This window comes from Xiphophorus couchianus, chromosome 20 (assembly GCF_001444195.1).
Source record: "Xiphophorus couchianus chromosome 20, X_couchianus-1.0, whole genome shotgun sequence".
Taxonomy (NCBI): domain Eukaryota; kingdom Metazoa; phylum Chordata; class Actinopteri; order Cyprinodontiformes; family Poeciliidae; genus Xiphophorus; species Xiphophorus couchianus.
Window position 1 is genome coordinate 8,751,933 of NC_040247.1, and position 105,351 is coordinate 8,857,283.

A 105,351-nucleotide genomic window follows, 5' to 3' on the forward strand; every position below is an offset into this window, starting at 1 on the left:
GAAATCCAAACAAACAAAAACAAAAACGGTAAAGGTTCAGGTTAATATAATTTATAAACATCTATCTTTGAAGAGAATATGTTAATACATTTATGTTAATCTTAAATAAATTTCTGGGTAAAATATACAAAGTATTCAATGTTAACTCACACTTCTAAAATTCAACCACAGGTAATTTTACAAGGTAATTATTTCATAACGTTTCTGTTTAGGGGCAGCAAGAAAAACACAATCATGTTTAGTTTGTTTTTTTATTGAAGAAGCAAACAAAATACACAAACCAAATACCACGGATAGAAATATATGCTTGACCTGTACTGCATGCTGTACTTTAAGGCAGATACACCTCAGAGTAACGAGTAAACTCACATGCAGACAAGCTGTTTTGTACTTAGAGGCAGAAAAGGAAATAACTTCTAAACTCCTGATTTATTTATACTAAAAATCTGTCAGATTTTAATTGACTGAGCCACTGACTGAGCCACATACTTTCTAATAAATCCTACATCTATTCACAATTTAGCCTTTTTTTCCCGATGTTTAGTTATGAGGTTTAAACTGTTTCTAAAAACACTGCATTTTCATGAAAAGACATACACAACTGAAAAAGAAACAATTCCAGCAGAATAGTGGCAACATAACATCAGCAGGATCACATTGTAAATTACAGTAATTAATTCCAATTGTACACGTAAATAATTTAAATAACAAATTAAATGACCCATAAGCTGCTTTAATAAAATTCATTTTCTCTTTCCACAGATCAAAAGTTTACTGCTACTGAAAACTTTTGGAGAAAGTTTTCTTTAAGGTTGTGGAGCTGCAGCTTCCTGCTGAGGTAAAGCCGACCTCCTTGCTGTTGTGAAAGTTAAATTGTTGCTTTTCAAACAAGACAAAAAAAAAAAACTTGCAACATTGCAACAAGTTTTATAGCAACCTTTGCCTTCTGTCTGTTCTCCAGTGATTTTGACTTCGCTCAGCAGAACTCATTCTCCAACTAAGTCAATAATATTAAGGCTACATTAATATTCAGGAGTTGCCCTTTTTCTGTGCTGTTGTTAACAAAAAGGTGAGGACTGGTCACAAAAAGAAAAAAAAAAAAACAGTGCATTCAGAGTAATACCACTGGCTAACGTAAGAATCCCTTTAGCTTGTAACAAAAACAGAAAATGAGTCTTATCACAGAAAACCATGGCATCCACAGAACAAGCTCAGTTAATTACAGCATATAGTTGAAGGGATTCCCTCCATCATCAAACACCCGAGCTCCTCTGCAGTCTAAAACACAACCACCGCACACGGCCACATGTTTTTCTTACAGTACCTACGGACGTCATGCGGAGCATTTCTGAACAACTACAGTAGTTTCTCATCGTCATTATTTTTTCACCCCTGAGGAGTTGCACGACCTGAGAAGCTTGTTTTACTCTGACACAGTTCCTAAAGGTTCTCTTCCTTTATGACTGTGTCGACTCTAAACCTACGTAACAAAAATATACTCGGTCCCTTTACTTAGTTATTTCTCTTCTGTGCTGGATGAGAAGCAGATATGTACGACATGCTGGCAAATCTTAGGAATGTTACAAGTAAAGCTGGATCAGATCTGGACTGAGGCCCTTTGGCAGCTGCTTAAAAGTTAAGTTGAAGAAAAAAAAAGAAGCTGTGTTAAATCTGGTCTATATACTTGTCTAGTTGGGGTTGTTTTAAAGGTTAGTTTGGAATTATAAACACCACAGCAAAAAAAAAAAAGAAAAACATTAAAAGGGCACTGGTGGTTAAAAAAAGGCAAAATTATTACATTAAACTCCCTTTAAAAAGTTTTTCCGCAAACACAATCATAAAGTTTTGTGACTCATCACTTAATGACGTTTATAATCCTAAGAGCCACTAATGAAGACCAAAGAGGGAAAAACAAATGAAACTGTTTTAATTTCTGCCTATTTAACATTTCAATGTGATGCAAAATAATGTGAAAATAATTTCAACCACCACAATGAAATAGGTGTAAGTAAATCTTTGAAGGACATTACTGTACGATGATTTAATTTAAACTAGAATTGTTGAGTTAAAATTGCTCAAAGGCAGTGTAAACATTGGAAAATTCCCCATCTCTGTGCTTTTAAATACTCATAACTTTTATGAGTGTTTGTCTTGTCTTAATTGATCCTCAGATCACTCTTTAAAGGAATGTCTACTAAGGCAACAGCAGACAAACACAAACGGTTCAGATACAAAGTTGAAAATCCAGAACATAAATTTGAAGTGAGGAAAATCATAGAGGGATGCCGACATTGCTGTGATAGAAAAGAAGGAAAAAGTGGGCTAATACTAACAGACATCGTCGTAGCAGTCGCATGTTTTCGTAAAATTGTGCAGCTTTAATTCCGGGCAAAACATAAAGCTAAAGATATTTGTGCCATAATCCTATAAGTTAAAAATAATAAATCTGCACAGTAAAAAAAAAAAAAACTTTTAGGAGAAGGCAACATAGCCAACATTATTCAGGCATGAATCATATTGTGAAAAACAGCAAAATAAATTCCTTAAAATCTCACTGCCTCCTGTCTAATGTTTTTGCATTTTGTCTCTTTAAAGCAACAGATTAGTGGAAAAAACAGTCATGTAATGAGGCACACAATGAAAGGGTTTCAGGTTTTCCTATGTATTATACAAAAACCCAGTTTTACATTCAAAGTTGAGGGTAAAAATTACAAACGAACCGAATTAAAGAAACTGAGGTTTCATTAACTATGTGACCAAGTAAACTACGTTGAGGAATAAAAAATAAGCTTGGTCTGTAAGTTTTAATTCTCAGCATTAATTTAGCTACAGCTGGTTGGGAAGGCCTCAAACTGGTTTGAATCCAAATTAATCTTTAAGATGTAAATTGGTCAAGCTGCATCCAAAGGGAGGCCAGTCGTATGCTGGGTGAAAATTTAAAACTCTGTTCTGCTCCCTAGTTTTTTTTTTCTTGCTGAAATGAAGTTATTTGATCCGTTTCTTGGTTTTCACACTCTGAGGGTAGAAACACTAAAACATTTAGCAGCAACAATGTTTTTCCAGCGCTGAGAGCAAACCCTCATTACAAGTACCCACTGACAACAACAAAAAAAAAAACAACTTAAAGGGATGGTCTGAGAAAAGTCAGTGTCACTTTAGACAAAAGCGTGCAAGCTTAAAATAAGATGAATAAAACCTCCAGATCAGGTGTTGAAATAAAACTCACTTTCTTCAACTGTCTTTTTTTTTTAACTAAATGAGCAGTAAGAGTGCAGATTCTCTCAAATCAAACCAACATTTTGTTGCTGGAGGTTTGTTTGAGTTCAAGTTCCAGATCCACCTGATCCACAGCCTCCCAGATGTCACATCCAGCTGCATTAAAGCATGTCCAGCCATCAGGAGGAGACATCTGTTAAAACAGCAATTAAAAAAAAAGAAACCATCCTGTTGTGTTCGTCCTGTGACGAGCTCTGCAGATCCTTCTCAGAAGTTCTGGTGAAGTCGCTTTTTGGCCGCGATGGCGTCGAGGATGGGCTGCCGCTTGGCCTGGTAACGCTGGCGGATCTCCTCTATCTCCTGCTCCATCTGAGGATCCAGGGAGGCGAGCCTCACCCGCAGCTCCTCCACTGACCACGTACCGACCTGCACACAGAAAGACCAAACTTCGTCAACTCAGTGATTATGTCATCGTCCGCGGGCAGCAACTATCCAAAACAAATGCTTCCCAACACAAATAAATTTTCTGGTGGTATGTTGTAAATGGTCATAATAAATGTTTTTGTTTTACTTAAAAGAGAACACTTGTAAACAAAATCTAATATGCTTCTATCTAATTCATAGTTTAGAAGCACCAACTAGTGTGAAGACTTCTTGGTAAAATAATCAGTTTTTTCTAAGATTAGTCTCTACAATATAAGGTGTTCACTGTTACTGATAATCTTGTTACAATATTTACAATATATGTAGAGGAACTCTGCATCATATATCCAGGCTGATCTTTGGTCAAATTGCCATTGAACATGGAATTTTATAACATGCTTTATAATCTAAAATACTCATATCGGCCAAACCCAGGTTGGATTTCTCTACACTAAGCAGAGAGTTAATAAAAACACAGTTTGTGATCTGTTATTTCACTGATAAATTTTGCATTAAAGACACCATAAATGAGGTTCATCAACACTGCAGTACTTACAAAGGTCAACCTGGATTGAACTGTTCTAGACTGGTCACTTATAAAAAAAAAAAACAGTTTGATTTACAGAATATCTCCCATCTTTCTTTCTAAAGGCAAAAGAGCAATGAATAAAAAAAATCTTAATATGATTGAGCGTTCCTCAACTCACATTTAGTTGGAACATTAAGTCCCTTAACTCCACGGTGTCTGAGTGTACCCGTTTTAGAAATGGCATTTATTGCCATGAATTCGGCATCTCTTGCTGTTGCAGGTCTGTGACTGGGAACGGTGCCTTCTTTAGCTTTCCCCAGGAGGTTTCCCCTCTTAGCTTTTACCAGCAGCACATCGCTCTCAAGCTATTTATTACCTACGATCAATAGAGCTAAAATTACACTGATGTCCTAGTCCACTACACAGAGTCCAACGAAGAAACACTGGAAGGTCCTGCAACCGGGCGACACTAGGGTTTGAGATTTAGCTGTCACTGAAGGGTCGGTATCTGCATGAGATTTTCCAAGAGCAACCCAGAAGGATTATTAGAGCAACCCTGCAATTATATACAGATAAAATGAAGCAGAGTGTTGGTACACTCAATGAATTGTCACCTAGCGAGCGATTCATTTGTGTTTTCACCTTGAAAACATTCAGGGTTCTTTATCTTTTGATTTATACACAGTTTGGGTATGTCATGTTTTTAATCCAGTTTGAAGTGAGAGTTTAAAGTTTAAAGTAATAGAACAGCATAGTGTCAAGCTGCCATGGATTGTTAACGGTTATAACATAAATGTGCTTTTCTAATCTGAATTGGAGCGCAGTGACTTGGCCATGCATCATGCATTGTAATTAAGATTTAAAATATTGGATTAAAGTCAGGCAGACACAAAACCTCGTCTGACAAATTACTTTGAACTGATCATCAAAAAGTAGAAATGCTTAAGTCTTAACTGAATCAATGCATGCTATGCTATTATAGATGTGTTCATAAAATATTCCTAGAGTCAGCTTTAATAATTTTTAATTAGTTTAAATAGAACAGAACTGTTTCAAAGTCAGAATAAGTGTAAATGTAACAATGATTGATTTTTATGTATTAGTTAATGCTACTGTTTCAGGCACTTTAAACTCATATTCTCAAATATTTTGCTTATGATTGCCTGAGAAACTTTCACTTTTCTTAAAACTAAAATCATTCCTATTACGGTGTAGATGATTGCTGTGCTCTTCCCAGCACACATGCCCTTCAAAAAGACACTTCATGGATTGTTTAACTGATTGATGAATTTTTAGCACATAGTCTGAGTCTATTTTCCAACACAGCATTACAAACATTTGAAAATATATATTTTATTTGCTCTTAAATGATTCATCAATTACCAAATCGATTGGGTAATTGCAATATTATGCAAATTGGATATTCATTTTGCATAATATCCAAAATGAAAAATCTGCATGTACAAGCAATCTCGATTGCTTAAATAAATAATCTTGACAAGTCTTAGCTTTGATCCTCATATTTACTTTTCTGTCAGAATAATTACAAACAGCTCTGGTTTCACTGAGCCTTAGTCTTAAGGGTTGATCGGACTTTAGAGCAATAATAAAAAGCAGCGAGGGGAGAGGAGGATTGAGGGGCATGAAAGTTGAAGAATAAAAATAGACGTAAAGAGGACAGAACAGAGTGAGACACTGGTTCTTCTACATCTGCTTCTAATGAAATATTTAGGTTATAATGTTCAAAACAAATATTCTGTGCTGCATTGTCTCATCACTAAAGCTGCTAAATCAAAAACCTAAACAGAACCCTAAATAAAGAAAGACTTAGATATTATGTAAACTGAAAGTCCTATTTACTATTATTACACATTTTATTACAAAAAATATTGTGATTAGTCAAATTAACATAAAGCAAGTCCTTTCAACCAGAAACCTCTAAACTCAGTTTTAAAATGTTTAAAAATATGCCTGTAAATAAATGATGCCGTTTTCAACCAATAAGGTAACTACGTAAAAAAAAAAGCCTGCAAATAACAAAAACAAGTTGACAAATCTGAAATAAAACGAGGCCAACTGGAAGCCGTCAAACTGTGTTAATGTATTATGGGATGTTTTTTTAATCCCTTCATTTGCAAGTCTAATGGAACAATACGTCTCACCCAGTAGGATTTATGTTAACTAGTAAAGCCTTTTTGATCTTCTAACACACCGGCAGTTGTGGTGCTGTAAAAGTGATCACATTTAATCATTTTCATCCATTTTCATAAGATGTTGACTAAAATAACTACTTTTAACAAAAAATATCATAAAACACTGTAGTAAAGATTATTGTGGTCTCTAATTTGTTTTTGTACTTAAAAACCTGTTCCTTACATGTTCTGTTAAATACATTAAAAAAAAGACATTATCAACACCAACGTGTTGAGAATACTTACAAGATTAAGAATTTTAATGACAGGTATAGGACATGATACAAAAATTGGAAAAGCAATAAGTTAAAATCCACAGTAAACAAAAGTCACATAAAATCAAGCCAAAGTTCTCCTAAAGAGAAGAAATGAGTTTTTAACCAAGATTTAAAACCGTTGTAGAGGTGGAGTGACCGTGGACATGGAGTTTGCTCTACATCATGGAAAAGGAACGATCACGTTTCCACCTCAAACAACTGGTTGGAATAGAGAGAAGCAGCTGGTCAGTGATTATGAGGTGATAAGACGACTTAACTGCAATTATTCGCGTTTCAAATTTAAAATGAGGATGAAATAAAACTTTGATTATATAAGAAAATGTCATAACCCCCATTTCAAAGTGCTTTACATCATATCAAACACAGAAACACAAAGTCATCAAGTGGGGGGTTCTTGCTTTTGCATCCATAAAAGGTTTACCGGTTACACTCCTACTGTGTTATATGGAACGAAATACCTATTGGTATTTTTATTCCCACTCACGCTCGCAATCACGCAGTTTAAAACGATGTAAACAGTCTTTCAACGGGCTTCCAGCACGAGGCTCCGAACACCTCTTTCACGGAATTTCGAGCAGGGACTCCGTCGTCCCTCACAGATTTTTGTGCAATTCTATGGTACCTGTTAGTGTCTTGAATTTACAGGGTTTCTGTTACCATCTGTCAGAGAGTAAGAATATCCTGTCACTAAGAGTGTGTTATGTGCAAACAACAGTAAATCTGACAGTAGGTGATACAGTGCATCTATTTAAGAGAATCTATGGGGAAAAACAAAATAAAATCTGGGTCAAGTTACCCATCACTGACAGCAACGGAAACAAAAACAGAAAACCTTCAAGCAGCAGAGACCTAAACCTCCAGAGGTACATGTAACACACAAACCGGCAGCTCATCAAAAAATTATGAAGCCACACATGCATGTTTATACCAGCGCACAAATATAGCTGTTCTGTTTTTAGACACAGACTTATATGGCCTTGAACAGTGAATAAAAACTATAATTTTTTGTAATCATTAAACAACTACAATTATATATTGTAAAAACAATATCCCTGTATGTTTTCTATGTTTAATTCCACTTTTATTAACATTGTGCTGCTGTAACCCTGTTTTTGTTTACAAAGAAATTTAAACAAAACTGATTCAAACACAAATATTTACTAATAGTTTCATTAAAGCTGCGCAGAGGAAGAGTGAGAAACAGCATTTGATGAACATGTAAAGGTGAAATGGCAGTCCTGTTAGAGAAACCATCCTATATTTAAAGGTCAAGTATTTAATATTTAATTCAAGTAGCAGCTGCTTGCTCTGTGTAAATGTCTCTGAGCAAGACAAACACCACCTGTATTTTCACAGTAATGTAACTTCTGAAGAGGTATTCATAACGCTGAAATACATTACTTATGTTTCCATCCAAATGTCCAGGAATTTTGAATTAACTTTTAAAATGTTCCAAAATAAAAGAAAAAAAAGAAAATAAAAAATATGAATTAGATGTATTTCCATACTGATTTGGAGCGAATCAACTAGTATCCGCAAAGCGTAATTTTGCCAAATGTTGACATTAAGCCTGGCTGTGATACATAGGAAGTGGAGATTGTGAACTAGCATGGACCACACATCTGAGAAAAATTAAGAAGCTGTCAGCAATGTTTGCAAAACTATATAGAAACATTTTAGGTCCTCTGATTTTTTCCGAACTTTTTTTGCCAACTACATATTTTTTTTGCCTGGGACAGTAAGTTGTTTATAAAATACAAAATACAATAAAATAAACAATATTCACATTATATTCCTTACATGTGTAGCAAATAGATTATTCAACTTATAATATTTACATTTTGCAGAAAAGGGTAATGAGTCACGGCAGCTTTACATCCTGCCATCTAATGCTGTACTGAATCTCTAAGCATGGAGCTTTACAATCAAACTAAAAGCTCATTTCCAACATTTTTCTATTTTTTAAATAAGCCTAAAGCTTCTTGTTTTGTCTGGTGCCAGAGAAAACCCCAACCGCATGTGATACTGTAATTAAAATGTGAACATTTCTCTAAGACAAGACAAAGATTTTCATTCTATTAAACTACTGTTTGTATTGCAGTAAATTTATTTCCAGTCTTAATCAGATCAACTCCAACATATTGCTTTCGTTAATTGGACCCAGTGAGAGGCCATCCAAAGGCAGAACGAGTTAACGAGCACTGAAGCAGATGTTCTAGAATCAAAAGCAAAAGAAATACTGACTGACAGGATATGCGGCACATACAGCGGGTGTTGGACCTCAGGTTCAGTTTCACACTATTCTGAACCACAGATGTAACTTAAAAGTTTCCCATTACTGTTGGGCATATTTGCAAACATATTGGTGAGTGATAAATGTGAGATAGCATGTGTTTATTTCTGAAACTGGGCAGAAATGTAGATCTGCTTATAAAAGAGCTTCACCAAGCAAAAATGTTTCTCTGCAAATAAAACTTGCCCACATTTAAATGAGGTATTGTAAAGGAATGCCTGTGCACATTTATTGGTATTTTTGACAATTACAACTTGAGCAAATTTCTTGAGATGCAAAAATAATTCCCTTCATTTTGATGGGTATCTTTGCTCCTACGTGCATTTGGTGCAATATGCTTTGTGAATTCAGAGCAGGCACAAAGCAAATTGTGGAAGCAGAAAACTTCCAAAAATAGAGAAGATTGCACTTTTTGAATTCCTCCCAGAGTGAGTTACAGCGTCATAAAAGCACAACCAGATACCCATCAGCTTGAGAACACTTCTGCCTCACAGGACACCGAGTGCTTGGTAAAGTTACAATAAACACCATGTTTTCCCCCCTTCTCTCTCTCAGCAGTTTGAAGAGTCAGTTTCATACTTACCATTTCAAGATCTCCTTCACCAGGGAGTTTGCGGTTGTCTGCATTGTTTTCTCCACGGCGTCCTCCATCATTGTGATTGTTTACCTCCTTCTCTTTCTGCTCAAAGTACTCCAGAAAGGAAGGTTTGGCTGGCTGCATCGTCTCGTCTCTCCCTGTATGGCACACAACCAAGTCAACATTTATTTGACTGTGTAGCAAAGCTCAACATATCACATGCTTTCTGCTTTACATCATTAGCATAATGAAAATCTGGGGGAAAAAAAGTTACAATAGGCAACAGAATTGGTTGGATTTGATTCAAACTTAAAGCACCAGATGCTAATTCAATCATATGATGTGGTTATTGTTGCGTAACAAAGCAAAAAAAAAAAGAAAATCACATTGTTGTGAAGTTAAAGTGAGGGTGGATTTAACAGTAGGTGAATTTGGGATATCTGGATGCAGCAAAACAAGACAATACTTTCCTGTATTGTCTCATAAACAGAATGAGAAGTTTTTTATTCTCATTCCGTTCCAATAATCATCTTTAAATCTTAATAATTACAGCAGAATTTCTGTTATAAAACAACTTATTTGACTATAGGTTTATATATATATATTTTTAATCACAGTACATAGCATCCATTTAAGTAATTTCCTACATTGTATTGTTTTTAATGTAGAATGATTATTCCACATCAGCTAGTATTATTAAACTTGATTAAATTAATACTTTTCACAAAGTTTTCCCCCTCCAATCATGTTGAAAAACACGCTTATTCATGGATATAGAAAAAATAGTAATCAACATAAAATAAAACACTACACAGTTACATCCTAGAGCTAGAATCAGCATACAAATGAGGCTAGCACAATGCTCAGAGTTTTGATACTTTTAACTGCATGCATAACTCTTGTATGCAATTCCCCTAATCCCTTGATTAAGGGAACTACTGCAGGATACTGCTCACCAAGCCAGCATTACTGTTCCTACTTACAACAATTTACCTTCACAGGGATCAATTAAATGCTAAATTATTAAAGCAGCGATAAACTGAACCATAAAGCAACACGACAAATGTGATAATGTGGGGAAAAACCTAACCTTTAAGTCTTAAAAACAACAATTATGTTGAACAAACAACAAAACAGATTTGATCACTGCTTCAATAAAAAAAAGAAACATTCTGAGAGTGTAAACCAGATAAAACTAATAAATAATACAACAAAGTGTGCATAGTATGTCCATTATTGGACTGCAGGATAGAAAAGCCGGCCAGTTATAGCATTTTATCATTATTAATGACATCCTTTTTGCAACACACACATAGCAACTGAACAGTTGTGAACAAAAACACACAAAAAAGAAGACAGAACATTGTTTGATATCAATACTGATATGTTAATTAGTGGCCAACATCGACTGGTACCAATGTTAATATGTTGTGCATGTTGTGGTGATGTGTGCATTTTAAAGCAACACATTTTTTCAAAGAAATTAACTAAAGATGGAGGCAAAAAATTACACTAATGTAGGGAGAAAAATAAGTCTGAGTAAGTGTAAATGTCAATACAATTTGAGTTGAACTTGTAAAAAAGTGTGTAAATGGGTCAAAAATGGGAGGAATCCTATGTAATCGTGCATTGTATAAAAAAATTACCAACACGGATGCATCTATATTAGTTTCTTTGGTTGTATGGGAGTTGAAACAGCTGCACTAACTGTGTGTCACAAATTTTACTCGTGTGAGTGCACCAGTGGAATAAATCAGTGAGTGTAGTTCAGTGTTGGACTCATGGCTTTAATAAGCTGTGGTGTTATCGAGGGAAAACTCCCACGGCCTGCAAACATCAGAAAGAAACGACAGCCACAGTATGAATATTGTGAAAACCGTTCATGTTTCTGCTACTAATTTAGAGTTTTCATCGGAAATCCTTTTCACTTAATGAAATATTTAATTTCACAAAAGCATATTTTATGATGAACCTTTCAACATAGCATTATCCCACCGGAAAGAACAGGAAAACATAAAATTCACAATTGCACATAGGTGCATTTAACCAGATTTGTGATCAATAATGCAATTAAAGAAATGGAAAATTAATACTTTGAAAGCCATACTCTTTCTTCAGTCATTTTAATGATTCAACACTCAATTAGCTCATGGCCCACAATGATGCTTAGCTTTTAATTACAAGACTTTAATAATAATATATCGGGGCTTTCTGCTGACTGAATCTAAAATAAATTCTGAAGAATCTCTTGTTTACTCCAGGTTGGACTTTATCATCATGGGAAATGCCAGTCCTTTATCACACAGTGGCAGTCAAGTCTAATTTAAATGTATTAAATAAATATTCACAGTACAAATACTACTAAGGAACCTGGTGCTTTTAAGATGTGCCGCAGAATATGTGTGATCAGAAAACAATGTTGCAAAGATTCTTGCATTACGCTAAAAGCAATCCTTAAAATATAGATGTGATGATCACCATTTGAACCTGAACAATTATTTTCAAAGTGATAGAGCTATCAAAGAGTAACCATGCACAGCTGAAATAAAATGACCATATACAGTATATGATTAATGTTAGTCTATTGATGTGTGAGTGATTTGGTCTCAGGTTGTAAAATTATTTTAATCTAAACTCAGATGTGCAAAACCACACTACAAACATTTATGAAACATTCAAGACAAAATTAAAACTTTATTTTGGAACAAAAACAAATGCATCTTCTTAGACCCTAGATACCACATGAACAAAACAAAAAAAGGAGATTAACTTGTAAGGGGTTATGTGTACTTTTTGCAACTTGCTGAAACAGGTATTGCAACATTTTATGCATCTGTAAATAATTAATTTGTAAAGCCATTGGTGAGGAACTCTTAATATTCTAGAAGAGACTACCAACAGTGAATTTAAATTGACATAATTTTAAATTTCTTTAAACTTTTTCTGCTTTATGAAATTGTAAATCCTCAGTTCTGTGAGGAACTAATAACAGCAGCTCAATAAATAGCAGACCAGAGTCAATATTATTGCCAAATATACCCAAAGCCTGTTTTCATGAGAATATATATACATATGCAGTATATATAAAACAAAAACATCTGAGGTCTTGTGCTGTCCGACAAGAGCTTCTCTCACTTATTCTCAGACACTGAGCTTAAAAAAGTCCTAAGTTAAGGAAGCTTTCCATAGTTTCCCAATATGGAGATGTCACCCGCCCACCTAAAATAATCAGATAACTGAAGGTCAGCCCTATAAGAAATCATGATCTAATATCTTTTTAACTTTAGTTCACCATCTGCTGCTGTTTGGTAACTTCAGCAATTATCTGACTGTCCAAAATATTTTCAGCCGCAGCTTCATAGCCCTATAAAGTGTGACCTGCTGTGCTTTGTTGCATCTCCGTGCCAACCAAATGTGGAGGGAAGCAAATTAGTGAGCAGTATTAAATGCATCCTTTCCTTTTAAAAGTTTTACAGAGAAGTTTTGCTCTTATTACTGTTACTGTGAGGGAAACCCTGGAACAGTGGCGACATAAGGAGAAGATTCCTCCAGCAAAAACATCAAAATGACTTAAGGACTCTGTTGAGAAAATGTTGTAAAATCAAAGTGGCTTACAGCAATCACGTACAACAAAACGTTTTTCAAAGACTGGCCCAATGCCGTGCCTAAACAGCAAAAGAGCTTTTCCCTCTTTCTGCTCATCTGTTGAGCCTTTTTCTGACGCAATAGTTACAGTATGTCAACGTGAATCACCCCTCTGCCCCCCTCCCTTAACTCCTCCATCTTTCTTGCCGTTATAAAATAAGTTCATCATCATCTACTGTAATTACTGCAAAGCATTTAATGAAACATTTCAAAAATTTAAGTTTTGCAGTTTAAACAAGTTAAGCCGTAATAAACTATCGTCCATTCCAACCTTTTTATACACATTTAAGAATTTTACAGTAAGAAAACCATAGTAATGTTAAATATATGACAATAACTTACCATACATTTCTTTTAAAAAATTGTTCTATGAAAATTTTTTAGTGCCCTGGAAAATGTAACTGTCTCCAAAATGTTGATGTAATGCACATGTTACATTGGGCAAAGGCTATGAAGCATTTGTTGTATGAGGCCAGAATGAACCAAGAATAATTCTAAAAATAACGTCTACCCAAATTTCAATATGAAGATGAAATATTTTGGATGTACAACACATCAGCAATAACATCAGTATTGGTCAATGTTCGTCACTTAACAGCATACTGATATTGGAACAGTAAGTAAAATTGTTAACCGATATTTATGTCCATTTTGTTGTTTATGTACGCGTCCTGGGGGGGAGGGGATTGGTCGTGTGGTATTAATTCGGGCATGTGATAGTAACGCAGTGCATGATTGTGGTTTTATTTATTTATTTTTTCACAATGGTGTTTAGAGGGTGGGAGAATATAGACATACAGCATATGAGTAATACTGGTAAATATTTGTGTTTGGCCATAACAATGTTGGATATTGATATTAACCCAAATTTTCATATTGGTGCATGTTGGGTAAATTGTATTATTAGTATTATCAAATATTCGTTGTATCATGTAGCCTTGTAGTTACATTTAGATAATTTTACTTATATGTTTTTTCTCTTTTACTCCTAATTTAAGTATGGGTAATGTTTCTGTGTGTTAAATAGCTTTGATCCTGTGTTTGTTTAATAGGTATTTAGACCTGACATTGCATCTGTAAGAAATATACTTTTCCTAATAAAAACCACAAAAGTCTGAGACCAGAATAAAATTTTGGAAGCAAAGAGACATTTTAGGGGAGCTCTGTTGTAAGGAAGAAATTGATTCCTTTAAACCCAAAGTTCTACAATGCCTTGCTTTAAACTTTTCGGTCTCTAATTGGGGGAAAAAATTCTCTGTATTACAACATTCTTTGTATAACACAAGAATATAAATACAGGAATGACTGTTTGCTTGAGCCCATCTTCATTATGAAAAAAAAGTTCTAGCAATGCTAATGCCACGAAAGTAGTACAGCTACAACTGAACTTGAAAATACATTTTATTTTTTCCACTTAAAATTAAGACTATACTTAGAAAGCTGACTGAGACAAAATTATTTTTGTTGATCACACTGGCTTGTAATTTAGATTTGAAATGAAAATACAAATCACAGATCCCTTTTCTGCTTTATGATACAATTTAGCCTTGCGCTAAACAATTGCCATTTAACTTGACATAAAACAAGAAAGATAGTGAATTTACATGTCTTCAACAGATTGATCTCTTTCAGCTTTTCCACTAAAGGGCTGCCACAGCGGATCATCAGTCTCCATTTAGTTCTCTACAAGAGACCGATGCAAATGAAAACAATCAGGAGACTGATCCAATTATTTGTGACAGATTAGAGTCAAATTTAATACAGTATATTTACATAACTAGATTAAATTGTAATTTCTCTAAACTGAACAAAAAATTTATTGAACTAAATTATTCTGCATTTAAACAGATTTAAATTGAAACTATAAAGCATATAGCATCTAAAATAGCCCCTCTGGGGTTTGCTTGGCTATTCTTCTTCTTAATGAAAACGTAAAATTATTGAGTTTGAAAAAAAGAATGTCAGATTTTAGGAATTAATTTTGAAGTAATCTGGTATGCAGTAAGCCTAGAGGATGACGAGGTAAAACACTTTTTATGAATCAGTCTGAGGGTTAGTAGCTAATCAGTGTAAATAAAAAGGCTTTTTATTTTTTAGTACTATTAGAGGAAAATCGATCTCTGATCCAATCCTCTAAATCCTCCGGGGCCCTGCACCATCAAATCAGAGTCATTAGTTTGGTGAACAGGCAGAGACAAACGCACACACAACATTAACACCAAAAATTAAAGAAAAATCCTTGATTGCAGATGCAAAAAAAGAGAGATGTACACAGTAAAAGACACAACAGCAGCATGTAGCCTTGTGATGTAATTATGATTTCCTAAATGTTCCTGTGTTAATGCAGTTTAAAGTGCAAGTAGAAGGGATCCATACTAACGCAATGGTAAGAAATCAGATTGGAGAAGCTAGTGTTCGTGTGGTTGTGTGTGTAGAGCTTGTGTGACTTCAAGATTTGTCATTGTTCATGAAACTTCGATGAGGTAATCCTTAAACATGGGCGTGTGTTCAATGGATTGACATTTTGGTCTCATAAATGATTGTTTCTAAAATGTCTTGCATCAGTAGTGTGTATTATATGCCTCTAAAAACTCTCCACCACTTGGATAATAAATTATATTGATGTAATAACTTGTTTTTTGGGGGAAAAAAAGCAAAATAAAACAGACTTTGACAAAGTAATATCCATTAATTAAGAATATAAAAATAACTAAATGACAGCAAGTATATTCACCATTTTCTGGTTTGTGCTAAAGCACTTAGTGTAAATATGTCTCAAACAACTTTGCACATGTGAACACTGCATTTTTTTTCTCCATTCCTTCACAAAACAGCTTAAGCTCTGTCTAACAGGTTACTTGGGGACAAAGCATGAAATGTACATCAGACTGATTAGCCTCCAGAATTTGGTAATATTTTTCTGTGATCATCTTTGCAAGCCTTTCAGGGACATCAGCTGAGAAGAAGCCCCAGATAATGATGCTACCACCACACTTTCCATTCTGTCTTCATGGTGCAGCAGGAATACTGATGAATTATAAACCAATGTTTTCACAACCACTTCACACACATCAGTTATTCACAGGTAGTGTCTGTTTCACTAAGTGTAAGGCTGCAGCCAATGTAATACCTTTAAGACTGCATAGGAACTCTGATAGAGATTCTTGTAAAAAAACGTTTAAAACAAAAATCACATTAACATGACTATATTATGTGTCCTGATGTCAAAGCTGACTTTATTCATATTTTTAGAGAGGTAGGTTTGTCTGTTATTGACTCATCACACCTCTGAACATTTCTGGGCGTTCTGCAGCTCACCTAAAAGAAACACATTTCTGTTTATAATAGTAAGTGTTACAAAGCTTCTCTGAATTATAAAAAAGTATCATTGGACATAGTGTAGGAGGTTGTTGTATTACAGCATTAAGTTCTACAATAACTTGTATTTTTTTTTTCTTTACACCCGAGTTTTTAAGACAACAGCATGCATTGCTCCAGTCATGCTTAGTCAAACTGCACACATTCACATGTGCAATGCTTTCATTGGGGTTAATTTTATGCCTATAAAAACAAATGAAAAGTCCACCCACAGACTCCCAGCACACACAAACAGAATGCAACTCTTATAAAGCCTCCTTGCCAAAAGTACCCAAGAGATCTAATGCTTCTCACTCCCACACCGCAGACTCTAAATTGATGCTGCACAAATATACGGTAATCCAGGCGGAACATGTTAGGATAAAAAGAAAATTGATAATTTAATGGCTGGAATAGCATATTCTTGTGTTTAAATAACTTTGTTCAAGTCTGACTAGAATAGTAATAATTCACAGCTTGCAGGATGATTTTCCAACTGTAAGATGTTAACAAAAAATGAAGGTTCAGGTTCCTGAGAAAACATGTGTTTGTAGTTAGTAAAATAAAAAAAGCGCTTAAAAAACCAACAATTATAAAGCACTAAACTCTAGTATAGGGTACAGTAACCTTCAGGATCATCATCATTCTGGAAACCATTTCCTTGTGAATAAAACATAACAGAAACATTTTTAGAAGTGATTAGATTGTCTTGTGGCAAATGTCTATAATAGACCAATTGCCTGTAAGAAGAGTAGCAACTGGGACTATGTTCACGGGTACTTTACGCCCCCTGGTGGATAAATTACCTTAGTTCTACTGCAAAGGGACTCAAATTATGTATGAGAACCATAGAGAATATCTATGAAAGTGAATATGTGCTGATGTAAGGAAAATTTTTAAATATTTTTATTCTTTTGCCTTGTTTCTTGATTAGATTAACTGATGAATTTAAGGTATAATTTAAATTATTTCCAAAAACTGTTAACTTATTTTTTTTTTTTAAATCAACCACGAAACAAAATAAAACAATTTTATGCATGTTAGTACAACTTGCTTAGAGAAACTTACTTTTCATGGTACCGGCCTCTTCCTCATCATCAGAGTTGATGACCATGGTGCCAAGCTGTGACTGCATGGTTCCTGTGTCCTCGTGTTCGATCATCGTACCGCTAAGCGAACCTGCTAAAGAACCAGCTGCTCGGATGGTCCCTGAATCACCTGTTCCGGCCCGAACCATCGTCCCCTGGTCAACCTCATCCTCATCCTAAAATAAACAGGAACTACGTTCATTTTACTGCATTGAAAAGAACGAACAAGCAAAAACAGTAGGAGTCAAGTTCCTCCAGAGCTTCTACCGAATTGTTATCATCTTCAGCATCTTGTTCCGCCTGTTCCGCCTCCTCTTGCCTCTTTAGTTTGATCTCCATGGCATCTTGTATCAAGGCCCTTAAGACGGAATTGGGCTTGGCTGATTTGATAAAAGGATGCTGTGGGGAACAAAGACGAAAACATACATTAAATCTGAAATTCATCCAATCTTTGTTTTCCTGAAGAATAAAAAGAGTTTATTGTCATTGTAGAAAGCCAAAAGACATCGTTTTTTAATCTTAAAGATGTTTAACAAAAACATTCATGATTACACGCAACAAAATATTTCCAAAAAGTTAAATATAAAATTATATGGACAACTCTATGTAAAGTGGTTGAACATATTTCACCAAGCCACTTCAAGATGACTTAACAAAAAGAAAACTATCAGAATTAGGAAAAATACGCATTTTTACTGCTAATGAGCAATGCAACAACTTTAGATAACGTCACCCGGTCCTAGAATGTTGCATTAGTAGATCACTTTACCTGTAACAGCTGTGTTGCTGTTGCCCGGTTTTCAGGGTTTTTTATCAAACACTTTTTGATAAAGTCTAGAAAATCTGGTGACCACTGATCTGGATTTCGAAATGTTGGGGGAGGGTTGGTGGGAATCATGAAGATGGCCTGAAAGAAGAAAGACTATTAAGTATTAAGAAATCTATTCAAAGCCTCATACTAAGTTCAAATGCAAAACAAATATTTAAAAAATGCCTGTGTTCCAATTATTACTGTAGGTTTAAACTTTTTCTTCCTTAACATTTAGAAAACCAACAGACTCTCACCCTCATTGGGTGAATATCAGCATAGGGCGGTTTGCCCTCAGCCATCTCTATGGCTGTAATTCCCAATGACCAGATGTCAGCCACACAGTTGTAGCCAATCTCCTGTATGACCTCTGGAGCCATCCAGAACGGCGTGCCGATGACTGTATTTCTCTTTGCCATGGTGTCCTACAGAGGACAAAAACAAGATAGAAAAGATTTACGGTAAAATTAAAATACACTGTTTAAATAAGTTCAGTGACATCACAGCAATAATTATAATCACCTATGATGTCCAAATACATTGTGTCTAATTACCAACTCTGCATAATCTAAATAGTTTTAAGCTATTATATAATATATTTTTTTATATATTTTTTCAACTAATGTTAAATATATGACTAATTTGATTATGACTTTGGGTCTCTGCTTACTGTTAGCTGTCCAGCAACTCCAAAGTCAGCCAGTTTGGCTTGACCTTCTGTGTTCAGCAGGATGTTGCCTGCTTTGATGTCTCTGTGGATTTTCCTCATGAAATGAAGATACTCCAGACCCTTCAAAGTTGAATGGAGAACAGTGGCATTCTCATCTTCTGTTAACTGTAAAGCATAAACAAACACAAAGAGCGATTACAAGTAGGCCTGAAACAAGTAGATTAATTGTAATGAATCAATTATTGTCAACTAATTTAGTAATTGATGAATTGTTAACTGGAATATGCAGACTCAAATTGCTGAAAAGAAAAACAGACAGGGCAATATCTAAGCCAAAACTCTATAATAAATATATAAAAATTATTTTTCATTTACGATTAAAATCATTTTATCTGTTACACCCAAAACTCCTTAAGTGACATAAATTTTGCTTTAACTACCTCAAATTATGCAGTATATACAACATTTTCATAACTGATTATGTACCTGGAAAATAAACAATACTGTCCCTTTAAATATTAAAATGGACTTCTGAGGAGATAAAATCTTTCTAAATTAAGTCATTAAAATCTTAATAGAATGAAACATTCATTCTTTGCTCTCCGATACTTGATGCAGACTAGTGCCCACTTTTTGTTGCACAAACAAAACCCAGGCATCTGCAGGTGTGTGTGTTTGTGTGTGTAGGGGTGAACGCTTGAGTGTTACATTACCGTCTTGTTACGTATTCGGATGATGTCAGACACTGATCCACCACCACAATATTCCATGACGATCCACAGGTCACGGTTTTTGAAGTAGCTGCCGTAGTATCGCACCACATGGGGACTGAACACAGAAATGTGGCTGTCAGACTTTTGTCTATCCATATGGACTATCATCTCATTAGGTAGCTCTATGTCACAGAGGTGATGCTGTTACTAATTCAGTGAAACACACAATCCATTATATGCATACCTGTTGCATTGCTGCATGATGGTGATTTCTTTGAGGATCTCCTGAAGATCAGACTCTACAGGAACTTGTTTGATGGCTACAATCTCTCCTGTTTCTTTGTGGTTGGCCTTAAATACACAACCATATGACCTGCAGACAGAGTTCATTCAGGACATTTTCTTTGTTGATCTTATCTGTAAAGACCTTTAAATAACTAGCTGGACAAGTAAACCCACATTATCAGTCAGTAAACAACACTTTCAAAGCATCCTACAACATCAGATGATACAATTTGATTAATTCCTCTATTTTTTATATATGAAAACCTCAGAATTTGGCTCAGAAAAAGTTGTCATGACAGTTAGAGCAGTTAAAGACATCAGTCAGTACAGACATTTTTGTGTTTCTTAATGTGTTCTGCTGCTAAATATTTGCTGTGCTTTGGCTTTTAGGTAGGAGGAACTAACAACTATCAGTTGTCACCATCTGTCACTTTCGAAGATCCGGCTGAACTGCATTATTGTCCACATCGCTTCAAACACGAGTGTTTTCATTGTCTTTTTTTGTCACCTTCTTAACTGATGGAAAATATTTCAAAACCAAAAGCATAAATACACCACAGATGAACCTAAGTCACATCAACAAAGGTGCTATTAATGATTGATTTATAAAGATGAGGAAACAGAACACTAAATAAAAACTGGATTCCATGGAAATTCATTCAGTTCTGCCCCTCCCTGATGACACGACTGGCATCAGTTGTGACACATGCATACACGGCGTCAATCAGCTGAAAACAGGAAGAGCGTTGAGAAACAGGATATGAAGAGGCGCTGTTTAGACTGACAGGCACAACAGAAGGGAGGAGCTTTCTGGCGAATGAGGAGGGAGAAATAAATGAGGCAGAAACACTGACAGACCTTGAGCGCGATGGCGTGACTAACAGAGAAAGTATAAAAGAAAATAGGAAACCAAAGCAGATTGCCAGCAGACCTCAGATCCCCTTTAAATGCAGGCAGATTTAGACATCAAGACGGTATCATTTATCAGGCCTGTGTAATCAGTTATCATCTTACTATGTGACTCACCCTTCACCCAGCTTCTCTAGGACATCAAAGACTTCCTCCGGCTGCTTGGTAAGACTGTCCTCACTCAACTTCTTCAGCTGTCTGTAAGGACAAGAGGGAGATAGATAATGGTTTGCTGCTGGCAAATTAAGAGTCAAACAATCAAAGCAGGGGAGCAACTGGAGAATGCTTTCAGCAAGGCAATAAAATATTTGTAAATTGTTCCTCTTAGTCATAAAATATAAGATAAAAATAGTTTTAAAGAATCAGATATCCAAGTTGCCACAAATATCTCTAAATAATTATTTTAAAAATTTGTTTTTGTTTTTTTTAGTTGCTACCCAACAAAAACAGAAATGCTTCTGAATCTATGGTCAAGAATCTGCCTCAGGAATCACACATTTTCAAACTAAAGACCTTCAGAGAAGAGCTGCAGAAAATAAAACTAATTTGGTGTTTCATATCTCCAAGAAAATAATCAAACACTCAAAAAAAATCATTATAAGCGCAATCAAAGTAATTTAAATAAAGGTTCAGTTGTCCTTCTGGCAGATATCTGAAAACTCTTTATCCGAGATAAAAATATCCTCAGCTTAGAGACTAAAATAGATCTGAACACTTCCAAGACAGACCATGACGAGTCGATTTTCAGATAAAGCAGAGAGGCAGGAGGAAGTATCAAATTAAAATCAGTGCCAAGATGCTAAGTCGGGGCTCCTGTGATGTTGATGTGGGCGGATTAGACCACCTGCTTAACTCAACGTATCTGACCAGCCTCAGCAGTCTGTTGTGTTGGGGATTAATCAGCCACTGCTAGTTTTCTTCACTGTTCTTGGAGACTCTAAACCAAGAGTGTGAGACCAAAACATTAATGTATGTTTTTGAAGAATTGCAATTTTTTATACTTGTTACAAAATAGTCCTTTTTTGAAAATATCATAAGCTACACAACTCTCTTATTAAAGAGAGATCATTGCTCAGTACGTATTTGGTTGTTCTACAAAACCTCTGCACCATAATTCATACTTTATGAAACCCGTCCCAGGCTGAGGTTAAGCTGCTGTATGAACTCTAAGCCAAATGCAACAGAGAAACAGGAGCCCACAAGAAAATCATAATCTGCTTTTCAAGCGAACCCAGTGAACTCCCACTGAAAAGAGAGGGGACACTAAATGGTTATTTTTCTAAATTTGAAACATCCCCCCTCACCCGTTAGTCATGTCCATTTTCCTCCTAAAAACAAAGCTGTAACACTAAATGGGCCATGTAGCTTCAGCTACACCTTGTTCATGTTCTCTCAAATAAAAAAACAATCAGAAAAAAGGTTTGACAACCATTTTTAAGCTGGATTTCTGTTGGATTCAATAAACATTAATTTGTGCCTTTTGAGAAAGGCTAAATATCTGGCAATAAAATCCTCCCAATTTGGTTCATGGTGTCCTGCATTCTGGACCTTGTAGTTTTATCGCAGCGTAATAACGCTTCATGAACTACAAATCACAGAGCAAATGAATTAATCCAGAACAAAATATGGATGGAAACACAAACTAACTTGAGCATTTAAGATGAAGCTTGACACCTAGTATGGGACTTCTGGATATGTGATATTTTTAAAGGTTTTGTTTCTCTAGTGGCTGTTATTCCAGAGCAGAGAGAGAAAGGGAAGAGATGCAGCAGATGGCCAGGGGCCTGGAACTGAACTGAGGAAGAATCCAGAAGACTGTAGCTTCTGAATATGGAGCATCTGCTCTACCACTGAACCCTGTGGCTCCCCTGGACATTTTAACATGTATAAAATTCAGAAAATTAGAACCCTGGCAAACTTAATTATTAACATTGTGAAAAATGACATCCCATAATGTCAATCAGGCATAATGCCTTTTAGTCCAACAATCAATATTACTTTCATTAAATTCATATGTACTGGTGCGAATCCTGGACTATTACATCAGGAATATAATAAATCAAACACTTTAAGCAAGTCTTTTTTTAATTATTGTCTTGTCAAACATTTTGTGCAAATTGTAGACTGCAATTGCTATGTAGCTTTACAATTATTTATTTATTTTTTAAAAAAAGCTGATCAGTCTCAGTTCTAGTTCTTTACTCTTGTCAAAGAGACTCATAATTGCTGAATAACTTCACAAACTTCAAGCTAATACATGTCAAACGTGTTAATTCCAACGCCACTCTTGAATTGACTGGATGAGGAAACAGCTGATGACAGAGAGGACATGATAACCAGAGAGCTGCAGGTTTTTACCAGCATCATCCTGATAAGTGAGCAGAATAGGAACTCCTCAGTTCCTACTGCCAAACACACTCCGCAAACTAAGCTAAAAACTGGTTCCTATTCTAAACAAATTAATGCATCAACAAAAATTATGTGTTGGTCAAAGAAAGGAACACTTCAATTCCACACAGTTTTGTCAAAGGTCACCACCTTGGTTTAAACACTGCTGAGTAACATAAAAAAAAGAAAAAGAAACTGCATAAACCCTGTCTGTCTACTGCACTGCTGTTTGTATCGAGATAATTTTTAAGTAATAACATTAGCTTAACATTATTCCTAACCATAGGGTGGAATACTTTGAACCTATAAGTGTTTTGTGTTTGGTTCTGTTAACTTCTAATAATACTGAATGCTTTTATAAATAAAGGTTAAGGGAGATCAAGCAAAGGAGGCTGACTTCTTCTGCTTAAAACTACAAAGACACTTTTCTGCAAATCTGAGCCACTCAATGAGAGACATTTGCATTCCTAAGAGGCTCAAAAATGGGAGCCAGAGTTGTGTTTTTATTGGTATCTGTCAGTTAGTCACTATTAAACTCATGTGACAATGTAACAGTGGCAAAGGCACCAGGCATGCCACCAGAACCAAAACCAACCCACATGTACACACAGGCACCAAACAATACAGGATAACAGCTACATTCACACACAGACTCAGTTGTTAATCTTCTGATCATGCTAATAAGTTGGTTGCACAACATTTATATTAACAGAAATAGTATTTGGCTAACAGCAGTATAGGCCTGCCAGGGTCAGCTGGTGAAAAGAGGAAACATCAACCAGGCCGATTACAAATAACAGAGTAATAACTAGCTAAGGGTGGCTCAGTTTGGTTAATAAATGTGACTACAACTATTTGCGTGCATGAAAGTTGTTCATCAACTCATAAACGTAGCTTTGGAACATTTCAGCTGGATTGTTAGCAGCTTCATATACTTCAGTCTTGAGAGCAATAATCTGAGCACAGCTAGTCTGTCACTTGTCAGATGTGAAGGAAGCTGCAGCAGCAAATACCATCTCTTTTTCATTGTGACATCACTGAAAACAATGAAAAACAAAGATCTACTGTACATGCACTGAAACAAACTACATTTTTGTAAGTTGTGCACATTTAAACAGGTCAACATTTTTAAAAATTGGATTTCCAAAATGAAGTTGCATGGCAACATATTTACAAAATATGTAAATATGTCTTATTCGGATACCTGAACTAATATGCCTAACAAAAGTTCAGTTGTAGGAGCTAAAACAGTTGAGTCTAAGAGGAAGCAGTGGCAAAGCCCCAATGCTGCTAGCAGACATAATCCAGTTGGAGCACAAGCAAGATTCCAGATAACCTCTGAGTCCCAATCCAAAGCAATTAAAAATTATACAGTAAAAAAGAAAAAAAAAGTTACCTGATCATGCATTATAGCAGTACATAATATCTGAAGTGATAAAATAATTATTCTGATGGTAGTCAACATTTTATTTCTAAACATTTAAAATATGGAATAATGACAGAAGCCTCATGTAACTCTGATTAATGCATGGACAGATTAATGTAAGTTACTTTTAACTAGAGTTCAGTAAATCTAGAGTCAGAATGAGATGTTCCATTCCTTCAGTGTTGATGTTCCTCATGTTTGAGACGTTTCTGTGCTTTAACACACCTGAGTCAAATAAATGGGTGGTCAGAATGCGCATCTATGCTGAGGAGATGATTACACCTCTTGATTCAAGTTTGTTGGACCAAGGACTTATCTAAAACAAGACTGGCTCTTAAGCACAGAATTTGTCAACCTCTTAAAGTTTGTGAAATTGTTTAATGTTATGGTTTGTAAAACTCTGGAAGTTAGAAGCAAGAGTGACATAATAGTTGATACAAAAAGCAGCATTTAAAAAGTGTAACAAAAAAAAGTCCCAATAGGGACTCAAAACCAGCAGAGATGACCAACTTTAACCCACTATATAAATAAACAGCACGTACTGGCCCCATTTTCTGCCACAAAACCAGTTACGGTATATGTTCTCATATGCCTGACATAAATTAAATTTCTCACCTCAAGTTTCAAATTACAGAACAAATAAATGAATTCTCTTAAACCAGTGCCGATTAAGGTAGCTAGGAAAAGATCCAAATAGAGTTAGGTGATTAAACTGGATTAAAGGGCTTCTGATAGCAGCAAGCCCTGAGATTTAAGATCAAGATCATAACAAGGTTCCTAAGCCAGTTCAAGCAGAGGACCGTGACAGTATTCCCGTTTAAAATGAGAAAATGACAAATTTTGCAACTCTTCTTCATGCGACAAAAGAACACAATTGTAATTCTTGGCTCGTTTAAATTTATCAGTCTATTTTTACTAATCAGCGAATAGTCTAAAATGAAATTTAAAAAAAATCAACAGCAGCTCATGGCCAGGCTGGTAAGAAACAGACCAAAGGAATAGCGCATTAAATCAATGAATGTTGGTATAAAAGACAACTGAGCAATTATAAATGCACCAGATAATTTGAACTAAAATATACAAAAAATATCTTTTTTCGACATTATACCAAGTTCTAAAGGAGTTGAAATTGATCATTTTACGTTATGAAATACAACTTACTCACAAAGTGTCTGTGGGTGGGTTTTTGGCAACTGATATCTGACCCAGCTCTGAACTTAAGCATAACACCAGGCTAACGCTTAGAAAGACAAAAATCATAAATACGCCATGTGTTTACGCCGTTATTATTGGCTTTACCTGCGAGGGTTATTCCTCATCTGCACTTTCTCTTTGTTCTCCATGTTGCCTCCTTCAGTTCCCCAGGACTCTTCTGATTCAGGTCTGGAGTCAAACTTGAACCGAGCTGGTCAACGTCAAGTAGATGCTAGCAGTAGAAGGTCGCCGTCTGCTAGTCTGCTAGCAGCGGCAGCTAACGCGCCGTTTCACAGCAGCGTCCCGGGTGACGATCCTCCCGCTGCTGCTCGGTTGCAGTAAAAAACGCCGCGTTGCTTTACCATTCTGTAAGACTGGGTTCACACGATAAAAAACGTTTAGTCAGGTTGTGGTATCCTCGCCGCTAGGTACATCCTTTCCCTGTGCCTAGGCAACTTTACACTTGTTTGGCAGCCGCTCTAACATCCACCTGAGAAAACCAGGAAGTGCTGAGAGGAGTTGGACAAGAAGGCGAAGGCGGCGCAAACAAAGAGTGCAATGCAGAGTTTCATCAGCAGGGGGCAACAATTACACATAAAACATTTACATTTAGACCTCCAGCTTAGCTGCAAGATTTCTCATGTATAGTATATTTTTACAAATACTACATAATAAATACGTAATCTTGGCAGCACTTTGATCTGCGAAAATATTTTGTTTCTCAATAAGTAAAGCACAGAGACAGCATTTCATTAATAGAATAGTTTATTTTGAGGAACAAACAGCAGAACAGTGTTCATATGTAATCAGTAAGCATCAAAGGGAAACCATCTTCAGGCCAGGAATGAATGACGGGACGGTGAAGCTGGAAGAAGGATATGCACAACTATTAGATACAGCTAGTTTCAATTACGATAATTTTGTACCAGCATATTGCTTGTGGTACAAGGCATACGATTCCTTTTCAATATCAAGACTTACATATGTATTACTTTCCAGCAGGACGCACACTCTCAAAGATCCCTGCTTCTCTCATGGCCTTGAACTCTTTGACAGCATCATAATTCTTGTAGAAATTAGCATATGCCTTCTTTCTGGGCTCAGTCACTGCAAACTGTAGCAAACAGAGAATTTCAATTTTGTTTCTATATAATCTAATCAGGGAAATAAACCCTGAGAACTGGAAGGTAAAGTGCAGGATTTAGGCTAAACATCTGCTAAAATAAGACATTTGTTGGGCAGAAAATACAATGCACAATTTAATTCAACATGTAAGACCTAAACTTCTATACTATTTTATAATATTATAAATAATATTCATATTTATTTAATAATTAAATATTTTGCAGAGCAAACACATGCAAAATAACTTTAATAAATGTTTTGCAAATTGTAACATTTCCTTTTGTTGCAAGACTAATTTTGAGATTTAATGCTACAAAGTCAAAGGGGTTACAGACGTAATACTGTGACAGACAATGTGTCCAACACAAAGGTTCCATCAAACTGCTCCCTACTGAGCCAAAAGAAACAGATCACATTGCACAGACAGCAAACTTGTACTGCTACAACTCAACTGCAAGTCCCATGGTCACAAATAATGAGTTTTATGCTCATAGTAAATCTACAAACTTTTCCATCTACTGGGTTCTCACAAAAAATAATGCTGCACATTTTAAGAAAATGTTAATGTTATTTTTTCTGCTATAAACATGTTATATCTAATGATTTGCAATTATATACGTTTAAAAATGTAAGTTATTGCTGCTGATTATTCCCGCTGTTTGTTTATAAAAATTATTTGTATGGTTGAAACAGACACATTCTCACGCACAAAAAGCATTCCCAATTACTCAGCTTAAATTTTTTAAATGAATGAAAATTTGCTTTTAGTTTAAAAACATGAAACAACCTTTACTATGTTTACCAAATGTTAACTCATAAATGAATGCTTTATGAACCTTTTGAGTTTATATGCTTTTATGATTCCAGGTTTGGTTTCTGTGTAGGGCTTGAACTCACCAAATACAGAGAAATATTTGTCTCCTTTTAAGAGACGCTGTATGTGCATATGGAACATTTTGAATTGTTCTTATTATAGTTTGTATTACAGTACTAGTCAAAGTTGGGTTTTACATGTCCCCTGTTCCCACCTTGTACATTAGAGCTGTTGTTATTGCAACTCCAAACGCGATGGGCAGATGGAACTTGAGGCGCTTCGCCAACAAGCCCCTCATTACCGGCTTTGGCAGCGACATGTTTAAACAGCTAGAAGAAAGAAAAAACAAACACAGAAAGTGACATGTTAACTTTACAAACCGACATAGTATGCCTTATTTTTCTCATAACATGTTTCATGTAAATACATATCTACAAATAATCATCTGATATTTTATAGGTACACATACACACACAACACCGGATGATAATGTTTAGGTATTCAGTCCAATTTTGCACAACTGCACTGTGGCACACTTGCTGTACATATATTTACATATACATATCTGCATTTTTTGAATCTTGCAAGGACTGCTCTTAAGTTGCTTTTTATATTAACACCATTTTATATTTTTACAATTTATAGCATTTTATATTTTATTTTTATTTTATCTACAACTACTACTCAGTGATAGTTGTTATTGTGTCTTGTCTCTATGCTGTAACTGCGAAGTAATTTCCCTGCTGGGATGAATAAAGTACTTCTGTTCTATTCTATTCTATTGATAGAAAAAAGTAATGTCACACACTACTTGGAATGAGCTCCTCATAATTCATGTTTTAGTAATTTATTTGTGCAACTGAATATTGACCTTGGATGAGAAATTATCTTTATAAAAACGAAGTGATTATCAAATATGTTAACTTTAGGCAGGTCGTCATGAAGCACTGTTGCTATGTCAGGTCAGCACTCTTACTATGTCAACTGACATCTAGAACGCCGTCTTTAAACCAGAAATTAATATAATTTTCAACAAGTATATTGAGCAAATTACTCAAAAATAAAAGCTATGCAACTGCTACAATCAAATTACTTAAAAATATGGTGAAACTCATCAGATCTGACTGAGACGCCGAGTCGTGGTAATAGTTGCTTGCGGAGAAACAATGACTTTGCTCACTATAATCAATCCAAGCCCATGTTATTAGGAAATGTCCAGTTGATATGTATGTATAAACATTAAGTAAGCAAATAAACAGTGTTGTTTTAATTTCGAAGCACTTTCTTGTTAGCACTTAGCTAATGGAAGATACGCTAATGATAGCTAGGTCAAAGTAAGCTAACGGCTAACTCAACCGCGTCAAGGAGGAAATTAAATTAAAGCCTGAACAATCTTTACGTTTGGCCTCGTTGTTAAGGGCAATTTGGTATAAACTCCAAACAACGAAAAGTATTTAATAAATACATTTTCGAGATACTCACAGTTAGCACAGACGACCTTCAGAGAAACCGCTAACACACCAGAGTGGCGTTTTACTCTATCAGGAAGAGTCTCTACCGGAGCCGCAAGAGAACAGAAAGTAGTAAAGTTAAAAGGCAAAGTGAGCTACTGTTAATAAGAGGACAAACACAAGTAAATAAAATAGAATTTTAAATAGAATTTTAAATATTCAATAAAATATTATTTGCAAGCTTTGTTGTTGCCAAGTCTACCATATGTTTTGTTTGTTTGTTGTTTTACAAAATGGGCCATTTTCTTGCCTTTTAATCGTTTTTTTATGATTTGTCTTTATAAAACACTATATTTTGGTGACAGTCATTAAAGGTGCAATAAAAATGCAATTCACTTACCTAATTTCTTGCTTATTCACTATATATTTCACAATACTGTTTTTTCTGTAGGGATTTTATTAACATTAACCTTTTTTTCAGATCTCCATAAGCTGGACATAAGGTTTGTGATACAAAGTTTGAACCACAAGAGGGCACTCTCAAACTATTGAAGTATTGATCGTAAAGAAACACCAAATCTAATACATGCGGTTACGTTCCTAAAACATTATTTTGTGTTTAAAATAGATGTGTTTGCATTTCCCCTGGTATTCTTGTTTTAACCCATTAAAACCTATAGTTTAAACCCGATATATTGTACGCCGTTAAACAAAATACTTCTTGATTTTAAATCAGACTAAGCTTCCTGTTTTATGTCACTTAGGGGGAAAAAAGGGTATTAGTAATTGCTCAGATCTGGAATCATGTGTGAGATATTTTTTTATCATGTTAATTTTTTCCAAAATATTGAATTTTACATACATTACCTTAATAGTTGTTAGAGTTATATTTTAAACTGAATGGTCAATCATTCTTCCATAGGCTTGTCTTAATTGTTTGATGCAATGCTGGCAGGCTCCTTCAAACAGACCGTGGGTAACTAAGTGTGAGTTGTAGGGAAACTTTCATGCACAGCCTTTCAGCTCCGGCCACAAACTTGACAGTATAGAGATCAAAGCTTTGTTGTTTATTGTAAAACATAGAGTTTCCTTCATGTCTTATTTGAACTATATACTAATATATAGTTCAAAGACATCCTTAAGCCTATAATTAAAACATGCCAATGATACCAGTAATATGAAATTCTTAAGTTCTGTAATTGTTTTCATAATTGTGGTTTTAAAATGCAGCTATTACTTATATTATCCTTTCATTGTTTCCATTTATATGGTTTTGCAACCTTTCATTTAGGTGTACAATGGCTTGATCAAAACTTGTTTGATCAAGCCCTTGTCTTATCAAGTCTTATCAAGTTTTCTTGATAAGACTTGTTGACTTCTGCACTCCTGGTTAGCTGTCAGCTGCAGACAGATATGCAGAAATGTCATATCCACTGATGCATGATAACTATTTTCCTCACAGCTGGGATTCTCACTTGGGCCAAATACTGCACATTTTGGGTTGGTTATGAAAATATGATTCAGCTACAATTTAGTCATTTTGCAGATGTTTTTATCGAAATCAACTCAAGCATGGAAATTATGCAACCTATAAGCATGCTCATGTCAAAAGGGGGATTATCATTTTGCCCAGAGGCATATTGAATCCCCACTCTTCCAACTAATGTCAATCATTCTTTTACTAACCTTCCATTGCCCCAGATTAAAGTGGCTCTTTTTGGCACTTAGATTTGTCCTCTTAACAAACTGACTGAACATTTTTATGAGGCTTTATGAAACCAAAATGAAATATTCCTATTTGAGCAACAAGTTCTTTTTAGGTCCATTACATTTCAGCCATGGGAACCAGAAGGAGCACCACATCCAGTTTTCTTGAAGCACTCATTAGAAACAGTTGGTTGTAGAGGACGTGGTTAGCGGGACATGTGAAGGAGACACCAGTAAGCATACAGGGGGCCTCACACCGAGGAAGGAATCCCCAAAATGTAATTTTTTTTGGCTCATATTTCTGCAGCTGTATTAATAATGTCTTCACAGAAACTTAAAAATAATGTTTTGATATCTACTAGAATTCACAGTATCCCCTCTTTGCAAAGGAAAGTGCAGAGTCTAATTGATGTTTGGGAAGAAACTGGTGTTTTAAAAGGTGTTCATCCCAAACCTTACGCCACGGGTCAAAATGTCTTGTCCTATTACTGTTTCTGTTGCGTATGGTAATCCTTTATTTTAGCTTCAATCTTTTAGTTTTGTCCAGTTTTAAAAATGATAATGCATGCTTACTAAAAACTGACTGCACTGAACTGCTCAGTTTTACACTGATGATCTGTGAGGTACAGTATTTGCTTTACTTTTTAATCATAGAGCCCCAAACTCATGTAATGGAGGTGTACAGATTAAAAGAGCAAAATCCCATCTCTATTGAAGAATTAATAAAACCATTACACTGAATAGAATGAATATGTTCTTCAACTTGTTTATTTTCTGAATGAGTGCCATGAAAGATTAATTCAGAGGCAATAATAAAATGCAGACTTCAACAAGAAACAAGAAAATATCCAGATTGTTTAGATTAGGAAAATAATCAAAGCAACATTTATTTGGTTCAGGATCTGGATGCAATCAAATCCCAACATCTGTTATTTATTTGTTCTTTTCTCATTTCATTGTCCAGATTTTCTACCTAACATAAAACAAGAGAAGAAAAAGATTGATTTGGATTTGACTCGTGTTTGCATTTAGTTAATTAGTTCCTTCCTTCTATCAATGTCCAGTAAGTGTTGCCATATCATTGATAATTGCATTAAAAAACAGCTTGCGTGCCTTTATTTTCTGAACAATAGTGAAAACCATAATACTCAGCATTTTTACAGCTGCAAGACTTACATTAAACTGCCCCTTAATTACTGATCAGTTTCCATTCATTTATAATATGTCTGCAAGTCCTTTTCTTTGCAGGAACTGTACACAATGATCAAAGTTTGAGATGCACTGATATTTGTCCATCAGTGTGTTTTTGGCATCTCAGAAGCAGCTCTCTGCAATTTTTGTTTGAGTCTTAAGAGCAGCAACACACTCCCCCTTTAGTCCTGCTGATTTTCATTTGGCTCTATTTCCAGGGCAATAAGAGCCAGCCACCTTCTGAAAGAAACCAGAGCACATAATGAGAACATCTTTGAAGAATCATTTCCTTCTGCTGGATGATCATCCGTTGCATCCTCCTGAAGTTCTGGCATCAGATCTGCTTGATCCACTTGAGCTTCTCCTCTCCCCTCATTGCTGTGACTCATTTTCTTTGTTACTGATGTGTTAAGCTATTAACTTCCCTCATGCCTCAAGTCTTCTTGTCAGTATTTTTGTACACTTTGTCCACAACTCTCTGGTGCCAATAAATGTGTACTTTTATTGTAGACACAATCACTTGCATAAAATGCCACGGATTCATGCCGCTGTTCACATCTTTTTTCGTCCATTAGTCATTTCTTTTGCTGCAAGATGCTCCTTGATTTTATGAAAAGTTTCTCTTTTAATACATTTAAAGACAATTTGACAAAATCCAATACAGTCTAACAGCATTTGCCAGCACATTATTTTCTCAAGGGATGACACAAACCTTTTAGCATGTACAGATGCATCTCAGTTAAGTATAATATCATTGAAAAGTTAATTTGTTAATTTCAAAAGTGAAACTCATATATTAAATAGATCTATTGCAGACCGAGTAATATATGTCAAGTATTAATTTAATGATTATGGCTTCCATCTAATGAATATTTAAAACTAAATTTAAAAAAAGATGGAAAGGACCAAATAAAAAAAGGATTTTAAATATAGAAATGTAACTTTAAAACCACATTATTGCTTTTCCTTTAATGTTCACCAGACATTCACTGACGGTGAGCCACAAAAGGTCATAGCTAAAGAAGCTGAGTGTTCACACTGTCTTTTTAACAACATAATAGTAAGTGTGGAAAAAGATGAGGTCAAAGAAGTTGCACAAGCAACGGGGATAATCCACAGCCCAGAGAGAATTATCAGGTTCAAGACTTTGGGAACAATTCATTAGACATGAATGCACATACATACACAAGGCATGTAAATTCAGAGAAACATCAGGTACAGAGACCATGTTAAAAGTGTGTGTTGGAGTGAATGCTACTGTGACAAGACAGTCACAATGATATGTTCAATAGTTATTGTTTTGGGGTTTTATAAACAGATGAGAGGAAAAAAATTAAACTAAAAAAAATAATAATAATTGGTGAAATTTTGTTAAATGAGACCTTAATCCTTTCAGTGTGGTTGTGTTTTATGGATATACTAAGTCAACCTATGCTCAAAAAGGTTACAACATCGAATTACTTTACTTGCAGGATGTTGAGGAAAACGTTTCGATTTTCGTTAGCTGTAAGCCATAGTCACAAAATTCACAGAAAGAAAGGTTTTACTTTTTGAATTAACTTACACAAATAAATTAACTTTTGATGATATTCTATTGTTTTTTAGATGCATTTGTAGATAACAAACATGATGTTGGACCACATTGTCTATTACAAACAGTTCTCCTAGCATTTTGACACATACACAACAAATTGTTTATGTGTCAGTGATGAAAATACATCGTCCCAATCTCTTGAAAGAAGATTCAGACCACATTTTACATCCTTTCTTTTAACCATCATTATTGCAGTGATTCTTTAATTGGCTTCTCTTAAAAACTCAACTGACTGACCCCAGGCGGTACATAAATTAGCAGCCGAGCTCTTCAATAACATTTAAAAGCTCATAATTTACAAGGTACATGCTGTTTCTGGATTCATTATAGACTAAGGAAGAATTTTGATCAAATTAATGAGGTACATCGTTTCTATATAAAGTGTTGCTCAGAAGCCATGGAACAAGCAACCAAGATTCTGAAAGAAGTTATTCTGTCTTCCCCAAACCTTTCACACATGGTTAATTTGAGTACATGGACACTGAAAATCTCTTTCCAAATCTGAAATCCAACAAACAGTCCAACCTGTCTTATACGTGTCAGATGTAAAAGACTGATGCCAATTTTTCTCTTAGCACTAAATATCTTATTTATCACAGTTCATGTCTTTGGGAATGTAGACAAACACTTGTTGCTTCAAAGACAACATACAAACATGTCCTGCTCTTATAACATCTAAAACAAGATCTCAAATAAATTGACATGATCTTGACATAGTCACGTTTTTATCTCTCATGGGTCTAGAGCTTGTGAGTTGAAAGCTTAGGCTGCAGAGCTTTTATGGTGGATCAATTGTTGGTCATGAACCGTACTTAATCAGATCCCCAGGAGGCACCAGGTTTGCATCATGCGGCAGAAGCTGAGATGCTTTGTTGCAAGTTAAACACTATAAGAAAAGCTGTTTTGTATTTTTTGTAGAATCTAGACATATGTTTGTACGGTTGTTGCCAAACATCAGGAGTCTTGGGTGTGGAGGGGTCTTCTCAGAAGTCGTAGGGTCGGACCATCATTGAAGTGGAACGCAGGGAGTAGCTGGGGCCTCTGAAGTGGTGCCACTTAATGCCGTTGAGCTTCCTGATGTTGTGCCCAACTGTGTAGTAGATCCCATTAAGGTTGGAGAAGCCACAGGCATCAAACCACCAACCTGCATGGAGAAAGAGCACGATGATAAAGAGAATTAGGTACAAAGAGAAAGAAGAAAGATTTTTGCAAAGATTCTAATTTTGATGGCATAAAACAGAAAAAAATAGAGATTAGGAGAGAAGGACAATTTTAGTTTTTCACTGAGGACCACCGTGCCCTAATGATTACTTCTAACAAAGTCTAGTTAGTAGCAATTAAGAGTAATTTATGCTTGGCAGCATAAATTGCCAAGCATAATTTATGGGCACCAATCAATTCAAGCACAAATGCCTAAGACTGAGGGAATTCAGTTCGACTGAATTGTTGTTTTTATTAGGAGAGGACTTTATTTGTTTCATTGTGGTTCTTTTAGCTGAAACGTTCTGCGGGCACTGGAATCTGCCGGTCCACGCGCAGCACTTTGGCCAAATACAACATGAATACTGTTGCTTCAGCCCTAACATAATTTTGGTTTGGAATATTTGCAGGGGCCTACATGTCTGTCTATATAATAATTTTAGGTTAGAAAGCAGCTCAGGAGTTGCAGTGGTCCATTAACACGGATGTGAGTGGTTAAATCCAGAGCGTGCCTATGGCATTATTATGTGCTGCTTGGGGGCCTAAACCATTTTCTCCTTAAGGACCCCATAAAAGCTTTGTCTGGCTTTGGTTTATTAAATGGCTCCATCTCAAAGGTTTATTGAATGAAGTACTTTAATAATGGCTCTAATCTCTTAGTGTAAAATAAAATCTTGAATCAATGGGTACGAGCTGAAAAACTTTACTCTTGCATCACTTTTTGCAAATATTGAATCTTTCTGTCTTCCTCTGTTTACATTGCTGTCCTTGTTTCACCCCAGTGATTCAATTTCACAAAGCTTTTCTTTTAAACTGAATGTTTAAAAAACAGATCTTTAATCAAGTGTTCTGCTTTCTGTTTTCCATTCAGGCCTGGTAAAGTTCAAACAACTGCATAAGCCCCACTTACATTTTTTAAAGAGAAGCTGCAACAAAGTTTAAAGAAACCAGACAATACAAGTTTTTGATGCTACATAATGCATCCCTAAAGCCACATTACTTGTCTCTTTGCATTTCTAAAGCAAAGAGTTAACAAATGCCTTACAGAATAGCTTAAAACATGGAATTAAATCAAGTTTTATACAATCAATATAGAGTTGCAAATAAAAAGAAAATAAACTTTTTAAAAAGTCAGGCAAATTTTGGCTGATCCAGAGAGGCTTTTACTTTACCTTGTGACACGTGTCTGAAATTACACTGAAATTTCTAAAAACAACATGTTTTTCTTTTGTTTTGTTTTTCACAAAGAGTACTCATTATTTTCAAATTGGGCGCAAATGTATTTTTTGCCTGAGGGGACTGATGATGGAGCTCTGTTTGTCTTTTTTTCATTTACTTTTCTTTGCTCTTTCCATCTCGGTCACTCTTTTTTATTTTGCTTTGTCTTTCTCTATAAAGTGCTGTGATTTGAAATGACTCACTGACTAACGGTCAGTTCTGGAGTCTTTTCCTTTGAGATCTGGAGGATTGCAGCCGAAACAATTAAGTTAATCTGTGATTACAAGCTATCGAGGGCAGGCTGAGGAGACCCAAAGAGCTGTTTGTGTTGGCGGTTGGTCAAGGTGAAAGTGTATTGACAGAGACAAATGTTTGACTGGTCAGACCTTTTGGCATAATGCCAATAATTCTGATTCTTAACTAGTAAAAGGTGTGTCTTTTGAAGCACTTAAACATTTATACTGATTTATGGTAGAGATACACTCTTTGATGGAAATGTAATAAACTGTTTCTGTACTATTCCACCCTAGAAATACCCAATTTAAAACTATTACTTTTCATTTTGTCATTGATATGTCAATAGCTCAATTTTCAAAAAGATAATGTTTCTTACACATAATGACTACTGACCTGGAACCTGTTAACTCTAGTAAAAGGAGAAAAGAAAGTTTACCTCCAGTGAGCATCAAGGCACATTTGCAGTGGTCGCAGTTGTCGTTGTCGTGATCTCGGGTGCTGAAGCCGGCACCGTGGGTGATCAGGCTGCTCTGCCTTCCTGCTGTACCACTGTAACCTCTCAGATACAATCTGAGAGAAAAGAGACAATAAGATTTATAAAACACGCAAGAACAGGTAAAGCATTTCTCATTTTCTTTACCTTATTCTCTTTTTTTTTTGCAGACATAAAAAGTTAAATGCATTCCTTTCTACTTTACATACACTAAGCTGATTTGCTTGCTAATCTATTGAAGTTGTTTAAATTAGCTATTCTACAGGTTGTATGAAAGTCTTTCTAAGTTTTCATTCTTACTGTTTATTTTTTACTGTTTTGTCCTTTTGTCTCTGAACTAAAGGTTATTGTCAAACTAACCCTCATATTTTATTATGAAAATAAAATGAATGAGTGAATGACAGATGCACATGGCAACTAACTAACTAACTAACTAACTAACTAACTAACTAACTAACTAACTAACTAACTAACTAACTAACTAACTAACTAACTAACTAACTAACTAACTTTCCTCTGCAAAAAGAAAATACAGTTTAATTTATATATAAATTGTATGGTAGCTGTAGACATAAAACTTGTTCATCCATTGAGTTCTTGTACCTTCTTTTTCCTTAATGATTAATGATTGATGAATGAGAATAAAGCAGCTTAAAAAAAGCCAACCCTAAAAACACTTTTACTGACTTTCAAAAACTGCAAGAACATCTGGCTTGCAGGTAAGGAAACACTGAGTTTGGGATGTTTGTTTTAGCGCTGATCAAAATGAGCATACACTTTGAGCTGCTCTCTGGTTTCAAACTGTTTCACAGGTAGGGAGGATAAAAACTGAGTTTGATTCCATCAGCACTCACTAAAGCTGTCACAGACAATCTGAAGGATCAGAATGTTTTGTAATCTTGAAGTAAATCAGAGATATATTTAGGCCCAAGGCCATTCAGTGCTTTTAAGAGAAGTAATTGTAATTTAAAATCTACCCTTTGACACAGGGGGAGCCGTTGTAGTGATTTAAGAACCGGTGGAATGCGCTCCACCTCAGCGGTGTTAGTGACTAGTATGACAGCAGCACTTTGGACGAACTGCAGCCGTCCGAGTTATTTTTGTTCAATTGAGACAGATGAGGACACCTTTACCTTTATTTGGCCAGCAGGAAAATGACCTTTTTCCTCTATCTCTTCTGGACAAAAATTGTTTAACTCTTGCTCTGTCTTTTAGGATATCAAATGGCTATTTTTGACTATTGTCTTTAGTTGAGTGTTAAATTCAAATACCAAACTATATAAAGTGAAGATTTTATACTTATAGGTTTGAGGTGAGCCATAACTATAGATTTTCTAGTTGTGGTCTACATTTTAAGTATTTCAAATATATTAATTCTGATTAATATCTCACAATCACATACCTAATATGTGCACTATATGTGCACTATTACACATTAAGTCAGAGTTGTGTTGCATTTTGTTTTATGTATGTCTAAGGACACAGTTTGTTTGTACATTTTCTTGACAGAAAATAAGCTGGTGACACAGACCAGATAGTTTCCATGTAAAGAATTCAAAGAAATCCAGCCACTGGAATGTGTTACATCTGTTTTTATGAATGATTAAAAGTTTTTGATTTATGGACAAACAAAATCAGAATAACATTTTTGTGTTTTGGCTTATTAAGATAAAAATACTGTAATTACTAGCGATTGTCATAAATCATTATCTGTTTTCATCTACCAATAAACATGCAATCATTGTAAAAAGAAAGAAAGAACTTTCCAGAATTCTTAATGTGCACAAATCAGTGATCATCAAAACTCTGTCTGGCATTGATTCTTATAAATACTAAAACAAGTGAAAAATTCTAAACTGAGGTCAGACTATTAAAGATGGTATTTCAGATTCAGTGTTTTCTTCACTTTGAATTGGCTTATTAAAAATGAAAAGCTTCTAATCAGCAGATACATAGAATTTAGTTATTAGTTTTCTTTACCTGGGTGTTTAGGTACTCCTCAAAAATCACAGATATTTATCAGCTGCATAAAATCTTAGCATTTAATGTCAATATACTTTCTTGGGACATTATGAAATGTTTAGCATAAAAAAGATTTACTTTGTTCATTCCTGAAAAATAGCAATGAACATTTGTTTTTACTTACACATTTTGTAAAATCAAACAGCTGGTAAAAAGAAAAAGAAAAAGAAAAAAAATACAAATAAAACAAAAAATGCTTGATTAGGGCTAATAAGCATTTTAGCCAGTACAATGTTATATGGAAAAGTGATAAATTAGCCAACATTTTTAATACCTTTTTATTTTGACTTGATGTATCTGTTGTGTGTTTTATACACTTGGGGTTAGATGTAAATAATTTTGGAACCTCGCAGGCTTACGTTAAGGTACTGAATCTGAATTGAAATGTTAAATTCAAATGTATTTATTTTTATAATGTAAATATTTCTCTTTCAGTAGGGTGGCATGTGTGCATGTGAGTCACCTGTACTGCCGTCTTTCACTGGCCATTGTAAACCGGTCATACTGGGAGTGCGCAGAGATTCCCTCCCAGTCCTGTAGCTCCACTCTCAGAGAGTATTGACCCTGACTGGTTAGCAGGTATAAAACTTCATTACCCAGCCAGTGCTCCCCCGACACATCCCCAAAACCCTGCAGCAGGCCGAGAGGACAAGGAGATTAGGAGTGATGATGAATGATGGTTTATTTTTAAAATGTCTTTTTTTTAAACTGCACTCATTCTAAAACATGCTAACCATTTTGTACTCCCTCCAGCTCCTCTGAAAATCCACGCTGCCGTTAAAACGCCGTTGGAAGACCGTCCAGCCGCCACCACTTGTCTCCATGTCACAATAAACCTTCAGGAGGAGAAATGAAAAAATTTGACTCATATGAGGGACACAATGTAATCCAAATAGAAAACAAAACAGAAATTGACTTAAATCAAACTCCCATGGCATTCACAACTGCAAATACATTGTATTGTTTGATCATTATTACAAATGTGCTAAAAAATAAAAATGAAAATTGGAGCAAATTGCATATTTGTACCTTGTCCTTGACTCAGTAAACGCATACTAAATGTATGTGTTTAGTAATTTATTTGGTTATTTGTCCCAACCAAATAAAAATATTACAAAAAAGATACTAAATATGAATGGCAGAACCTACCAACAGAAGTGGATATTAGTACTTTCTTATTATTATCCCAATACCTAACCTCTCCCTTCCTGTGCATCGAAAAAACACCCATATTTGATATTTTCACACATAAAATCATCTAAATGCTGAAAATTGCTTGAATCTTTTGTAACTCTTGAATATCAAGTGATTACCTGTACAGGCTCTGTCCTGTTACCGATGTAGATGAGATACAGACCACTGGCAGAATGACCAGCTTTGTAAGCATCTGCACAGTCCTTCCACATCTGGCTCCGAGGAGGAGACCCTGAAAGCAAAACACATGACATAATGCAAACCAATATCAAGTGTTAAGATCTTATTTCTAGATAATCTCTTAGTTTTTCTGGACGTACCTGTAGTCGTGGACACCATGTCGATGAGTGTGTGGACTGACTCCATCAGCTGAGCCTGCTGCTTCTGCAGAGCCGTGTTGTTGCTAGTGGCGACTCTCAGCTGCCTCTCTAAAGACTCTATGGCCACCATCTGAGTCCTGATAACAGACTGAAGGAAACCAGAAGGTTATTAATGCTTAATTGTTGTCTGTGTATTCTTTGAGCAACTTATTGGTCTTTATTATTGCGAATTATTGTTAAGATATTATGCATTATTTAACATTTTTTATTCTAACATTAACAACTGAGATTATTGTTCATACATGAATATTTTTTTTTTGAAAAGGAAATCACATGAGGAAAATGGTTATTTGCGTGTTTGTGGATGACTTACATTTACTTCACCAGTTTTTAATGTGTGCATTTAAATTTTAATTTTTCGACTCTAAAGTGTGGTTCTACGGAGTCAAACTCTATGCTAAAATTATGATTAAGAGAATATAAACATCTGAGAGACCTTTCATGATTAATTTTAATTTTAATACATACTCAGACACCTGTCCAAACAGTCCTTTGCCAATGATGTTTCTTTACTATAATAACACACAGATGTTCCATTCATTAACTTTACCTGCAGCCGGTTCTTCTCCAGTCTCATGTCCTCCAGCTCTCCTCTCTGCTGAGACTCCAACAACTGAACTTTGCTCTCTAAATGGCTGAAAGAAACACAGAGAAAAGAAGCGCTGAAAAATCCCTTCACACTAAACATTTAACAGGCTTTTTGCTGTTAAATGTAATGAGAGGAAATCACATCATTTTTTGGTTTTCAGAAACTTTTATATCTCTTAGAAAGTGCTGTTAGGAATTAAAGCACATTACAGCACAAAAACTGTGGTGGTGAAACTTTTAGCAATATACTCGGATCTGTAGTTTTTAATTTTGGATCCCGATGCTGCATTTAATACAATTAATCATAGTTACAAAATAACTGAGTCTGGGTTTCTCCGTCATCAAAAGTTTAAACTATGTGATGATAAAATGGCTGACTTACAAAAAATTAAGTCAACCGTCTAAACCATGAGCAGCCACTGGTACTACATTTTCACCTCAACCGTTAGATTGAGACAATCTTTCATTATGCATGCATCAACAAAATCCACAATTATACATTCACAGAAAAAAAACCTTTTTCTGTGGGTAGAGTAAAGATATTTTATATTCAAATGTTTTCATGGTTAAATCATAATCTCTGTTTGGAAAATCAGATTTTGTTACTGTGGTTTCGTTCCTCAAGAGATCAGCTACAATAGATTTGTAGAAACTGGATTCTCATAATAGATTGAAAGCGCAGACATCCAAATGAACCTTTCACAGTTCAACAACGTTCCTGATGACTCCTCAGAGGATTTGCCACCAAAGTAAAAATTTATATAGAAATGTTTTCTGTTGAAATATGAGTTATTTATCCTGAATTAATATTCGAAGACACTTTTGGAAGAAATTAGGTTTTGATTGGTGGTATGTGTAGCAAAAGAAGCTCCCAAAGGTAGAGTGAAGGCTTAGCATCTTAACTACAGTTCATGATAATCCATCTGACAACAGCAGAAACACTGATGACTATATTAAAGTGATGATTTGGTTGAAAACCATGTGAATTATGGTTTAAAAATGACTAAATACTGTATATCAGCTGTTTAGTGGCATAAAAATACACAGTTTTGTAGCAAGGAAGGAATTTATGTTGTTTAAGAAACATCATAAGTCTCTAAAAATCAAAATTGGCTTTCCAAAAGGTTAACTCAAGAAATGAAAGCTAACACCTGGAAAATGTAAACAAAATGACTCATCATTCTGTGCTTCTGTTGCTCATTTATGAATTGGAATAATATTGTCCTACATGAATGTATGAGACTTTGGGCACTTTAACAGAGTTGAAATCCAGGATCAATCCCTGGCTGTGATCACTTCAACATGCTGAACTGCATGTAAATGTGAAAACAATTTTCACGCTGATGGAGACAGATTGACTGTTTAAATGTGCTGCGGTTTTTGAGGAACGCATAAAGAAACAAGTGTGGATGAATCCTCATTCATTCTGCAAAGTTGCAAAGTTATAGCAATGTTAATTTACTTTATTTACAAAATATAAGAGAGAAAAAGGTTTGGGTCTGTATTTTAAATTTCAAAATTCAAAAGAGAAATTCCTTATTATTTTGCTTAAACAAGTATGTTTTCAAATGTGTCAAATTTTAATTTTATAGAGACAAACCATGGACTTTTTTAGGTTCAGGTTGTTCTTTATTTGACTTTGGATAGGTGGACAAACTATTCTAAACTAGTCTAGCACATTATTGTTGGCAGCATACATTTTATACATAAATTCCCAATTAACAAAGACCATCTGTTTAATTTTCAAAGTCAGTCGAGTTCAAATACGTTTCTTAAACATGGTAGAAGCTGTGACACAGCAACTGGTGTGAGAAACAACTCAGCTAACTTAAACTAACCAGAAAAAACTAGTAACTGTATTTAGAAAACAAAGCAAAATGGAACCTTTTGTTTTTTTAAAATGAATGCTAACATTATAATACTAAACAGGTCTAACAAAATATTGTGTACAATTTGTTTGTAAATACATTTAAACTTAGCATATTTGAGAATCTTATATACAACAGAACCAACTTCACCTGAAAACAAACTGAAGGCAGTTCAGACCACATTTAGTCTATAATTGGCATTTGTTGTAAATTATAAGATGCCCAACTGACTCATCTAATTTGAACAAGCTGTATAAAAATATTGTAGGAGGATGTCCAAATATTCAATTTTGGTTTAAAATCAAAGCTGAAAAAAAAAGTAAAAATAAAAGAGTGCTTTCTGAAGACTGAAGTGTACAGAATCATGCTCACACCAATTATTATATCACATACATTTTGTACATGTCTCTAATGTAGAATCTATGTTTAAGATCTGCCTGAGTTATATCGATTGCTGTATTTTGACAAAGACTTCAATGCTATGTTATGTTATGGTCTACTATATGGTCCAGGTCATTGAGCTTAACCTGGGATGTTGCAGAAACTTGAGCAGACCTAGGATGTTCTGTCCATTTCTCCACAGCTGGTTGAGAGTGAAGAAGCCTACATGTTTATTTGTACAAAGAAGCAAGATTCATTCACATGTGGTTTGTCAGGACCAATCCTTTTTACCACCAGATGTAATCTGATGCACATGAACTGTTGTCTTGTGATGGGATCTACATTATATGCATGTCAACGCTTCGACAGTCCTCAAATTTACAAAACAGTACAATGTAGGAATCACAGAAGAAAAAAATACTGGTATGGTACAAGAAGGTATTGTATAGTTTATTAGGTTATTTTGACCGATTGTTCAGCAAAAACACTTTAACAGGACCTGGAGAAAATATGTTTTTTTAGGTAACAGGTCAAATCTGAGCTTCTGTATGTGCATAACAAAATGCATCACTTGGTTTTAATGTCACTTTTATACAGTGACATTAAAACCATGTCACTGGTTTTGACATGATTGCTTTTCACGTGAGACATAATAAATTGCATGGATCACGGGATACCAATCATGGTGAATCGTCCGTGTAAATCTGCCATATGTTAGATCTGTGGAATAGTGGTGGTTAAAAAGAATAATAAAAACAAAACAAAACAAAATAATACTAGAAATGGTTTATTCTTTTTTAAATGTCTCCTATTGTTCAAATCAAGTGCACTGTTCCACAGGGTAATTGTTGGTAAATTTCTTGTAAAACCTTAGGTCATTTGTTATGCTTGAAATATTTGAGTTCTTTGTACTGATGTTTAATTTTAACATCCACAGTTTATTCAGTTCATTCACTTTTACTTCACTTTGTAAACAAATGTTGCTAATCAGTGCTAGCTACGTATATCACCCACTAAACTTGGATTGCGTGTTTCTGTGTTTATAAGTGTCAGAGTTTAGAAGGTTGCAAAACAAAGGAAATCTCTCACCAACTTTAAAACTACTGTTTCCTCATCCCTTACATGCTGACACATATGTGTGCAGTCCAAGCCTTTCTGTTTGTGTTATATCAATTACTGTAAACAGAGAACATGCTTGATTATCACTGTGGGTTTCGCCACTTATTGCATTGTCCAAATTCGCTTCATAATGAAAAATACAAAAAATATTGTGAATCCAAATAGTGGTGAGTCTCTCAGCAACAACAGAGGACACATTTCCATTATTTCTCCACAGACTTGCTTAGATTTCAAATATTCTTGCTAATAGGTCAGCAGCAATCACATATTGTTTCCACCTTTTGTGTGTGTATATGTGTGTATGTGGGTGTGTGTTTTAGCATTTCTCACCTTGTAAGAACCATTTTTCCAACAAATTCTGACTTGTCACTATTGCTATTTTATCAACATAACAAGAGTGAGGCAGAAATATGATTCATATGTTTCTGAATACCAACATTTATTACCTGTTCTTATCTCGCAGATGTCTTATCTCAGTGGTCTGGAGTAAGAGCTCCTTTTCCAGTTTATAGGTGGACAATGAATTCTCCTGAAGCTGGATCTCTATCCTAGATGTTTGATTCAGCACCTGGTGGAAGAACATAATCATAAATCACCCACAAATTGTGGACTGAAGTAAAATCAAGATAAATGAAAACTCCTTACCTTAGCTTCCACCACATTGAGTTTCCGTGTCTGCTCTGCTGTCTGTGACAGGAGGTTCGTTCCGATCTCCAACATTGTGGCTGTTTGGTTGTTAACAACATGTGACTGTATATTAACAGCATCTCGCCTTATACTCTTTTGTATGAAGTTCTCCAACTGCAGAAATATAAAAATTGGAAATGCTCAATAATCTTCTCCTTTAATTTGCTGAGGTAAAAATTATGCATATCAAGTACCAGTCAAAATGAAACTTTTTTAACATTTCATGTTCTACCACAATTTTGGCAAACACTTCCAAGCTTTTCCAAGCAACCAAAATTTATGTAAGTTTATCCTACTTATAAAAGTTGATTGTTTAAAATGCAACAAATATTAAGTGTGAAAGTTCCCATCAAGACAAACAGTAAAAGGGTTACAGGAAAAAAACAGCAGCTAAGCAAAAACACCTCTTACCACCTGTTAGGCATTGTTATGTAGGTATGGTGATTTAGAATTATTTTGACAATAAACTAATCTTCATACCAAAATTTTCTCGAGTGAAATATGAGATCATCTGTCAGTTGAAGCAAATTGAATCTTCAGCAGAAAAATGATTCCAGTCACAGCAACAAACTGAATTTATGAAGAAAATAGAAAGGTAATTCTACAAGCTTCTCAGTGATGTACCTGGTATTTTTTCCACCTATAGCTGCTGCTACTCTTTCTACTTTGGCTTCTTGTTGCAATTGTTGCACCGTTTAGTTTAGATTTATTTAATTTAATTTCCTTGTGAAGAACAGAACATTTCATATTTTCTTGAAAAGTAAAACACTGGACTTATCAAAGGATATACTTTTTTGTATTTTTCTTTGACAAAGAAAGAAAATACATACATCTTTTCTTTAGGAAAAGATGTATTGGACTTCTCAGAACAACCTTGAAGCTATAAAACAGGAATATAATGCAAAAATACTATTAGGTTGAGATTATGTATTTATTTTCTTCCCAGAATGAATTTCTGAAAATCTGCAGCCAGTTGATATGATTTATGTATTTAAACACGTCAAATCCAGCAAATCAAACATGCATAATGAAACATATCACAAGGACTGGTATATAAAGAAACAGGTCACAGAATCTCTGGGAATATCAACCAATGCCAGCCCGCTCTGCCATGCTTCGACCTTCAACTGCTCGCAAATAAACAGTCTGTCCATACAGGCATCTATTCATGCCTCTGACTCCACATCCTCAGGATATCAGTGCCACTGAGAAGCACAGAGAGTTGATAAATATACTGCTGCACCAACAAACAGATTGGTCCCACTGGGAGAGCCAGTTAACCAATGAGGCAAAGTTCAGGTCTCAATGCCCTGACCACATTTTCTGGTGCAGATCGCTTTTCTTACAGGGATCCCATTGCAAAAAACTTCACAAGCAGTTTGTTTGACCAAGATCTCGGATGTGTGGACTTTAGATTGGAGGTGGGTGTTGTCTTTTGATTGTTCTTTTCATGGATGAGAGTTAATTGTGTATTTTTTAATGATTATCACGTGCTATCACAAATGTATTTAGATAACTTTGAGACCAATGGTGGGAACAAACTGGTGTTTGGAGCTTAGATTAAATCTAGTCCTCCATTTTTGAAATAAATTCCTATTTTTATATTTCCCAAGAGAATGAGTGCTTACTCAGCCATAAAAGAACTTAGTCATGTCCCTGGGAGGCAACATTTTCAACGATTTCCTCTTAGTCATTTTGGAGTATGTGAAAAAAAATAATAATAATATTCAGAGCAATGCATTTTATACAGTTCAATTTGATATTAAATATCAGTTACCTTTATATATGATAAATCTTCTGTTTCCACCTGCTTTGCAGAGGTCAGCAGATGTCTTTATACAACAATTTAGGAATATTTGACTAAAATGGGAAATTATCAGCTATTATAATACATTTTCATTTAATTCCTTGCTGTGGTTTTTGGCCATTGCACATGATTATCTAGTGATCTATCTATCTGATTTATGTAAAAATATCAAATGCAAGAAAGGAAGACTTGTTTAAAAAATATGTTTTAAGTTGGTATTGCTGGGACCATCAAATATTTTCTTCAGTTTTAATAAATAGGATTTGGATTTTACTTTAGTCAGCACCAAAACCAATCAAAATACATTTAATCCATGCTGAAGTAAATCTTACAATGTTTCCAATTTTCTGGTAGAAAAGACAAACAGTGTAAATATGCAGCTACAGTAAGATTTTGTTCTTCAGGTTTTTTGAATTCCAGATCTTAATCTCACAAAAGAAAATGTATCCTAAAATATGGCTAGTCTGAACACAGACTTGATTCTTTTATTTTTTCTGCCAAATTCATCACCAAATAAACCACAAATTTGTTTTGCATTTGCTAAAATATGCTGAATACTACAAATTTAACATTCCTGAAAACACAGTCCATCAATTATGGGTGCATATTAATGAAACATTCTTGAAATATAATGTTTGCCTTTAACCTAACAGTAAAACACAGTGCTTTTGGTCAAAAGATAATAAATCCTTCAACAACATTACAGTCCAATTCTTTAAAATAGAGTTTTCAGTGCTGATGGACTTTATCGTGTTCATCTGTACTTCTGCATTTGGACTGCGACCCGCTTTCACTCCCCAATTAAAGTTATTCAAGTATTATTATGTTTAGTCTGCTTCAAGTCCAATTTACATTGAGCAAGCATCGCTTAATCAGACAATCATTTTATAAGTGAGGAGATGTGTATCGCAGCGGTCAAAAAAACCAAGAGGCCACTTTGAGGAACGTTGTGTGGGTGAGTAAATTGGGCTGGAAAAAGATCTGATGTTGTGACGCAGCGAGAGGTTATTTAAATAATCAAAAAAGGAGAAAATAGCTTGAGTGAGCTGGTTCATTGCTCCCTCCTGTTCTGCTTCCTGCGATGCTGAAGAGATCAACTTTGATAATAGTCAAAAATCATGACTGTGCATCTGCACTTCTTACCAGCACAGTCAGAGAGGAAGAATTCTGGGCACAAACAAGCTGCATGACAGGTCTAAATATACAGCATATACGTATATTTTCAATGTGAATTAATAATGCATTGACTGCATCTGAGGGGATAATTGCGTTTTTACAGAAAAATATTTAAACATTTTTATTTATTTAATTACAAGATCTTCAGAGACAGTGTATTGATTTTTTAATCTAACCTTACTTCCTAACCCACAACAGAAACACTCCCACGCAATACCTAAAACGTATTCTCTCAATCACAAAAAATTGCACAAAGAACACGCCTAGCTTTAAAAGTGAAATTGTAAACTGCACCAGTTCAGTATGAGGGGCCGTTTAGGACAAAATTTACGTTTTGTCTCTCACACACTACCAAAAGGTCTCGCATACTCCAAAAAAATAGCCACGCACACTCCAAAAAATTACGTTTTGTCTCTCACACACTACCAAAAAGTCTCGCATACTCCAAAAAAGTAGCCACGCACACTCCAAAAAATTACGTTTTGTCTCTCACACACTACCAAAAAGTCTCGCATACTCAAAAAAATTACGTTTTGTCTCTCACACACTACCAAAAAGTCTCGCATACTCCAAAAAAGTAGCCACGCACACTCCAAAAAATTACGTTTTGTCTCTCACACACTACCAAAAAGTCTCGCATACTCAAAAAAATTACGTTTTGTCTCTCACACACTACCAAAAAGTCTCGCATACTCCAAAAAAGTAGCCACGCACACTCCAAAAAATTACGTTTTGTCTCTCACACACTACCAAAAAGTCTCGCATACTCAAAAAAATTACGTTTTGTCTCTCACACACTACCAAAAACTCTCGCATACTCAAAAAAATAGCCACGCACACTCAAAAATTACTCACGCACATTCAAAAAATACTCAAATTGCGTATACACACACTACTAAAATGTCACACACACATTCACAAACGTTAACTTTCTCGCTCACATACACTACTACCAGCTCGCTCACATACACTACTACCAGCTCGCGCACATACACACAAACGTTAACTTTCTCGCTCACATACACTGCTAACAGCACGCACACACACAGACGTTTATCTCTCACATACACAAGACTAAAGTTGAACACACACACAGTACTAAGACTCGTTTTATGTATGTGTGAGAGCGAGACTCTTTTTGAATGTGTGAGAGTTGTCACGGAAGAGGCGGGGCATAATTTTTGGATCAAACTGCGCATGCGTAGATCCTAAACTATAAGTTTCGATTGTTGACTCACTGTATGTTCTATTACTTAGTATATTTGTGCTTTTAAATATATATAGAACGTTTAACTTTCTTGTAGATTAAATGTGCTATAGAAATAAATGAATCTGATTGATTGATTAAAAATAGCAAAATTGCTGTAGTACAATCTGTCCACTGGGTGCCAGTATTACAGGAATTATTAACCGGCGCCAACTAGTGCCGAAGAAGAAAGAGTTTGCTATACCGAACATGGCTAACTCTAATTCGAAACGAGAGAGAATTGGTCAGGCAGCTGCCATTTTAAACAATTAGACTAAATAAATAGCAATTTTGCTATTTTTAATCAATCAATCAGATTCATTTATTTCTATAGCACATTTAATCTACAAGAAAGTTAAACGTTCTATATATATTTAAAAGCACAAATATACTAAGTAACAGAACATACAGTGAGTCAACAATCGAAACTTATAGTTTAGGATCTACGCATGCGCAGTTTGATCCAAAAATTATGCCCCGCCTCTTCCGTGACAACTCTCACACATTCAAAAAGAGTCTCGCTCTCACACATTCAAAAAAAGTCTCGCTCTCACACATTCATAAAGAGTCTCGCTCTCACACATACATAAAACGAGTCTTAGTACTGTGTGTGTGTTCAACTTTAGTCTTGTGTATGTGAGAGATAAACGTCTGTGTGTGTGCGTGCTGTTAGCAGTGTATGTGCGCGAGCTGGTAGTAGTGTATGTGAGCGAGCTGTTAGCAGTGTATGTGCGCGAGCTGGTAGTAGTGTATGTGAGCGAGCTGGTAGTAGTGTATGTGCGCGAGCTGGTAGTAGTGTATGTGCGCGAGCTGGTAGTAGTGTATGTGCGCGAGCTGGTAGTAGTGTATGTGAGCGAGCTGGTAGTAGTGTATGTGCGCGAGCTGTTAGCAGTGTATGTGCGCGAGCTGGTAGTAGTGTATGTGAGCGAGCTGGTAGTAGTGTATGTGCGCGAGCTGGTAGTAGTGTATGTGCGCGAGCTGGTAGTAGTGTATGTGAGCGAGAAAGTTAACGTTTGTGAATGTGTGTGTGACATTTTAGTAGTGTGTGTATACGCAATTTGAGTATTTTTTGAATGTGCGTGAGTAATTTTTGAGTGTGCGTGGCTATTTTTTTTGAGTATGCGTGAGTTTTTGGTAGTGTGTGAGAGACAAAACGTAATTTTTTTGAGTATGCGAGAGTTTTTGGTAGTGTGTGAGAGACAAAACGTAATTTTTTTGAGTATGCGAGAGTTTTTGGTAGTGTGTGAGAGACAAAACGTAATTTTTTGGAGTGTGCGTGGCTACTTTTTTGGAGTATGCGAGACTTTTTGGTAGTGTGTGAGAGACAAAACGTAATTTTTTGGAGTGTGCGTGGCTATTTTCTTGGAGTATGCGAGAGTTTTTGGTAGTGTGTGAGAGACAAAACGTAATTTTTTGGAGTGTGCGTGGCTATTTTTTTGGAGTATGCGAGACCTTTTGGTAGTGTGTGAGAGACAAAACGTAAATTTTGTCCTAAACGGCCCCTCATAGTTCAGAGACACCAACAAGCTCTGTGAGTATGCGTACAAGCCCACATATAGAAGACGTAATGGAGAGATGCTAACTCAAACCACATGTTGGTTTTGCTGTGATCCAGCCCCTCTGTGTGACTTCTGAAGGGGTCAAAAGAAAAACGGAGGGGGGGAGAGTCGCTCCGCCCCAAGTCCTCCCCCCCTCACAACACCCTAATACACACACAAACAAATGATAACAAGACAGAGGCACTGGCAGAAAGCCCCGATATCAATCTGGGGTAACAAGTGCAGTGTGTGTCACTGGACTGTGTCAGGATCTGAGCCATGGAGCTGGTAAACTACACAGAGAAAAAAAATCTTAATTTTTCAGCTAAAAACAACACATGATTACCAAAATGGAAGTGGAGTAAGAAGTCAGGAATTAAAAAAAAAAGTATTGTTGCTGCAAATCAAAATATACTAAGTGTAAACAGATTGACACTTATATTTGTTGAACTTTATATTTAGAAATTTAATATAGCAATTTTACAGCTGTAGTAGAAGGTAACAGTAATCCTGATATTTGTTCTGACAGTAACCATTGTTGAACTCAGTTTGGCCATTTTCAAATCCCAGACTGCAAACAGCACCAGCAAGCTTTTAGACTCTGAAAACATGTCCATGCTTGCTCCTATTCCATGTGGAGCATGAAATAACAGAAATATGTTTTATAAATCCAATGCAGTGTTAATAAAAGAAGGTTATTTTTGGGTTTATATTTTGTCTCAGTTGCCAGTTTTCATCGGTGTTCTCTTGCAATGTGTTATGCATTATGCAAATAATCTATTTTCTATCTATTTTCTGCCAACAATAGGAAGACTATTTTACAGCCGTTGCATAGGACTGCATAGCAAACAGAATTTATGGTAGTTGATTTTCTGCATTTTCCTTAGTTATAAGACAGCAGAAAATTTATCGTCAAGGGCGCCATTGAAACAGCAACCATTAGTGACACCAGTTGTAAATGCTCCTATAAGAAAAGAGCAGCAGAGTAGATAACCATGGGAGCAAAATGACTGGTGCTTTGCAATTTCCCTTCTGTCTTCTGTATCAAAGGCTGAAAACCTGTGTCTTAGGATTCACATAATGGTAAACCTAAACATCTTTCAATGTTTAAAAAACATCCTGACAGATAATGAGCTGCTATTGTAAACCTAGGAGTGTTTGTGCATTTTAGGATATTTGATTGTGTCTAGCCATGATAGTAAGTGCATCCTAAACTGGAAGAGTCATAGGATTCTAAAGCCATTTGGCTATAAAATTGTGTAACACTCTATTTTGACCATATTTAACAGAGGTCAAAAATGGAGTGTGTCAGAAGGGAAAGGAGAGCAATCTTGTTTTGATTAAAGATTAGTGCAGAATCCACTGACAGGCCTAAGCTTTATTTCTGAAAGTTTTTTTTAAGTTTTATTCTTAAGGGAAATATCTGTCTGCTTGTTTCCTGACCTTCACTCTCTCTGTCTCACATGTGAAACTGTCTTCCTACCAGTTTGTGCAGGGGATTGCAAACTGGAATCATAGCATACATCTTTGATTTAAAAAAAAAAAACTCCAGCAAATGTGTGTATTTGCATAAACCTTTCTATATATTTGTGAAGATCTGTGTGCTTGAAGGGCTGATGAGTGAAGCTCTTTTTCTGCATGTGTGTGTCTGTGTTCTGACACCTGCTGAACCTCTGCCTGTTTGACACAGATGTGAACCCCTAAAGATCGTCTGGATGGATTTAATTTCCTCATAAAGCTCCATAGCTCCGTTTGTGCATCTGAAAAGAAACATGGTGCAGATAAGGAATAAAATGAGATAGGAATTTACCCCAGGGAGGGAAAGACAATGTCAGGAAAATAACACAGTAGCAGAGAACTGTAAAAAGATGAAAGCTCATCTTTCTCAAGAATATTTGGCTTTCAAACCTATTTCAAGAACATGTTACAATATACAAAGAAATAAAATACCAAATTATTTTAAACCCCATTTGCTGAGTTAGGCATTCCATAAAAAAATGTTTGTCAGGAAGTTTCCTGAGCATCTGACAGTCTGTTAAATAAGTGAGTAGACAGACACAGAGGATGGTGGTAAAGCTGTATCACAAGCAGTTTATGGTGTAACAGTAACTGATCCAATATAAACACTGAATGAGATTTTAGGACCTCATTAATTTAGTGCAGCTTGATTCACCCTGTTCAAGTTCAAGTGGATCAACTATTATTCCTGAAAAAGACCTTGTATTGTATTCTAGTTAAATACGGTGCTGACCTGTGTGCAGCTTTATCTGCGCTTTTCTGATTTGCTACAACATCACTATGAAAGCATGTTCTCTTTTTTAAAGTTCTCAACACAGCCAAGCTACATTACTGTCAAAATGTTTTACTTTAGGACTTTGTCATCAGTTTTTGTTGGTTGCCTTGTTTTTTATTGCTCATTATATAGAAAATTCAGGCTTCTTCCTATTTCTGGACAACTGAAAGGTTGATACTTGACAATCTCACATGTGAAATGTTTCCTGTTTTTACTTAGTTTGTGACAGTATTTGCAGAGTGATTTATAAAGTCACCAAAAAGCATTTGCAGTCTGTAGGAGCTCAAGGTTTTACGGTCATTGTTGGCAGTTTCAAGTAGTTTTACATAAAGTTAGAAACCAGAACCTCCAGGTAGTCAACCTGCCAGATGTTCTCATATTTCGACAATTTTATTTTAAAAGACTGCGCTCTTAAATCCAGATCTGTACAAGGCACAGTATTAAACTTTATGAGAGTGAGGCACCTGCACTTGCTTTTACACTTCCAGTAACGGCACTTAATTCATATTTCACATGAATGTTCATCTTTGTAAGGTTTACCATATTCGTACATTTTGCAATCTATTAGTCCAAAACCCAAAATTGGTGAAATCATTAGTCATTTGACAGAAACTGCAACAAGAAAGTCTTGAGTTTAGCTATAACTTAGATTTTCTTTCCTATTAAAGATGAAATAATGATTACCTTAAAATGAAACAACTCTTATTTTTATAACTGCTGCTCTAAATTACAACTAATTTAGATAAGAGGATTTATTTTCAGTTTTATGAGCCATATCAGTACTTAAATCATCTTTGAAACATAGGAATTTCCCTTTCTGGATAAATCTGAATTTATAATTTCAATTTATCTAGCATTCAATGAAGGGCTGCATAGTGTTCTGATAGATGATGACTGTTTTAATAAAAATATTTTCCTTGCACTTTTTTCTGTTTAATTAAAAACTAAACAAGAGTTAGTATTTTTTCTGCTGAACCAAGAAACCATGATCTGATATAAATTTGTTATGAAAGTATTACTGATTAAACTTTAGCTTTAATAAAATAAAGCTACATAATTTTTAAATTTTAATCAGTAATACTTTTATAACAAATTTATGTCAGATCGTGATTTCTTGGTTTATGACAAGTTGTCATAACAAAGAATTTTAAATAATGTCAACATTGTATTAAAAGTGTCATGATTTACCAAATGACACTTTATGACAACAGTTATAAATATTCATGAAGACTTACTCATGTCCATGACAGGTGTTATGTCATGTTTATGACAGTGTCATGACAGTCCTATTCACAACCTGTCAAATAAAGTATTACTTTTTTTTTTTTTTTTACAAAATCACAGGTTACATAATTATAGTTATTCCTCCTGTTGATACTTTGAACAAACCCCATGTACTCTTACACTCTGCTCAAGAGCAGAGTACAAGGTTATTATTTACACTATTTTTTTCACTCAACGCAGTTTGTTTGGGATTTTGGCATCGAGGCCCAGAAGAGTTTAGTGGGCTTATATTTGATAATTTAAAAAAGTGAAATATGCCAGTGGTTACCTAGACACAAGTCAAAGTAGCAAAAAATGTGTTAGAAAGTAATAACCATCCCAACTACACTGGAACTTTGTATTGTTTGTAACAATCTATACTGATGAGAAATGACAGTTTTGTCATCCATATCAAGTAATGTGTAAGTGGATACGATACGTTCTGTGATGTATCATACCGGTTTCACTTAATTTTATTTTAATAAAAAAATCACAAGGAAAACTTGCAAAATCACATTGTGTGTTGGTGCCAGAAATGGTTACATTGATGTTTTTTTTTATCAAAGAACAAACAGTGATAGAACAAGGTTGTCCTATTCATTTTCTGTCAGCTGTCATTTGCATGCCTTTTAAAGCCTTCATGGACCCACAAGGTTACTTGTTTTGGTAACACTCAACAGAAAATCTCCATGCGACACCATCCTTTTATTTTTTTTTTTTCTACAAACCGTTATGTGTTTATATTGGCAGCCTGCACAAACTGTCAAGCCTTCAAGAATCCCTGAGAGCAAACCCGTGTCAACTGCAATTGTGTATGATTTTTAAACGTTTGTGTAATGATGAGGTTTGAAGCTTTTATAGCATCTACTTGTGCATTTGTGCAAACATATTCTCCAATTTAGTGTAAACCATTGCTTCATCATTCTTACCCTTAGTCACAGTGGTTTCAGTGGCTCTGTTTTCACTTTGCTTACATGACTTAAACTTTCAGCTTGTTGGTGTCTCTTAAACTTTGTTACTGTTCATCAGTAACAAATTTAGAAACAATCTGTACTTTAAGAACAGGTATGTTGTTTACGGATATGTTCTAGTGTCTCTTTCAAGCTTGTGTGGAGAAATAAAAAAAATAAACAACAGATGTAAATTTAACTTTCACTTTTTCGCCTGTAGCTCTAAAGTCTTTAAAATCTTTTTCTGGGAAGTCTAAAATTGTGAAAGAGGTAGGAGTGGGAAACCAGTGGAGAGGACCCAAGTTAGTTGTGTTATTTTGAAGCTTGTTCCCACAGGATGCCAAGAATCTGCACCAGCCATGGGATAAACACAAATAGTTCCCATTAAAATGAATTTAAACATGTAAGCCTTCAAACTCACAATTAGCAATAAGGGAGTTTCAGCAAATAAAAATACCAATTTTTTTCTTTTTTTTTGCTAAGTCCGGTAAAGATTTGTAAATGTGCTGTTTGCAAAAGAAGTGAGTTTCGCTCTAGAGGATCAGCATCTCAGGCCAAACCAAATAGAACTAAGGCGGAAATGTATGTTGACTCTCGTCCTATTTCTCTCTTTGTGTGAAGACTTTTCAAGGGAGGAAAATCTGTAAGGTGGTTCTAGCTTTACACTAGAGCCTGGGTCTGAAACTCCAGTCCTCGAGGGCCGATTTCCTGCAACTTTTAGATGTGCCTCTGCTGCACCACACCTGAATAGAATAATAAGGTCATTAGCAAAGCTCTGGAGAACTGATCAACACAAGGAGGAGGTAATTAAGCCATTTCATTCCAGCTTTTTGTACCTGTGGCACATCTAAAAACTGCAGGACAGCGGCCTTCGAGGACTGGAGTTTCAGACCCCTGCACTAGAGGCACAATGCTGGCATCCAGCATTCATAATCAATGTAAACCCTGGGGTGGCAAACAGTTTGCAAAGAGAATGACTAGCATGCAAAAGATGTAAAAGAAGATGAAACAATTACGTTTATTGGAGAAGTTCTTATTACTTCACAAACACACACAGAGGATGTAATTTTATATCTTAACACCCCAAAATGTTTATTTTGTTCCTAGAGTGCATTAACATGGAAAACGTTTTACATGTTTACGTTTACATGTGCACCTCACATTTCTTTGCACATTTTAAAGGACTTTTGATGAGCAAATATCTTCAAAACCACATGTAAAATTTTGACAAACTTTCAAGTAGCACTTTTTGTTTCTGTTTTGTCTGCTTGCTTGAAATCTTTAGCTTGTCTAAATGCTCACTTAGATATTTGAAAGTGGGAGAATATGAAGTAGTCATAAGTAGTCAGTATCTAACTTACAGAAAAAAAAGTCAAAGTGAAAAGAACTTGTCTGAAAAAAATAAGATACTGGGATCAGGCAGGTAGCTACTAATTCTCTCAGATATACACATACAAACCAATTTGTGTAAGAACTGTTTTAATTCAAAAATGAAATGCAATAAAAGAGAAAAAATATCTGCCAGATTCTTTGATCGAGTTAGAAATATTGAAAATATTTTGATATTTAAAGAATAACCAAATTCTTACATTCATATGCTTCTGAACTTAATCCTAATCTTTACCTGAAAACATAGTTCACAAAAGAGCATGTGTTTATGGTTCAAGTTTTTAATCAATATTTTTCGATGAACAGTCAAAAGCAATGAAACAATGAATCAATAAAATCAGTGGACAAATGGTTTGTGATTCTTAGTTTCTATGTCTCTCTGTTGAATCAGTTTACTAAAATGTCTTTGTCCTATAGGAACAACACTGATGACTTATAAGTACATCACAAAACCACAGATAAAAGAACCTTTCATCCATCTGCATGTTTGTTTCACACAGCTGTCACATTGGGAAACATATTTACTGTTTATGAAAAGAGTTTCTATAACAGAAGCCTTAGCAACGTACCTTATGGTCAGGGTTGAAACAGTTCCATGGATGATTTAATGAGCTGATCACACAAAAAATAGAGTCTAGGAGAATATCATTTTAGTCGAAAATATTGTAACTTTTAAGGAAACACAATCCAGATAGCTGTCAACCATTTCCTCTATCTAATACAGGTGTGACACAGATGATTAATAACTACCTGACAGAACCCCACTTAATAGAATCTGAGGCATTGTTTCAACTATGCATTCCTATCATCACAGATGCGTGGAAAGAGTAGCAAGTTATAAATATTTGCAGAATGGAGAGCTGGTGAAAATCCAACAATTCCATTAGTATGTATTTAACTTACAAAAACACTTTAAAAATATGCAGCATCTTAGTAGAGAGCACACAATTTCTACATCAAAACTGCACCAGCAGTAAGATCCACATTAAGATGAATTAGGTAATGAATCCACTAACTTGTAGAGTTTTCATGGTGCTTTAAAACATAAAACATAAATATTAGTTACGATATATTTTATGCTTGTATGTAGGTACATGTAACAGATCTATGGAATAGCTAAGCTAATGAGACTGTTGGTAGTTTTGGACAAAACAGCAAAAGATGAAAATCCAAATGTTGTAGAGAGGAAGAAAAGTAGATCTTCCTAAAAAAAACTTTTGGTAACAATTCATTGGAAATTCTTGTAACTGGGGACTGAGTCACAGTCATGAAAACTCAACATGTAGTCCAGCTGTCACATAAATATGCACATGACAGGAACAGATAGGAAAAGAAAACAACATAAAAGAAACACTTCCTGAATCTGTTTAATATATAATTTTTCAATGCGCTTTATGTCTGTCGAAAACAGTTCTGTGCTGTGTCACTAATCTAAATAATATCCTCTAATGACCTTGTAGCTGTCTAATGCGCAGTGTGCGTATGAGTGGGTGTATGTCACTAAATCCATCTACAGTATGTACTTCTGTGTGTGTTTGTGTCTCAGTTAGCCTGCCGGGTCACCACTACGCCCCCACAAATGAGCCACAACAAATATCTCAATCATCTCATCACAATCAGGACCAGATGGGCTAAGTCAACACAACGCTGTGTGTACGTGTCCCTATGTGTGTGTGTTCATGAAGTTATGTAGATGTAAGGTTTTTAGGTATGAGAGGACGGCGCAGCCTTCAAGAGTAAGCATGGTTGTTCTCTGTTTTATAAAAAGCTTAAGACTTTAGCAGGGCTTTCCAAATAACTCTACAGAGTAAGTAATGGATGGCTGATAAAGAGGTTTTATTTTAAATTATATCCCTGGTTCAAGGCAATAACCTACCCTACTGTGAGTCTGCTTTGAAAAAAAGCCTCTGAAACGTGTCCAGAGGATCTCAACGTTCTTGTATAAAAACATAAGCTGGAGAAAAATGAAAACAGAGAAATTGGCTGATTTGGACCAAACTCACTCGAGCCTCGATTCAGATCTGAGATCAGGCTGTGACGGCTGCAGGAAAGGTGCTGCACAAATAAACAAGCTGGAGCAAAGGATTTTCAGCCCTCAGTGGCCAGGAAAAATCCATCCACTGTTAAATAAATGACAAGGAGAAAACATGCATGTCTGTGCTGAAAGACCAGTTTTCAACATTTACCTGCACATCCTAAACTGCTTCCAATGACAATAAATAATATCATTGGTGCTGGTCTTGTGATGATGGGGTCATTCAGTGACAGACAATATGGCTAAAATTAGTTCAGTAACTAAAGGAGAAAACAAAGTGATCATGGACTGCAGCACTGTTCAGAAAGCCTGATTTCATCTTTATAGTCACGGAAGCAGGCAATCCAAAGCAAAACTGTCATTAGTTGTCACTCCTTGTTTTCATTGAGGATTTGGGATTTTTAACAAATGCTGATTTTTTGGAACACAAGATGCCAGTTTTTGTGATTGTTGTAAATAAAACTGTTGTTTTTGTTTTGTTTTTTTTTTTTTTTTCCTTTTGGAAAAGCATTCCAGCCACAACACTGGGCCCACGAGTATTAATTTCACCACAATAAACAAAGTTTGATTTGTGCCTCATTTCTGTGGCAACTCATTTGGTAAACTTACAGCTAAAAATTTAAATCTGGAACAGGTTCAGAGTTTTTTAGTTGTCACCATGATAGGGTAACAAGAATCCAATAAAACTAAAGAAGTGGTGATAGTTTGGGAATGTTTTCACATTGTAGTATACTCAAATCTTCCACCGCAAAGCTGCTGGGCTTTCATCATAAATAAAAAAGCATATTTTTTTATATGAAATGTCTGGCTGTTACGAAGAGTTTCATAGGAAAAAGAAACCCATAGAACATTTGATGGTAAATCTTATTTAAAAGAGCCAGAATGGTATGGAACTGCATTTATATATGACAGAACACCATTATAAGTGACATCTTGGTTTTAAAGGGGGAAAAAAAAGTGGTATGTGTGCTATTCTTTGCTAATAAAACAAGCACAACGTCCCATATTTGAATATTTTCCAGGGCTCCCCTCTTCCCCTCCAGTTCTCCCATCTTTCCTGTTTCTTGCCAAATGTACTCCCAAAGGTCGTTAGCGAATTTCATACTATATATGTCTGATTATAATCAGGCTTTTGGTTTTGGCTACCTGCTGTCCCTGAAGAACCGTGGAAGGAGAGATGAGTGTAAAGTTCACTCATTTTCGGAGCAATAAAAAGGGGAATGTGTGAGCCCCTCTATGGTTGTGGTGCTTGGCCACACTCCAGCATCACTGACTCTTTGTGTACTTATGCATCCATCCTTGCTGGGATGAGTTTTAGATCCAAGAGCTAAAGAAGGAGAAGAAAAGTTAAAGTGAAGGTTTGGGTTGGATCTCAAAGGACTGTTTCACATCTAATATGTTGCTTAACACTTGTTCTTATTATTTCAGATTTATTTCTAGGGAACAATTAGCTTAACATGCATCTGGCAGATAAATAAGTATGGCATGAGGTTGATATTCTTTTATGATTTATATTATTTAAAAACAAATCAACATAAAAACCCAACCAATAACTGAACTGGCATCAAGTATTTTGAAAATACACAAAAATGAAAACAAACAATGAGGCATAGGACTGCACATGATGGTGACTTCTTTTGTACCATAAACTGATGTCAGAAGTACTCTCTGGTTGACAGTTTAATTCACTACAGAAAATATGAGCCAATTTGGCCACTGTTTCATTCTTTCAGTTTCAATTTGTTGACATTTTCTCTGAGTTTGTTGAAAAGCAACTGAACACAATGTGTCACCGGCTCATATCATTAACACTGACGAGGCCCCCCTCAGTTTGACAGTTTCTAAATAAATCCAACTTCCAGTGTGACTAGTGTTTTCTATTTGTCACGGATGCAACATTTACTTTAAAGTGCCTTATACTGCAGAAAATGTGGTACATTGTATGAATGATTAAAAATGCCTGAAGTGTGGAGGAAACAGAAATAGCTACAAGCGATAGCCATCTACTGGATTTTAAAGGGTTAGTTAGTCTGGGTATTTCTGAAATGGAGATAATTTTCTCTTCTCCAGAGAATTCCTCAAACCTTTAGAGTACATTTTACCAGTAGATGGTCACTTGTGTAAATATCATGTGTATTAAGCATGTGTGTTGTTTTAATCAGCCACTGTTCTAATAATTGCTTGGAGTCTAACTTAGATGCCGATTACATTACCTTACAAATGATACAGTGTAAGGGAAGGAAAGGCAACTCTGGAACATTATCAACTTAAATCTGCACATCTTCCCAACTTTTTCGTTTTTAAAGCAAACACTGATCCTATACTTGACTATACTGAAACTTTGCTTAACCTTGAAAAGATTTTTGAACCACTTACAAGAGCTTTTACAATAAAAGAAGCACACAATGTACTGAATTTAAACACATATTTTTGAATGTTGTGACTCAACCAGACAGATAAACCAGACTTTGGACACACAGTTCTGGAGCCTAAAACATCAGTGTTAGCAGTGATAGCCATGTGATGAAGTTTGTTGTTGGATGGGCATTACATAAATAGAAAAACATCTAATTGTGAACATGTTTGCTCCAAATGTGTGTGGGAGAATGTGTATAGGAAAACAAGATAAGACTGAGAAAACACAATGAGAAAGTTTGCGTGGTTTCAGCCACACTGGCGCATACCCAGAACTTCCTGGGAATCTTGCTCTCTCATACTCATCCTTTCTCTTCCTCTTCATCACCCCTTTCACTATTCATACTAACTTTCATCTGTTATTCATCCAAAACCATGCCCACCGTCTTTCCAATCATTAAGACACCTACCAAGTTTTATCAGTCCTTCTCGGCATCATTCTCCCTTCTAACCTTTCCATTTCCCCAAAGTATGTCTAAATGTTCTCCTTCTCACCTCCCTCCCCTCCACCCCTGGCTTTCTCTTCATCTCTTTTTGCCCCTCTATCAGACTGTCCTCCCTTTGCCCTTTGCCTGTCAACTTCCATGGCAACTAAAATCTTCAGCTCACAGTTGTAGAGTGACAAATGGGTCTTTAAACTGGGATTTGAAAACAAAATGAGCCACAATTCACTCTCATTCTCTCAGTCTGACTCCCCCGCACATGCACTCATAGACACACACAATTCCACTGGAGGAGTGCTTTATCCACATCGAACTGATAAAAGCCTGTCTGCTGCACTAACAAATTTGGTGGCCTTTTGAACAAGAGATAAATCTCACTTCCAAGCTTTTTTCACAGTTTCCTCTTCTTGCATATTTATCATCCTGACTCTCTGTGTCTGGCTTGAGGCCCTGAACATATATCACAGACACACTAAATTGGGGGTACTTTTACCGAATAGCTAAAACTAGAACAGGAAACATCTAAACTTGTTGCAGGTTCCGCTTTTGATTAGAAGAGCTTTTACTTTTGGCAACGTCTCACTGAACTTCCAGTACCAATTAAGGACAACGCATCAGATTAGACTAAACTTTCCATCTTTTAGGTCAGTAAAGATTACCAAAAATGATTTCTATTTGCTAAATTCCAGAATATTGAAATACAATGTTTAAAGATTTTTCTCCGAACACTAAGGTTTTAGGAAAACCGAGATGATGGTATAATAGTATTGTAAAAGCCATATAATTTTAGAAAATTAAAGGGAAAAAAAACAAATAAAAAGAAATCAGCTATGATATCAGGAAGGGAAATGTGGATCTCCAAAAGTTAGGTTAGCTTGACTTGTAGAGCTTGAAGGACTAACCTGAATTCTCCTCTTCTAAAAACTGACTGTATGTAAACTTCTGAATCTCAAAAAAGCCACAAAAACTATTTATCTCTCACATTTTTCTGACATTATCATTTTGATAAGTCTCACAGACCTTAGGGAGGAAAGAGGCGTTCTGATGTTAATGGGAGACAGAGAAAAAAAAAGTTCTGAGTATTTTTATATGAGGTATGTAAACATATGGTTTCAACTGCGGATCACCTCAGCAGTTATCAGTTAGTCTCTTTAGCATAACAAAACAGTATTTTGGATTGTTCAAAGTCAGGTCAGAGAGACAAGAACAGAAAATGATGTGCACTCAGACCACACAGCGCTGACTGATAGTTTTGTCATATGTAGAAATCCAGCTGTGTTAAATTTCTTTTTCAGAACACAGGAAACAAAAACATAAAACCTTCTTCTGAGATCATGAGTCTCAAGTCATTTCTCTACCCTGTGAAATAATGTTTTACTTTCATTTTATGACATTTTAAACAAAATCCTACAAATCTTGCTGACAGCCGCACATATAACCATGTGAGATACAGAGATTTCTGGACACAGTCCATAACATTTAGCGTTACCTCCATGTATTTTCGTTGTTTACTTAATGAGAGTTGTTATGATGACCATGAAAGTCACTCATCAAACTCTGCATGAAAAATGTTAAGAAAAAGCAGCTGTTTTTATGCCACTTGGAAGCTGATCTGCATTTAAGTCCTCACATTAAACATGAGACATGTGTTGATCTAGTCTGGATGTAAAACAGGACTCATGGCTTCATAAAGTACAACATGAAGGATGTTTCTCTGTAGGATCTGTCACACAAACCTGTGAAAAATTACATTTGCTACAGATACAGTAGTAAATATTGCAATGATTTAGTGTTAGGTCAGATTTGAACCACTCAAATGTTTGCAGAGGCACTCAGTTTGACTAGGATTGATAGGGCTGGATTAACTGGGACTGCATGGTAGAGCAGAGGTTAGCATTGTTACTTTGCAGTAAGTTTGAATGCTGGCCAGCATATATTGTGTCTTTCTGCACAGACTTTGCATATGCTCTCTCTTCATCTGGACACTTTGGATTGCTGTCAGATTTCAAAGATTTCTGTGGTAGTTTAATTTGTATCACACCTTAAATGTAAGTTTGTTCATGCATAGTCCTGTCCCGAGTGTCTTTATTTTGTCCAGCTGCAATGAGCCATATGTTGCCTATTGTCAGCTGAAAATGGGTATCAGACCTCCTGGAATTATGCATAGATAAGTGAGAATAAATAATAGATGCATAGTTTAAATAACTTATTCAAAAAAGTTAGTAGCAAAGTATTTGTTTGAAAATGTGTCTGGTTTAGAACAGATACATGATTATGTGTTACAATATCTGTCAACCTCTGAATTTTCTTTGTATTTCTGAGATTTCAAACTGTGACATTTGTCAAAAAAAACATTGAAAATCAAAGAGGGTTCACTTATTAATTCATGTGATGCTGAGCAACCATGTCAACATGCACTGTATATTTAAAACTAAACTCTTGTTCAGATTAAAAGCTGAAGCTCACTCAGACTAAGATGTTGGAGACTGTACAGAACAGGAGATTAAATGAGTGACTACAATCTCAGTAAATTATGCTTTTAAAAACATCTTTATGACCAGAATATGCAATTATTATTATTTTAGTATTTTACTATGCGACTTAAAGTAAGGGGTCAATATATGGTTAGATACTGTTGGTTCTAATTACTGAAGATAGTACCAAACAACTGGGTCAATTTGGCTCTATTTAGTTCAGTTTACCTCCATTCACTTCAGTTTAATTAATCTAATTCAATTTAATTCAGTACTAGCCAACACAATTCAAGTCGCTTCATGTGACAACATCTCAAATCAGTCTTCACCAAATTAAATTCCCTTTAATCTTATAGAAATTATATTTGAAACCCATCAAAGTCAGGCTAATTATTTACACAAAATATTTGTAAGGAAATCAATTGTAGCAGTGCACATCTATTAGTACATTGCAGAACCAAAAACCTCTAATAGCTGCTGTCATTTGCTCACATTAATTAACATCAGATGACAAGCTTAATTGTGTAACAAAAGCTCCCCTGCTGAGCAATAGATTTCACTTCTGAATCTGAATGAAAGCTCTTTTAGTTGTAAATATCCCTGGTTCAGTTTGCACTGCATCTAACCCATCTGTAGTGGTTTCAGTCTTACAACTTTGTTTATGTAACACAAAACATATGCTACATGTAACTGATTTTAAAAAATGGCAGCTTCCAGAAGCAAGAAGATATGTTGTTTTTTTTTTCAGATAAAAACTAATAAACAGAAAAAAATATACAGTTTTTTCCCTCTCGTGGTTTTAAGAATCTATTGCTGTCATTAAAGGTGCACCAGGACCATTCTCCTGTCCTTGCAACCCAAGGTGGATAAAACAACATTTTATTTTAGAATTTTTAGGACTCCATTGGTGCTTATCTAATTAAATATGAACCTGACTTCACTGGGTTCTGGAAAATTGGGTATAAACTAAACCTGTTTGTATTATAAAGCATTTGAGAACACACTTCTTATAATTCTTAGAACGTTATCTCTGAAGAAACATTATTACAAATAATGTCTAATAAAAAGAACTCTTAAGCAGCTGTGTCTGAGATGTGAAGAAGTAGGTTCTCCAAGAACTGAAGTGGATAGTAGGAAATTTACTGGTCACTTATCCCTTTATTATCTTTGTGCTTCTGCCTCAAACAGCTTTCCTTTGAAGCATCTTGTTTATTCCTGATTTACTCTTTTGATGTTGGTGGTCCTCAAGCCAGTGTAGGGAGAGTTTTATTTGCTTTACCACGATAGCCAATGACGAAGCAACATTTCTGAACCCTCACCTGCTCGGTGGATGCAGATAACATCAGACAACAAATCAAGGTTGGGGACCTGAAGGTTCAAGGATTTGTGAACCCTCAATTATGAAGGTGGTTTCAGGACAAATACTCACCTGTAATACAAAGATGAACTACTGTATATAATAGTAACATTTCATTTAATTGGCAGTTTCAGATTTTCCCATGTGGCAAGGTGAAAAGAAAGCTTAATCATCTGACTCCATAGAAATTTCACAGATACCTCAATCACCTGTGTGTATTGCAATTATTGCATAAAGATGCATTCAGGGCTGTAGTGATGCTTTTCTGTCAGATGAATGCACACATCAATTTGACACATTCTCTCCAGACTTAATCCCCTCAGAGAGGCTCACAGAGTAAAACACAGACACTAGAACTCTACAGTGTTTGTTTCCTCTCAAGACAAAAGCTTTCATTACAGAAAGTGCCACAAGCGAATCAACAAACCAAACATCCTGCAATACGCACAAAAATCCGACACACAATATTCTCCCTCCAGACGTGCTGTAAACACTTCCTCTCAGTTGTTTGTTCATGTGGTGCAACTCTGAGCAGAATCCCTCCCCCACCCCCAATCCTTGAAACATGCTTCATATTCTTTGTCCTTAACTGGTAATTACACAGAGGTGCAGGGTTAAGGCTACAGCTGATTGCGCCAGCAGATTCCAAACAATTAATTATGTGTTATCATAAAGTTAGACCTCAGCCTGAAGTGGATTTTTTGTTTTCTTTGCAATTCAGATGGTGCTGGCTTCCCCAAACTGGGCCTGAGTGCTTTGACCCAGCTGCTCAGAGGGAAAGAGCAGCAGCGGGCCAAAAGGAAAGATTCCTCTCTTGAGTTCACATAAACAAGCTGCGACTGGCCAATGGCAGGGCACAGAGAACTTAAGTGGGACAAATATAAAAGAAATGCCACTTCAGAAAAAGATGAACCAAGGACCAAGACTAAATATTACACATCAACATGGTTTTTGCTATTTTTTGTTAGGCTTTTATTTATTTCTAATTACATTTTAAATTAAATCACTCTATAAATGTTTGAAAAATCTGGAAAAACTGTTAAATTGTAATTAAAAAACATATTTTTTTTACTTTTTAAAATTTTTGTTGCTGTTTTTTGTTCTCTTATCTGGTTATTTTACACTAATTTGTTGATCTGTAGTGTTTGTTCTGTGTGCACTAACTGGTGATTTAAAAGTAGGGAGCATTTACTCTGCTGGCAGCATCTGCCTACTATAAGTAATTACTAATATTAAAAATAATTTGTTCATGCACACATGTACAGTATTTAAAAAGTATTTGACTGCTCACAGCACCGGTGCAGGTGCTTCGGATCATTGTCCTGCTCAAAAAAACCCAAGTGCAGCTGAGTTTAAAGTCTCTCGCTGATGATAAGACACTCTCTTTCCAAATTTTCTGTGAGAAAGTTGAATTTTCTGTCAATTAAGTCAGTTGTTCTGGTCCTGCAGGTGTAAAGCAGCCCCAGGCAATCGCACCACCTTCCACACTTTTGCTCTTGGTACGATGTTTTTTGGGGGTTTTTTGTAAATACTGTCTTAATCAGACATTCTCCTTTCAATAGTTTTCATCTTTGAACTTTTCACTGGACACCAATTATGTCTGACTCCTATTGTTGAGTCATTAGCACTAAAATTAACTGAAGCAAATGAGGCCTGCTGTGCTTTAGATATTGCTCTGGGTTCTTTTGTAATGTCCCTAAGTTAACATGCTCTGGGAGTATTTTGACAAGCTAGTCATTCCTAAGAAGGTTCATCACATTCTGCTCTTTCCATTTGTGGATAACGACTCTCATTGTGGCTTACTGGAGTCCCCAAGCCTTAAAAATGGTTTTGTATTCATTTCCTGACCGATCCATATCAGGGACTTTACCAGACAGCATATGTCCTACATTTCTTTGTTTCTTGTTTGAGATCTTTTAGCCAATGTCATGTTGTCAGAAGGATTCTATTTAAGTGATTTCTTAACAATAAAAGTCTGGCACCAGTCTTGGGTGCAGCTTGGGAAACTTTATATAGCTTTTCAAGAAATGTTACTAATCTCAGTTCATTCATGATTTAAGAAGGGGAGGACATTGCCTTTTAAGAGATGGTCTGTTAGGTCTGATGAATTACACATCGGTCAGATGAAATCATCCTTTTATAGCTGCCGTTTTTAGGTTTTATTTGAGTGATAAGAAAATGTGTTTAATTATCTGAAGGATTTGAGTGAAATTGAAGGGCAATAACAGAAGAAATCTATATGGGGCAATTACCTTTTTCTGTACACAGTGTACACTCGTGACTGTGCAGCTATTTGAGGACCATTAGTACAATGTGTGAATTTAATACTTTAATGCGCTGTAAAAGAAAGATTTACGAGCAAATAGATTTTACTTTTGTTGTTCTTAGTAAAATTGGATAGAAAAGTAAAAAAAAAAATTCTGTTCCATCTACAGTATATAAACATTATAGAAGTGTGAATTCACAGCATGTTTATTTCTTCTACAGCAAAGATTTTCTCAGTGTGAATCTTGCTGAGTTGTTGCAATGCTTTAGCTATAAAACTCGGTGTGTTAAACTGTAAAAATAAATATGCAGTCAGTGACGATGTGCAGTCTAAGTGTGCTTTGGATTCAAAAAAGCTGCCCTTCTATAATAACGGAGGAAGAGCAACTGGCTGTAAACTCTTCCCTGCATCTGAGGGAGACATATAATTCTTTCAACCTGCTGAGCAAAATTATGCATTTTTTCATTTGAGCATAAAATTAATAATACACCCTAAAGCTGCAGAATAACGTTTTAGCAGCTTATCATTGCAACATTCTGCAATGAGGAGACAACTTGAATTGCAACACTTCGGCTAAAGCAGTCATAATAATGTCCTAGTTGATATATTGCTTCTTTGCTTTTGGATTGCTGTAAACGTCCAGTTAAAGCCAGAAGCCTCATTATGTTTAAGTGTAGGAGGCTCTCTAATGAATATGACTGTTACTTCCATTACAGGATGCTACTATGACAACTTTGCTTGTGCAGCAACATTAGAGAAATTACAAAGCTATTTAATATCAAGTGACAAGAACCAAAAGAGTTCACAAGCTTCTTTTTAAACTCTATTAAACAATAGATTCAGAGTCCAAAAGAAAAAAACGTAAACTGAAACGACATTAAAAAATAAGGAGTATACAGTATATATTTTATTGCTTTAACTTTTTAGGAATTAAAACGTTTGAAACATTTGCAGCTAACACAGTGGCTATTCACTGCAGTCAGCAGGAAACACATCTAACATCATTCTGAACTGCTTCATAGTTGAGTGGGAAATAATTCTGGCATTCCTTACAGAGTGGATCTAACCTGTTCATTCAACACCATATTGTTATTTGACTCAAAAAAACAGTATTATAAGGGCTGCATGAATTAAATCTTTGCTTTAGCATTGTTTAGTGAAACAACGAAAGCAGCTAAGATGCAAAGAAAAAATCACATGTAGCTGCAATTTAGTGTCCCCTCCGACTCCCCCAGCCAAATCCAGTCCTTTAAATGTCTCAGGCTAGACATGGACAGACAATCTAAAAGAACCATGCAATCGATGTTAAATTCAGCTTAACCAAAGCTAAGGCTTTTATTTTGAAGAATTTTATGCTATTTTGAAGACAAGCACTATTGTGTCTCTTTTTGGGCAACTGCATTAGCTTACGGAAAAACTGACAGAGTTTTTAATGAGACATAGAGCTATAGTCCTATACCACCGTTATAGTATTAGTGGGTGCATTAATAATATTGCTCAGGACTGTTTGGAATGCATTATGTGGTAGTTGTTATTGCCAGTTAATATACACACTGCATTCCAGTGAGATATTCAGTCTGATGGATGGAGACTCACTGTAACAGCGCATGTATGATAGTATGATAGTAGCTCCAAACATGTTAAAGGTCACAGAGAGTGTTGGAAGAAGTTTTCTAACGTACAGTCTTACTCTAAAATATTTTTTCACTTAACTTACAAATAAAGCAATAACTGTGAAGAACAGACCTCTTATCTGAGTAATAGCAGTTTTAATTAACAAATCAGACTAAACATGCAATAAAACAATAAGAATAATGGCACATTAAAAAAAAACCTATTGTTTGATTAAAAGATAAACATTTACAGTATGACAGTACCTTGTTTCAGTTAGTAGTATGACGGATTTTAGTATTCAGGCACACTTACGTGCTGATAAAAAGACTTGTAATTTTATCACATATATTGTGGAATAATCACCTTCAACAACAATCACAATTATACATAAGATCCTTTGGTCATATTTATAAGTTGTCCATCCAGGACAATTGAGTGAAAAGATTACGAACTGTGCCTTTTCTTTGTCTACCAAGTACAAGTGAGATTAAACCTTGCTGTGTTAAATAAGAAACAGTGCAGCGGAGGTGTTGCTTCACTTAAGTAAAAGAAACAAAACAAAAGTGTCTCATTTGTAAAACAAAAACATGAACATGTCATTAGTAATCCCTTAAAACCTATTTTATGTGAGTCGTGGAGCGCTGGTGCTTATCCTACCTGGCATTTTGCAGAAAACAGACGGAGATTATCCCTCCATTATGCAGAAAAACAGAAAGAGACAAACACATTTGCTCATTCCTATGTTGTAAGTTTTAGGTGGCTTTAGATTTAAAAACTAACAGGCGTGTATTCTTACTGCATGACAAGTACTATAAAAAAGAACCACACCAGAACCACCATCATACAAACAACACGGCTGAAAGAAAGAGAAAACACAATAAAACAATCTAAAATTTCAGGAGGATCTTTGAAATCATCTAGACTCAATATCCCAAGGCTCCAATCATGTATAATTTAAAAAAACAGACTGATACACAACCTCTCTTAAGCTTGGAGAATTATTAGCAGTTCAGATGGAAAAAAAGACTAAAGAACTGGCTAATACTTTCCAATGACTTTCACATTGAATAAATAAAATACATTATGTAATATGTGACTAACAGCATTCAATAAACTTTGACTTTTCCTGTGTGTTCCTCTGTAATGTAGTTTGTGGTTTTTATGTGTTCTGCAGCATTTTGAGTCACTTTGGTGTTTTTGTGAGAATTAAGAAATTCTTAGAAATTATACTGTTTGCTATAAATGTTTTTTTGTGTGTGTGTGTGTACAATGCCTGAAATTTATCTGAAAGCAAGGTTCACTGTCCAGAATATCCATCTGAAACCAGGTGGCATCGTCACAGTTTTGACTTGGACCTGGATTAAGTACCCCATTAATGGAGTCTACGTAAATGTACCATCCACTGAAGTTGTGGGAAAATGACCACTTTAACAACTGGAACGTGCAACATGTGAAACTTCCCACTAAATCAACATGACTGAGGTAGCTGAAAGTGGTGGGGTGGGACACTTCAAAGTAAAGGATGGTAAACTCAAACGCAAAGTGCCTGTATAGTGTTTGGAGTTCAATAAACACACGCCCCTTTCGAACTGAGTTTTATCTTTGATTAAAGCGTGATTAAAGCCACACATGTAAGCTCCAGCAGTGTGAAAGAAACGCCTGTTCCTGGAAACATTACACCACCTAAAGTCAACAACGGATTACTGTTTATCAATTTATGTAATTACTAAAACCTTATATGTAATCTTAAGGGAAAAGGTGTATTATAAATCATATTTATGAACTCTTAAAAATTGTAGAAATATATTTACATATGATTAAAAATGTATTGCCATTTGCACTCTGTCCCTTTTCAAGTCAGCATAACATTTTCGTTGGATCAGAGAGGTGAAGATATTTTGAAAGCAGTGAATGTTTATCAAAAGACCCCCTGAGAAAACCAGAGTAATGGCAAAATAATGCTTTTCACATCCCACCAGGGTTTGTTTGGATGGTTGTGTGATTATGAGTGAATGGTTGGCTGTGCAAGTACTTTTTTCTTTTGAGTCCGTGTGTGTTCGTTTGTCATTACTGGAGATCCTGAAAGCAACATGACATGGGTTCAGATTTCATGCTTGCCAAACACTACACCCCAAATGCACTGATGGATTCATGATCAATTGAGGAGATATATCAAATTGATGCTTCAAACCATAAATGTTGTGTTTGTTTTAAATTCCATGCGTTTTTTGTCGCTACTCAAACTGAACACAGAATGCTCTTTAGAAATAACACCCTGGAATGACCAAGAACAAAACTTTTTCACTTGTTGAGTTTGATTTTACCCATAAACTATGTAAATAGTTTTTAAACAAGGCTGTTGTCAGGCTGGTTTGGACCAGGAGTAAAACCTTGAGCTAGTTGTTTGCATTTTGAAATCCAAAGAATTTACTCTGGGACTAAAAACCTGATTCGACAGCTGCATTTATTGTTTGCCAGACTAAAACTGGGGTTGTTTAATGTTAAATTCCAAAGAACAACAGATAAACTGAGTTTTGATTCCATTTTGGTAGCATGGGTAATGTTCAGGACTGTAAAACTTTTAATTTAAATAGTATCCATGTCTTCTTCTTTTCTTTTAAATTGAAGCTGAGCAATAGTTATCTGTGCTTTTGAATCATTTAATATTTTTTTTTTTTACAAATTCAGACCATACTATATACCATGCTATTTACTAAACTGTTTTGTCTGGTATAAGTTCAACTAAAGAAATAGGGGAGAATGAAATGATGTATCTGAGATAAGCTTCAGATAACAAAGTGCCCACATATTTATATCTAAAATTGCTTTTAATGACTTGTCTATTATGCATTGATACTACATCAGTTAATTATTAGAGTTTGGATGATCTTCTAAGGTTTAAAAAGAATAGCTCAGAGTTAATTGGCTCAACAGACAAACAAAAAGTTCTTTACTAATTAAAAAGCAGACAAAGGTTCTGAGAGATTTAGTGAATTTCCTCTACAATTCTTACATTTAAACTAAACTAACGTAAAGAAATCAATGATAACTTAAGGCCTCTTCATTGAACAGAATAATGGCAACATAATTAGATATTTTTGGTCATAGCAACTTCTTTGACAATTACGACAAAAATAAGTCATTAACAATCTTCTCTCTAAATGTAAATGTTAATTTCCGGGGCTTGTATTCTGTGCATGTCGTCTGGCAAACATAATAGGGGCCTCCCGTGACCCCTACTTTGGGAATCACTTGTGTAGAACTAATGTAGTGGGCAGAGGATTAAATTATCATGGCCTACATGACCAACATAAATAGAGCCACTGTAGTGTCTAATTTGTCTGATCACAAAAGGAAGAAATAAATGCAGAGCTTGTGACTGACTAGAGGGTGTAATTCTAAACAAGTTGTCCTTCCAAAAAACAATTAAAGAGAAAAAGGGTAAATTTAAATTGTGAAGCTCATCCGTCAAATATTCAGTGGAAAAATATCAGTTTATGTAAGAAAATATCTTCTGGTCTAATTTAGTCAGTGTGTTATTGTAGATGTTTGTACATAAGTGGCTCCAACCAGATGCTGAAAGAAATGCATCCATACTTATTTTAGTAGGGATAACTTGTTAGTAATAGACCCCTTTAGCCTTCTGAACTTTCTAAATTGTTCTTAGAACAAATTAGATATTTTAATAAATATTAAAATAATACCATTCTAACAAATTGCCCATCAAAATGTAAATCACCCTTTTTGCCAGATGCAAAGACTGGCCATTGGAAGCCAGTACAATAAATTCAGGAAATCAGATTGATTTGGTACAGTATCCTCAGCCGTCAGAGGATGGGTAAATTTACATATGAGATATAAAGATACGGGCATGGTCAGCAACAATACTTAGGTAGACTGACAACATGCATTTTGGACTTAGGTGTCTAAATTCAGCCAGAAAAATATCCCTACACCTTGAGACCACCATCTTCTTGGCATGAATCTATCCTGCCATTAACACAAGGCAGGATAGATTCCTGCTTTCATTTACACCAAATGCTGACCTTTAAATCTGAATGTCGTGGCAGAAATAAAGGCTCAGAACAAGGTAACGTTTTGTTCAATCTGCGTTTGGATATTTTAGTGAGTCTCTTCAAGACTATGTGAATTGTAGCCTAGATTTTCTGTTCCCAATTAACAGGACTGCCACCTGTTGTGGTCTTCTGCTGCTGTAGCTTAAAGGTTTGAACCATTATAAGTTCAGGGATGACTGGTTATTTGAACTACTGTTGACTTTTTTCATCTGTTCTACTTCTTCTCATTTGAACTTTGAGAGCAAAAAGACACCCAGATTCAGCTATCTTGGAAAATTCCTTGTAAACTCAAGATTGTTATGTATAATAATACCACTTTATTAATAATTTCTGAGATGCTTACCATTTACCCAGTCTTGTGACACCAAATATGCTAAGATTAAAGTATCTTAAGACATAGCAGTCTTCACTAGGCATAGTGAAGATGACTTCAGCAAATCTTCTTCACTACGCTTTACGACCTGAACGCATTGAGTTGTTGCCATGTGAAAGCTTAATTTGTCTAAACAAGTAATGAGACAGGTTTAACTAATGAAGTGGCAAGTGTGTTTTGCCATTTGCACATGTGTAATACCGATTGTTTCTCTAAATATATTAACTGTAGTGCCGTACATTCTGTCTTAAGCAACCCTCCATTAAAACACATATACAGAGAAGAAACTGCTGCGAGTCAAATGAAATAGAACTGATTTGCTTTGGCACACCGAAGGTTTATTCAACATGCTTTCGCAAAAGAACGTGTAATAAGTTACGTGGGTCCAAACCACAAAGTATTGCACTTTCACAACAAAGACTGAAAAAAATGTATAATGACTACATTTTTCCACGCTCCTTTTCCAATGTAACTGTAACTGTGGTCCAAATGTTTTTGTTTATGTGGCACGTCTTGTGTCGACTGATCATAAGCTTTACATGTAGCCTTTCAGCCTTCTTCACTTGTCCATAATCAAAACACAATTTTTCACAGTGCATTACAGGTGGCCAAGCCAAGTGGCCAGTACAGTGCTTATAGAATATGTTCAGGAATTATGCTGTTTATCCTTGCTGTGAAGACTGAGAACATGGTGGGCCTTTGGGGGAATTTAAAGACTTCAACCAAGCAATCTGCAGCCTTGGAGAAGTCACTTCAAGGTTTTCTAAGAAAACAATTTTCTAAAGTATGTTTGTAATGATCGACTTACAAACTGTGCTACATTTTGTACACTTCACACTTTTAATCACAGACTTTAGCAAGTTTTTCTCTTTACCTATGGTATAATCTCTGATACTGCCTTCAGAGGATCAGTAAAATTATTCTTATCTTTTAAAAAAAAACATCATTATCTACTATTCAGATAATTGGGGCTGACAAAAGTTGGAGAAAGTCAGAGTTTGGAGCTGCTGGCATTGTTTTACAGCACGTAGCTCTAAGCGGACTCAACCTATGGCAGTAGCTTAAGCACTCAGAGACAGTTTGAATAATCATTATAAACATGAACGGCTTGTAACATTTTACTCCAACAACATTAACACACTTTTACAAAGACCCCACTGATGAGATATCAGTGTCCATCTCCAGTTTTGGCAGGCAGTGTGTGTTTGATACACTGCCTACATGTAGTGATTGAGTTCCCTTTCTTCAGAGCATATTTGGCCTACGGCATCAAATGAAATGTATTTCACCCAGAGTACTGCTGTAAATCATGACTAATTGACATATTATCTTTGTTTGGCTTGGCCACCTGTCACAGCAGCACAGGGGGATTTGTTTCTAACTGTAATTCTTTATCTAATTTGAAATTAAACTGAGTAATTTAATTCTGACATGAAGTCACAGCACCTCTTCCAGAAGAGCTGTTGACCGGCTGATACTCAACAGGTCTATGTTTGGTCAAAGCAGACATCAGTGGGTGAGTGCATTGTACAAGCAAATCTGGGCTCAAGAATAATAAAACCAATGTTGTGTGTGTTGTGGCAAAAGACAACATGTAATAGTGGAAAATACAACTTGTCAGTTTTGTGTATTAGTGTGAAAAGCCTTTATGAGGTGAGACATTCTCACCAACGCAGTTTGACGGTATGGGATGTCTCTGTGGAGAGAGGGAATGAAAGATTTGTAGACTGAGAAAATTATCACAATCAATGCAGTTGTCAAAGCTACAGCACCAACCAATGCCAGAGGAACCGTTTGAGCCACAATCAAACTGACACATTGTGTCAGTCATACCTACAAATACAATGTGATCTCAGCTTACATGATGTGGTAAAGAAACATGTAAATAAAGAACTAAATTTGTTCCCAGGTTGGAGAAGTGTGTACATGCATTTACTTTCATTGTCCTTGGTTTTGTGACATGTACAAATAAACATTGGTGGTTGTAGAAAGTAGGTTGTTTGTTGAAACTGTTATCAGTGCAAAACTGAGGTGGTATATGTGGGCAAACAGAAGTAACCACCGGAAGTAAAACAAAGGATTAAGGACCGCTATACATTGTTACATCTGGCTTTAATTTTTTCTCACTTGAAACTTTATGAAGTACACTGTGATGGAGGAGCCGTCACGAGCTAAGACTTAATTATAGAGTCGGGCATGCGCGCACACCCGCACACACATGCACACAATCACTAACTTACTTTTTGTTGCAGTTTAACCTGATGCGGTTCGTCGTGGGTGCACACGTGGTGTTCCTGCTTCAGTTAAACATTCATTCTAACCTGTTTTCAGCATTAAACGTTTTCCCGGTTCTGATTTCAAGTAGGGTGTTTCCGGATTGTGGCGTGCAGGGAGGGAGTCACATGAGGTGGTGATGTCATCAGAGCGCACTGGGTGTTGTTTATTAAATTGAGTATTGTATTTTGTTTACAAGTTTATTTTATTATTTTTTTCTTTTATCATTATTATTATTATTATTATTATTATTATTATTATTTTGTATACTTTAAGAGTTGATTTGAGTTAGAAGTAATTGCTTAGTATTTTTGCTTGTTTGGATTTTCTGTGGGCGGAGCCTGTGGCTTTAAAAGCAGGGCTCTAGTCCACAGGAGGTCAGTCTGTGATTAGACTCCTGAAGAAGTCACGCTGGAGGTGATGGACTGTTGCAGTGAAGATACTGATGATTATTTGATTTCTAACCTGCTCTGGATATCCTTCATGTGTGGTCTGCACCTGCCATCTTTGTGCGAGCTTAATAAATTCCTCTAAAACGATCTCCGACTTGGACCAGTCATTATGTTTGACTAAATCATAATAGAACCCTGTCACATACACCTTGTTAGTACAGGGGTAGACCTTCCTTTGCCATAGTCCTTTGCGATGAAGCATCAACAAGATGTCAGAATCATTCCTGGGAGATGCTGGTCCATACTGATATGATAGAATCACAAAGTTGCTGCAGATTTGTGGGCTGCACATTCATGATGATATTCTTCTGCCTTTCTACATCCAGAAGCTGATCAGATTGTACAGGCCCTTGGAATGCAATTATCTCAATGTCTTTATTAAGGAATCAGTTTGAGACTTTTTGTGCTGTGTGAAATGGTACATTATCTTGCTAAAAGCAGGCATCAGGAGATAGGTTTCCTATTGTGATAAGGGGACAGACGTTGTGGTGTAGGGGATAGCGCGACCCATGTTTGGAGGCCTTGAGTCCTTGACGCGGCTGTCGCGGGTTCGACTCCCGGACCTGATGATATTTGCCGCATGTCTTCCCCCTCTCCTTCCCCCTTTCCTGTCAACCTACTTTCATATAAGGGACACTAGAGCCCACAAAAGACCCCCTGGAGGGGTAAAAAAAAAAAGGGGGGGGGACAGACATGCTCAGCAACAAGAGTTGGGCATCGGTACTTAACCAATGCACAGTCAGAACTAAGAATTCTAAAGTGTGCCAAGAAAATATCTCTGATAATATGACACCACCCGCATTAACCAGAAACCATTCATACAAGGTAAGATGAACCCATTGATCATGGTGACGCTATCATCTAGTTATTACAGTTGAAATTAAGACTTAAAAAGTTTTCTAATTTGTTTTCGTCCAAGTTTGGAGAGCCTGTGTGAACAAGAAATAGCTAAGAACAATTTCTTGTTCTTAGCAGACATAAATGTGTTGTCTTCTGTTGCTGTAGTCCATCTGCTTCAAGGTTTAACACATAATTATAAACAGTATTTCACATACCTCAGTATGAAAAGTGCTACTTTTCTGAGACTAGTCTGTCCACACAGCTGTTCAAAGGATATTTTATCATATTTGAACCATTTTCTGTAAATCCTAAGAGGTGGTCATGCATGAAAGAGTTAGTACAGTAAATCTGTGGTTTCTATACTCTGACCAGTCCTTTTTGCTCCAACAGCCATGCCACATTCAGCTTCACATGGATCTCCTTTCTCATTATTTGGATGCTCAGTTTAGACTTTAACAGGTTGTAATCATCAAATATAGATGCCTGAATTTATTGAGTCGCTGCCATGTGATGACTTATTCACCATTTGAGTTCACAAGCGATTTAATAGATGTGCCTAATAAAGTGACTTGTAAGTGTCTGTTGTGTACATGTTCTGTCTTGTAGCTATTTTTGTTTCCAGTATTGGTTTTCTTTATCGTATGTATTTATCCATCCATCCATCCATCCATTTTCTGTTCACCCTTGTCCCTAATGGGGTCGGGAGGGTTGCTGGTGCCCATCTCCAGCTACGTTCCGGGCGAGAGGCGGGGTACACCCTGGACAGGTCGCCAGTCTGTCGCAGGGTATGTATTTATGTCTGTCTTAAAAGCAAGTTACTTCTCCTTACCAATAAAACAGTAAATAGTTTGTCATTTTTGCAGAAAGTCATTGTCATCAGGACTCCACCCTCAAGCATGGGAAGTTTATGCTCCCTCTTTTGCAAGCACATGCAACAGAGAGACGTACTAATATACAAACACATGGTTTTTTCTACTTGGAGCATATCAACCTATGTTCACACAAATAAACATACAGGAGTACAGGCAGCTCTTAAAGCCAAAAATGAGGAAAGTTGCTGACTGTGTTTATTTCTCTCACAGCTGTTCTGCTGACACATCTATTCCCTGGGAAAATCTAATTGATAAATGAAGTCATTAAATCAGAAAGTCCAGAGAGAATCACAGCAGCTGATTAGACAAAGATGTTTTATCTATCTTAGTGTGTGTGTTGTTGTGCACAATTTTTTTTTTCAGAAATAAATCTATATTGATATGTTTTCATGTAATTTTCATGAACTGAAGCCTTTTGTCATATCACTGAGCATGTGTGTGTTGTTAGAAACCTTATGTTGAGTGTTTTACCCTGTTTTTATATGGTCATGTAATCACAGTAATTTATTGCACAATAGATCAGCTGATTAGAAAAGTGTGTTTATGTAACAAATCTCAGTATATGGGTTTACTTAAATGTTGTTATAAGGTCTCAGTTATTTGTTTAAAATCATACAAAAAAGGCCCCTGCAACACATAATTATCAGCTATTATTCTTTGCATTAAATTATGAACTTTGTATATTGTAGGCAGCGCACGCACATGCAAAAACATAAAGATTTTACTGTTGGAGCACTTTGCAGTTGAATAATGTATTTTGTTTAAGTTTGTTACCAATTGACCAGAACCAAACCATTAAAAATTAGCTAAAATTTAGGAGATTTTAGCTCCTAAAATCCTAAGCCAAACATTAGCCCTGAGGCAGCTCTGTACACCAGCGAGCTGCAACTTTTTAGTGAGTGAGTTTTCACCTGCATTGTCTGAGCCAGTGACAGAACTAATGAAACTATTCACCACCACAATTCAGTTTCTGTCCATTCTGACAATATTTTGTCAACCAGTCACCAATATATATTAACTAATCTTGTAAGGGCAGGCACTCAGAGTCCCAGAAGTAAAAATTCACCTGCTACCAGTGGAAAACCATTGCCTCTTCAATAAAGAATCAAGCCTCACGAATAAGATTTATAGAACAATAATGCATAACATCAACTCAAAAACAAATTAATACACTGATGCTTCATATATATTTAAGGTTAAAATGTGCATTTGCTGCTCAGGTGATTAGTGGTAAGAGCTGTTGTCTCCTGCCCAGAACTTTTTGAGTTTCAAATAAGGACATGGTCTTTAATTTTATGTTCACCTTGTAGGCTTCAGTGTATTGTATAGATTTTATCTATAGTTCAAAGACATGCCTGTTAGGTTAATTATGGCCTTTTGGTTTAATAGTTTGTGTTCCTTATTAATACATAATAATGTGGGAAATATGCAAGATGGATATTAAACCCCGACATGGCAGTGAACAGATGAAGGCATCTTGATCTGTAACCTTCATCCTCCTTATGAGTGAGTGCAACAAGACAATAAACTAATATTTCCACACTGCCATGAAGTAATACATTAAACATTATGCTATATACATCTATGAAAAAAATCATTCAAATATTGATGTAAGCTAAATATCTGCATGTCTGCTGTTCAATATGATTTACTTAACTATAAAGTGTTACAGTATGCCAGCTTGTTTTACCCATCGTGGCACATTCCTCTCTGGCTCTGCTTACTCTGTGTTTTGTAGTTAAAAGCAAACACTATAGGAAAGAAACCAAGTTAAGTGTCTGTTTGAAAATTGCTTAATGCAAACAATAAATACAATCAAGAACCTTTCTGTTTGCTTGTAAGTAAAACGCAGAAGGCTAAATTATTTGACAAGGTAATTAGAAGGTATTGAAAAGGATTTTTGAACTGTAGTAGAGCAAAGCTACCGTCTTTTCATGGCGCATGTACCGCTATTGAGCTTGAGTTCAACAGAATATGACCTTTACTCTCGAGAAAATCTGGATTTTTTTCTCCAGAACTGTCCTTGTAAGCTTAACGAGTACACTCATTCAGAATTTGTTCCCAGAGAGCTACAATATAAAAAGACATATAGACTGCCTCTTGGTCTTACTGTGTCACAGTCTGGTGGAATTTATTGAGCAAAGAAAAGTGGTAAAATCCTCTTTAATAGAAGGTAATAATTTCAGTCTGAGCTGGACTCCTGGGTAATAAAAAGCTCTGTCTCACCTCTTCAGATAGTGAACTGTGTGTGTGTGTGTCACAGCTAAGATGTTAAGCAGCTGCTGCACGGCAGATAAAGAGGCTGTGGTTGATGTGATGTCTTGCAGTAAAGTGCTGCAATCACTAGCTGTCTAACTCTTTGATTGAGAGGGAGAAAGCCCCTATGTTCATTTCCTTTGTGCACTGTTGAAAAGATCTCATAGTTTTTCTCTTCAGTTCTCCTAATTTAATACATCTGACACACTTTACAAGCTGAAATGTCCCGTAACATTTGTTTAGAGCCAGAACAATTTGATAAAGATACCATTACTCTATGTTTCTGTATTACTTCATTGGTGAGATGTTTCAGCAGCTATGTATATAAAAAAAACGTCATTGGTATCTCTTAAAGCTCTTTTAGAGACATTGAGGGTTTTTGTGAACAGATACACCTAGTGCATTAGATACTTGACAGGAAACAGTATAATTTATCTATCCACATTTTATAGAGATCGAAGAGATTGAAGAGAAAAACTTTTATCTTCAGTTGAGTAGTTTTGAAAAGTGAAAATGTTTGAGAAATTAAACTAATTTTTCTACATTAGGGCCTTTTAGTATTTTCTCTCTGCTTCTGTCTTATGTTTCAACATCCATTTGTCTCAGCTTACTCCTGTCTTGTTCTTCCCAGTTTTGCTTCCTTAGGTTCATTGCCCTGATTTATGGGTTAAATGGCCACTTGGACAGATTTGTTGAGCCATGTCTTCCTCTTTATTTAATTCATCTTTGTAATTTTTCCCAGCCTTCCTATGTATTTCTTTGTCTCATTTGTCTTTGCTATGGCAGCCAATACTCTTCTGTTTGCAATAAGTCACTTCAGACTACCCATTCTCAATATGGAAGAATTTTTCTAGGATCTTCTTTTTCTTTTTAGCAAATGTATTCTTATTGTAGAGCTATAAAACTAAATAATTTTTAATGCATGGAACATAAATAAATCAAATTGGATTTTTACAGACACCTACCAAAACCTTTTTCTGTGTTAGAAACTATTTTTTTCCCAAGGATTATGAAACTGTTGTATTCTTGGATTTAAAGTAATATGGAAAATATGAAAACACACTACATGCCACAGCTAAAACACATAATAAGACATGGAAGTAATCAGCCAGCTTTCAAAGGTGTGGCTTATTACTCATGTTGATTCCTTCACATTGCTTTAACAAAATTATTCCTATTGTGAGCTCCAAGTCTTATACGTAAAAAAGAAGAGTTACAAAACTTAGATGACGCACCATTTAACTTTTTTGTCATTATTGTCATCGCTGTATCTTTTGGAGAAAAAGTTGCTTCCTTATTTATTATACACAATATACACAAATTTTCATTTCTTTATTATAAACTTAATTAACCAAGAACATAAACCTAAAATCTATTATATATATTGCTTGTTTGCTTGATAATAATCAAGCAAACTTGATAATAAATATTATTATCAAGCAAATGCTGTAAGACAAGCTGATTTTAGAAAACATCTTAAGTATTTAAATATTTCAGCTCATCTTTCAGGGCCTAATCAGTGTGGATCTTAACTGTGTTTTGACAGCTGCAAAATAATTTGCAAACGTGAATATCTGACTCTGTTCCCTTTTCGGACTGTTTTCCTTTTTTTATATCAAAACGGCTGCCAGCCTGTTTGAAGTGTTCCTCTGGCAGGCAGGCAGATTAATTGTGTTGATAACTGTCCAGTAATCAGCCAGAGCAGTTCAGAGGTCCAACCTGGCTCACACTAAAAGGAAACGCTCAAACAGAATGAAAGAGAAACAAGTGCATTTCTCTTTCATTCTTACTCCCTTGACTGGGCAGAAAAATCCTTTTGTAATCAGATCAGAAAACAAGCCACATGTGGTCAGAAAGCACATCCAGTGACTTAGGCATGTAGAGACAAAAGAGATTTAAAAAATGAGTTAGTCATTGGAGTTCACTCTGTCATTTGGTTCCCGTTATTATGGTGTTTGATTTCTGTATTTTAGAATTGTATCAAGTGTTAGGACCATCTTGTTCTAGTTTTTCAACAAGTTGTTTTCCCACAGTTTCTTCTCTACTTAGCTTCAAGGTTTTTACTTTCCTTTCACTCTGAGACTTCACTGCCAAATGAGAACACCTGCCCTTTTGTTAGCTGTTGGCCGCTGTAGTAAATATGTAGTCCAGTCTGTTGGTTGAGGTCTTTCTCTCTAGCTCTGCAGTCAACTGAAACCACAGAAGCTATCAATTCCTATAAAACCTTGTATTGGAACATAGCAGATCCCGGGTCACACGGCAACATAATTATGGTGATTTGTGACCCAACCTTTCCCTTCCGACAATCCTAATGACACTCTGATTATCATGATGGCTCTAAAGATAATCTTATGAGATATTTCTGCTGTGTGTGGTGTGCTATGAGTGAGCTAGTCCAGTCGGAGGGACACCAGAACCTCTCCAACCTCAAATCAGGGTTGTTCAGCTTATGGCCGATATTTGGCCAAATATCCCAGCATTGGCCAAATGCCAATGAGCACTTTGTCCTTGTTGGCCATGATTGCTTACTCTGAACTCATGTTTGATTTCTAGAGGTTTTCCGTGTGATGTCTGACTGTTTGTCAGTTAAATCTGTTTGTGTGGTGTGTCATCTTTGATGTGTGGCTCTACACCACACGTTGCAGGGCCTGTGATAGCTATGATTTTTGCAAACTAGTAAAAATAAATAAATAAATGAACAAACTGTAACCTTTGTGGCTATGGGAAGTTTGTAGAAAAGCAGTGATGAGATAAAACATAATGAGTTGTATCATCTGAGTGAAGAATGTCAGGATTTGCAGAAGAGGAAAACAACTGTTAGCAATGGATTTAACATAGATAAAAATTACAACATTCTATACTTAAAAAAAAAGGAATAACTAAATACATTTTGTTTTATAACATTTATTGCAGCATAAATGTTTAGGTTTATATTCACATTTTTATAATTTATTTTTTATTACAAATTTTCTTTGACTCTGCTAGTTTTTTCAGTCAGGTGAAAACAGTATTTTGTGCATAAAAAGTATGAAATCATGCATGATACACCCCTTTCTTTGATAACGGTCATTCTTTGTTATCGCTTGGTTGAGTTTTATGTTATGTTGAGTGAGCTAACACAAAGAAAGGCCCAGCTGTGTTTAAATCATTTTCAAACTATACCCTTCGGCACTTTCAAATGTTCTTTGCCAGAGCCTTGTCTCATCTTTGTTCAAGTTTGCTTTATAAGTTCTCTCATGTCAGGTCTTGCTTTTGATCTCTCTTCTTCTTCGCTTTAGTCCATATGATTTTGGCAGCATCTTTTGTTTCTTCTTTGTGTAAAATCTTATATTTTGTTTAATCCACCTGTCAGCTTTTGCAGAACATATCCTATTGGATCCTCTTTCACAGGTTTTGTGACAAAAAATAAATAAAAACTTGAAAATATGTCAACATTAATTACTTCTATAGATAAAACTTTTTTTGTTTTTTGCTGATGAAAAAAATTTCTTCTTCTAACTAAAATTGTAGCTCCCCACACAAACACAAAAGGACCATTGAAAATTAAAACAACGGGACACACGGTGAATATTTAGGTGATTACAAACAAGCTCATACTTCCTTTTTCGTTTGCTCACTGTTCCCTGCAGCTTCACTTGAAAATAATTCACCACAACAGAAAACAGTTGTTTCCAATGTAAAATGCAGCTGCAGGAAGCATAGAATGTAAAGCATGCCCACTGCAGTTGGTGTTGAATGAGAATTATCAAAAAAGATTGATTAGATTCCTTTATTAAATCATGAACTGAAGTCTTCAACCTTTTTCTTTAATCATATTATGTGCCCCATAAAATCATTGGAATTTTTAACTAATAAATGTATGACTTCTTTATTAAATCCATGTGAGTTACTGTAGAACTAACAATAAGTTGTGTTTGTAGGCTGGAAAGGAAGCTGTTCATAAAAAGACAACAAAGAGGAGTCTATCAGTTTTGCCGCTTCACCAATTATAAAACTCTGACCTTTAAGAAAAAAAAATATATATTGGTAACATGTTTAAACACAGTTGGAATTTTTTTCCAACTGTTTTCCCTGAATCTTGTTTACTGATTCAGAGAATCTCAAACTTATTAATCTTCATTTCCTTCCAAACTACTTTCTACCAAAACATGACCTCTAACTTCAACCTAACCTTCTCTAGTGATAATGCCATCTTATGTGCAGGTCCACCAGTGTGGTAACAAAACACACCCTTTTCCCTGGGAATATAACAATGACCTATAAAACCAAACAGCTGATTTTGTTTCATAAGATAGCAGGGTTTGTCCCCAAAACTTACGGGGGTTTTTGTAGTTTTTTTTTTTCCTGAGTACATTTGGAAACTGTAATCTGCCTTTTTATGTTGCTTTTATATTAATGACTTCTTTGCAGAGTGGCCTTTAAGTTACAAATTTGTTTCATTGCAGATGGATAACAACGAGACTTCAGCAAACATTTTCTCAAGTTTGTTTGTGTTGGTTATGTGGGTTTTATGAACATTTAGCACTAAAACACATTCATATCTGGACATAGATGTTGTTTTCTTCTTACACAGTGAGAAGACTAGAAACCTTACTGGTTTTAGCACATGCACATAATTGTTTTAGCGCGTAAACTTGACACCTTCAGGCATCTGGAAATTGTACTGAAATAAGAACCCAACTTTTAGAGGCTCTTTTTTCTTGATGTCTTGGCTGAGCTTAAAATAAATATCTTAAATAATGAATAACAATTCCTTTGAATAGAATTGCTGACTAGATCTCTGGATTTAAAGAATAAGTTATTCACGATTGAATGATAAGACATTTCCCTGGACAGTGCTGATTACATTTTTTTTGCAAGGCATAAACAACATAAAACAAAAAGATAGGCTCGGTGTTCTTTAATTGATGTAGTTTAGAATTCAACATGAAAGGAATAATTTACAATCCCATTCCTATTTGTACATGAAAGCACATTTCCCTCAACCAGGTGCATTTAGTATTTAGAAGAAACAAAAAGAGCTTTAAAGTGTTTGTTGTTGAATTGTGTGTCTACAATCAACATTGGGGGATTTCCTAATTTTGATGCGAACGTGGAAAAAAAAAAAATCTGATTTTTCAGTATTGGACCAGTTGATTAAAAATAACATAGAATAGAAAATGGCCAATACTGACATGTGACCAACTAATTAATTCATCTTGAATAAAACATTTATAGATTTTTAACGTAAGTGCTTAAAACTGAACTGAATTTGGTGATAAAAATAAAATCAGTTATGTTCTTTAAATGTTCTAATAAGACAAATATTTCAAAGCATATTTAATGTTTTGGTCATATGTATTTTCTATATTTAAATTATTTAAGTTTAGTACTGTATATTAATCAATTTCGATATAACTCATATCTAGCGGACAAATAAAAGGACATCTTGTCCATAGGTTTTCATTTTACAAGTCCCAAATGGGAACTCTACTAAGTACTACAAGTTGATTTCAACTTTAAGTCGACTTGAATGAACATGCCTACATGACAACAGCTGGGAAGTTTATCATGTTGATAATGAAATCTCACCAGAGAACTTCGCAGGGAGCTTATGAGCAGGTGGTGTTGATCATGCAGCAGAAAGCAATTTATGACAAGCTTTTTTGCAGATTACAGTGTGTTCTGAATCCAACTTGTGATGAAAGGTAAGAGAGCTTCAGGATAAGAAAATGCTAAATGTTCCAGGCGTAAAGTCAACAGAATAGAAACACCTGGTTTGTGAGCTGCTCCATTCTCCTTCTACCGCCACAGTAATACATCAAACGGCTCTGACTGCAGTAATAACAGCCTAATGACAGCCATTTTCTAGCCATCAGCCTCCTCAAGTCTGCTGACACAACTGCTGACAATTCAGCGCCTATTTACTTACATCTGACTTTTGAATACATAGAGACAAATACAGGCCAGTGATAAAACTGCAATTAACTCTAATTATGAAAAGTTGGTCATTCATGTGTTTGTTTTATGATTAGTGTATTTCTGGCTCCAATACCGATTTAGTTTTACAAAGAGGAGAAAAATACTTGCTAAAATGTAGAAACATTTGAAATAGATTCTGTTTAAAAAAAACATTCCTACAGTCTTACAATTCATGTGTCTTTTCTAAAAGACAAACTGAAATAAATACATCCAAGTAAAGCACTATTTTAGATTTGAGTCAAATTTAACAAGGTATTTTCAAGGCAAGTTGCTGATTTTACGAGAAGGAAGCCCCTCCATTCAGAACAGCTTAGGAAACTTCATCCTAATAATACTTTAACTCTGAATTCCCACTGGATGACTGAGCTTATCCCACTCTCTAAAGATGAGCCCAGAACAAAGGAAGTTCTTTTGTCCAGGTGTATCTGGGATCATATTTTTTGGTCATGATCCATAGCTAATAAACATGGATAAGTTGGAATATTAATGGACCAGTAAATCAGTAGCTGCTTGGCTCAGTTCTTTCTTTACAAGTACAAAGTGCAGCAAGACTCACATTACAGCAGACAGAACTCCTATTTAGTCTATTTCCCATTAGATAAAAACACATTGCCATACCCATTTATCATACATCACCCATTTTAGTTTAATCTCTTGGTACAGTAGATAATGCTCATTTTTCAATTCTGTATTATTCATTGTCCCTTCATAACATGGAGTACATGCCGTTACTGTCATTACTATCTGAGATAAGTTTCACTTATGTATTAACGAAATGTATTCCTTCATCAAATTACTTTTGTTTTCAATAACCTGCAGTTTTACTCCCTTATCCCAGTGAAGCAAAATCAAAGTTAGTTTTATATTATCAGAAAATGATGCACAATCACAAGATTTTGATATTAATATTTGAAAGGCTGTTTGTGAATGTAGAGAAAGTTGTTACATTTCAACTGTATAGAACTTTTACAATACCAACTGAAGTGTCCTTGATAATATGGCATGGAATAATGTCTACATTTTGTATGTGGTGATCTCCACATGTATGCTTTGAAGCCCTTCACAATCTTGAAATTAAAGGCTGTAATTTTTTTTTTATTTTCAAGGATTTCTGTTAGTTTACTCCCCATTTGAGACTTGTTTTGAAATGATTATTGAGAACTGGAGGCATGGATAGGAATGTTTTAAATCCAGCCAAGTGTTTTATGGAGATATGAAGCACTGAGCTGGGAGTGCATTGAGCCGGGTTAAACAAACTGATTTGACTGCCAGCTGGCAAATGTGCTTGTGGTTTATGAACTGACAATGAAGGACAATGATGTGCTCCTTCATTTCTTGACACTACATCAAGATACTATGGTAAATGAATCGGCAAACATAATTTCAAAACACATTACAAGTCTTACTGTCTTTATTGTTTCCCTGTATCTGTTTTTATGGAATTCAAATTTGATTTAATTCAACATATAACATCTCAAATGACTTCAATAAATAAAATAAATTAAAAACATAAACTACTGAAGGAAATTGTAGAACAGAGGATGTGCCTTTAATCAAGAGTGGAAGAGTGCATGTCTGTCAGCATAGTTAAATACAAACTTGAGGTTAGGTCCATATTGACTTAAATAATGTCTACTGAACAAATATTAATTTGTTTAAAACACCTCAGGAATCAAGGTGATTTAGCTAGATTCCCTTTATAACCTATAAGGTTTACAAAGTGTTCATGCTTTCTTCTTGAGCTGCTGCTAGTGAAATCCTGTTAACAGTCTTGGTCTGTAGTAGCAGCACTTGGTCAGTAGCAGCATGAGCAACTTGTCCTGAAAATTGTTGTCCTGAAAATTGTCGTCCCACGGTTTTGCACGACACTCTGGATGAAACCACATACATACAAAAAAAAAAACTTGAGGACTAAATTAGACCCATTTCTCAAGACCTTTGGAGGGTTAAGAAAGTTTATTCTATTATCTTATACTGGTAGCTTACCTTCACTCTGTGGTTGGAGCAGTGCAGCATAGACTGGTGACATCAAAAACAGATCAAATTTGCATACCACTATGATTTTCAGCCTTTGAAGGTCAGAGTCCTTTGCCTGAACTGGTTTGCCCTACAATGACTTTACATGAAAGTTAACGTAAGGAAGTATCTACAATTTCCTTTAGGTTTCATAAGTTTTAAGCTTTATCCAGAACTGATGTTTTGCTGTGGTCTAAAATATTAAAGTACTGTATGTCATGGTTTGGACAAGTGCGTTTGAATACCAAAACTCTAGTAAAATAAAGTAGAAAAACAGGAGCTGGATGCTATGAATGTGTTTTTGAATAGGCATGCAAGTGTTGACTTTGTTGACCAGCTGCTTTGCAGAGCAGTGGTGGTACAAGAGAAAAGGGGAGAGTTACTTGAGATAGTGCAGACACTGATAAGAAAATGTGAGCTCTGGTTGAAGGGGCAGATCTGCAAATAGCTGCTGGGGCTCAAGCAAAGGGCCTGATTAACCTCAGTTGAGCCTGCAAAGGCTTAGCAAGCTTGAAAAATATGGAAACACCTGATAATCCTTGGTAACATTACTGTAGTGTGTGGATGTTGAATTATGACAGTGTATTTTAAAGTAAAAAATAACTTTTTCCATATTCCTTGCATTTTATGTCACCTGTTTATTGTATAGATAGGAAAAATATAAATGATTCATTTATTTACACAACTTTAGCGAGTTGAATTTATGAAATTATGATCTGCATAAGCACAACAAAACTGCATGCCGTAGTCTATTTAGATACACAGTTATATCGTATCAGTCTATTGGGACATTACTGTACGTGACTCTGACCACTGTTTGTAGAGAATAAAGCAAAGACATGAATAATGAAGGTTATATATATACTGAAGCAGTGTCTCAATACAAAAGTGAGAAAGAACACTGAGATTCTTAGAACAAATGACTTGTTCAAATGACCATGATCTACAGCCAAGTTTATTGCAGAGGTCAATGTTTTAGAGTGGTCGTCAAAAAGCCTCATTGCTAATTTATGCTGAGGGCTGAAAGGTGTGTGCAAGCAAACTGGGCTACAAATTTGACTTAATTACACCAGCTCTGTCATGTGGAAAGGGCCAGAACTCTAGCAAGCTGTTATGAGAAGCTTGTGGAAGAAAACCCAAAAATGTTTGACTTAGGTCATAAAGTTGAAATCTAATTATACAAACTACTAAAGAAGGGTGTGTTAACTTTTCATCTGAAGCAAGTAAGAAAATAATCTTGGCATTTCTGTCTGGCATTTCGTAAAAAGAAACAGCTTCGATAATCCTAAGTCATTTAACAAGCGGGAAAGATTAGCTTGACTTAATATTAGACAATAAGAAAAAAAGTTAGGTCTTTGTACAGTGCATGTAAATCTTTGATCTTAATGGTTTATATACAAGTGAATTGTAATTTGTAGATCACTGATAAATTGTTTAATAACATACAAAATGAAACAACCTGATCAGGTTATTTTTCTTCCATTAACGTATCATAGTTTTTTAAATTAAAGTTCATATTGAAATCTAAAATATATACCGCTACTGAAATTAAGTTGGTTAATTAGTGTGCAAAATATTTATTCTGATAAAATGAGTTAATGAGTTAAACAAAAGATTAACTTGCAATAAATTTGCCTGTCATACTGATTAATTTCAAGTTCATCTCATATTGAATCACTCAAACAATAATCAAAGTTTGCTTCCTCAGTCAGCTTTATGTCGTCTGAAAATATTTTTAACCTGACACATAATCACAATTTGTATATGTAGTTCTTTTTAAATGTTACTGTATGCGTCAGGACAAATGTCAAGCTCCAGCCAAAGAACACAACTTATGATAAGCACCCTGTGATGTGAATAAAAACCCTAAAACACATTTTTCATCTTATTCCTTCAGACTTTCCTCCTTTGTCTCACTCTCTTCAGAGAGGGTTATCGTAAGCACAACCCCTGACCACATCAAAGCACTGTATCAGAGCGGCCTCGGTTGATAGCCAGGCTGTGATCCAACCACAGTGACTTTCCTGTTTCCCTCTTTCAGTCTCTCAGGCACAGGTCCATTTGAAGTCAGTCATTTGGCAGAAAACTAAACAGCCCCCCTGTTAACTACCTCACTTACTGCTGTTTACAGGCAGTCTGTCTTAAAAACCACAAACTGCTGCAGAGACCACAGAGACCAGTGAAGCCAGAAAGAGATTGAGTGGTAAGAGCTGACGGAGACACATTGCCTTTTACTGCTGAGGTTAGAGATAATATGCAAATTACTTTAATTATCTAAAAAAAAACAAGACAGAGGCACCTTTGTTTATTAATACAACCGTAAAGGTAATGTTCATGAGGTTTCGTAGTCTTTATAAGTAAGTCGCAATTGATCAAGTTTATTTTAGCAGGAAGCATTACTTTTAGTGGAAAACGTAACTAATGATACTACTTCTGTTTTCCTTCCTGAGCTTGCTGTAGAGTTCAGCACTTTTCGCCCTCTTACTGTTTGTTTTTACTTTAAAGCTTAAAAGCAGTGCGAAGCAACTTCACTAATGCCACAGTCATCTCCATCTAGTTTCAGCCAGACAAAAACTTTGACCCTGGCTTAAATCTTTGATTTGTGATTTCCTGAGCCCTGAGAGAAAGCACATGCCACGGGTGTTCACATGAGAAACAAAAATACTAAAATAAGTTGGAACAAATCAGGATTACTCCACTGGAGCCCTGACTTAGACATGAGACAGCTGTGACTCTTTAGTTTCTAGTGCTGTTTTAGTATTTTAACTAAATCTTTGGTCTACAGTTTGCATTGTGAGCCTGTGTGAATCTTTATTTTTAATAATGCAAAATGTTTTAGTGTGCAGTGTTTATAAGCCTATAGAGTTGGATGATACATATTGACATTAGTTATATTACTGGAAGGATTTTCCAATTTCTTATCTTTCCAGATGTTGTAGCTAGTTACCTAGTTGCTACAAGTAATTTTAATGCAACCGTGATTTTGAAAATATCCCATCCATCCATTTTCTGTACATCCGTGTTCCTAGTAGGGCTGGGAGGGGTCCTGGTGCCTATCTCCAGCAAACATTTCGTTCGAGAGGTGGGTCACACCCTGGACAGGTCGCCAGTCTGTCGCAGGGCAATTTTGAAAATATTTGTTTCATTAATTAAGATATGTTATTCAACTTTTTATTGTTAACCATTAACAAAAGTTGATGCTTAAAATGGAGAATCTGTTTGGTTTAATTATTTGATCAGATTTGTTTTCTGGTTTGTTTGGTTTAATTTTTTTCACAATTTATAACAATTCACTACATTTTTGTTATAATTCATCTTTGTACTGTTTCTGTGTGTAAATTGTAAACAAAAAATAAGTTCACATTTTTATATTCAGCAGAACCTTTGAATACTAATTTAATTTATATCATGAAAGGTTGTATGCAGAAAAGGGTAAATGGACTGAATGTATATAGTTGTTTTCTATTCCTAACAATCACTCAAAGTCCTTTAAATTAGAGCCACATTCACCCAACACTCACAGACATGCAGAGCAGCATGCAAACAGTGCTTGAGTGCCTTGCTCAGAGGTAACTAGATGTGACGGGAAAAGTTGGAAACAAACCAGATTTTGAATTGTAAAACCATTATACTTCTCAATGTAACTCCAACAGTTGTTTCGCATTATAAACATAGACAATTTTATTAATACTTATTAACTTCCATCCACATCCCTTCAAAATGTTTATACTCCTTAAAATCAGAAAGTCAAAGTTTTTTTACCAGATAATAAATATAGTTTGTTTGCATATGAACATGGGAGAATTGGACACTGAAATATTGCTGAAGGTGGGAAATCTAAAAAAAAAGAAAAATCTACTGATTATGGACATAAACATATCTCTAACAGTGATAAATGCTTATTAAGACTTAGAAGAAATAAAGTTCAAACTCCCAGCTTTATTTGTATGCTTTTTTACAGTGACACTGAGTTTCTGTTTCTGGTTTGTGTTACTTGTATTTATTGTTTTAATACCATTTTCAATGTCGCCGTGGCCTGGCTTCCATTAGAACGGAAATTAAAGTCTTTACAGAGTAAATACAGGCAAAAAAAAATTTAAATATGAGTGATTAACGGCTACTTAAAAGACACTGATACTTTGGCTAACATTCATGGGGATTAATATTTGTGTAGGAAATGTAACCAAACTATAGGAGAGGAAGAGAAACAATGCTAAAGTCAGCAAAGCAAAGCAAAGAAGACAACAACTTTTATCTTTGATCTAAATTGCATTAAAAGTATGTTTAGATGGTGAAGATGTTCTGTAGAAAGACACAATTATCTACTCATAGACTGACCCTGACTAAATGCCAAAGGTGAAAGGTCGCCCTCTGTCTCCTGTTGGGATGCTGCAGACATCAGCTCTGGATCTGATCCACGTCTCCCCTGAGATTTAACAGTGTGGGTGGTAATTACATCCCAGCTCACATTCATGCTCACACACAGACACTTGTATACACATCGCCCCAACACGGACACACAAGCACACTCCTGCACGCCTTGTTAAAAGTGCTGGTAAAATCTCAGTGGTTTAATCCAGCGAAGCACTCTGAGAGATTAAAATCTTTCCAGAGAGTAGCAGAATCCCTCCTTCAGCTACCACAATGAGGAAATCAGCAGGGGTGGGCAGAAGGAATAATGAGAATTTTATACACTCCATTTACACTGGAATGTATCTTAACCCATGTAATGTTGCAAATGGAATCACATTTTACAATGGCATCAAGCCACTGTAAAAAAAAAAAAGTGGTTCATGGAAGTTTCCTTTTTATTTCCTTCAGCTGCAAAGATGCAGACCTCAGATGCTTTAGAAAGTATTTAATGTGAATGAGGCAGAACAGCACCAACAGATGGAAAAATATACATTCGGTCAAAAAAAATGAAGAAAATGAATACAACCGTTTCCAACTCCTGCTTTCCCGAAATGAGAATTGCTCAGAATCTAAATGTGAAGTTATTATTTTTCTCCTACCACAGCTTGCTGCACAATCTGATTATCTGGGTGAGTTTACACTTAGGTCTTACCTAAAGGTAGATGAACATCTGTGCATGTGATTTGCTGGAAATACCAAGTAACCTGTTAGTATTTTCACTTTGCTTTAACAACAATTTGTATATGGACTTGGAATGGCAAATATTCTGTATGCTACACAAACGTATCTGCACTTGAAAAAGGTTGGATTTAAATATAATACAAAGATGTGGACATAGTTTTGATACACTAAAGGTTTAGACAGAATATCTGCATGTTATTTTTTGACAAATGTTTGTCTTGTTTAGCTCAGGAATTGTGGGAATGTATCTGGAGACCTGGGGCATTGCAGAATTAGGGTTGAAGTGATTGCATCATTACCTCAAGCAAGATGTCAACAAGATGACAACAAGAAAATTATTGATTATTATAGTTTTGTTTAAGATTAACATTTTACTTTACTATAAAATTGTGTAAAATTTTAATTGTGTAAAATTTCAAGATTGAAGTGTTTTGAGTATAATAAATTCAGGGTAAACTTAATTAGTCCAGTTCCAAGTACCTTTTAGCTTAAAGTAGTAGACCAGATGGTTTTACATTTAATTCTTTATGAGTTTCTGTGAAGTTATCAGTACGTTTTTATTTTTTATCTGGATCTCCTAATCTATCTCCTAATTTAAGCGACTTTGGCCCTTCGAGATAACAGAAAATATTCATATCTGACAATTTTATACTTTATCATATTCACATAGAAAATGTTCTTCTGACAAAACAGCAACAATCTTTATAATATTCCCTCGCAAAGTTGCCAATGTTTATCATGTTTTATCCAGCGGATTTAAACATTTGCAGTTAAAAGACTTTTAAAACAGTTGCTTGAAATCAGCCAGAACTTGGTACGTCAGTCAAAATGTTCTAAACTGAGATAATTGTGGCTCCTCTACTGTATGTACCTCACACAACCCAACTTCAAAAAAAAGACTCTCTCTGTATGCTTTACATCCATTTACTTTACATACCAAGTAGAACATGTAAGAAAGTGTAAAGAAACTATGAGTCAGACAGATTAGGGTTGTTAGAAGATAGTAGAAGATAAGGTGCTCTTTGAAGAGAGGAGTCTTGAAGGTAGAGATGTATGCTCCTGCTCTGATAGCACTTGGTAGCTCCCTTTCCCATTAAGGTGCCACAAACAAGAACAGTATGGGCAGAGGGTGACTGAATTGTAAGGCTTGAGCCAGATAACATTCCTGAGAAAATCCCAGGGATTGAGATAAGCTTTCACATCTGAGTTTAAAGAACTGTGTTCAGATATAATTTGTGGACAACATTTTTTTTTTTTTTTTAATGATTTCAATATGAGCAGCTATGGGTTGGTAAAGGAGATCAGTAAATAGTGTTGTATCCTTGCAATGGAGGATTTTTTTATGATAGTTTTGGTAATTTACAGGGGTTAATGTCAAAACTCTAAATGTGTAGTTTTGGTTATTTAGACTCTGCATTTAGTTTCACCAAATATATGGTTATTATATTGTAGACATACGTCCTGCCTACAGAAACATTTGAAAATAGAATGAAAATATCAGAAGAAAAATTTAGACTACAAACAAACAACAGGCAGGTTGAAAAATCTAAGTATCTGAAAGGAGATAAATGTTGAAGGTGAGAACCAGAATGAGAATCTCAATTTTTCTTCACACAGTTAACAAAACAATAATAATACGTTTTCAATGTTGAAAGATCTATAGTTTTAGGTGTTCGAATAAGGATTTCTACTTACTTGGCTTAACTGTGGCATTAATTTGACACGTTAACACTTTATAAAGACACCTGATGAAACAACTTGTTTATGACAAGTTTAAGCAATTTAAAAACCTTCTTAAGTAAATGGAGCATCAGACTGTTTAAACTTCATGTGTGTTGTGATAACTTAAGATGCAGAGTTTTCCTTCATCACATAATTAACAGTGGGTGTAAACTTTCTATGAGCTATGACAGGTGCAGCCAGCAAGCTCAGGCCCTTCAGCTGAATAAATCTCTCTAACTCAGAAGAATTATGGTTCTGAAACAGGAGCATTATTCATGCTGCCGCTCTCATCTGCAACACCTAAACGACTCTAATGATGATGAATGGGGGCTCCCCGCCTGTAGATTCCTTTAAAAAATGTTTCCTTTTGCTAATCTCATTTAATGGATCAACAGCACCTGCTGCAACTAAATCATTTCAACCTGCAAATCAGCAGGAGGGGGCTTACTGCAGTTTTCACTGCCGATGTTTAGGTGTGATGGTAATACAGATCTATGAGCTTGATGTGTGTTTGTCTGTCCACTTTGCCTTAAATTTAGTAAGCTTGAATACTGCACATATTTTTGTGTAAGTCTAGTGATTACTTGAGTTATATTTCTAATATAAATCAAAGGCTAATAATCACTGTCTCAAAGGTGAAAAAAGGGTTGAGAAATCTGGGGAAGTAAACAATTTTAGGGTATTTTGAAAAGCAAAAAGTTCATCAACTGTGGAATTGTGTCTTGTGATAAATCTAATGTGCTTTGAAAACAGGACAGAGTCAAATTCCACAAGGCAAGTTATTTATTTGTGGTAAAACTGATCTCAGGCTACTGTGACCTTTGGGTTTGTCTTTTGAGGATTATCTAGTTGAAAGTTTTCTTTTCTTAGACTTAAAATTTGTCATATGTTGTTCAATTTGACCCCAAAGGTGAGATTGACTTTAATTCTAGTATATTTTAAATGTTTTACTCTTTGGCTGTAACACTAAGACAGCAAATATTCTATAATTTCAAAGATAACTCTACTTTTTACAGTAAAATGATTTCAGTTGGATAGTTAGGGAATCTTTTGAAGCAATCCCATGAATCTTTGGCATCCACAGCCTTTTTTTAAGACTTCAGAGAACTCTTTACATCTTTGTAAGATGGCATCACATCCTTTTGAAGTACAGATAAAGACAGAACCTTGATGTCAAAGGTTTAGATAGGACATAGCTTACCTATCATGCTAAAGCAAATTCTAATCATTGGCACCTAATCTGAAAAAGATTGCTCTGTTTTTACATTTTTGAGGATGGTTAAAAACACAGCAATTCACTCGTTAAACTACTCTGACAAAAGCAACTTTTACAAAATATGCTTTGCTATTAACAAAGACGAGTTGTTCGCTGCGGTGTCTGGTTGCTCACAGATCTCAAATGAAGTTGATGATACTGAAGCCAGCTGTGCAGCTCTGCACATAAAGAGTTACACAGGAAGAAAAAAAGGTCAGAAAGCTCCTGGATGCTCATTGATGGCATGTGACAACTCCAAATTTTTTCCTGTCAACACCATTACTCCTGTGGACTTGGCTGAAGTCCAGGCATTTGATCTGTCACAGTGTACTTCAGTGTGACTTATTTAAGGTGTATTTGTGGCAAGAAATTATGCGACCCAAAAACATATCACACTGTGCTGATTTCTGTCTGTTTATCCCGTTTAATCCCCTCCAACTGCCGTCACAGGCAGAAATAACAAGAAATAAATGGAAAAGAATGAAAGATAAAACTGATTACTTATATAGGTCATATCAATGTAATACATTTTATTTTTGCTGATATTTTAAAGCTTCCACTTGACTCTCCCATGAAAATCTTTACATAATTCTCCAAACCGAGATCACTTTAAATGTGGCTTGTTGTAAGAATTGTTAGATAAAATCAACCTCTTTCAGGTCAGATCATATTCGTTTGGGTGAAAATATTGTTGAATTTACATCACTACCCTTCAAACATTTCACAATGTACTGAATGTCTATCTGCCATCCATTGTGTGCAAAACTTGCATCACACTCCTTCTCTTGAATAGCTCAGCTTTGTCAGGGGAAATGTTTTGACATATATTTACTTAAGACTTCTTAAAAGTTCTACCACCTCACAATAAATCTAGTTTCTGCTGTAACATAATAACATGTTTATTTCACAACATATATATTTCATATTTTTTCAGAGTCCAAATCTTCCATCCACATTGAAGCATTTAAACATATAACCATTCCTTGTGGCCTAGATCAGCCATAGAAAATAAGTGATGGAGATTTCTTATATACTAGTCTGTTTCTCATTGCTCCACACTTTGAAGTAATTTCTTTCTTCAGAATGATACAGAAAGGAAGAAGGAAAGAAAGAAAGAAATGTATAGATTTCCATGCAGCAGCTGTGTTACACAAAATACAGCAGTTTGAGGCCATAAATTAATTGTTCATTCTTCTTCAGCTCAAGAAAAAAAAAAATCGCTTCACCACCCATCAGACAAACTGTATGCATGAGTGTTTCTCGTGGGAGACATTATGACAGGGACGAGACAATGCTGGGGCCAGAATTGAAACAAAGAGTAATCCTTGGAAGAATGGGCTGTCAAATGTCCAGCACTGGAGCAAGTTCACTGTGACCATGCTCTACAACAGTTTAATAGGTAAAGTCCCATAAGGTGGCTTTCGTTCAAAATGTCACCAAGATGTTGTCTTTCTGACAAGTGTGACATTGGCTTTTGTGTTCTTATTGGTGTTCATCTTGTAATTCTTTCATAAATGCTATTTTTTCCTAATCTATTTTGTGTTCTTCAAATTGATCCACTCTTGAAGTAACTTTTGTAGGCTAACCAATCCTGGGAAGGTTCACAATGGTTCCATATGTACTCCTTTTGTGGATTTTGGCTCTCACTGAATGTTCCCCGATGTCCCAAACCTCAGGAATGGCTTTGCAACCCTTTCCAGACTGATAGATGTCATTGATTTGTTTTCACCGAAGCTATTAAATTTCCTCAGTCACGACACGATACTTTTTAAGGTCTTTTTGTCAACTGCATGTTGTCAAACAGGATGTTTGACAACTTAATTGTCATGCAAATGAGTGCACCCGATGAACTCATTTGCATGAGTGCATTGGCGTCATCATGACAGTTAAATGATTAAGAGATATTTTGATTGTACATTTAGCTAGTGCTGAGGGACTCATCTCTAGAAAGAGAGTGATTAATCAAAATTAATTCAACAAAGCAGATTATTATATTTGTACTTGGATTAGGCTAGTTTGGATAGATGTGTTCCCTTATTAAATGAAATAACCATTTATAGTTTAATGGTTATAGCACTGCAACCATTTACAGCACTATAACTCCTATAGGGCACCAGTTTAAAGACTTTTGTTTGCAATTAAGGTAAAGCAGCAGCAAATGTGGAGACTGGAAAATAGTCGGTGATTAAAACACAGGGACTATGTGACTATTTGCTTCAGACACGTACAGTAAAGATAATTTATAAGAGCGTGAATTAATCCACTTCTGCACTTAGAAACAAGAAAACTTGTTTCACAATAGCTCATCTGGACTTTATTGCAGGGGATTGTGGGGTCTCCTAAAAAATAACTCCCTGTCAATAAAATTCATAGGTGGCAGATGAGAAGAATTGGCTGTACGTCATAGGTGGAGTATTGGAAGACCTCAGCATTTTAAATTGTAGAAAAAAATTTAAAATCAGCCATGAAGTCGGATTGTTAGAGATTCAAATCTGAATTATTTAACAATGTGAGACTTTTTTGAGTAATGGCTTAGAGGGAAATTATCTTTTGCACAACTTTTATTGCACAGTGCGCAGTCAAGAATCCAGTGAAAATAAGACAGGTTACTTTTGGAAGAATAATAGTTTGCTGAATCAACAGCAGGGGGACACAGTGCTTTTCTCCTGATTGAAACCAGCTGCCAGTCATCTAGAACCATAATTTAAAACTTTGATCCATAACCCACAAATTACCACACAAGAAATCCACAACTGCCTCAGTCCAGATTTGCTCCATCACAGAAACAGAGATGCATTTGATCCGAGTGGAGAAGCGAAGACAAATAGTTTCACAAAAAAGCTTTTTTTTTTTTTTTGGCAGTTTCACTTCTCGGTGTTAAATGGTCCCTGACATGGCTAGACTCAGCTGGATGTTGTAATTCACACCTTTTTCATTTTTAATGAGTAATACACTCACTGATGTACCATCTTTGGCATTCAGCATAATGTGTGATATAATGAGACAGGATTCATGCACAGAATTTTACCTTTTATCTTTGATGAGCATTGCTCTCCCTTAGAAAGATACAAACATCTGTCCAGAGAGCATGCATGCTTTTCTCTGACAGTTCAGTCGGTCGTAAACAATGAGTTTATAGCATACATTTAAGAAAAATGAGTTCATCCCTTACCTTTTGCAGCCACAGTGTGTTGTTCTCCATTATGCTTTCCAGGTGCTGCAGTTTCTGATTCGACCATTCGCCATCCACGGGCGGTGAGTCTCTCTGCACAACACTCGCCCCGCCACGAGAACCCCCGTAATGTTCACCCTGCGACATGGACCCTCCGCTCTGACATCCATCCACCTCTGGAAGGACGAAGGTGTAGCTACACTGACCATGCTGGATGCGATGAAGTCTCTTTCTCTTCTCTGCACCTCCTCCTCCTCCACCACCAGTTCCTCCTTTTCTCTGGCTTCTTCCAGCTCCCGTTCGCTCTGTGCCTCCAACGCCAGCTCCATCACTGACTGTGGACCAGGTCCAAAGCAGCAGCAGCACCAGCAACCACCGGCTGAGATTCAGGCCTTTCATGACAATGCTTTCAATATTTTAAAGCGTTATTCCTTTAACAGGGTCAAGGCAAGATTGTTCACACTTTGACCCCAGTTCACCTTAGGAGGAAGCTTGCATAAGCCTCTGAATGTAACAGTGAAGCCATGAGTTCAGGTTTTCTGTTTCCTTCACAATGGTCTCTTCAGTTTTAAGATTTGTCTTCTCTTGCGGATCAAAAGAGCAGCAGAAAATGACACCTGTTGATCTTGGAGGTAGTTGCTAATTTCCTCCCCCACTGGATGGTGGTACAGATGCCCACCTCTGTTTACTTTTCCAACAGGAATCTTAGTTTGGTTTCTTGTGGTCAGTTTTCTCTCAGATGAATACATCCATCTGAATGATATCAGGTTCCTCAGGTTTTGTCTCCTGCTCTCATGAAAGCAAAAGTTGAATTTTCAGATCCAAACAGGAAGAAAAACAGGAGCTGAAGATAATGAGAAAACTAAGAAAAATTAAGTAGAAATGAAATTTTAAAAATGCAAGATTTAAAAAAATCTCTTAAGTATTCAAATATCCACAAACTAAACAAAACCTAATAAATGGTAAATATCTGGATTTTACTTCCACTCTTCTCTGGTGGCTGCAGTTTTAGAAGTGACTGAAGAGAATTACTTCTGCCCCCTTCTTATCTGGGAACGGCTGAAAAAAGAAAAGGGGGAAGGAGTGAGTGTCTCGGAGAGCGAGAGAGAAAAAGAGAGAGAGGAGGGGGGAGGAGTGAAACGATGGGGGACGTGAGGGAGGTCTATTAGAGTGCCCTCGAATTTGCAAGCCGAGAGGAAAGGAAGAGAAGAAGGAATGGGAAGGAGCCAGAAAAAAAGAGGGAGATTAACAGACTGAGAAAGAGGACAGAGAGAAAAGTAAAGAGAAAGACAGGCCGATAATACAAAGAACTGGAGCCTTAACTGTTGACACACAGAGGAAAGGCAGAGTCATTGATAGGAGAAACAGATCTAAAAGAGGTACTGTAGTTGCTGTAATCTTTCTCCTGTCTGATCTTTCACTTCTGAAGTAAATGCCAAGGCCTTCTATGGTCATTCACACTGACTCAAAGCTGGAGCTTTTGTCCTCAACACAGCTGTTCTCTGGGGCATCGTGGGGGATCAGCAGCTATGACGAACCATGTAGTCGTCAAAGTTCAGGTGAAAGAAGAAAAAATCTCTGTCATAGGATGCATCTCCTCGCTGCTTCTCATCCGTCCCGCTGTGCTTCCCTCTGCATGGAAATACATACAAAGATTAGTTCCAGATAGATGGCTCGGTCCCAGCCTTATGAAACCCAAGCTCTACATGTGAAGAGACAATACGGGTTGACAGAGTTTATTTGTGCGGTGATAAAATGTTCTGCAAAAATTAAATGACACAAATACAGAAAAATATCTGATGAAGGCCATGAGAGAAAAGATACTCTCATAGATTTTCACAAGGAGATATAATCCAAAAATGTGCCAGTAGTGACATTTTGAATTAGAGTTATAAAGGACTAAAATGAATGTTTCTGTTTTGAGATTCTGTTACTGGATCATCCTCTTCTGGTCACAGAGGAGTTGAAGATAAAAAGCTTTTCTAATCCTCTCCTCTTATTTATTTTGACAAAATGCCATTTTATTTTCATCTCGACCTGACCTCAGTCTACTGTTACCGCTGCTGCATACATCTTAATTTTTGCTGGACTGGGTCGCTCTCTTAATGTTAGTCAATTGGTCCCTCGGGAGTGAGCAGAAAGGTTACACAGTGGATGGCTTCTGCCCCAAACAGACATCATTCTCATGGGAACGGGCTGGACTGGGAGTCCAGGGTGCAGAGCGTTCTTTTTCTTAACACAGCAAAAGAACGCCAGAGAATACATGGTGTATGCACGTGGGACGCACATCTCCAGATATATAGATAAATTCACAAAATCAGCTTTCTTTTATGGCCATTAGAGGTCTAAGTGATAGAATTAAGCTTTGGGATGAGGTGAAGAGATGGAAGCATAAGAGAGAACCATGGACTCCGGGTACTTTCTGAAGAAGATTCCTCTAAAAATGATGAATAAATGTGACCCTACACTGATAACTGTAGTACAGATGATTTAATGTTTAGTACATAGTTTCTTTTTTTTTCATTGCTGAACAAATATTATTAAAGGTTTTATTTTCACACTTTCTAATATACCATACATGAGATTATGCTTCTGCAATTTGGCTAAATGTATTTTTGGGCTTCATTTCCTGACCCCCCACGTAGATACACTAAGGAAACTTGGGAAGGGATATGGTAAAAGGTTTATTTACAAAAAGACAAAAAATATTGTTCCATCATCAGTAGTTCGGCAGTTTTGTTCCAGGGTTGAAGCGAGCAAGAAGGGGCTAAATTAAGATCCTGTCTTTAGGTTGTGGAGGCATGCAAGAGAAAACTTGACCAAAACCAGAGCAGAAAATTTGAGATCCTGGACATGAAATAACACAGTATTTGGAGAGCAGGCAACCGCTGGAGATAAAGGAACTAAAATGGACAACCATGGAGCAGGTGAGTCACCAGGAGAGGAACAACTGAAGGATGTGGGCTTGGTGTGGAAATCAACATAAGATCCAACAACAAAAGCCTGATCATCAGACAAAGACTGACTGTTTGCAGACAGGTGTTTGCAATCTACACCAAGTCAGTCAAGCCCTCCAGCAGAGATCTTCTGTTGGGAAGAGTCTCAGACGAACTCACATCCACAAACATGATCATATTTGAGCTCTTAATACAACTACGAGAATTGGTAATAAATGTTTGTTCAGCAATGATTCTGATACAGGTTGCTGTATCAGAATCCTAGCTATCATTGTGTGAATGTTAATGAAATGTCAGATGGTTGGTAAGACTTGATTGACATGCTCTGAGATAGCTGTCCTCATCATTTCTCAGTGTTGGTGGTCTTTGTCATCTCATTTTTATTTCAGGAGTAACAATGTCATGAACCAGCCCTTTCACCTTTCTCCCATGGGAAACAGACAACGGAGATGAGGATATGTTTCTTAATCCAGGATTTAATTTTAACTATGGTTCTTTTTTTCTTTTCCTTTCTAAACTTAATCTCTGCCTTTTTTATCTGAATTCTTGCATCTCTCTTGTTGTTAGTTATAAATATATTTTGTCAAAGGCTGGAAATTTTGGTATCTGGTGCCAGTTTTTCAAATGCAAGTGTTCTGTTTCTTGTGAATAAATGTTTTATCTTCTGCATGAAGCCATGTGTTGGAAAAACAAGCCAAAATCCTACAGTTGATACACATTTTTCATTCTGGGAAAATATACTGACCAAATTTGTGAAGCCAGTGGAAAAAAATAAAGTAGATTTTTGCACGAGTGTTTTGTCTTGATTTACTTGGTCTTCATGATTTACTTTTTTTTAAAATTTCAAAGGATATTCTGCAATAATATTCCTCTCCAATTTAAACAATACAAAAAGGATTACTGCAGAAATCAGGCAAAAGTATTGAGGCACTGTATGATTAGTACGAGAATAAAAATGGAGAAACAAGAGACGAGAGATTTAGTTAAAAACTTACAGACAAACACAACGAGAGAGGACAGAAGAGAATCTCCTGTCTCAAGGTTTCCGATGGTAAATCTCAGAAGGAGAAAAAGACATTTGGCTCAGACGTAGATCAAGTTTGAATACAGCCTGTGGAATCCAACACATCCCCAAAGAGAAAAAAAAGGATGACATTGGAGATGTTCCACATTTCATGTTAACACTGAACATTTCTCTCTTTTGACAAACTTGAAACACAATTCTTAAAATGTGAAGTAAATTTTAGAAATGTATTCCCAGCTCACAGAATCTTACAAATACAGGCATATATTAGTGGTTCTGTGGTGACTGCTGGGTGGTTGGTGGCAAGTGAACCTTCAAATCAAATTCTGCTTTGGGTTTTTTATTCCACACTGAGCTGGCTCAAGCTACCAAAAAAGAGATGCACAACCTTTTTCTCACAGTGTTAGGTGTGCTGCACTTTTGATTAAACTCAGATGTTAGTGTTACAAAGGACTTATGTTTTTTTCCACTAATATCCACTGTGCAAAGTCTATTCTGACAGTTGAAATGATATAATACATAACACATATTTTTGTTAAGCAGAATAAAAAAAAATACGGAAAACTTCTGAAATATATATATTGACCAACAAAAATTATTACAATAAATGTGTTTGTATTGTTCTTTAACCAAACTTTTAAACAAACACATTTAACAAATTGTGCCAGTCTCAGATATGATATTTGAAGAACATCTGAATTTGTTTAAGAATACAAAATTAATTTCTGTTGTAACATTGTTGTAAAAATAAAGGAAAATGTGTTGCCACCAGCTAATTTTGTAAATATTTACTGACTTTTGTTCCCTTCTGTGTCATAATGTTGTCTTTGTGAGTCCATGTTGATTTTTAAAAAAGTATACTAAGTTAAAGACTTCTGTTTAAATCTTGCAGAAATTGTGAAAATATTTCTTTGTGATAATATCAGGAGAAAGGCACACCAGAATACATGTAATAATGCTAAAACATTGAGATCTAACATCCCCATTATCCTGACATAAGCTGTTCCAAAATGCTAAAGCAGTGAGGCAATTTGACTGTACTATCATTCACCACTATAACACAAGCTGCGTATAAAGACCTGATTACACAACGTAATTAAAAGAAGAAAAATACATAAATAGAAAACATGCAACATAAACATCCTACCTTGCATGAGATGGTTTAGTCCAATAAAAGTTTAGTTCAAGCTGATTTCAGTCATTTTCCTGTAGCATCAAAATAATTCTGCAACCGATTTCTGCCACCTTATGCAGCCTTTTAGCTGTCTTTCTTCAACTGTTATATAAGTGGGAAGGCGTGACCACATAGTATGCAGCCAAAGTCTCAAAGTTGCACAAAACAAGACCTCCAGATGGCTTTGGTTGTTAGGGCAATGCGCAAACGTGGCAACCAGTATAAAAGGAAAAGAGGACACAGCTAACTATCAACTGTATGTTAGAGCCAAGCACCTTTATTTGAAACCTGACTAAAAATAACCCAC

At 35.7% G+C, this 105,351-nt stretch overlaps 3 protein-coding genes across 3 annotated transcripts; all 3 read right to left on the bottom strand.

Annotated features, from left to right (window-relative positions):
• Positions 1-237: 237 nt before the first annotated feature.
• Positions 238-26,516, bottom strand: LOC114135604 (serine/threonine-protein kinase 4-like). Its single transcript, XM_028003026.1, has 11 exons — positions 26,097-26,516; positions 21,101-21,181; positions 20,034-20,162; positions 19,790-19,904; positions 19,077-19,241; positions 18,664-18,831; positions 18,368-18,505; positions 17,866-17,997; positions 17,579-17,774; positions 9,515-9,666; positions 238-3,642 (listed from the first exon to the last, which is right to left on the bottom strand). Exons 1-11 carry the CDS (start codon positions 26,138-26,140, stop codon positions 3,484-3,486), a joined length of 1,479 nt encoding a protein of 492 aa, XP_027858827.1. The 5' UTR covers positions 26,141-26,516; the 3' UTR covers positions 238-3,483.
• A 222-nt stretch (positions 26,517-26,738) lies between these two features.
• Positions 26,739-29,563, bottom strand: cox6c (cytochrome c oxidase subunit 6C). Its single transcript, XM_028001751.1, has 4 exons — positions 29,413-29,563; positions 28,145-28,259; positions 26,973-27,105; positions 26,739-26,856 (listed from the first exon to the last, which is right to left on the bottom strand). Exons 2-3 carry the CDS (start codon positions 28,247-28,249, stop codon positions 26,980-26,982), a joined length of 231 nt encoding a protein of 76 aa, XP_027857552.1. The 5' UTR covers positions 28,250-28,259; positions 29,413-29,563; the 3' UTR covers positions 26,739-26,856; positions 26,973-26,979.
• Positions 29,564-31,838: 2,275 nt separating this feature from the next.
• On the bottom strand, positions 31,839-105,133 carry angpt4 (angiopoietin 4). The gene is made up of 11 exons (XM_028004031.1): positions 105,018-105,133; positions 99,890-101,521; positions 45,219-45,374; positions 45,020-45,141; positions 41,168-41,252; positions 40,558-40,705; positions 40,357-40,469; positions 39,778-39,879; positions 39,507-39,673; positions 36,965-37,098; positions 31,839-35,017 (listed from the first exon to the last, which is right to left on the bottom strand). Exons 2-11 carry the CDS (start codon positions 100,286-100,288, stop codon positions 34,857-34,859), a joined length of 1,587 nt encoding a protein of 528 aa, XP_027859832.1. The 5' UTR covers positions 100,289-101,521; positions 105,018-105,133; the 3' UTR covers positions 31,839-34,856.
• Positions 105,134-105,351: the final 218 nt, after the last annotated feature.

What these genes read in the sequence shown, in the direction of transcription:
- angpt4 (XM_028004031.1), bottom strand. Translation starts at nt 100,288, where the DNA reads ATGAAAGGCCTGAATCTCAGCCGGTGGTTGCTGGTGCTGCTGCTGCTT. An exon ending in ACAGGACAGAGCCTGTACAG is followed by an intron (nt 39,880 to 40,356) that starts GTAATCACTTGA and finishes CTCCTCCTGAAG; the next exon opens with GTTTATTGTGACATGGAGAC. An exon ending in TGCCTTGATGCTCACTGGAG is followed by an intron (nt 35,018 to 36,964) that starts GTAAACTTTCTT and finishes TTCTCCATGCAG; the next exon opens with GTTGGTGGTTTGATGCCTGT.
- LOC114135604 (XM_028003026.1), bottom strand. Translation starts at nt 26,140, where the DNA reads ATGGAGAACAAAGAGAAAGTGCAGATGAGGAATAACCCTCGCAG. An exon ending in CTAGAGAAGCTGGGTGAAGG is followed by an intron (nt 20,163 to 21,100) that starts GTGAGTCACATA and finishes CTCTGTCTGCAG; the next exon opens with GTCATATGGTTGTGTATTTA. An exon ending in CTGAAGATGATAACAATTCG is followed by an intron (nt 17,775 to 17,865) that starts GTAGAAGCTCTG and finishes TGTTTATTTTAG; the next exon opens with GATGAGGATGAGGTTGACCA.
- cox6c (XM_028001751.1), bottom strand. Translation starts at nt 28,249, where the DNA reads ATGTCGCTGCCAAAGCCGGTAATGAGGGGCTTGTTGGCGAAGCGCCTC. An exon ending in CAACAGCTCTAATGTACAAG is followed by an intron (nt 27,106 to 28,144) that starts GTGGGAACAGGG and finishes TGTTTGCTACAG; the next exon opens with TTTGCAGTGACTGAGCCCAG.